Source organism: Ahaetulla prasina, chromosome 7 (assembly GCF_028640845.1).
Source record: "Ahaetulla prasina isolate Xishuangbanna chromosome 7, ASM2864084v1, whole genome shotgun sequence".
Taxonomy (NCBI): domain Eukaryota; kingdom Metazoa; phylum Chordata; class Lepidosauria; order Squamata; family Colubridae; genus Ahaetulla; species Ahaetulla prasina.
The window spans coordinates 3,211,136-3,338,635 of NC_080545.1; the positions used below are offsets into that span (position 1 = coordinate 3,211,136).

The window sequence follows — 127,500 nt, forward strand, 5'->3', positions numbered from 1 at the left end:
TCTCTGCCTCTGTCTCAGTCTGTCTCTCTTTCTCTCTCTGTCTCTTTCCATGTCTCTCTGTCTCTGTCTCTGTCTCCCTCCCTCCCTCCTTTTCCATCTTGCCAGTCTTCAGCAAATCCTCTTCAGGATCATTCCATCATTCCAGAAAATGAATCAAAAAGCAGATGCATCCATCACCAGTCAAACCTACCAACCAAGCCTACAAAGACTGGGATTTTACAAGAATCTCCTATGAGCAGGTACTCTGCACATAGCTACCCTAATTGGGTGCTTCAGTTTAATGTCCATGTCACTGTCAATTTCATACTTTCTATTGGATTTCTAATTTTCCCAGCTAAATAGTCAATTTGCTGTAATTTTTGCTACTCCCCAAGGAAGTAACTAGCTTAATTTGATTCGCCTGCTCTTTCTCTGGCATTAAAAGAGTTTTTAATTGGATGAGATTGTTCTTTCTATGGTGACTGGGCTTAATTGACCAGGACACATGTTAGCACATCGTTTTAAGGTCCTCTTGTGTATATTTCAATTCTGAGTCACGGCCCTAAGTATGCGTATTAGTTCAATGTAGACTTCCCCAGTAGAAATTTGCTAATTATATTACAGTACAGGAGGTAACAACCTTTTGGCTGTGGGCATCAGCTACTAGTCCTAATGATGAAAAAGATGAAAATGATTGGGCAGAAATATATAATATTTCTGTCGTTTGAAGATCATTTGGCGGCCGTCTCCAGGAGAGCTTTTTACCAGGTCCGCCTGGTCCGCCAGTTGCGCCTCTTTCTTGACCGGGATGCCTTATGCACGGTCACTCATGCTCTCGTCACTTCTCGTCTGGATTATTGTAATGCTCTCTACATGGGGCTACCCCTGAAGTGCACTCGGAGACTCCAGTTAGTCCAGAATGCAGCTGCGCGGGTGATTGAGGGAGCATCACGTTGCTCCCGGGTAACACCACTCCTGCGCAGTCTGCACTGGCTACCTGTGGTCTTTCGGGTGCGCTTCAAGGTGCTGGTTACCACCTACCATGGCTTAGGGCCCGGGTACTTACGGGACCGCCCGCTGTTACCTCATGCCTCCCATCGACCCGTGCGCTCTCACAGAGAGGGCCTTCTCAGGGTGCCGTCCGCCAAGCAATGTCGGCTGGCGGCCCTCAGGGGAAGGGCCTTCTCTGTGGGAGCACCTACTCTCTGGAACGAACTTCCCCCCCGGTTTACGCCAATTACCTGACCTTCGGACCTTTCGCCGGGAATTGAAAACTTATCTATTTATCCAAGCGGGACTGGCCTGAATTTTAATTTTTTAAATTTCTAAATTTTTTCAAATTTTAATAATTTTATTGGGTATTTTAATATGGTCAATTTGACGGTTTTAATTTCGGCCTTTATTGAATAAGTTTTTTAATTGTTATTTTAAGTTTGTATATTTAATTGTTTTAATGTAGGCTGTACACCGCCCTGAGTCCTTCGGGAAAAGGGTGGTATAAAAGTTTAAATAATAAATAAATAAATAAATAAATAAATAAATAAATAAATAAATATATAATATGTGAGATATGTGCTGTAATGGCTCAATACACATTTGGTCCCTTGTCTCTCTCACTCTCCCACCCCTTGGTCATTTAACCTTTTTGCCATTGTGTGCCAAAAGCTGGGGGAGCGCGGGGGGTCCCACACATGAGTGCCCACACCTGTAATTCAATGCTCCACTGCGGCCCACCTCCCCATGCATCCGCGTATGACCCCACCCCCCAAACTCCACCCGCTTTTGGCACGTGACGAATTTGTGGGCCCGTTTTCCACCCTCCCCAGGTTCCAGAGGCTTTCTAGGAACCTGGGGAGGGCAAAAACAGCCTTTCCCAACCCCCTCCGGAGGCCGGAAGCAGTCCGTTTCCCGACTTCTGGTGGGCCCGGAAGACCCGAAAATCAGCTAGAGCTGAGCTAGGGCAATGCTTTCGTGCCCACAGATATGGCTTCGCATGCCACCTGTGGCACACGCGCCATAGGTTCGCCATCACGGGTGTAGGGTTTCCTGCCTGGGCAGGGGGTTGGACTAGAAGGCCTCCAAGGTCCCTTCCAACTCTGTTTTGTTTTTTGTTTTTATTTGCATTTATATCCCGCCCTTCTCCGAAGACTCAGGGCGGCTTACACTATGTCAAGCAATAGTCTTCATCCATTCGTATATTATATACAAAGTCAACTTTTATTGCCCCCAACAATCTGGGTCCTCATTTTACCTGCCTTATAAAGGATGGAAGGCTGAGTCAACCTTGGGCCTGGTGGGACTAGAACCTGCAGTAATTGCAAGCAGCTGCTGTTAATAACAGACTGCATTAGCCTGTTGAGCCACAAGAGGCCCCTGTTGTTGTTGCTGCTGCTGCTGTTATTATTATTATTATTATTATTATTATTATTATTATTATTATTATTATTATTATTATTATTATTACCATGGCTACGCCCAGCCAGCAACTGGGCAGAGAACCCCTTGCTAAAAAAATTTGAAACCCACCCCTACATCATTCCCACATCTGAACTGTGCTGGACAACATTTCTTTGAGTCATTTCTAAAACTCTCGTCTTTCCCAAAGGCTGTATCTCTGGAGCAGGGGTCTCCAACCTTGGTCCCTTTAAGACTTGTGGACTTCAACTCCCAGAGTTCCTCAGCCAGCTTTGCTGGCTGAGGGACTCTGGGAGTTGAAGTCCACAAGTCTTAAAGGGACCAAGGTTGGAGACCCCTGCTCTGGAGAATTCTTCTGGATAGGTAGCTGGCTAGCAAGTGAAAACAATATATTATAAGATGAACGAGATACCCATAAGCTTCCAGCCGATTGCTTCCTCTTCCTTTTTCTTCCCATAAGAGGGAACGCTGCCTTAAGAACGTCTTCATTTGACCAGTTCTTTTCTAAAAACCATCTTTCTTCCTAAATTTCTCGGCCCAGAGAAGATCAGCATCTGTGTCAGAGGCCCTCAGGCCAGTTTTCCGCCCAAAGGACCATTAAAATTTCAGACTCGGGGTTGGCTCTTGAAGGCTTGCAAATTATGTAGGGCGGCTGTTGCCCTTTGTGATCTCGGAGACTATTATTCTTTCTGTCTAAAACTTCCTTTCTAAAAAATGCACAACTTTTCACACCGCTGACCGAGGTTACGTTTCCTGGACCGAACAGTTTCCCCCCATCGAGCCCTCATTCCCCCCTGGCAAATATTTAAATAATGCTACGAGTTTAATCATTGGGGTCAGCCTGGAGTAAATGTTGAGTTCTTCTGAAGTCTGACGTAACAGTATATAACCAACACACACAGACTGGTCTATAGAAGTGGTGGGTGCTCCAACATTGGAAGTTTTTAAGAAGAGATTGGATGGCCATTTGTCTGAAATGGCATAGGGTCTCCTGCTTGAGCAGGGGGTTGGACTAGAAGACCTCCAAGGTCCCTTCCAGCTCTGTTATTCTGTTAATTAATTTTAATCAATCAATTAGTGGGAGTTTTAGGTGCTCCAACATTGTAGGCTTTCAAGAATAGAATAGAATAGAATAGAATTTTTTATTGGCCAAGTGTGATTGGACACACAAGGAATTTGTCTTGGTGCATACGCTCTCAGTGTACATAAAAGAAAAGATACGTTCATCAAGGTACAACATTTACAACACAATTGATGGTCAATATATCAATATAAATCATAAGGATTGCCAGCAACAAGTTATAGTCATACAGTCATAAGTGGAAAGAGATGGGTGATGGGAACTATGAAACGATTAATAGTAGTGCAGATTCAGTAAATAGTCTGACAGTGTTGAGGGAATTATTTGTTTAGCAGAGTGATGGCCTTCGGGAAAAAACTGTTGTTGTGTCTAGTTGTTCTGGTGTGCAGTGCTCAGCCATTTGTCTGAAATGAGATAGGGTTGGACTAGAACAGAGGTCTCCAACCTTGGCCACTTTAAGACTTGTGGAGTTCAACTCCTAGAGTTCTGAATTCTGAATGAGTTGAATGAATTCTGAATGAGTTGAATTCTGGGAGTTGAAGTCCACAAGTCTTAAAGTGACCAAGGTTGGAGACCCCTGGACTAGAAGACCTCCAAGGTTCCTTTTGTTACTCTGTAATTCTGACTTTTTCCCGTGATATTTGCCTAACCTTGCAAGTGGTAATACCTTGAAGGTCATAGATGGTTATGTCCACTATCTGTTTACTATGTCATTGCCAGCTTTACAAGATGGGCTACTAAGCCTTATACCAACCACGATGGCAACTTCTCACAATAAACTCAGACACAGGCAGGTTTTATGATGGGATTTGTTTAATTTTGGCCTAATATAGTCTACAAACTCAGCAGTCCAGTTGGTAGATGGTTGTTCATGACAGTCTTGCCCAGGGGTCTCCAGTCTTGGCAAGTTTAAGACTTGTGGACTTCAACTCCCAGAATTCCTCAGCCAGCAAAGCTTTTCTGGGAATTCTGGGAGTTGAAATCCACAAGTCTTAAAACAAAGCTGGCTGAGGAATTCTGGGAGTTGAAGTCCACAAGTCTTAAACTTGCCAAGATTGGAGGCCCTTCCAAGCCCATAATTTTTGTTCCCCTTCCCTGGAATAAGGTAAGCAGTAAATTTTTTAAAAAAGACTTTTTCCCTTTTGATGTTTGATTGTCATTATTCTCTCATTGTAACATTTTTAACCCCCATTTAATTTTTAACGTTAATTTTTCTACATTGCTTTATTCATCGATTAGGTTAGATTGCACCCCTCTCTCTGAGGGTGTCGGGAGATTTAGAAATATGAAATAAAAATAAAGTAAAATAAAAATAGGCGTGTTAAGATTCCATTAGGCTCATCTTTCTTTTTAATGAAAAAAAATTAATTTTTTTAATTTTAAAAAAATATTTTTTCTTCTTCTGTGATCCTCCTTCACAGTGCAGGGCAGCTGAAAAAAAAGTTATTTTTAAAAAGTGCCATCCACAGAGTCCCTACCTCTGGTCTACAATGCATAGGTTGTGTGAAGCCACGTTATTCAATCAGTTGTAACTAAATGGACCACGGCTTAGTGTGATATGGGAAGACTTTCATTTCTGTGAAAGACAACCACGAACAAGCATTTTGCTGGTAGGAAGAGTCTTCTTTGGAAGACTACTTGGTCAACATATATTTTATCTCCTACTTCTTTCTTCTTGTTACTGACTTAAATATTAAATAATTGACTGGGATAATAGGACATGAAGAGACAAGCAAGTGTCTTGTTGTTTAGTACATAAGAGGAGTTCTTCTTCTTCTTCTTCTTCTTCTTCTTCTTCTTCTTCTTCTTCTTCTTCTTCTTCTTCTTCTTCTTCTTCTTCTTCTTCTTCTCCTTCTCCTTCTCCTCCTCCTCCTCTTCCTCCTCCTCCTCCTTCCCTCTCCTTTTCCTTTCCACTTCTCCTTCTCCTCCTCTTCCTCCTTCCCTCCTCCTCCTTCTTCTTTTTTCTTCTCCTTTTCCCTTTTCTTTCCTCTCCTCCTCCTCCTCCTCTCCTTCTCCTTCTCCTTCTTCTTCCTCCTCCTTCTCCTTCTCCTCTTCCTCCTCCTCCTCTTCCTCCTTCCTCCTCCTCCTCCTTCTTTTTCTTCTCCTTTTCCTTTTCTTTCCTCTCCTCCTCCTCCTCCCTCCTCCTCCCTCCTTCCCTCTCCTTCTCCTTCTTCTTCTTCCTCCTCCTCTTTTTCCTCCTTCCTTCTCCTTCCCACTCCCTTCTTCTCCTTTTCCTTTTCTTTCCTCTCCTCCTCCTCCTCCCTCCTCCTCCCTCCTTCCCTCTCCTTCTCCTTCTTCTTCTTCCTCCTCCTCTTTTTCCTCCTTCCTTCTCCTTCCCACTCCCTTCTTCTCCTCCTCTTCTTTGTATTTTTCTTCCTGCCTTCCTTCCATCCTGTCTTTCTCTCTCTCTCTCTCTCTCTTTCTTTCTCTCTCTCTCTCACTTTCTTTCTCTTTCTTTCTTTCTTTCTTTCTTTCTTTCTTTCTTTCTTTCTTTCTTTCTTTCTTTCTTTCTTTCTTTCTTTCTTTCTTTCTTTCTTTCTTTCTTTCTTTCTTAATAAATGCAATGATTAAAGCTCTTTAAGTCCAGAGGAAATGATTTGAGAGAATGCAATTCAGAAGCTTGGGAAAGAGCACATAGGAATGCTAAATGGGTCTCTAAGGTGTATTTTCCTCCATTTTACTGTAATGGAGCCACAATAAAATAGGTTTGCCATATTTTACTGGACCAATACCGCGACAAAGCGAGGCAGTTTAAATCTTTGTCAATTGCATCCCTAATTCCTTATTCCTGCAGTTTATATTCAATTTCAAATCTTAAGCTTTACAATTATACTCAGCTTTGCCCGAGAGCTTTTGGCTGTAAGATTAAATGATTCAGGAGAGCTGAGCTCCCAGTGTCTCTTACCACCAAGTCTCTTCGGTTGCCTATATTTCAATCCAACACAACAATATTTGTTCTCGTGGGGAAAGCGGCAACCATGGAAGGAGAGGAGGTCAAAAAAGGCAAGATGCCCACCACACCAGAGAATCCCCCCTGCCCCTTTCGTAAGTGTGTAGTTGAAGGTGGGGCTTCCATTGTGGTCATTTTTTCCCCCACTTTGGGCTCCACCTCCCGTAGATTTTGCAATAGATAGGAAAGATGAGGAAGCCCTAATAATCAGCACTTCATCAGTTTTGCTGGGTCCACATCGGAGGTGGGTTTCCGCAGGTTCTGACCAGTTCTGGAGAACCGGTAGCGGAAATTTTGAGTATTTCGGAGAACCTGTAAATATCACCTCTGACTGGCCCCACTCCCATCTATTCTCTGCCTCCCGAGTCCCAGCTGATGGGGTGGGAATGGGGATTTTGCAGTAACCTACCCTGGAGTGGGCTGGGAATGGAGATTTTATAGTATCCTTCCCCTGGAGTGGGGAGGGAATGGGGATTTTACAGTATCCTTCCCCTGGAGTGGGGAGGGAATGGAGATTTTATACTATCCTTCCCCTGGAGTGGGGAGGGAATGGAGATTTTATAGTATCCTTCCCCTGGAGTGGGGAGGGAATGGGGATTTTACAGTATCCTTCCCCTGGAGTGGGGAAGGAATGGGGATTTTACAGTATCCTTCCCTTGGAGTGGGGAGGGAATGGAGATTTTATAGTATCCTTCCCCTGGAGTGGGGAGGGAATGGGGATTTTATAGTTTCCTTCCCCTGGAGTGGGCTGGGAATGGAGATTTTATAGTATCCTTCCCCTGGAGTGGGGAGGGAATGGAGATTTTATAGTATCCTTCCCCTGGAGTGGGGAGGGAATGGGGATTTTACAGTATCCTTCCCCTGGAGTGGGCTGGGAATGGAGATTTTATAGTATCCTTCCCCTGGAGTGGGGAAGGAATGGGGATTTTACAGTATCCTTCCCTTGGAGTGGGTAGGGAATGGAGATTTTATACTATCCTTCCCCTGGAGTGGGGAAGGAATGGGGATTTTACAGTATCCTTCCCCTGGAGTGGGGAGGGAATGGAGATTTTACAGTATCCTTCCCCTGAAGTGGGGAGGGAATGGGGATTTTACAGTATCCTTCCCCTGAAGTGGGGAGGGAATGGGGATTTTACAGTATCCTTCCCCTGCCACACCCACCAAGCCACACCCACAGAACCAGTAGTAAAAAAAAATTGAATCCCACCACTGGTCCACGTATTTAACAATTTTGTGGATAAGGAAAAATAAACTTCAAAAGTGTTACACTCGCCTTTAAAGAAAAGTCAACATTGCGAAACCTTCTGGACTTCTCTGGAGAAATCTCAATAGCCATGATCCCGGACCAAACATTAGATATCAGCAAGGTCTTGACTGACAGCTGTCAGGTTTCTGACACCTTGAATATCCAGAGTATTTTGGGTGGGGGTGGGGATGGGGCACAAAAGTAGGAAAATGGTTCACCGTCTGATATTTTTCAGGATAATTTTGGATTTTTCCAATCTAGCCATTATTTTGGGTCTCGCTGCTTGATCTCACATTCCATCTGTTAAGTAGACCTGATTCTGTTTAGACGCCAAGCCCAGATAAGATTTGCCAGCTGCCATCATAGAAGGAGGAACCTCTTAAATAGATGCCTGGAATGTAATCATTGGATTTTAATTAGGCCTAAATGAAGTTAAATATCAATGTTTGTCTGAGCCCCTGGATGTTTAGCAGGGGGCCCCTGGGCACGCATGCAAAAAAGACCAAATGCAGCCCTTGAATTGGGAAATCATATTCCTTGGAATATGAAATCATACTCTTCGGAGGGAAAACTAGTTCTACCAGCCTGAAGGTCCTGATTCAAACAGTGCCTGAACCCAAACCAGAATGTTTGGAAAAATGATGGAAGATTGGAAGACTTTTCCAGGTGCTTTGGAGAATAGGTTGACACACCTTGGCGCAAAGACGAAGGGGGTCAACCTATTCTCCAAAGCACCTGAGGGCAGGACAAGAAGCAACAGGTGGAAACTAATCAAGCAGAGAAGCAAAACTAAAACTAAGGAGAAATTTCCTGACAATGAGAACAATTAATCAGTAGAATAACTTGCCTCCAGAAGCTGTGAATGTTCCAACACTGGAAGTTTTTAAGAAGATGTTGGATAACCATTTGTCTGAAGTGGTGTAGGGTTTCCTGCCTGGGCAGGGGGTTGGACTAGAAGACCTCCAAGTTCCCTTATAGCCCTATTCTGGTATTATTATCATCTTTATTAATTAAACATGAAACTCAGTCAACTGAACATTCAAAAAGGTATCACAAATACCATTGACTGGCCCTACTGATTGATATAGATTGCTGCCAGCGTCCTAGGTATCAACCAAGTACCTTCTTAAGATGTACAATGTTCCAAGTAGCACAGTTTTTTGCAGTTCTGATGGTGTTATTGCAGGAAGCTGCAATTTGTTGATGTATCTTACATAATTCTTGGACATGGTACCAAGTGCCCCGATGACAACAGATATCACTGTCACATGTTTCATCCATAACTGTGTAGTTTCAATGGCCAGGTTGCGATATTTCGTGATTTTTTCTAATTGTTTTTCTTTGACTCTGGCATCTCCTGGTACCACGATGTCAATAAATTGTATGTTTCAGTTTTCGACAACTGTGATATCTGGTGTGTTATATTCCAAGTGATGATCCGTCTGTATTATTATTATTATTACTATTATTATTATTATCGAGAAACTTCCTAACAATGAGGACAATTAACTAGTTGGACAGACTGCCTTTGAAAGTTGTGGATGCTCTATTAGTGGAGGTTTTTAAGACTGGACAACCATTTGTCAGAAATGGTGTACTCTGGGAGTTGAAGTCCATGCGTCTTAAACTTGCTGAGGTTGAAAAACACAGATCTAGAATGAGGCAACCGTAAAGATCTCAAAGAGAAAGAAAAAAAACCCAGATCCTAAAGTTTTTCACTAAGATTTAGTAGCGTCCCCAGAGGGCGGCCCTTTCCTTACAAGGGCAATATTTATTGTGTTAGTGATTTTAAATTTCTGGTTGTGTATAAACAATTTGCCTTTGTTTGTACCAAACAACTCAAAACTAATTACAGGCATTGATCAGAAATCCAATTCTACACAGGAAAGCTATGAAAAATTAATAAAACATTCGATAATTTTCACCAGTAGAGCTGGCCTTGCAGATGGTCATTCTGAGGTACGATTCCACTTACAACAAAATCCTGTTGCTTAAATAGCATTTTTTGTCCTGGGGAGTAGGTGACTTACAATTTTCTGCCAGCTCTAAAGTAGCTCTTACATTGCCTATATGTGTCTGCAGAATCTTTCCCTTTTATTTACTTTTTGGTGGATTTGCATTGCAGGTAGTCCTCAACTATTATAACTAAATATAGTTCATAATTATTCATTTAGTGACCAAGTTACAACCCAATGGGGAGGTTTCATGATAACAGTGATATTAGAATTAGGTTCATTGCTAGTTCAAACCCAATAGAGTAGAGTAGAGTAGAGTAGAGTAGAGTAGAATACAACAGAATATAGAGTGGAGTGGAGTGGAATGGAATGGAATGGGGTACCAGAGTTCCCCAACCTCAGATTCTCAAAAATGTTGGGAGCACAAATTCCGAATTTCTAGGTATGATCCTTGAAGTGAAAAATCAATGGGAGAGATAAATGGAGAACAATAATGCAAGTCACAGACAGTAACAGAGGGATAGAATCAAGATAATATGAAGTGTTAGTACCCACTTTATAATGCCTTGGTAAGACCACACTTGTTATATAGAATAGAATAGAATAGAATAGAATAGAATAGAATAGAATAGAATAGAATAGAATAGAATAGAATTTTTTATTGTCCAAGAGTGATTGGACACACAGGGAATTTGTCTTGGTGCATACGCTCTCAGCGTACATAAAAGAAAAGATACGTTCATCAAGAATCATAAGGTACAATATTTAATGATACTCAAAAGATATAAATAAGCAACCAGGAAACAATATCAATATAAATCGTAAGGATACAAGCAACAGTTATAGTCATACAGTCATAAATGGAAGGAGATGGGTGATGGGAACGAGGAGAAGATTAATAGTACTGCAGATTTAATAATTAGTTTGACAGAGTTGAGGGTATTATTTGTTTAGCAGAGTGATGGCAAGTAATGGGAAGAAACTGTTCTTGTGTCTAGTTGTTCTAGTGTGCAGTGCTCTGTAGCGTTGTTTTCAGGATAAGAGTTGAAATAGTTTATGTCCAGGATGTGAGGGGTCTGTAAATATTTTCACAGCCCTCTTTTTGACTCATGCAGTATACAGGTCCTCAATGGAAGGTGGGTTGGTAGCCATTGTTTTTTCTGCAGTTCTAATGATCTTCTGAAGTCTGTGTCTGTCTTGTTGGGTTGCAGAGCCAAACCAGACAGTTATAGAGGTGCAAATGAGAGACTCAATAATTCCTCTGTAGAATCCAGTTGCCTCTTGAAAAAAGCACCTTTGGGCCAATAGGTAAATCTGTTTAACTCTCTTTTGCATGCAAGGACCTATTTCATAAGGTGACCAATGGTCCTCCTTTAGAAAGAACAGTCCTTCTTTTGTAAGTTCTGTCCTCTCTCAAAAGGTGTCCTCCTACATAATAATAATAATAATATTTTAATTTGTATACCGCCCTTCTCCCGAAGGACTCAGGGCGGTGAACAGGCAAATAAAATACAAACAGAAACATACACCATAATTAAAACAACCCTTAAAAAACTGATTCAAATTAGCCAAAAAATTTAAAATAACCTTACACCCCATAAAAATTACAGAATTTAAAACCCACAATTAAAATTTAAAATTTAAAATTTAAAATCAAGCCAGTCCAATAAACGGAATAAATAAGTTTTAAGTTGAAAGGTCCCGAGGTCAGGTACTTGTCAGCCGGGGAAGCTCGTTCCACAGGGTGAGCCCCACAGAAGGCCCTCCCCTGGGCCCAGACATTGTGTTTATTGGCACCTGAGGAGTCCCTCTCTGTGGGAACGCACCGGACGCTGGGAGATAGAGGCCGGCAGTAGACGGTCCCGTAAGTAGCCCGGTCCTAAGCCATGCTCTCCTTTTCGATATTTGAAGACTTATTTGTAATCTCCGTATTCAATTGATGCCGATCTGATCCATTGCGTGTGATGTGACGTATTTGTATTTGACATGACGATTCGTCAAGGCTCGGTACAGGGCGGCGAGACGCGATTATGAGATGCATGCGCTCCGCACAGGAGAATTGTTTTGAGAAAGTGCGCCACGTGCAAGTGGCTTTGTTTCCTTCTTACTGAAACACAACATGGCACACACGCACGCATGAAACTCACTTCTTTCTCAGTGAATATTCAATCATACACAGGTGAGCACAATAATTCACGTTTTGTTAATTCATTATCTGTTTAATAATTTCCAAATACGTATAATTTTATTTACAAGTTTATTCGCTTACGTTGTTGTTTCATTTTTAATAATTAGTTTTATTTATTTGTAATGAATGTGCTTGCATCGTTCGTGTCGCTCTATGTTTTATTTTTAATTTTAAATTTCATTTAGGGATGGAAAAATCAAAAAAGAGGAAATGCCATTTCAACGATAAATTGGATAAGGAATTTCCATTCCTCATATCAAAGAAAGATAACGTTGTTTTCTGCAATATTTGGAACAGAGAATTTTGTATTGGAGTTGGGGGCAGAGCAGCTATTACGATGATACATTGACAAAAAATATTCATTCAATGGAAAAGTACTCACTTAAATAATAATTAATCGGCATGTAAGCATAATTACAATATAAAATGTTATTGTTACAAATGTTTTTATTATGCATTTATCATATTATAGTGTATTCTGTATTGGGTTTTTTTGTTTTTTGTTTTTGAATTTATATCCCGCCCTTCTCCGAAGACTCAGGGCGGCTTACAATGTGTTAAGCCATAGTCTTCATCCATTTGTATATTATATAAAAAGTCAACTTTTATTGCCCCCAACAATCTGGGTCCTCATTTTACCTACCTTATAAAGGATGGAAGGCTGAGTCAACCTTGGGCCTGGTGGGGCTTGAACCTGCAGTAATTGCAAGCAGCTGCCGTTAATAACAGACTGCATTAGTCCGTTGAGCCACCAGAGGCCCCTGTTGTTGTTGCAATTGTTGTTGCAATGTATAAAATGTTTCTTTTATTTACGATATTTTTTTTCTTCAATTTATTTGTGTTTTCCTTCTCATTGTAAAAAAAGTTGGTCACCTTATATATCGGGGATATCCAACCTTGGTAACGTAAAAGACGTTGAGGTCCCTTGGCGACTGACTCATATTTATGACGGTTGCAGTGTCCTGGGGTCACGTGATCCCCTTTTGCAACTTTCTGACAAGCAAAAACAATGGGGAAGGGCGATTCACTTAACAACCTGGTTCCTAACTTAGGTTAACAACTGCAGTGATTCAAGAAAGGCGGTAAAATGGGCCAAGATTCATTTAACAACAGCAAAACAGATATTTTAGGTCTAGTTGTAGTCGTAAGTCAAGGAGTAGCTGTACCTGTTTGGGAAATGGGATAAACTGTAAGGAAACAGGGACAATTTTTCGCCCCCTTCTCTCTTCTTTTCAGCAATATAACGCATGATGACATCTGTAGTTAAAGTTTGATTTGGGGGAAGAAAAAAAAAACAATTCCTTTCTGAGGAAGAATTATTTCGTTTTGCATGCGTCTGCTTTGAGAATAATTTTTCATCCCCCCACCCACCCGACTTGAAAAAGGACCGCAGGGAGGAGCAGATATGAGGCAGCAGTTTTAAATCGGTTGCAGATGTGCAAGTTGGTTTGGGGAGCAGAATCCGAGAGGGGTTGGTCTCGCCTTCGTTTCCTGTCGAAAGCCTTTCCAACAATGACGTTACTCGCAGGAGAGGAGGGAAGTTACCCAGGGTGTAAGCTCTCCAGTGCATTTTGCAGGAATGAGTATCGTGATTACTTTTTCGTTTCTTTTTTTCACTTACGAGTTGCGTATTTGCGGCCAAAGAGCTCAGAAAATGAGCCGCCCTCGTTTCAGTATTGATGGAGAACAGCTTTCCTCTCACTTAATTCTCTCCAGATGAGCTGGATGCAACTCCCAGCATGATCCAAGTAGGCCTCAAAGGAAGATATAACCTCCACTTTCCCCCACGACCACTCTCCCGCAGCCCAATGCGGTATTTGTAATTCCATCTTGCAAGACAGCGATGTGAAATTTTTCTCCTCCAAGACTCAAATCCGGCTACTACACGTGTAGTGGCAAAGTTTTGTGTCGTTGCAATGTCCATAAGAAAAAAAATTGGTTACCGAATTATAAATTTATTTTTTATTTATTTTTATTTATTTGTCAAACACAACAGTATATATAAGTATAAGCATGAAATAACCATATGAATTGTATACAATCAAAGGGAACATTAAGACAGGAACGGTAGGCACGCTGGTGCTCTTATGCACACCCCTTACAGACCTCTTAGGAATGGGGTGAGGTCAATAATAGATAGTCTTTGGTTAAAGCTTTGGGGATTTTGGGAAGATGTGAACTGATGCCAACTTTTTGGAGGTATATATAAGAGTTATGGGAAAAATACATTTACTCACATACTTGACGGTTCTCCACGCATGTAAATTGGGAAGTGGCCCTATTGGCTGAGATCATGTATTTTAATTATAGGAATGGTATTTTACATGATTGATGTCAGTAGTATTTTAATTTTAAGTTACATAACAGATAACTAGTTTTTATCATAAATTTTATCTGATATGTATTATTTAAATCTTGAATTTTTAATTGTATATTTACTGAGTGTTTTTTTATTTGTTCTGACCTATGGCTGTAATAAACTGAAACTAAACTAAACAATGTGAAATTTTCTTTCTTTCTTTCTTTCTTTCTTTCTTTCTTTCTTTCTTTCTTTCTTTCTTTCTTTCTTTCTTTCTTTCTTTCTTTTTCCTCTGATTTTTCTCCTGATTCTTCTCCTCCACTTCCTATTCCTCTTCCTCCTCTTCCTTTTCCTCCTCCTCCTCCTCCTCCTCCTCCTCCTCTTCCTCCTCCTTCTACTTCTACTCCTCCTCCTGATTCTTCTTCTTTTTTTTTTTTTTGTTTACATTTATATCCCGCCCTTCTCCGAAGACTCAGGGCGGCTTACAGTATATAAGGCAATAGTCTCATTCTATTTGTATATTTTTTTACAAAGTCAACTTATTGCCCCTCCAACAATCTGGGTCCTCATTTTACCTACCTTATAAAGGGTGGAAGGCTGAGTCAACCTTGGGCCGGGCTCGAACCTGCAGTAATTGCAGGCTTTGTGTTCTAATAACAGGCTTCTCTATTGCCTGAGCTATCCCGGCCCCTTCTTCTTCTCCAACTCCTTCTTTTTCCCCTTCTCCTTCTCTACTTCTCCTTCTCTTCCTCCTAATTCTTCCTCTTCCTCTTCCTCTTCTTCTTCTTCTTCTTCTTCTTCTTCTTCTTCTTCTTCTTCTTCTTCCCCTCCTCCTCCTCCTCCTCCTCTTTGTACCTCTCTTCCCTTTTCCTTCCTTCTTTTTCTTTTGCATAATAAATACAATCATTAAAGCTCTAGAAAAGCAACTAGAAAAAATAAAAAATTGAAGTTGAGCAATTGGGAAAGAAGAACTCAATGGTTGTACCAATAGTCATAGGAGCCCTTGGAGCGATACTCAAAGGGTTGCCTAGATAAATCAAAATACTGAGCTTATCAGACCTGAATATTCTGACTTTGCAAAAAAGCACCTTACTCGGAACTGCCTATATACTCAGATGCTACCTTAACAACTCTTAAATCCTTGGTTAGGACTTTACCAGTCCCAACTAATAATAATAATAATAATAATAATAATAATAATAATAATAATAATAATAATAATAATAATAATAATAATAATAATAATAATAATAATAATTTAATTTCTATACCGCCCTTCTCCCGAAGGACTCAGGGCAGTTTACAGCCAGGTAAAAACAACAATCAATAAATACAATATAAAACCAATGTTAAAAAGCTTATTCAATTTGGCCCATCATTTAAAAATACATTACAGCATAAAAACCCCATTAAAACCCCTTTAAAATTACTAATAAAACTAATTTTATGCCAGTCCTGCGCGGAAGAATAAATATGTCTTCAACTCACGGCGGAAGGTCCTGAGGTCGGGAAGTTGTCGAAGTCCTGGGGAAAGCTCATTCCAGAGAGTAGGAGCCCCCACAGAGAAGGCTCTCCCCCTGGGGGTCACCAGCCGACATTGTTTGGCTGACGGCACCCTGAGGAGGCCCTCTCTATGGGAGCGCACTGGTCGGTGGTTGAACTTTGAATCAAATTGAATATGAAATCTTAAATCTTAAATGGTATTTGTGATGCCTTTTTGAATGTTCAGTTGACTGAGTTTCATGTTTAATGGATAGAATAGAATAGAATAGAATAGAATTTTATTGGCCAAGTGTGATTGGACACACAAGGAATTTGTCTTGGTGCATAAAAGAGATAATAATAATCATGATAATAAAAAAGTACACAAACATGAAAATAGCCAACAGGCTGGGAAATTCTTAAAGTTACAAAGGTTGAAACCCATTGGGATAAATGTTTGACCCCCCCCTCAAGAGAACCATCTTGTTCATTTCAGTGACAAGTAAAAGCAGATTTAAATAATAATAATAATAATGAATTCAGCAGGGCAGAGTCCCACAAATTACACTGAGAACCACGGAGCTTAATAGATTTCTGCTTTCAAAATATACGTTAATTTCTAAATCTCTGCTGGCACGCTTTCCGTTTGTAGGACACAAATCCTACGACATGCCGTGAGAAATTGCATCTTGAATGAAACAAATAAGGTCAATTGGGCATGCAGGGTAGATTAGGCTGGAAAATGCATCGCACAGTCGTGATTTTTTTGAAGTGTTCTAATTTTTCTAGCCATCAAATGGCCCAATTATATCCTGAAAGAGTTATCAGGTTAGTTCCACTGCAGGAAAGCATCTGCAAATCAGAACATGGTTTATTGTCGGTTGATTGTTGGCTATGCAAATCTTGCCTGCTTGTATTTCTGGACTGGCAAGCTATAAATGTCAGGAGGGAAAAGTGCATAAATATATGCTTAAAACCAGGGGTGAAATGCTCCCGGTTCGGACCAGATCGCCCGATCCGGTAGCGATGGCGGCGGGTGGTTCGGAGAACCGGTAGCAAAAATCTCTGCCCCCCCCCACATGCCCAGATGAGCTGCGCAATCATCAGAGGGTTTTTTTTAACTTTTAAAAGCATTTTTTCTTCAGCCAATAGTAAAAGTAAAAGCATTTTTACTTTTAAAAGTAAAAAAAAAAAGCCTCTGATGATCGCGCGGCTCAGCTGGGATCGTCAGAGGCTTTTAAAACCTCTTCGGTGGAAGAGGTTGTAGAAAAAAAACGCTTTTAACGCTTTTAGCTGACAATCCCAGCTGAGTTGCCTGATCGCCATTTTTTTCTTTTAAAGGCAAAAAAAAAATGCTTTTAAAAGAAAAGAAAAGCCTCTGACGATCAGGCAACTCAGCTGGGATTGTCAGAGGATCCTTTTAAAAGTATTTTTTCTACAACCTCTTCGGTCGAAGAGGTTGTAGAAAAAATGCTTTTAAAAGTAAAAAAAAATAAAAATTGGCCACGCCCACCCAGTCACATTAAACCCCCCCACCAAGCCACACCCACAGAACCAGTAGTAACAAATTTCACATTTCACCCCTGTAACTAAATCAAACCCCCCAATTGCATCGTATTTAAGAGCAAGCCGTAGAAAAGCGACTCATTGAGCTTTCTGGAGCAGGGGTCTCCAACCTTGGCAACTTTAAGCCCGGCGGACTTCAACTCCCAAAAAAAGAGAGAGAGGAACTGTTGGTTGTGTAAATTTGGTAGTAAACCTGCTAATCTCTTTGAGATAGAAAAGAAAAAAATAACTGGAAATATTTGGGTTTTTTCTCTGCGTACCTAGATAGTACAGCTGTTGGGAGTTGAAATAGACCAGGGCTCTCCAACCTTGGCAACTTTAAGCCTGACGGACTTCAACTCCCAGAATTCCCCAGCTATCTGCTATCAGATAGCTGAGGAATTCTGGGAGTTGAAGTCCACCAGGCTTAAAGTTGCCAAGGCTGGAGATCCCTGTTCTGGAGAATGAGGGTTTGATTCACACAAGAAGACAACAACGGGCCACCATTTCGGTTTAAATTAATAACAAAAGTTGCGCTCATTTTTTGCTGAGATGAAAATAATGAGGATGCTAATGGAGACTGACTTGCTAATTTATCAAGTTTGCACAGACAGCTGGTCCTAAATTTCCCAGCAAATGCATTAGCTGACATATACTTGATCTTTGAGTTATGACCGTAATGAAGACTTGCCCATTATGACTTGTTAAGTCATAAAAGTTATAACATGGATTGGTCACAGGGATGACAAGATTTTATTACCTTTCTGTGCTGTGGTCACTAAGCAAATGCGGTGGTTCTTAAGTGTAGGAGATGACCCGGCTGAGTCCGAGGGAAGGGGTCAAATGTGTCATTAGCCTTGAATTCCTTCGCGCCCACAAGATATCTCAGTTCAGCCCACCGTGAATTCCTTATCTCCCGCTAATTTCCCTTGACTGTTAGTAGTTCAGATTCTTGTAGAGAGTTTAAGCTTGCAATAAAATCTTTATACTCATTGGGATTGTCTGAATCTCCTGATTTCCCCGGTGCTTGACATTAAGTGAACCCATTGTTTGCTAGGATGTGGTTTTGTCGAAAGCTGGAAAGTGGGGGGGGGGGAAACCATCATAAAACATGGTCACATGACTGCAGACAGCCATAACTGCAGTCATGTTGCTAAGTGCCGGAAATGTAATCACATGACCGCAGGAGGTAAGGCCTGACCATCGGCAATTTGGACCTGGATTGTAATCCTACCCTCTTCAAACAGGTTGCAACTTTGGTCACTAAGTGAAGGATTACCCATATAGGCTGGTGTATTGAATGATTATTTTTTCCATGAAACTTATTATTTCATTTTTGCCTCTGTACAATCGGTACCTGGAGTCTCTGAAGGAACAGAAATAAAACAGAAAACTTTTCATCAGCGGCTGATGGATAATAAATCCGTGCAGAAACATGTTCTCTATAATCAGATTTAACACTCTTGATATATATACCTTGGAGCAGGTTCATAATAGAGTTTGTGCTGGCACGTACATCTCTTATTTATAGCCGAACGTGTTAATGTCTTGAAAAGACAATTCTGTGGCTCTACTTTACATATTATCCCAAACTATGGATTGTACAACCGTGGCTTGCTGTTTAAGCTACTTGGCTGGGTTCACATACATGAGCCCTCAATTATCATTTAAAACCCCCCAATAGTTGGGTCCACGTGACAAAAGCAAGGCCAAAGCAAAGAAGCCATATTATAACCAGAGGTGGGTTTCACATATCGCTACCATGCTTCATGCGCACAAGCACCTTCTGTGCATATGCCTGGGCTTCCGCCCAAGTACTTTGCTCGTGCGCGCACCTTCGCGCATGCGCCCAGCCTCGACAACGTGGCTAAATACGACAGCATTCCGCTGGGCAGTGGTACAATCCTCCACAGGTTGCCACTGGTTTGCTGTCCTCGCATTTGCGGTGCGTGCCGAACGCATGCTTCACATGGAAAAAAGGGGCCGTTTGAAGGTAAGTAGAACAGCGAGGGGGGGAGGAAACAGCTGTGCCGCACAATTTAGATTCACTGGAAAGCAGGATTTCCTGCTTTCTAGTGAATATAAATCGCATGGCACAGCTGACCGTCGGAAATACCGATATGGATGAACCAGTAGCTTTTTCTTCCTACCGGTTCGCCTGGACCGGTAGCTTTTATTATTTTATTTTACTTTACTTTATTTTACTTTACTTTACTTTTTAAAAAAATTATATTTATTTATTTATTTATTTATTTATTTGCCGGTAGCATTTCACCCCTGAAGCCAGCCCACCCGCGAGCTCCACTACCGGTTCTCCCGAACCGGTCCGAACCAGCTAAATACTACCACTGATTATAATCTAGCACAGGGGTCTCCAGCCATGGCAACTTTAAGACTTGTGGACTTCAACTCCCAGAATTCCTCAGCCAGCTTTGCTCTAAGACTTGTGGACTTTAATTCCCAGAATTCCTCAGCCAGCTTTGCTGGCTGAGGAACTCTGGGAGTTGAAGTCCACCAGTCTTAAAGTTGCCAAGGTTGGAGACCCCGACCTAGCATTTGCACCAAGCCATGGTCTGGGAATTATTTTGAACTGACTCATCCATGCGAACCTGTCAACTTAATGTCACACACAACCTACTGGATTCCCAAGACCGAATAAAAGAGAATTTGGCTGTTTATATCTGAAACGAAGCATTAACACACACTTGTCATTCCAAAGAAATCGCCCCTCTTTTTTCAAATCCTGGGCTTTACGCCATGGTTTTCTGAATAAATAACAAACATACCTGGCAAACAAGCAGAAAGCACGTCATAGCTTCAGATGTTCTGTCAATCAAGTCAGGGAGTTCCAATCTAAATGGAGGAAGAGATTTAGAAAACTTTCGGCAGCCAGAGAATAAAACCTGGGCTAATGGGAAGTCGAGTGGAAAAACAAAAAAGACTAGGGGTGACATGATAGCAGTATCCCAATATTTGAGGAGCTGTCCTAAGAGGAGGGGGTCAATTTATTTTCCAGAGCACCAGAAGGCAGAACAAGAAACAATGGACGGAAACTGATCAAGGAGAGAAACAACCTGGAATTAAGGAGAAACTTCCTGACGGTGAGGACAATTAACCAGTGGAACAACTTGCCACCAGAAGTTGTGGGTGATCCACCACGGGAGGTTTTTAAGAAGAGACTGGGCAGCCACTTGCCTGGAATGGTATCTGGTCTCCTGCTTGAGCAGGGGGTTGGACTAGAAGACCTCCAAGGTCCTTTCCAATTCTGCTATTCTGAATGGGAAATGAAACCTGTTAAACCAGCGGTCCCCAACCTTTCCAGTTTGGCGGCCAGGCACGGCACCGCATGGGTGTGTGTCTGTGTGAGTGGCAGGCACACGTACATAACCCTCCACCAAGCTCCACTTGGGTGAGTGGCACACACTCGCTCTCACACGCGAAGCTCCACTCGCGCGACCCCAAGGACCCTCTGCTCACCTGAGCGGAGCTTCGTACATGTGCTTGCCCGTTTCTCCTGCAGCCCGGTTTCAAACAGGCCACAGCCCAGGATTGGATTGCAGCCCATGTGCGGGGGACCCTTGTGTTAAACTCTACCACAGGGGTGTCAAACTGGATTTCATTGAGAGCCGCATCAGGATTGTGTTATTGACCTTGGGGGGCCGAGGTGGGCGTGGCCAGGGTGAGCGTAACCAGCTCAGTGTTACTTCTGTCGGGGACGCCTGTGGCGGCCTGAGGGCTCTGCCAGTGAAAACGGGCTCCCGGGTTCCATTCCGGCTGCGACGGCCTCCTGAACACAACCCTCCCGAAATCCGTTTTCACTGGCAGAGGCACTGCGGGCCAGTCCTTTGCGGCTTCCAGGGCAGTCCTACGGGCCAGATCTAAGCACCCTGCGGGCCAGATCCAGCCCCCGGGCCTAGAGTTTGACACCCCTGTTCAGTGGTGAAATTAAAAGTTTTTTACTACCGGTTCTGTAGGCGTGGCTTGGTGGGCCTGGTGTGCTGTGGTGTGGCTTAGTGAGCATGGCAGGAGAACAGGGGTGAAATGTTCCCGGTTCGGACTGGATCGTGCGATCCGGTAGCGATCGTGGCCGCTGGTTCGGCGATCCGGTAGTGATGGCAGAGCAAAGCTCCGCCCACCTGGCCAGGTGTCATTACTTCCTGGTTTTAACCAGGAAGTAATCTGTTTTTTACATTCTGCGCATGCGCGGCGCATGCACTTCTGAACTGGTAAGGAAGGTAAGTAGATTTCACCCCTGCAGGGGAAGGATACTGCAAAATCTCCATTCCCACCCTGCTCCTGGGGAAGGATACTGCAAAATCTCCATTCCCATCCCCTCTGGGGCCAGCCAGAGGTGGTATTTGCCGGTTCACTGAACTACTCAAAATTTCTGCTACCGGTTCTCCAGAACCTGTCAGAACCTGCTGGATTTCACTCCTGCCCCTGCGCTACAAAATGTGTCACCTAGCAGGGTTTATTTCAGGCTTTGTCCTCCGACGCAGAAGCGCACAACTTTTAATTTTTAACGCTACGGGGGAGTCAAATCAGAATCGGCTCAGCACAACACCTGAACCTGTTCGATGTCCTTCGGTTAAGCCGCAGGGGTTTCAGGAGGAACTGTTATACCCGAAGAAGCCCTCTCGGTCTCAACAGCTTCTGGTTTCCGTCCTACACACTTACATTCAGCTGCTCCTCTTGTCACACACAGGAATCCCAGGGCTGAGCCCGCATTGATGCTTCCAGGCAGAGTCCGCGCTATCGACTTAAGATAAGTTTCTGAACATCGGATGGTCGGCTTTGTTGTCATGCCTGGAAATGCCTCCTTCGTCTAGAAAAATGTTGGTTGTGCAGCTGATCTCTCTTGCTTGACAACTGCACGTAGTTCGTGCTGGAAACACCGTACACCAGAAGCAAAAAAAAAACAAAAAACTGCAAGGGAGAGTTCTCTGTCATATAAGAAACAGATTCTAGGTAAGAAGCTTCTCCTTGCCGTGCTAGTTGTCTACGGCTGCCTTTCTCTTCTACTAAACCATTATTGGTTTAACCATGGTTTGTTGCAAGGACAAGAATTTGCTCAACCGGGAATTGAACCTTATTATAAAAAAATCAGCCGCAACAGAGACCACACAAGACACGAGGCTGATGTGTGGATAGTGGTGGAGAAGGAAAGGATTTTGGGGTCAGGTGGCTGGAGGGAGACAGAAAAACGTAAATCAAAGTATCTTATGAGGGGCCCTTGGTGACCCCTGAGCTTGGTTGTTTTCTTGTAGACGTTTCATGACCCAACTAGGGAACATCATCAGTGCTAGAAGGGAGTGGGGTTTGCAAAGGAGAAAGGGAAGAGGAGGAGAAGGAAAAGAAGTGGGGGGGAGGAGGTGGAGAAAAGGACTGTAGGGTCCTTAGTGCTGTGTGAGCTTGGTTGTTTTCTTGCAGACGTTTCATGACCCAACTAGGTTATATCATCAGTGCTAGAAGGGAGTGGGGTTTGCAAAGATGAGAAGGAGAAGGAGAAGGAGAAGGAGAAGGAGAAGGAGAAGGACAACGACTGTGGGGTCCTTAGTTCTCTCTGAGCTTGGTGGTTTTCTTGCAGACGTTTCATGACCCAACTAGGTTACATCCTCAGTGCTAAAAGGGAAAGGAGTTTGTTGCAGATGCCCCTTTTAGCACTGATGGTGTTACCTAGTTGGGTCATGAAATGTCTGCAAGAAAACCACCAAGCTCAGGGAGCACCAAGGGCTCCCATATTTCAACCCTGAGCTACAAATATTCTCCTTTTTTTGATATTCACGGATAAATTGTCCCAGTACCTTATCTAAGATACAATGTAGGTATATGAGCATTCCTATATAAAAACTATCATAATAATTATATGTAATAACTCTGTATAATAATTACAGAGTCGTAACGGTGGTAAATGGTCGTAAGTCACTTTATTCCGTGCCGTTGTAGCTTTGAATGGTCACTAAATGAACTGTTGTTAAATCGAGGACTACTTGTATCTGCCGGAAGGGGTAAACTAGGTTTAAGCAGTCATGCGAAGAGCGATCCAAATCTTCGTTTACAAGTGTTTTCTCAGGTAGTTTCTATCAGGTTAAGATGACATGGTTTATTTATTTATTTTTTTAAAAAAAAGGTTAAATAAGAGAAACATGAGTTAGATCTTCTAAAATTACAAGAGAAAGAATAATTGTATTAGGGTTGATTACTGAAACATTAATTTTGATTAATTTTGATTAGTATTAACAATTAATATGTATTTATGAGAGAAAAACACTGTTAATATGAGATTACTATTAGAGAATACTATTCTTATTCCTACGATGAATATTACACAAAAGAATTGTAACTAGACCACACACCATCTATATGGATTTTAAACACATTGCTCTTTTTATTTATATTAATAAAAACAAATATAAAAAATAAGATGACACGGTTTAAACCAGCATTTCTCAACCTATAAGATGCAAGGACTTCAACTCCCAGAATTCCTCAGATGGCGTGAAATCACATTTCTAAAGTCGTCCAAGTTGGGGGTAAAAATTTATTCAGGATGCTAAACTTGAGCAGTTTTACAAAGTTTGTGTTTTCAAAAGTAAGGCTACTTTCAAAAAGTCATTTTTAGTGACTTCACCCATGCGGTTCGCAGGGCAATAATAAAAAGCAGACTTTTTTTTTTTGGGAAAGGGAAAAAAAACACACCTCCCTTCCAGTTTAATTTAGAGAGAGTCCAATTTCCCAGCAAATTTCACTTTCCTTACTTTCACTTTCGGTTTCATCCCAGCCCATCAGCTTCTGGTTGAGTCGGACTCGCAAATCTAAAACACGCGTTCTTTCCCCGCGTTTGGAGAAAAAAAAAAAGACAGGCTTAGTTTAAGAAGCTGGCGCAAAGCCCTGCGCGGATCCAGATTCTATCCAAGCAAGAAAGTTGGGTGCGATCCAAAGCGCACAGCTCCATCTACCCGCCCCAGGCTGGGAACGATCGGTTGCACACGTGTGCGCGCACGTGTGAATGTGAAATCAAGGGGAAATCTCCGCCTTAACCGTCTTGGAGGAAAGGCAGGATAGGAATCACACGCCAGCCAAGAAAGAAAAGAAAAACACGCATCCCGGGAGAAACATACCCGCGTCTGTCCCGGGGGGCTCCGAGTAACGGGGCTGGGACCCCCCACTCCGGCCCTTTAAAGCAGGAGGGAGCGGTTCACAAGTTTGTAGCCAAGGGGATCTTGCGCGCGGGTTTTGCGCGTGGCTGCAAAATCGCCTTGGCTAGGAACGTGTGAAGACGTTCCTTGCTAAGGGGATCTTGCGTGTAGATGTTGCGCGGGGATGCAATATCTCTGGCTGGGAACGTGTGAAGCGGTGCCCTACTCCGGGATCGGTTCACATGTTCCTAGCCAAGGGGATCTTGCGCGGGGCTCCTAAGATCTTGGCTGGGAACGTGTAAAGAGGTTCTCCCCACACCGCCGGGATCGGTTCATACGTTCCAACCCCAGGGGATCTCGCGTGCAAATCTTGCGCGTGGATGCAAGATCACCTTAACTGGGAACGTGTGAACCGGTCCCGGTGGAGGGGGATCTCTTCACAGGTTCCTAGCCGAGGGGATCTCACGTGCAGATCTTGCGCGTGGATCCTTGGAACGTGTGAAGAGGTCCCCCTCCTCCTCCAGGATCGATTCACACGTTCCTAGCCCAGGGGATCTCGCGTGCAGATCTTAAGCGCGGATGCAAGATCGCCTTGACTGGGAACGTGTGAACCGGTCCCGGTGGAGGGGGATCTCTTCATACGTTTCTAGCCAAGGGGATCTCGCGTGTAGATCTTGCGCGCGGATGCTTGGAAGGTATGAAAAGGACCCCCTCCTCCTCCTCCCCCGGGATCGATTCACACGTTCCTAGCCGAGGGGATCTCGCGTGCAGATCTTGCGCGTGGATGGAAGATCGCCTTAGCTGGGAACGTGTGAATCCGTCGTACTCCGCCGGGACCGGTTCACGCGTTCCTAGCCGAAGGGATCCCGCGCGGGGCTGCAAACTCCCATCGGCTGGGAACGTGTGAAGCGGTCCCCGCTGCGGCTTTAAGGGCTGGAGGGGGGGGGGTCCCATCCCATCCATCCCATCCCCGTTCCGCGGAGCCCCCGGGGTGGGGTTGGGGGGGGGGAGAGGAGGAAGGCGGGGGCGAGCCGAGGCTCGTCCCCGCGGCAGAGCCGGGAGCGCGCGTGGCGGCGGCGGCGGCTGTAACCCGAGCGCGGCCGGAGCCCGGGCTGGGGAGGCGCCGGAGCCGAGGGAGGAGCTGGCCGGAGGGTCGCCGCCCGCCTCCCCGCCCCGAACTCCGCCGCCCTCGCTCGGCACAAGCCGCCCCGGAGCTCCGCCGCCGCTGCTCCACCGGCCAAGCCGGCTCCCCTTCGCCGCCGCCGCCGCCTCGCCGCGGCTCTCCGGGGAAGGCAGGGGCTCTGGAGCCGCCCCTGGCCGGCGGGGGGCGGGGAGCCCGGCTTGCGGGGCCGCTTCCGCGCTCGCCTCGGCCGGTTTGGTCCTGGCCAAGCGGTAAGGAGAAACTTCGGCGCTCCCTCCCTTTTTCCTCTCTCTCTCTCCTTCCTTCCTTCCTTCCCTCCCTCTTTCTTCTTCCTTTCCCTCCTTCCTTTCCTCCGTTCCCCCACTTCTCTTTTCCTCCCTCCCTTCCTTTCCTGCCCCTCCTCTCCCTCCGTTTTTCTCCTCCCTCCCTGCTCCTCTTCTTCCTTCCTTCCTTCCTCCGTCCCTCCATCCCTCCTTCCTTTCCTGCCCCACTCCTCTCCCTCCCTTCTTCCTTCTTTTCCTCCCTTTTCCACCTTCCTCGTTCCCTCCCACTCTTTTCCTTCCTCCCTCCCTCCCTCCCTCCCTCCTTCCTTTCCTTTCCTTTCCTTTCCTTTCCTTTCCTTTCCTTTCCTTTCCTTTCCTTTCCTTTCTTCCTCCCTCCCTCCCTCCCTTCCTCCTTTTCCTTGCATCCATTCCTCTTCCCCCCTTCAGCCAATCCCTTTCCCCCCTTTCCTGCCTCACTTCCCTCTTCCCCTTCTGGACCTCCCCCCCCCACAAAATTTCCCTCTCCTCTCCTCCCCTTTTCCCTCCGGATCCCTCTTGGCCACCCAGCCTTTCCCCCTCCTCAGCGAGAGAGAAGGCAGGCAGGCAGGAGAAATCTGGGCTGTGCATTCGGATCGAAGGTTACTCCGAAACCAGGGCTGGCAATTCCGTGGGACTCGGGACTCGGTCTGTACGGAAGGAGACCCGGTAGCCTTTTTCTGGATGGGACAAGCCTGCGTATAAATGCCTTTATTTCGCTTTATTCCGTATGACCCAAAGAGGCTAGAAAGCTCCCAATTTCACCTCCGCAGAGTAGATAGTTTATTAATCCTCTTCCTTCTATCTATCTACCTCTCCCCTTCCCTCTCTCCTTCCCCCTCCCTCTCCCTCCCTCCTCCTCCCTCTCTCCCTCCCTCTCCTCTTTCCCCCCTCCCTCCCTCCCTCTCTCCTTCTCCTCCCCCTCCCCTCCCCTCTCTTAATCCATCCCTCTTTCATCCCTCCCTCTCCTCTCTTCCTCCCTCTCTCCTTTCCCCCTCTCTCCTTCTCTCTTCCTCCCTCCTTCCCTCTCATCTCCGTTTAATGTTTAACTTCTGAAAACGATATTAAGAAAATTTCAGACATTGTCCAGGAGTTAAGACTTGACTTGAAAAGAAAGGGGGGGGGGAGAAATCAAAAACTCTTTCATGAAATGAGATTTACTTTCAAGTAAGGCTAGAGTCAGTAGCAATTGTAGAGCAATCATCCCCTCTTCCTTCTCTTTCTTCCTCCCTCTCTCCCCCTCTCCCTCCCCCTCCCTCCCCCTCCCTCTCCCCCTCCCCCTCCCTCTCTCCCTCTCTCCCCATTTCCATTTAATTAAAAACCTTGGACTTCCACCCTCTGCATACTTTTCTGCTAACTCTGTTGAGTTTCCCAGCACACTCTGAGTAAGCCTGCATAGGATATGATGGGAGGGGGAGGGGGAGGGGGGGAGGCCGGTGTTGATAGTAGAGACTGGATTTCTGATTTTTTAAAAATTTTATTTTGTTTTGTTTGGGGGGGGAGGCAGAAAAAAATTCTTTCTCTGACTCACGGATCTGCAGTTCAAAGTTTGTGTGTGGGTTTTCTGTGTCTTTAATCCTCTGCTCTGGTGTGCATTTCGCCCCCCCCTCCCCACAGTCGGATGTCAGGTTGACGTGACCAGAAGCAGCATTGCCTGCCTGTCTGCCTGTTGGAGAATTTGTGAGCTGGAGGAATGTTTATAAATCAAAATGCAATCTGGCCCAGTTTACAATTTTGGGGAAATGCCCCGTAGAATTACGCCTGGGTGGCGTGGAAGCTGTCCTTAACAGTGGGAAGAAGAGCAAGGAAAATTTGTGTGTCTGAGTTGTGAAATCTGCCTTGTGTGGGGGTTTTTTGGTGGGTGTGTGTGGAATTTCTGAATCGTGCCAAAGTGGCATCAGGACCAGTTTAAAATTAAAAGCAGGCCGAACGGGTGAAAAGAAGAAAGAAGAAGGAAACCCATTGCTCCTTAATTTCCCAAAAAAAGAGAGAGAAAAAATACGAATAATGGTGATAACGATCCTCCAGGATTATAGAAGTATATTTTGCAGATGGGAGTAAAAGAAAGATACGTGATGAAATTTCTCCTGTAATCTTGCCCTTGCTTTGGGAAGATGGATGGAGGTTGCTGTTGGTTACGAGGAAAATAATGAGCATTTTAAAAAAGAAAAGTTTTTGTGGCATGGGATAAGTTTTTTTAATCGGTGGTTATCGCATTTCTCTTCTTTGCTTGTTGAAAAAGAAGCAGCTCTTAAGAGCCAAACTTGCTAGTTGTTTTCTTTACATTGTGTAACCGTTCCTTGTGATGTTTTGAATGGCTGACCCAGAATTATTTTTTGGGGGGGTGGGGAAGAGAAAAATACACAGTGGGGGGGGGGAAGGGGTTGAAAAATATCATTGCTGAATCTGATCCCATATCTATGCATATCTTGACTGCATATCTATGTATCTCGATTGGCTCAAAGGGCGAGCCGCCTTATTATTATTATTGAAATTGAGAATTATTCCCATCTGAAAGAAGAATTAGCCCAACAATAGGAGAACGCGTAGCCTGTGGTTATGGGGAAATTTAAATTTTCCAGGGCTTTGTAAGTAGGAATAAGTAATTTACTTATTTATTTTGATACTATAGGATTGCAGATGAGTTTTTACAACTGTTAAACATCTGAATGAGATTTATGATGTAGATGAGGGGTTTTGATACCCAAAGTTGCTTATATGCATTGTGGTCATTTAAGTATGGAAAAAGGGATCTGAACTTAGGTTTTATTAGTTTAAGATATTTCTCACAAGTTATCTCTCAAGTTTGGATGTGTCTAAAGGTGAATATAAGTGTTCCTTGTTATTGTGCTTATTTATTTATTATTTATTAGGCTTAATTATTGGGCTGGAGTTTTTCCCCCTTACATGCCTTGTTGAAATGCAGTACAGTTTATAGTCCTCAGTTTATGACCACAATGAGTCCAAACTCTGTTGTTAAGCGAGACATTTGTTAAAGGAGCTGCTCCATTTTACGACTTCTCTTGCCATCTTTTTTTTATATATATATATATATATATATACACGTGTTCAGCTTACGGTCCCCGTAGTTTTCTTGTTTATTTTCCCCATCGCCTTATAAATTATCTTCTAAATAATGGCAGACCTAGGAATGTTATTCTCATATATTTGCAAACCAGTATTTTTGTAATTGTTTTATCCACAAATTTGTCTTCCAAAAATCTTTTTGTCTGGCTAATTGCTTCCAATTCCTCAGTAGTTCTTAGGTGCTGGATTTCTTAGGCATACAGATGTAGTCCTCACCTTACGACCACCATTGAGCCCCAAATTTATGTTGCTAAGTGAGACAGTTCTTTTTTTTTTTAATAAGTTTTTTTATTTTTTAACACACGACAACAACATACAATGCATTTTTTTCTGAACGGAATATTGGCCAGGTTTCATATTCAAGCAACTTTTAGTTCTTGTCCAATACAACTTACATGCTTTCATTGATATATTTTCTCTCATGGAATAGAATAGAATAGAATAGAATAGAATAGAATAGAATTTTTTATTGGCCAAGTTTGATTGGACACACAAGGAATTTGTCTTGGTGCATACGCTCTCAGTGTACATAAAAGAAAAGATACGTTCATCAAGGTACAACATTTACAACACAAATGATGGTCAATATATCAATATAAATCATAAGGATTGCCAGCAACAAAGTTACAGTCATACAGTCATAAGTGGAAAGAGATTGGTGATGGGAACGATGAGAAGATTAATAGTAGTGCAGATTCAGTAAATAGTCTGACAGTGTTGAGGGAATTATTTGTTTAGCAGAGTGATGGCCTTCGGGAAAAAAACTGTCCTTGTGTCTAGTTGTTCTGGTGTGCAGTGCTCTATAGCGTCGTTTTGAGGGTAGGAGTTGAAACAGTTTATGTCCAGGATGCGAGGGATCTCACATCCAGGACATAAACTTTTCTCTCTGTTATTTTATGTTATATAAATAATATAAAATTTTATATAAATAATATAAAATTATAAAATAATAAAAAAATTTCTCTGTTATTTTATATTATATATCTAATCTTACACTTCACCCTGAAATTTTTAATTTTTACCAAATTTTACTCCTCCCCCCCACATCCTTCTTGCTAAGTGAGACAGTTCTTAAGTGAGTTTGCCCCCATCTTACGACTTTTCTTGCCATAGTTGTTAAGTGAATCGGGCTTTCCCGTCCACTTTGCTTGTCAGAAGGTCGCAAGAGGGGTCACATGACACCAGGACTCTGCAAACCGTCATAAATATGAATCAGCTCCCCAGCGTCTGAATTTTGATCACCTGACCCTGGGGATATTGCAACGGTCGTAAAGTGTGAAAAACGGTCCTAAGTCGCTTTTTTCAGTGCCGTCGTAGCTTCGAACGGTCCCTAAGCGAACTGTTGCAAGTCAAGGGCCTCTGTGGCTCAGACTGGTAAGACAGTCTTTTATTAACAGCAGCTGCTTGCAATTACTGCATGTTCAAGCCCCACCAGGCCCAAGGTTGACTCAGCCTTCCATTCTTTATAAGGTAGGTAAAATGAGGACCCAGATTGTTGGGGGGGCAATAAGTTGACTTTGTCTATAAATATACAAATGGATGAAGACTATTGCTTGACAGAGTGTAAGCCGCCCTGAGTCTTCGGAGAAGGGCGGGATATAAATGCAAATAATAAAAAAAAAAGGGCTGCCTGTAGTCAGAATTATTATGGAAGCAGAGAGATTTTTCTCCCCCCTGTTAGCCGAGAGAAGAGAGTTCTAGACAAGAGCTTATATTCCCTGGACTACAAAAAAAAAATATTCTATTAATCTTTAACCTCTTTGAAGTATTTCTCTCGATTGGATATCGCAGCTCCTGTAAGAGCTACTCGGTGGATGGATTTCAGGAGTCACGCTTTAACACATAAAAAACATTGAATTGTAGTTATATAGAGATGGATAGGCTACTATCCTTTTAGGGCATTTCTCCCTGCCCGCATCTTAACTAAGAACATCTTAGAATTTTGTGTGAGAACTTTGTTTGTACACTGAACATCTTCTAAACTTGAAGGTCGTTGACAAAGCTTTTTGACATGTAGAGGCATGCACTCACGTAAAGACTCACTTGCAGCTGCCATCTCTTTAAAAATAACGTAGAAGATAGAATAATAGAGTTGGAAGGGACCTTGGAGGTCCTCTAGTCCAACCCGCTGCTCGAGGAGCACACCCAGCCTCGACCATTCCAGGCAAATGGCTGTCTACTCTCTTGACCCAAAAGTGTTTTTGTTTTTTTTTTCCAAGAGGCAACTGGACTTTCTGGTTTTTTTTCTTTGAAGACGTTTCGCTTCTCATCCAAGAAGCTTCTTCAGCTATGACTGGATGGTGTCGGAGCTGAAGAAGCTTCTTGGATGAGAAGCGAAACGTCTTCAAAGAAAAAAACCAGAAAGTCCAGTTGCGTCTTAAAACAAGCACCTTTGGGACAATCGTGATCTGGATGACTGAGCATCTCCATAGATGTCCAGTCTCTTCCTGAAAGCCTCCAGTGATGGAGCACTCACAACTTCTGGTGGCAAGCTGTTCCACTGGTTAATTGTCCTCACTGTTAGATTTCTCCTTAGTTCTAGGTTGCTTCTCTCCTTGGTTAGTTTCCATCCATTGCTTCTTGTCCTGCCCTCAGGTGCTTTGGAGAATAGCTTGACTCCCTCTTCTTTGGGGCAGCCCTTCAAATATTGGAAGATGCTATCATGTCTCCCCTAGTCCTTCTTTTCATTAAACTAGACATATTGTTAGTCTTGAGCCTTGATTGGTGTGGCTAACAAATATTCCTTGATTTATTATGACCCCCAATTGAGCTCAGAATTGATGTTACTAAGTGAGACATTTGTTAAGTGAGTTTTCCTCCTTTTTACGACCTTTCCTGATACCGTTGTTAAGTGAATCCTTGGAGGCATTAAAATTAGTAACATGGTTGTTAAGTGAATCAGGCTTTCCCGTTGTTGCCACTTGCCAGAATGTTGCAAAAGTGGATCACACGACCTGGAGCACTGCGACCGTCATAAATGCAAGTCAGTTGCCCAGGGTCTGAGTTTCGATCACGTGACCAGGGGATGCTGCAACGGTCATTAAGTGTGAAAAATGGTCATAAGTCACTTTCCCCCCCCACTGCCGTTGTAACTTCAAACAACCACTAAATGAATGGTTGTCCCAATTAAAAACTTTTTTTTATTAGTTTTATCAAAGTATAAAATAGAAAGAAAAAAAAACCATGGAAAAGTAAGAAGAGAGGAAGGGAAAAAGAAGGGGAATAATATAATGCAAGAAAAAAAGGGAAAAAAAATCAACTTCCATCTCTCCTTGTCACAGTCAAAGGTCACAACGTTACAATGAAAACTTTTTGCTTTTACACAGCAATATTTACAAGCCATTTCTGTAACAAGAAGCCTGTCTAATTTACAAAAACGGAATCGAAGTTTCAATTTTTTTTCTCTCATCGCAGACACAAAATCCGGAAGCAATTTCGAACTAGGGACAAAATTAAATATAATCTCTTATTCGGATTAAAAGAAACCTTTGAACCATCTCAGCATCTCCTTGCTGCAGGGGAATAATAATATATATCCATCATTCTCATCTTTTCAAATCTGGTCCATAATATTTTACCAACTTTAAAATATTGTTCAGCATTACTTTAAAAAAACCCGGCATACCTGCGTATACATACATACTCATGTTATACAGACAAAAACTAACTTAAAGCTTTCTAACAATACATAAAAGGTAAAGGTTCCCCTCGCACATACGTCCTAGTCGTTCCCGACTCTAGGGGGCGGTGCTCATCTCCGTTTCAAAGCCGAAGAGCCAGCGCTGTCCGAAGACGTCTCTGTGGTCACGTGGCCGGCATGACTCAACGCCAAAGGCGCACGGAACGCTGTTACCTTCCCACCAAAGGTGGTCCCTATTTTTCTAGTTGCATTTTTACCTGCTTTCGAAACTGTTAGGTTGGCTGAAGCTGGGACAAGTAACAGGAGCTCACCCCATTACACGGCAACACTAGGGATTCGAACCACCGAACTGCCAACCTTTCGATTGACAATCTCAACATCCTAGCCCCTGAGCCACCACATCCCTAACAATAAGTACCTTGATGAAGGTATCTTTTCTTTTATGTACACTGAGAGCATATGCACCAAGACAAATTCCTTGTGTGTCCGATCACACTTGGCCAATAAAATTCTATTCTATTCTATACATATATCAGGGTTTGTTTTTTTAAAAAAAAATCCATCCTAATTCATTAAACCCTATTTAAGTCACTCCCTAAATCAGGGGTCTCCAATCTTGGCAACTTTAAGACTTGTGGACTTCAACTCCCAGAATCCCTCAGCCAGCTTTGCTTTAAGATTTGTGGACTTCAACTCCCAGAATCCCTCAGCCAGCTTTGCTTTAAGATTTGTGGACTTCAACTCCCAGAATCCCTCAGCCAGCTTTGCTTGAAGACTTGTGGACTTCAACTCCCAGAATCCCTCAGCCAGCTTTGCTTTAAGACTTGTGGACTTTAACTCCCAGAATTCCACAGCCAGCTTTGCTTTAAGATTTGTGGACTTCAACTCCCAGAATCCCTCAGCCAGCTTTGCTTTAAGATTTGTGGACTTCAACTCCCAGAATCCCTCAGCCAGCTTTGCTTTAAGATTTGTGGACTTCAACTCCCAGAATCCCTCAGCCAGCTTTGCTTGAAGACTTGTGGACTTCAACTCCCAGAATCCCTCAGCCAGCTTTGCTTTAAGACTTGTGGACTTTAACTCCCAGAATTCCACAGCCAGCTTTGCTTTAAGATTTGTGGACTTCAACTCCCAGAATCCCTCAGCCAGCTTTGCTTTAAGATTTGTGGACTTCAACTCCCAGAATCCCTCAGCCAGCTTTGCTTTAAGATTTGTGGACTTCAACTCCCAGAATCCCTCAGCCAGCTTTGCTTGAAGACTTGTGGACTTCAACTCCCAGAATCCCTCAGCCAGCTTTGCTTTAAGACTTGTGGACTTTAACTCCCAGAATTCCACAGCCAGCTTTGCTTTAAGATTTGTGGACTTCAACTCCCAGAATCCCTCAGCCAGCTTTGCTTTAAGATTTGTGGACTTCAACTCCCAGAATCCCTCAGCCAGCTTTGCTTTAAGATTTGTGGACTTCAACTCCCAGAATCCCTCAGCCAGCTTTGCTTGAAGACTTGTGGACTTCAACTCCCAGAATCCCTCAGCCAGCTTTGCTTTAAGATTTGTGGACTTTAACTCCCAGAATTCCACAGCCAGCTTTGCTTTGCTGGCTGAGGAATTCTGGGAGTTGAAGTCCACCAGTCTTAAAGTTGCCAAGGTTGGAGACCCCTGCCCCAAATAAACTGTTGTAATTCGAGGGCTACCTGTATAATTCTTGCGTCAACAATATTTCATTCATCGCTGTTGCTGAGGCCTTCAGCCATCCACGTCTATTCACAGGAGGAGAAAAATCTCCTGCCATCCAGATTTTTATCAGGGTTGAGGAGTACAGGTAGTCCTCCTTCTTACAACGGTTCATTTAGTGACCGTTCAAAGTTAAGAGACTGAAAAAAGAGACTTGGCATCCATTTTTCACAGTTCTGACCTTTGCAGCCTCAAACATTTGGACGTTTGGCAAACTGATTCAAATTTATGACCGTTGCAATGTCCAGGGGTTACGTGAACTCCTTTTGCAACCTTTCCTGCCCCCCCCAAATTTATTTATATATTTTCTCTTTACGTACAATGCGTACTTGGCAAAGAGCGTACTGTCTGAGCCAGTTTGCTTACAATGCAGTAATACTGTTTAGCGTCCTAATTTCTACCTCTGCTATCTAGCCACTGATAATACAAGTTCCCAAGTTGGAAAATACTCCGTGTCTTCTTCTTTTCTTTGATCTTCAGTGTTAAATCTGTCCGTTTCTGCACAGTCTAATATTTTTTTTTTATTATTTATATCTTCTTCTGTAGCTGTTTCCTCATTTTTCCAGTCTTGTACAAATACAGTCCTTGCGGCTGTCAAAATATGCAATGTCAAATATACATTTCCTTTTGTCCTTATTTTTCTGGTATTATGCCTAGCAATCTGCGGTGATTGGTTCACTTAACAACTGTGTCAAAAAAGGTCCAAGAGTGGAGCACAATTCACTTCACGGCAGTGGTGGGTTTCAAATTTTTTTACTACCGGTTCTGTGGGTGTGGCTTGGTAGGCGTGGCATGGCTTGGTGGGCGTGACTTGGTGGGTAAAATCTCCATTCCCTCCCCATTCGAGGGGAAGGATACTGTAAAATCTCCATTCCCTCCCCAATCCAGGGAAAGGTTACTGCAAAATTCCCATTTCTTCCCGATCAGCTAGGATTCGGGAGACAGATGGGGGTGGGGGTCAATCAGAATTTTTACTACCAGTTCTCCAAACTACTCAAAATTTCCGCTACCGGTTCTCCAGAACTGGTCAGAACCTGCTGAAACCCACTTCTGCTTCACGAGTGTCTCGCTTAACAACAGAAATTCTGGGCTGAATTGCGGTCGTAAAGCGAGGACTTACCTGCATGGAGTCGAACTATAAATCCATTCATTTTCTTCAGCAGAAATAGACCTCCAAACAGCCAACCTTAGAACCCAGCAAAACGTTTTTCTTTGCCGGGCCTTCCTTACATTCAAAAGAATGCTGAGTAGGCAGCTGGATCCTGGAAAAGATATTTTTAAAAAGCTCCTTTAAATGTCCTTGTGGACTTTTTTTATTTTATTTTCCAAATTAGATTAGAGTCTAAAAGGTGCTAAAAGGAAAGTTGCTTGGAAGACACAATCATAAATTGCTCTTGGCCCCCAAGCAGACAAAGCAGAAATGTAACACAAAAACCAGCTGAAAGTTTATGGAGATTGAGAAGATCTATTTGAGGGAGTATTTCACCCACTTTTAAACCAAAATGCTTCAATAATAATAATAATAATAATAATAAAAAACTTGTTTCAATAGTTTTGGAAGAGGAAGTTGTCAAGTGGGCTTTTTGAAGGTGGGGGGAGGATTGTAACTGCAATTCTCAGTTTGATGCTGTCTCCAAATTGTCCAGCTATTTGTTGATTAACTTATCTCTAGCTGCTTGGCTTGGCTTATCATGCACAATCTGTCTCTCCCATTCTTCGACCTTAAGGAGTTTTTCAAGTTTAATGAGATTCTCTCAATTTGTACAAGCCCCTTTTCATGCTTAGCCATTGTTCGTGGCTTAAGCAAGGCCCAGGGTGCAGAAAATCCTAGAATTGATAAAAAGAAAATATTTGTAGCTCAGGGTTGGAACGAGGGAGCTCTCTGAGCTTGGTGGTTTTCTTGCAGATGTTTCATGGGCCAAACTAGGTAACATCTTTAGTACTATAAGGGAGAGGGGTTTGTGGGGAGGAGGAGGAGGAGGAGGACAAGGACGAGGACGATGAGCAGGAAGAGGAAGAAGGAGAAGAAGAAGGAGAAGGAGGAGGAGGAGGAGGAGGAGGAGGAGGAGGAGGAGAAAAAGAAGAAGAAGAGGAGGAGGAGGAGGAAGAGGAGGAGGAGGAGGAAGAAGAAGAAATTGTAGGGTCCTTGGTGCTCTCTGAAATTGGTTGTTTTCTTGAAGACGTTTCATGGCCGAAACTAGGTAATATCATCAATGCTCTAGATATTTAACACTGATGATATTACATAGTTGGGTAAGGAAACATCTGCAAGAAAACCACCAAGCTTAGAGAACACCAAGGACTGCACAGTCCTCCTCCTGCTCCTCCTCCTCCTCCTCCTCCCTTGTAGCACTGATGTTACCTAGTTGGGTCATGAAATGTCTACAAGAAAACCACCAAGCTCAGAGAGCACCAAGGACCCCACAGTTCTCCTCCTCCTCCTCCTCCTCCTCCTCCCTTCTAGCAGTGATGATGTTACCTAGCTGGGTAACAAAACATCTGCAAGAAAAACACCAAGCTCAGAGAGCGCCAAGGACCTTTCAGCCTTTGAATTGGACTGTTGAAATTAGCAGAAAAGCTCTCAATTTGAAGCAATATTAGGGGAGGCTTTTGTTTCATGATCTCTTATCTTCACAGGTTCCAAGTATATATGTGTACAGCTGAATTCCTCTATTGTGAAACTTTAAACCCCTCCAACCCACCCACCCACCCACCCACCCAAAGGGTCCCAAAATGCATTTCTGGCAAGGTTACCATAGCACCAGATGTGAGCCTCGTGGCCCTCAGAGGCCGAAATAATTTTTAAACCTGCAGCGTAGCTATATTAAAACAAAAAACCAACCACTGGTTTTCAGCCTTTGTTTAAATTTTCTGGCTTTGTCTGGATGGTAGAGTATATTTTAATCTGTGATTGTGCTTCTCTGCACTTGTAGGATCCGTGTATCATTGAAATCCAACATTTCAACATTTCTTTGCGTAGAGCTGGATTTTACAGGGGGTTGTAATAATTGTAAACATGTAGTAGAGACTTCCTTAAAACCTTGATATCTACACCTAGAGACATGGGTGCGTAATTCTAATCATGTTAACTTTGAATTAAGTCCAAAAGATTTACTTATAGGTAAGCAGATGTGTAGGCCAGCCCTAAAATATACTGAAATTTTCTTCTGCGCATGCCCAAGATGGCGCAGTGAAAACTCTTCGTAGGAACGGGGGAGCGGCCTTTTTCGGGGGCCTGGGACCGGGAGATGGCTATTTTTACCTTCCGGTCCCAGCCCCGGCCGGGGGAACATCAGGAGCGGCGAACGGGGTGAGGCTGGACGAGCTAGTGGCCTGGGGACGATCGGGCCGGCTGGCGTTCTCCAGGCTCCTGCTGGGGCGGCTGCTGCGGTGGCTGCAGCTGGGCCTCCGAACTTCCGGGTTTTCGGCGGCGGCGGCGGCGGCAGCGGCTTCCTCAGGGGACTGGGAGCTTCTTTGTCATCGCTCTCTGTTATTGGAGAGCCTTTGAGCTTCGGCGCTGGAGCCTTTTGACCACCAGCGCTTCTTGCCATCTTTGCTGGTGAGGCCTGAGATGAGATGAGTGGCAGGTATCAGCGTTTTCTTTGGGCCCTTGTGCTGGGGCGCTGGCCGCGGCGGTCGCGGTGTAGCTTTCGGGTTGCGGCGGCGGCGGCGGCGGCAGCGACCTCCTCATGGGACAGAATTTTTCCATCAACGCTGGAGAGGCAGAGGGTCGGACTTATGAGAGGCAGAGGGCCCGAAGAGTCATCTGGAGGGCCCAATCCCTTGAAAGGGAGTTGGAGCTGGAGGTGAGGTTGGCCCTCATTTGGACCCTCAGCAGTTTGGACTAGGATGGCCCATGGTGGCGGCGTCGGCGTCGCGATGGCCTTATCATCTGATGGGCTTGTCCTGGATTGTGTCCCTCACTAAGACTAAGACTAAGACCAAGATTAAGACTGTGATTAAGACCATATATCGTCTTCTAAACATCATTGGTTGGCTAGACTGGCTCAGAGGAGAGTGACTGATTCGATTGGGTGTCATCTGGACCTAGGACGAGTGGTGGCCGCTGGGTTTGGAGATGGAGTAGCGGCCCCATGGAGCCCTAGATGTCCGCGGTCCGTCCTGCCAGCCTGAGAGCCCGTTTTGCTGTGGTTGACATCTTGACCGGCTTCGATGGGCTGCTTACCGTACTTTTTGATATGCGAAGATTTTCAACTGCGGACCTTCTTGCCCTGCAAGATTCCCCTCTCTCGCAGGTTTGGCCCTCCACACTACCGAGGGCCCACCTTGAGGACGGGTTTTGGAACCCCGAGAGCTGGCATGCTAAATCCAGGAGACTTAGGGGATTTTTAACTAATTGTTTTAATAGATTTTTTAAGGGGAGTTTTAATGGGGATTTTAAGGGTGAGGATTCTTAAGGGTGGGAGGGGTAGGGCGGGTGTTGGGGAAACCCGGGTGGGAGTTTTAATGGAAATTTTAAGGGGAGGAAACCGACGGGTTTGGGTTGGGGTGGGTGGGAGGGTTAGGGTGGGTGATGGGGGTAGCCCGTCGGGAGGGAAACCAGTTCCAGCGCATGCTCGTGGCGACTATCAAATCGGTTCGGAGGTTATGGGGGGGGAGTGTGTTCCTTTGTGTGAGGGTGAGTCCATCTGCACGGTAAGTGGGAGGGGCAGATATGGCGGAAGGGGGGGATCGCATCGGTTTAGGGGGTCACGCCGTCGATGCATACAGGCGATTGCGTGCCCGATCCCCCTGACTTCTCCGTTCCCCGGATGGTCAAGACCCTCAGAGCCTGGGCCTTCGTCTGATGTTATGCAACGCACGGTCCGTGGCCAATAAGGCCCCCCTAATACATGATCTGATTCAGGGGGGTGCCGCGGATATTATAGGCGTTACGGAGACCTGGCTGGGCACTGAAGGGGGCGTGCCCCTGGTTGAGATGTGCCCACCGGGTTTCCGTGCATTCCATCAGCCGAGGGCCCAGGGTAGGGGTGGGGGGGTGGCGGTTGTTATTAAAGAGAGTCTAGAGCCGAGGGAGACCACTGTACCTCAGATTGCCGGGTGTGAATCCCTCTTTGTGAGGTGGGGTCATAGATGTCAGATGGGCTTGCTGGTCGCGTACCTGGCTCCTTGCTGCGTGACAGCGGCCCTGCCCGAGCTCCTGGAGGTGCTTGCCGGGGTGGCAGTGGAGACCCCCAGACTTTTAGTCATGGGGGACTTTAACTTGCCATCTGCTGGCTCGTCATCGACAGTAGCTCGGGAGTTCATGGCCTCCATGACGGCCCTGGACCTGACTCAAGTAGTGGATGGCCCTACTCACATCGGGGGAGGCACACTGGACCTGATTTTTATCTCTGGTCAGTGGTTGAAGGATCTGGACTTGGGAGATATAGTCACAGAGCCTTTGTCATGGTCAGATCACTCTCTCCTTCGCCTGGACTTTCTGACCGCTACCCAACACCGCAGGGAGGCGGAACCATTACGTTGGTACCGTCCCAGGCGCCTGATGGACCCAGAGAGGTTCGGACGGAGCTTGGGCCATTCCCTGAGGGTCTGGCTCACGGCACGGCAGAGGAACAAGCCGCAGCCTGGAGGGGGCTGCGGCTGGGGCTTTAGACCGTGTCGTGCCTCTGCGGCCTCTGACCCGGCGCAGATCCCAACCGGCTCCTTGGTTCTCCGAGGAGCTGAGGGGGATGAAACGCCGGAGAAGACGCCTAGAGAGTTCTTGGGGGTCCAGCCGTTCAGAGGCTGATCGGACACTAGTTAGATCCTATACTAGGACCTACCTAGTGGCACTGAGGAAGCGAGGCGTTGCTCGCCTCCTCCCTCATTGCGTCGGCAGATAACCGCCCAGCTGCCCTGTTTGGTGGCCCGCTCCTCCTTCACCAGGGGAGTGGGATGACCCGTGCAGGGGCGTGCTGAGGAGTTTACCGGTTACCTATCGGATAAATTCGTTCAGCTCCGGGACGGTCTGGACCAAAATTGTGGCGATTCGGACGGGGCGTCTGAGGGCGGTCTTGGTGATATTGTTTGGGATGAGTTTGACCCTGTGGCTCCCGAGGACATGGACAGGTTGCTGGGTAGATTGAATGCCACCACGTGTTTACTGGACCCGTGCCCCTCCTGGCTGGTGCTGGCCACTCAGGAGGTGACACGAGGCTGGCTCAGGGGATTACGGCGCTTCTTTGGTGGAGGAGTCTTTCCGGCCGCCTTGAAAGAGGCGGTGGTGAGGCCCTCCTCAAGAAGCCTTCCTGGACCCGGCTGTTTTAGGTAATTATCGTCCGGTCTCCAACCTTGCGGCGAAGGTTGTAGAAATATGGTGGCATATCAGTTTCCCCTGCACCTGGAGGAAACTGTCTATCTAGACCCGTTCCAGTCCGGCTTCCGGCCCGGTTACAGCACTGAGACGGCTTTGGTCGCGTTGGTGGATGATCTCTGGAGGGCCAGGGATAGGGGTTGTTCCTCTGCCCTGGTCCTATTAGACCTCTCAGCGGCTTTCGATACCATCGACCATGGTATCCTGCTGCGCCGGCTGGAGGATTGGGAGTGAGAGGCACCGTTTATCGGTGGTTCTCCTCCTATCTCTCCGACCGGTCGCAGACGGTGTTGGCGGGGGCAGAGGTCGGCCCGCGCGCCTCACTTGTGGGTGCCGCGGGGTCGATTCTCTCGCCTTCTGTTCAACATCTACATGAAGCCGCTGGGTGAGATCATCAGTGGCTTCGTGTGAGGTACCAGCTGTACGCTGATGACACCCAGCTGTACTTTTCCACACGGGCCACCCCAATGAAGCTATCAAGTGCTGTCCCGGTGTCTGGAAGCCGACGGGTCTGGATGGGGAGAAACAGGCTCAAGCTCAATCCTCCAAGACGGAGTGGCTGTGGATGCCGGCATCCCGCACAGTCAGCTGAGTCCACGGCTGACTGTTGGGAGCGAGTCATTGGCCCCGATGGAGAGGGTGCGCAACTTGGGCGTTCTCCTGGATGAACGGCTGTCTTTTGAAGACCACCTGACGGCCGCCTCCAGGAGAGCTTTCCACCAGGTTCGCCTGGTGCGCCAGCTGCGCCTTTCTAGACCGGGATGCCTTATGCACAGTCACCACGCCTTGTGACGCCTCGCCTGGATTACTGCAATGCTCTCACATGGGGCTCCCTTGAGGGGCATCCGGAGGCTTCAGTTAGTCCAGAATGCAGCTGCGGGTGATAGAGGGAGCCCTCGTGGCTCCCACGTGACACCTATCCTGCGCAGGCTGCACTGGCTACCTGTGGCCTTCCGGGTGCACTTCAAGGTGTTGGTGAACGTCTTCAAAGCGCTCCATGGCATAGGGCCGGGCTATCTACGGGACCGCCTGCTGCTACCGAATACCTCTCACCGACCCGTGCGCTCTCACAGAGAGGGACTCCTCAGGGTGCCGTCGGCGCGACAGTGTCGTCTGGCGACGCCCAGGGGAAGGGCCTTCTCTGTGGGGGGTCCCCCCCTCTGGAACGAACTCCCCCCAGGACTCCGTCAACTTCCGGACCTCCGAACCTTTTGTCGCGAGCTTAAAACTCACCTATTCATCTGCGCTGGACTGGGTTAGTTTTTAAACTTATGGGTTTTTAATGGGTTTTATTCTAAATTTTAATCATGGCCAATTTAATAAGTTTTTTAATTATATTTTAATCGTATTCATATTGTATTATTTTGTATTTTTTATCAGGCTGTGAACCGCCCTGAGTCCTTCGGGAGAAGGGCGGTATAAAAATTTAAATAAATAAATAAATAAATAAATAAATAAAAATTTCTGCTTGCTAATCTTCCTTCTGTTGAGTAACAAAATCACAACTTTTAAAAGTTTAAAAAAACGGGCGCTACATCGAGACTTAAGAGTTCCCCAATTTGCAGAATTCTTATCTCTTAGTCATCCCAAGCTAATCTGGAGTTCCTTTATGTCAGCAAACTCTTTTCTGTCTAGTTGGTTATCTTGTTTGCCGGATCTTGAAAAAAGAACAGATCCTGATGCATTTATGGTGTTGGGAAAGATAAGCGGGGTTGATTTCATCCGTTTAATGCCTTGGTTGAACTTTGCCTTCAGATGGAATACCCGTGTCCTCTTTTCGCCTGTTGTTCTTATTCCCAATAATTTTTGTCTGCTCTTTCATCTAAACGCAATCCAGGTAGTTGATGTATATTTGACATTTTTTTAAAACCTTGCATTAAATTGTGCTTGGGAATGCTATGTCAGGTAGAGTTAAGGAAAATGGATATAAAGTGATACGGAAGTGGTACTTAACACCACGTAAATTAAATCAAATAGATGTTAAATATACAAATATTTGTTGGAGGTGCGAGAAAGAGGTTGGTACATATAAACATAGTTCCCATCACCAATCTCTTTCCATTTATGACTGTATGACTAACTTGTTGCTGGCAATCCTTATGATTTATATTGATATATTGACCATCAATTGTGTTGTAAATGTTGTACCTTGATGAACGTATCTTTTCTTTTATGTACACTGAGAGCATCTGCACCAAGACAAATTCCTTGTGTGTCCAATCACACTTGGCCAATAAAAATTCTATTCTATTCTATTCTATTCTATTCTATTCTATTCTATTCTATTCTATTCTATTCTATTCTATTCTATTCTATGTGGTGTTACACAACAATTGCTCCGGACTGAAGATGGATATTGTAGTTCAGCGCAGCGCCTAAAAAGTTGTACCGTACACTCATCATTTGGGAGTTTAAACTGCTGGTGGACACATAATTTGTTAATAGTCAACCCTCAGCCAAAATTAAAACTGTCTCCTCTTCTATGAATACAGCCTCCTTTGTTTCTCCTACTCAGTTTTTCATGCACTTCCTATTTTAAGATTTATTTAGTTATCCTTAAAAAAAAGAAAAGTGGCTGTGCCAATGGATTTTAACATTGTGCTGCTTTTCAGTCTTTAAATTTATAATCTTGGGCCAAAAAGATCCTCTTTTTTTTTGATGATTGGAAGAACATCTGTCAAGTTTTGCTAGGACTTGAAAAAAAGGGATGTGCATTAATCATATTTAATGCACCATTCATATTCTAATATATAATGTTATATTTTGCAATTTTGCCCGTGTAATTTTTCCAAGTCACTGACTGCATGTACATCTTCAACTTACCATCAACTCTTCAAAATTTATATTGCTAAATGAAACATTGGCTAAGAGAGTTTTGTCCCGTTTTACGACCTTTCTTGCCACCGTTGTTAAGTGAATCACTGCCGTTGGTAAGTTAGTAACCCAGTTGTTAAGTGAATCTGGCTTCCCCGTTGATTTTGCTTTTCAGAAGGTTGCAAAAGGGGATCATGTGACTCCGGGACACTGCAACCGTCATAAATACAGTTGCCAAGTGTCTGAATTTTGATCAATGGTCATAAGTGTGAAAAACGGTCATAAGTCGTTTTTTTCAGGGCCATTGTAATTCGGACGGTCACCAAATGATTGGATGTCAAGGACCAGTTTGTTGTGGTCTACCAGCAGCCTGCAGAGCTGGCAACGGAGTCGGACAGCGATGAGGCTGAGGAAGAGCGTGGGCCAGTCCTGGAGGCTGGGGAAGGCCCGGATGAAGGCTCTGTGTCGGAGGCAGAGATGGGTCCAGGGCCATCTGGGAGTGAGGTGCGGACTTCAGAGTCTCCAGACTGATAGTAGTGAGGCAGAGGAACAGCAGGAGCCTGTTCCTAATGCACGCATGAGAAAAGCTGTCAGAAGGCAAGAGCAGCTCAAGCAAAGAGGACGACTCGGGAGTAAGGCCAAGAGATGATTGGCCCCTCCCAGAAGGCTTAAAAGAACAGCAACGGCATTTGGGCTCTTTGTCGGAAAACAATGTTGATAGCTTCATCTTGTTGCATTTGTTTCTTATCGGTGTCTTCTGAACTTTTGCCAAGAAAAGTGTTTGCCTAATTAGACCAAGGTTGGTGATAAGTCTGAGGAATTGTGTTGGGAGGAATTTGCTTTAATTTAGTTCGGACTACGCTGAGAATGAGTTAATTCTCAGTTGTTCTAATAAAGTTTGTTTGTTTTTACACGGACTGAGTTTCCTACTAGCTACTTGGGCCTGGGTCACAACACAGCTGTATATATGAATGTGATTGATTAGTTAATGCAATTGCATATTGATCTGAGAAGCTAGTCAGGACCAACTTATTAGTAATTGGATAGAAAAGTGACTGAACATTTGTGGGTCATCCCGGTTAGATTGACAACTCGGTGAACATTCTAAAAGAAGATAAAAGTCATTGAAGAAAATCACACCGAAGCATTCACACAAAGCTTAAACTTAGTTAGGATGCAACTGATCATAATATTGGAACTGTTCCATAGACGTGCTTGGAATAACAGTATTTTTGATTGAATTCCACTCTGATCCGCATTGCAAATGTTCTTAGAACATTCGAAATTGCAGGTGTACTTCAAAGCAGTTTAAGGTTTAACACGTGGGGGTCGTTCCCAAGTTAGGGTGTTGTGAAAAAGTCATTGTGTCAGAAGGCTGGTTGGCATAGAGCAGGGGTCTCCAACCTTGGCCACTTTAAGACTTGTGGACTTCAACTCCCAGAGTTCCTCAGCCGGCTTTGCTTTGAAGTCCACAAGTTTTAAAGTGGCCAAGGTTGGAGACCTCTGGCATAGAGTTTCAGTTAATGCAATATTTTCCAGTGTGGGGAGCACAGTTATTAAAGGTCAACTTGTCTTCATTCATCACAATTTGGCCGGGGTTGTTGTAAGTTGTGATCCAAGAAGGGCTTGGAATGTACAAAGAAAAATGAATGAATTCAAGCTAGCTGGGCCATATATGAAGGAAGCCAACTGTTTTTGGCGTGCTTTTTTTTAAAAAAGGCAGGTAGATACTTCTTTGAAAAATGGACAGCTTCCAAAGTAGAGCAGGAGAAACTATGCAAAAGAAAAAAAAACACCTGATTTAAAACGCTTCTTGTTTTAAAAGAAAAGATTGGACAGAGATTTGTCCAGAATGGTGTAGGGTCTTCTGCTTGTGCGGGGTGGGTTTGATTAGAAGACCTTCAAGGTCCTTTCCAACTCTGTGATTCTGTTAAATTTTAACTGTTGGAAAAGATTTGAGGAGAAGGCAGCCCTGCATATTTTTGGCAACCAACCTTCATTTAACGATCATATTGCCTGCTCTCGTTGCTTCCGAACTTGGATTGCCTCAGATATGCTCACGCTATTTCCTAATGTCTTCTTCTAGAATGTTCTTTGGCTCGCTGGTCAATCTACCCTTGAAGTTCTCAGGCAGTCTTCCACCCAACCACGTGCTAACCATGTTGGTTCTGCTTCATATCTGGGACCAGCCAAGGTCAAACTAGGTGCTTCCCCTTGACAAATGATCCCTTTAATTAATAAAACCAGCGGTTCATAACTAGCAAATGAGATGAACACCCCTGTTCTTTCAAAATCAATGTGTAATACAGAGAGTTCTGCCTTAGCCATTGTATATATGTGAAGGTCATTCCATGAATCATATTCCTGTAAAATGGAGAGATGAGGCCTCCTGAGGTAAGAGTTTCTATGGAAATGTCTTCTGAATGTCAGGAACAGCAGCTTCATAAGCCAGGAAAAAATACATACCCGCTCTCAGGTCTTCATGCAGTTGGAAGTCTGTACCATCCTATTAAAAAATTCTCTAAAAAGAGTGCAGAGAAGAGCAACAAAGAGGATTAGGGGACTGGAGGCTAAAACATGAAGAACGGTTGCTGGGATTGGGTATGTCTAGTTTAAGGAAAAGAAGGACCAGGGGAGACATGATAGCAGTCTTCCAATATTTGAGGGGCTGCCACAAATAAGTGGGGGTCAATCTATTCTCCAAAGCCCCTGAAGGCAGGACAAGAAGCAATGGATGGAGACTAATCAAGGAGAGAAGCAATCTAGAACTAAGGAGAATTGAATTAATGATATGACTATCGTTAAGTGTTGTACCTTCTGATTCTTGATGAACGTATCTTTTCTTTTATGTACATTGAGAGCATATGCACCAAGACAAATTCCTTGTGTATCCAATCACTCGTGGCCAATAAAAAAAATCTATTCTATTCTATTCTATTCTATTCTCTTTTCCTCCCTCCCTCCCACCTTTCCTTCCTATCTCTCTCTTTTTCTCTTTTCTCCTTCCTTCCTTCCTTCTTCCTTCCTTCCTTTCTTCCTTCCTTCTCTTTCTTTCTTTCCCTTTCCTTCCTTTTTCATCTCTCTCCTTTTCTCTCTTTTCTTTCCTTTTCTCTCTGTTTCCCTCCCTCCCTCCCTATCTGTCTCTTTTCTCTTTCCTTCCCTCTTTTATTTACTACATTTATCCTAACGATTTATATTGCTATTGATTGTTTCCTGATTGCTTATTTGTACCCTATGACTATCATTAAGTGTTGTACCTAATGATTCTTGATGAATGTATCTTTTCTTTTATGAGAACCTAAGCACCAAGACAAATTCCCTGTGCATCCAATCACACTTGGCCAATAAAAAAATCTATTCTATTCTATTCTATTTCCTGACAGTGAGAACAATTAACCAGTGGAACGTCTTGCCTTCAGAAGTTATGGGTGCTCCATCACTAGAGGTCCTCAAGAAGAGATTGGACAACTTTTTGTCTGAAAACTTTATTGCTTGAGCAGAAGTTTGGACTAAAACAGAAGTCTCCAACCTTGGCAACTTTAAAACTTGTGGACCTCAAAGCAAAGTTGGCTGAGGAACTCTGGGAGTTGAAGTCCACAAGTCTTAAAGTTGCCAAAGTTGGAGACCCCTGAACTAGAAGACCTCCAAGGTCCCTTCCAACTCTCTTTTTTTGGTTAGGAATCAGGCTTCAGCCTGTCTGAGAAGGTTGTCTTCTCCTGAATCAAACTACCATGGAGTCATCACACACTAATGATGATAAATTGTGCCAGCCATATTTGGTGCTGACCCTCTAGAGCAGGGGTCTCCAACCTTGGTCCCTTTAAGACTTGTGGACTTCAACTCCCAGAGTTCCTCAGCCAGCAAAGCTGGCTGAGGGACTCTGGGAGTTGAAGTCCACAAGTCTTAAAGGGACCAAGGTTGGAGACCCCTGGTCTAGACTCCAAAAAAACATTTTGGGTTAAGTTGATTGGGCAATGAGAGAGATCTTGGTAGCCTAACTGGTGAGTGGTGAAAGAGAAAATTGAGATGTATCTAGATGGGTTATTGTCCCTAGGAGATTTTACTATCCTATCATAGTAAGATGCTTTCTCTTTCTCCATCCTCTTCTCACTTCCATTCTCCGCATCCTCTTTTAAATAACCTTTTTCTCACGTAGCTTTCCCTGGCCTACTTTTCGAAGCTGTCATTCAGCTGGTTTGTCTTGGTGTGTTATTATCTTTAGATTTTTCAGCCCGGATATGTAGAGCTTTGCAAATGCTCTATGCTGATTGAGTAGCAACTTGGAGTTACGTTAGAAAGGTTGAAAGGAGACGGTTACCTTCCTTGGAATAAGCATATTTAGTAGCAGTAGAAAATGCTTTTTAGCTGCCGCTTTTCCGGTGTCACATCTAGACAGCGTAGATGCAGTGTTAAGTATTAAAACATATATATATTATTTTGCAATAAGGGTGATGGATACATTATTACAGTGTTGTAAGTGTTGTACCTTGATGAAGGTATCTTTTCCTTTATCTATTCTACACTGAGAGCGTATGCACCAAGACAAATTCCTTGTGTGTCCAATCACACTTGGCCAATAAAATTCCTATTCTATTCTATTCTATTCTATTCTATTCTATTCTATTCTATTCTATTCTATTCTATTCTATTCTATTCTTATTTCTATTTCTATTCCATTCCATTCCATTCCATTCCAATATTATTCTATTCTATTCTATTCTATTCTATTCTATTCTATTCTATTCCATTCCATTCCATTCCATTCCAATATTATTCTATTCTATTCTATTCTGTTCTGTTCTGTTCTGTTCTGTTCTATTCTATTCTATTCTATTCTATTCTATTCTATTCTATTCTATTCTATTCTATTCTATTCTATTCTATTCTATTCTATTCTTATTTCTATTTCTATTTCTATTTCCATTTCCATTCCATTCCATTCCATTCCAGTCTAGTCTAGTCTAGTCTAGTCTATTCTGAAAGCTTCCTTAATGAAATTCCATTGTAGATATCACTATGTTGAGCAGCAATGAACCTACAAAGATGCAGTATATCTTTATACATATGCATAAATAGGAATATTGTATCTTCTGTTTCTGCATCTCCGTTCATCTTCCCCTTGCCATCCGACAGTCTTTGTTGACTCACAAACGTAGGACAACCTGACACATTTGTGTAATCTCTGCTGGGTTTGTCTTTTTAATCGTACTTGGAGCGTGGCCCCATAGCAAAATGCAGAAGGTAGTTTTTAACAACACATGCTAATTAAGCTTCTTCCAACTTCGGGTACCCATATGCCTTCTCCGAGTAGAGATATTGGCAATCTGCCTCTTTACCTTACCAGCAGATGTTGCTTTCTGTGTTTAAAGAGTGTAAGGATATTGTGTGTGCGTGCACACATGCTCAAATACCGCACAGAAGTGCTTTGTGTGGTCTTAGCAGAATAAAAGACTTGGAAGGGACCTTGGAGGTCTTCCAGTCCAACCTCCTGCTCAAGCAGGAGACCTTATGCCCGTGATGGCAAACCTATGGCACGGGTTCCACAGGTGGTGGCACACAGAGCCAAATCTGTGAGCATGCGAGTGTTCCCCTAGCTCAGTTCCGGCGCTCATGCGCATGCCGGCCAGCTGATTTTCAAGTCTTATGGGCCCACCAGTAGTCGGGAAATGGGCTGTGTTTCCAGCCTCCAGAGAGCCTCTGGGGGAGTGGGGAAGGCCATTTTTGCCCTCCCCAGGCTCCAAGAAAGCCTTGTCGTGTCCCACTCCTCCGCTGATGGCCAGGTCAGGGAAATCCGAATCAGGCGTGCCTCTGCAGCTCTGCCAAAGTCCTAGCAAAGTCCTCAGGGCAGGCAGGAGACCAGAAAGTGACTTCAGCAAGATATGTTTAGACTTTGCCTGACTCAGAGAATGCCAGAAAGCAGATCCTTTATATAGGCCATGGGGTGTGGCTCCATGACTCAGCACTTATCCAGGCCTGCCACTCCCTTCCTTCTGTTGACGCCGCCTATCAAGTCTTCTGACGCGAGGGTCACTCCAGTCGGCAGCTGTTGGCAATTGACCTCCCTCAGGCTCACATGCTGTGGGGGAGGGGGAGGGGTCTAGGTGCTCCGTTTGCCTGGGCATGGAGCCAGAGCTGGGGGCTGGAGGTACTTCCTCCTCCTCAGCCTGTCTGGGCATGGAGCCAGGGCTGGGGCCGGGAGGCATGCTAGGACATTCCTCCGTGTTCGGAAGCAGATAAGAAGGCCCTGGCTGTGGTGAGATCGGACGAGACACAATAAGCCTCTGGAGTCTGGAGAGGGTGAAAAATGGGCCTACAAGGCAGTGATGGCTAACCTTTTTGCCGTTGCGTGCCAAAAGTGGGGGGAGCATGGGGGGGGGTCACCCGCGCATGCGTGGGGGCATTGAATTATGGGTGCAGGCACACATGCACGCAACCCGCTGATCTCCGCCCGCTTTTGGCACGTGACGGCAAAGAGGTTAGCCATCACCACCTTATACCATTCCAGACAAATGGCTGTCCAGTTCTAATTTTGAAAGCCTCCAACTTCTGGAGGCAAGCTGTTCCACTGGTTAATTGTTCTCACTGTCAGGAAATTTCTCCTTAGTTCTAGGTTCCTTCTCTCCTTGGTTAGTTTCCTTCCGTTGCTTCTTCTGCCTTCTGGTGCTTTGGAAAATAGGTTGACCCTCCTCTTCTTTGTGGCAGCCCTTCAAATATTGGAGCAGTGCTATCATGTCATCCCTAGACCTTCTTTTACTTCCAGACATACCCAGTTCCTCCAACCGTTATTTATATTTTTATTTATTTATTTATTTATTTATTTATTTGATTTTTATACCGCCCTTCTCCCGAAGGACTCAGGGCGGTGTACAGGCAGAATAAAACAAGCAATACAAAATACAATTAAAATGCAATTTAAAAAACTTATTAAATTAGCCTGAGAATTAAAAAAATTACCTTACTCTAAAAACCCCATTTAAAATTAATAAAATTTACCATTTAAAATTCAATTCAAGCCAGCCCCGCGCGAATAAAAAGGTGTGTCTTCAGTTCGCGGCGGAAAGTCCGAAGGTCAGGTATTTGGCGTAAGCCTGGGGGAAGCTCGTTCCAGAGTGTGGGAGCCCCCACAGAGAAGGCCCGTCCCCTGGGGGCCGCCAGCCGACATTGTTTGGCGGACGGCACCCTGAGAAGGCCCTCTCTGTGAGAGCGTACGGGTCGGTGGGAGGCATGTGGTAACAGCAGGCGGTCCCGTAAGTACCCGGGCATGTTTTAGCCTCGCAATTTAGTCTTCTGCCTTGTTTTTCTAGCCAGCCATCTTGTAATTGTCAGCCAGCTCTTCTTCCAAATACAAACTCAGGGCTGACCCTGCTTAGCTTCTGAGATGACCCGTGGAAATCCTTGCGGATAGACCATCTAAGCCTCAATGAGAGTTTTTCAAGCGATGGACATCATCGTCGCTCATGGATTAGCAATTTTAAAGATCTGGGCTCACCAGGCAGGAAGGGAAATGAATCTCTCCATCTCTTGTTTTGTGGGTACTTCCTTGAATGGTGTCCCTTCTTGAATGCTCCATTTCCCTGTTGGAAGGTGTCTCCCAAGCCTGAGTTGACTATTGTCCAGATGAGAAAAATTCATCAGATGTCCAACCTGTTGCTCCCAAATCTGCTCTTGGATCAGTTCTGGTGTCAAGGGAGATCCAGAGTTGGGGATCTTCTTAGTGGCTAAGCAAGAAGGATTGGAACCCAATTTATTTTTCTAAATCAGAACTCGGAGGGAGATTCCCATTTTCCCTGGTCTGAAGGGGTGGAAGGGTTGCTCTCTGAACCAATTTAAATCGAGGTTCGGAAATGATTTTTGAAGGAAATCCACTTAAAATGGACTTGCGAGCATCTTTTAATTAAGATCTGCTTTCTTGCTGGCCAAACCAATATCTTGGCTGCGCCTTCACCTCTCAGATTGGAGGCTGAAATTACTAAGATAAACAAAAGGGAAAGGTAGTAGCTACAAACTCCCTTCCTTGGGTATTTTTGTTACTTTACATGAGGAGTAACCATTTGGGAAGGCTTCAGTTCACCAGCCCAAAAGAGACTCGGATGTCTCCCTGTAGAAGAATGCCTAAAGTTGCTTTTTCAGGAGGCAACTGGATTTTCCCAAAACTGGACTTGTAGCTATCCACTTTGGGATGAACACCCTTGGAATGGGGTGGGAGTAGGAATGGATCCCTCCCCCCCAAAAAAATTGCAGGCTACAGGAACCATTTGCACCGCTCAGGTGATCCTGAGGACACAGGTGAACCTCCAAGTGGCCTCAACAACCCTCTAAAAGGATGCAAATGACCAGCTGTCCGCAAGGAATCTCAATCCTTCCCTTCCCTACCATCTAGTCAGAGCTGAAGAAGCTCTGGGATGAGAAGTGAAATGTCTTCAAAAAGAAAAAACCAGACAGTCCAGTTGCCTCCTGAAAAAGCTCCTTTGGGACAGATGAATGTGTGCTTCATATACTGTAAGAGAAGGACAGGCAGAGAGTGGAGGTGGAGTCAAGAGAGCAGTTAGCCTAGAGTCCTCCCGTTCCCACAAATGATCTTAAATTCAATCCCTCTTGAATTCTTACCCAGCCACAATTCAGTGCTGACCATTAGCTGACTAGATTCTTGTGTATAAGCCTGAGCAATAAACCATCTTAACTCGGTCTTAAGTCGGAATATAAATCTTTCCATTCCCCACCATCCAGTTAGAGCCGAAGAAGCTTCTTTGGTGAGAAGCAAAACGTCTTCAAAGAAAAAAAAACCAAGGAAAGTCCTGGGAAAAAAGCACTTTTGGGACAACCCTGACCTGGATGGCTGAGAATCTTCATAAACTGGAGCTCTGTTTTGATGGGATAAGAGTCAAGAAACCTCACAGAGATATCTTGGTGTCCTGCTTCCATTATTATTTTCTTATGGTGAGCCATGGTTGGTGCAGTGGTTAGAGTGCACTTCTGCAAGGCTACTTCTGCTGACTGCCGGCTGACTGCAATTTGGCAGTTCGAATCTCACCAGGCTCAAGGTTGACTCAGCCTTCCATCCTTCCGAGGTGGGTAAAACGAGGACCCAGATTGTTGGGGGGCAATAGGCTGACTCTGTAAACCGCTTAGAGAGGGCTGTAAGGCACTGTAACGTGGTATATAGGTCTAAGTGCTATTGCTATTCCTTCCTTCCTTCCTTCCTTCCTTCCTTCCTTCCCTCCCTCCCTCCCTCCCTCCCTCTCTTATTCCCTTTCTCATTCTTCTTCCTGGTGGTGCAGTGGTCAGAATGCGGTATTGCAGGCTAATTTGTGCTCACTGCCAACAATTCGATTCTCACCAGGCTTAAGGTTGATTCAGCCTTTTGTCCTTCCAAGGTCGGTAAAATGAGGACCCAGATTGTTGGAGGGGGGGCGTGATATGCTGACTCTGTAAACCGCTTAGAGAGGGCTGCAAAGCACTGGGAAGCGGTATATGAATCTAAATAAATTGGTATTGCTATTTATTGTGCAAAGTCCTGAGGGTTAAGATTTGGCCATTCCAATTCATTTCCGTCTTGGTGTTTTGAACCTTGCAAAGGTAGCGCTGAGCACCCAACGGTCCGTGAGCCGCCCCCTTGTGTTAAATGAGAGCTGTGTTCAAATACCTACAAATGCAAGCCAAGTTTTTCTGCTCGTGTGTGCAGAGATTTGTACTTTACGGGAGGTGGGGAATTTGAAGCAGGCTTGCTACGTGAAAAACACTCGGATTTGGAAAGGTAAAACATTCCAGAATTAAGTTGTATCTCGGCACATTTTTCCCCCCCCTTAGTGCAATCTGCTATTTCAAACTGTCGGTGTTTTGGCAGGAATCAGTGGTGACCTCCTCAACTTTCATGCAGGCATAAAATATTTACTTCAGGAATATGTGGGAGGGCTGTTTTTTGTTTTTTTTTAATGCCCACGCTATGAATATTTAATCGAGTAGAAATTTCATTCGGAGATTCCCCTCTTTTAAAAACGCGCTCCAGTTCTGCCTACGGAGAACAGATTAGGTTCCCTAAAAGCGACTTGATTTCAATGCAGATCACCTCTGCAATTAATTATATGGAATTACGGGAATAAGGTGAAGGAAACAAAGCCTTGCTTTGTTTTGAGAAAGGTATCTAAAGAAAAGCAATGTTTCCTACCCCGTGTTTAGTTTTATTCTGCGCTGGCCGATTGTTCTCTTCACTTTCATATAGAAAATGGCTTGGATCAGTGGGGAAATTCAGTTTTTTTTTTACTACGGTTCTGTCGGTGTGGCTTGGTGGGCGTGGCAGGGAAATGACACTGCAAAATCTCCCTTCCCTCCCCACTCTGGGGCCAGCCAGAGGTGGTATTTGCTGGTTCTCCAAACTACTCAAAATTTCCACTACCGGTTCTCCAGAACCTGTCAGAACCTGCTGGATTTCACCCCTGGCTTAGATCAAACCTCCCTAAGAACTTCTGAGCCTTATCTGGCTGTTCCCAAGGAAATGCAGCCAGCCTGGCAAGATTCTTGTAAATTAGACACACAGCAATAATAAAGTAATAATAATAACAACAGAGTTGGAAGGGACCTTGGAGGTCTTCTAGTCCAACCCCCTGCCCAGGCAGGAAACCCTAACCATCTCAGACAGATGGTTATCCAACATCTTCTTAAAAATTTCCAGTGTTGGGGCATTTACAACTTCTGCAGACAAGTTGTTACACTTATTAATTGTTCTAACTGTCAGGAAATTTCTCCTTAGTTCTAAGTTGTTTCTTTCCTGGATTAGTTTCCACCCATTGCTTCTTGTCCTTCGCTCAGGGGCTTTGGAGAATAGCCTGACTCCCTCTTCTTTGTGGCAGCCCCTGAGATATTGGAAGACCGCTATCATGTCTCCCCTAGTCTTTTTTTTTATTAAACTAGACATGCCCAGTTCCTGTAACCATTCTCCAGTCCCCTAATCATCTTTTTTGCTCTTCTCTGCACTCTTTTTAGAGTCTCAGCATCTTTTTTACATCGTGGCGACCAAAATTGAATGCAAGAAACTTGGAACAGCTCACCATATCGTTCGGGTTTCCTTGAGCCCAACGACGTTGCCTTTCCTCAAAAGGGATTAAAAGCAGGAGCAATTTTATTGTGCAATTCCACAACGTCCCTGTGTGCCCCTGATGAAAGAGGGAGCTGCTTTTACAAGCTGCGGGGCAGACGTGGGAAATGCCCTCCTATGTTTTATGAGCCCTCTGCTCCTTCTCCAATCCAGTGCACTGAGGTGGGAATGTGGCCTGGATTAGAATAGAATAGAATAGAAAAGAATAGAACAGAATAGAATAGATTTTTTTATTGGCCAAGTGTGATTGGACACACAAGGAATTTGTCTTGGTGCATATGCTCTCAGTGTACATAAAAGAAAAGATACCTTCATCAAGGTACAACATTTACAACACAATTGATGGTCAATATATCAATATAAATCATAAGGATTGCCAGCAACAAAGTTACAGTCATGCAGTCATAAGTGGAAAGAGATTGGTGATGGGAACGATGAGAAGATTAATAGTAGTGCAGATTTAGTAAATAGTCTGACAGTGTTGAGGGAATTATTTGTTTAGCAGAGTGATGGCCTTCGGGAAAAAACTGTTCTTGTGTCTAGTTGTTCTGGTGTGCAGTGCTCTATAGCGTCGTTTTGAGGGTAGGAGTTGAAACAGTTTATGTCCAGGATGCGAGGGGTCTGTAAATATTTTCACGGCCCTCTTCTTGATTCGTGCAGTATACAGGTCCTCCATGGAAGGCAGGTTGGTAGCAATTATTTTTTCTGCAGTTCTAATTATCCTCTGAAGTCCGTGTCTTTCTTGTTGGGTTGCAGAACCGAACCAGACAGTTCTAGAGGTGCAAATGACAGACTCAGTAATTCCTCTGTAGAACTGGATCAGTAGCTTTTTGGGCAGTTTGAGCTTTTTTTTTTTGAGGATTACCAGGAAGGAGGGCGCAGAGACCGGGAAGTTTAGATTGATGGGTTGGGAGGAAGAGAGTGAAGACCCTCCCTGGACCTTCTCAGAGTATATCTCTTTAATGATGCAACTATGGTGATACACTGGTACTCATTCATAATTGGTTCCGGGAGTCACTATGAGTAGCAAAAATGATGAGTACTGAACAAAATTTTCCCATAAGGAATAATATAGTGAGTCACAAGGTAGCCGACAACAAGAAGTTCTAGCTTTTGTATGTTGAGTACCGAGCAAACAATGAGTACTGGGACAAAATTGTTGCATCAAAATGAGTTGAGTACCAAATTCAATTGAGTTTCAAAGCAGTTGAGTACCAAAACTGTTGCTTTAGCTTGACAAAATTTTTCTCTGTGGGCAAGGAACAGTAAAGGAAACTACAAGAAGAAACCCGGACTTCCAGGGGTGTTCCTTGGAACCTTGACACTTGCATGGTTTGGGGGACCTGTCATTATGTCAGAAAGGGATGTAGTGGCTCAGTGGCTAAGACGCTGAGCTTGTCGATCGAAAGGTCGGCAGTTCAGTGGTTCGAATCCCTAGTGCTGCGTAAGGGGGGTGAGCTCCCATTACTTGTCCCAGCTTCTGGCAACCTAGCAGTTCGAAAGCAGGTAAAAAATGCAAGTAGAAAAATAGGGACCACCTTTGTTGGGAAGGTAACAGCGTTCCGTGCACCTTTGGCATTGAGTCATGTTGGCCACATGACCACAGAGATGTCTTCGGACAGCGCTGGCTCTTCGGCTTTGAAACGGAGATGAGCACCGCCCTCTAGAGTCAGGAATGACTAGCACATATGTGCAAGGGGAACCTTTGCCTTTACATTATGTCAGAGATACCGTAATCCCACACGTATGACCATTGCAGCATCCCCATGGTCACATGGTTAACCTTCAGATGCTTGGCCACTGATTCACATTTACAGTGGTTGTAGCGTCCCGGGGGTTATGTGACCTTCTGATAAGCCAAGTCAATGGGAAAGCCAGATTCACTTCTTAACCGGGTTACTAACTTCACACCTGCCGCGATTCACTTAATAACAGCAACGAGACAGGTCATAAAACGGAGCAAAACTCAACGTTAACCGTCTCATTTAGTAATCGTCATATGTTGAGGACTACCTAGGTGTGGTGCGGTGGCCTAGAGGCGGAGCCCTCGCCTTACAATCGGGAGGCTGTGAGTTCGATCCTAGGTAGAAGCGGATATTTCTCTCTCTCTCTGAGCACAATGGGAATATATCTGCTGAACAAAACTCCATACTGGCGACAGGGAAGGGCATCCAGCCAGTAAACGCTCTGCTAGCTCCATTCAGTTGCCCAAATTCTACCCTGGAAGGGATTATGGGGTTGTTAAAAAGAAGAAGATGATGATACATTGAGGACTGCATGTGTTTGACATTGACCAGTGTAATTAGTTACAAGTGGCCATTCTGCTATCTTTCAAAAGTCCCTTTTTTGGGGGGGGGCAGTGTTTAGTGCTTTTGAATGGGACTAAGCTCTATGGATGTACAGGGATGGCTTCAGGGGTGGGATTCAAGTAATTTAACAACCGGTTCTCTGCCCTACTGATTTCTTCTAACAACCAGTTTGCCAAACTGCTCAGAAAGTTAACAACTGGTTCTCCCGAAGTGGTGTGAACTGGCCAAATCCCACCACTGGATGGCTTAGTTTATTTTCTTGCTGACCCAACCCTCTTGACTGTCATCCAGCGCCAAAACTTGGCCCACAATACTACAAGCAACTACACAGCTATGGAAAGGTTGCTCACTTCCTGATAGAGAGGATTATAATATTAGCCATGGTTTTTGGCAGTATTTGCAAGGATTATGCACGCCGAAAAGCAAAGCGATTTTTGGTTCATATGCAGCTGGCTTCTTGTCGCATGTTTTTACCAGGTTAAGAATGTTCAGGCTTCTTTTCATGAATTTCAGATATTAATTTAGCAGGGAAGAAAGAGAAATGTACGGTTTTTGAAAGCTTGCTTGCTGAAAAAAAATATCCACGTACGGTTGGAAGGAATTCGGAGGCGGGGAGGCAGGAAAGCTACGAAACTATGTGTTGCTCTTTATACTTCAAATCGCAACCTTCGAGTTGAGTTTACTTTTACCCACTTAGCATTTTACTGCTCGAGATTATAGAGTGTTTTTCTAAAGCGGATCAGAAGAGTATACTTTCTCATTGGTTGAATTGCTTTAAGTCTGACTGGAAATATTTACCGGGGCATTAATGCTCAAGAGTTCAGCAGGTCTCATGTCGGAGGAGAATGTATAAAAGGTTGTGTTGCACAGTTGTTATGGTAGGGATATTTATCAGTGAACAGGGTGAGGGGTAGCTGACTTACAACCAAACGTATTTAGGTTCAATTCAGATGGGTCTCTGTCAGTCTTCCTTTAAAGAGTTGTTGTTGTTAGTCTCGAAGTTGTGTCTGACCCATGGACAACGTTCCTCCAGGCCTTCCTATCCTCTACCATCCTCTGGAGTCCATTGAAGCTCACACCGACTGCTTCAGTGACTCCATCCAGCCACCTCGTTCTCTGTCGTCCCCTTCTTCTTTTGCCCTCCATCTTTCCCAGCATTATTTGCATTTATATCCCACCCTTCTCCGAAGACTCAGGGCGGCTTACACTATGAATAGAATAGAATAGAATAGAATTTTATTGGCCAAGTGTGATTGGACACACAAGGAATTTGTCTTGGTGCATATGCTCTCAGTGTACATAAAAGAAAAGATACATGTTTTCATACATGAAAAGATAGAAGACTATGTTAGCAATAGTCTTCATTCTATTTGTATATTTAGATACAAAGTCAACTTATTGCCCCCAACAATCTGGGTCCTCATTTTACCTACCTTATAAAGGATGGAAGGCTGAGTCAACCTTGGGCCTGGTGGGACTAGAACCTGCAGTAATTGCAGGCAGCTGCTGTTAATAACAGACTGCATTAGCAGCCTGAGCCACAGAGGCCCTTCTCCGGTGAGTCCTTCCTTCTCATTGAGTGGCCAAAGTATTTGAATTTCCTCTTCAGGATCTGGCTTCCTAAAGAGCAGTCAGGGTTGATCTCTTCTAGGACTGGTTGGATCACCTTGCAGTCCAAGGGACTCCCAGGAGTCTTCTCCAGCACCAGAGTTCAAAGGCCTCCATTCTTTGGCACTCTGCCTTCCTTATGGTCCAACTTTCACAGCCATCCATTGCAACTGGGAAAACTATCGCCTTGACTAGACGCACTTTTGTTGGCAGGGTGATGCCTCTGCTTTTTAGTAAGCTCCTTTGAAGAGTAAACTTAGATAAACAGAAGTCCTTCTGAAGTTTAGGCCAGATGTTTGATTCTCTGGTCCATAGGAAATGATCTTCTGCTCTGGGACTTCTAGGCAGTGGAAATGCACATCCTAAAGAGGTCTACTTTGCCCCCATGGCAAGAAAGGCATATTAAAAACTCCAGAGATAAAGAAATCCTTCCTTTCCATTATTGTCACAGGACATCAAGTATGATGCCGAGCTAAAATCTAGAAAAGGGACCAGTCCACTTTTTGTAGCATCTTATGTCTACGTATATTCACCCATGTTGTATGGCTGTAGTATTATTATTATCCTTCTCTACTACCTCCTATTATTGGTATCATTTTAGGAGTATTGTTGCTCTGTTGCTTTGCATATATACTGAGAGCTTAGATACTCAAAGAACACCAAATCCTTGTGTATCTAATCACACTTGGTCCAAAAAGGCTATTCTATTCTATTTTCTATTATTTCTGTTCTGTTTCTAAGTTCTATTATTTTCTATTCTGCATTCGATTCTATGTTCTGTTCTGTTCTGTTCTATTCTAGAGAGAGCGGGGGGGGGGGGGAGAAAGGAAGGAAGGAAAATATTTCAATAGCAATAGAACTTACCGTATTTTTCAGACTATAAGACGCACCTAAATTTAGAAGAGGAAAACAACAACAGAAAGTTTTTGGGCTCTAAGCGTCCCATTTTTGGGCCTTTTTTGGGGCCTTTTTTTTGGGGGGCCATTTTTTAGGCTTTTTTTTTTTTTGGCCCGTTTTCAGGGCTTTTTCTGGCCTGTATTTGAGGCTTTTTCCAGCCTGTTTTTGACGTTTTTTTTCAGCCCGTTTTCGAGGGTTTTTTTGGCCTGTTTTCAAGGCTTTTTTTGGGGCCTGTTTTCAAGGCTTTTTCTGGCCTGTTTTTGACGTTTTTTCCAGCCTGTTTTTGAGGTTTTTGTTGGCCTGTTTTCAAGGCTTTTTTCGGCCTGTTTTCAAGGCTTTTTCTGGCCTGTTTTTGAAGCTTTTTCCAGCCTGTTTTTGAGGCTTTTTTCATCCTGTTTTCAAGGCTTCTTTCAGCCAGTTTTTGAGGCTTTTTTCGGCCCGTTTTGGCCATCAGGTGGGCAGGGCTTTGGCAATATTCAGACTATAAGATGCACAGACATTTTCACCCCCTTTTGGGAGACAAAAAAAGTGCATCTCATAGTCCAAAAAAAAATACGGTATATACCGCTTCACAGTGCTTCACAGCCTTCTCTAAGCGGTTCACAGAGTCAACAATCTGGGTCCTCGTTTGACCGGCCTCAGAAGGATGGAAGACTGAGTCAACCTTGAGCCGGTCAGGATCGAACTCCTGGCTGTGGGCAGTGAGTTAGCCTGCAATACTGCATTCCGACCACTGCGCCACCATGGCTCACGTAGCTGGGTTGATTCTGTCTGAGGACAAAACCAGCAAAGCTTTCTTTCTGCCAGGTCTTCAGGCGGCCAACTCTGCAAAACATTTTAGCGAGAATTCTGCTCCGTTCATCAGAGCGTTAAAGCTACTGCATCCTTTGAGAGGCTCTTGCAGCGACTTAGAAGTCCCCTCCGGGCTGTGGCTCTGTGCACAGGACACACCTGTGTGGCATTTCCAGCACAAACGCTGTTTCGCCCTGTGTGCACAGAGATAAGCTGGGCGGTCATCCATGGGGTCGCGATGGATGGATTTGCAACTAACAACAACAACTATGTTCATTGAGAAAAACATCATGGCCAGAACTTTTAGAAGAATTTTTGTTTGGTTTTTGAAGTTTTGGCCTAACAATTTTACCCTTTCCCTGAGGAAGGTATGATAAATAGCGGTAAATTTTTGAAAACCAATTCGGGAGGTCATCTTAGGTAACCTCTACTCGTTATGTGCCCATTGAAATTATTTGGCCTATTTTAAGTGGGGAAAAAAATTCCTGGATTCTAGTCACAAAACTCTTGGATTGCTAATAGATCATTGTTCTCCACAAAAGAAAGCGAACTGTTCCCATGAGGATTTTCTGGAATAGAAGATTTCCATTTTTGGAACCGAACAATAGTAAAGGGCAAGAAACAAAGAAAGAAAGGGAAAGGATGTGGGTTAACTTAGAAGCTTTCTCACTACAAGCCAACATGTTTGATGAAAGCGGCCCATAAGATGTTTCCTGTCTCCAACAGGGAAAAAGAGAGGAAGGTAGCAGAAAGAGGTTTTCACGGTGCTGAGATTCAGCCGGTTCAGGCGAACCGGTTGTTAAATTCTTGGCTGGCCCCGTCCTGCCCTGCCCCTACCAGGAGTCCTCCCACGCCCGTTTTGGCTCCCAGGAGGGTGCGGGGAGGCCTACTAGGCCCAAAATGAGGCACAGGGGGCTCCCCCCATGGCCCATTTTTGCTCTGGGGGGGGGGGGTTCAGGAGGCCGAGTGCTGCCTGTCACACACCATGGCCATGCCCCCCCCACATCCAGTCATTAGGGCAGAGAACCGGTTGTTAAATTATTTGAATCCCACCACTGGTCTTTCTTCTATATTTTGTATGAATGCATTACTGTACAGGTAGTCCTCAACGTACAACCACAACTGAGCCCCAAATTTATGTTGCTAAGTGAGAAATTTCTTAGGTGAGTTTTGCCCCCATTTTACGACTTTTGCTGCCCTAGTTGTTTAGCGAACCGTTGTGGGTTGTTAAGTTAGTCACCCGGCGATTAAGTGAACCTGGTTTCCCCATTGACTTTGCTGCTCAGGAGGTCGCAAATTGGGGAGGTGGGGGATCACGTGACCCAGAGAGAGAGTATGACCGTCATAAATACGAGTCAGTTGTGAAGTATCCAAATGTAAATCACGTGACCATAATAAATGTCTCACTTAGCAGCAGAAATGGGCTCAATTGAGGGATACCTGTATATAGATTCATTTAAACGATTCTTTGTAGGGTTTTTTCCACATTAATCTGTTTGACCGTAAATTCTTAAACGATTGTGTCTATCACGGTTCCTAGGAGCTTCAAATAGTGACCGTCGGTTGTGTTTCTCTCAAGCAGATCAAAATTACCGATTGAAACAGACAGCGTAATTGCTGTTGCTTTAAATACGGGGTAATCTTTAATTATATCTTCCAAATGCACCAAAATCAATACTTTCCCAGTTCTTTGAATTTCGGAGCTCTGTTTTATTCCTAGTACTTCGTGTTAACTTTTCCTTGGCATGTAATTTTTGTAATCAAAAACTTGTAGCCTCGTGTTCACGCTAACATTAAAACAGTTGTAAAGATCTTTCATTCTTGGCCATCTTCTCAAAACCGATGTTTTCCACGAATCCTAAACCTTTCCCACAATTAAAACGACGGAAGGAAAAGCGTTGTTGGTAGAAATACACAACTTCTAGGTCAGGGATGGCTAAGCTTTTCCGACCGAGTGCCCAAAGTGTGGGCGAATGTGTGCGCACCTGAACCCTTGAAATGCAATGTGCACACCTCATAAATGCACACACCCCAGTCCCTGCGCATGTGGGCCCCCTGCATGCGCCCCCCCCATGCATAGCAGAGACCCAACAAGCAGCTGGCCGGAGGGAACTGCGAACGCATGCTGGGTGGAACTGAACTGGGGTGACGGCTTGCGTGCTATAGGTTCGCCATCAAAAGTTCTAGATTGTTGATTTCCATAGTAGGTTCCCTACCCCGTAAAAATGTGGCGGAACAGAAACAATAATTGGGAAGATCAAAATTCTTCTCTTGATCTTCTTAGCAACCGGATACAAAAAAAATGGACAAACGCTTGGTATTAGAACAACCACGTTAAGAATTAATTACCGGGAATGTTTTATATGAAGTCAGGGAGGTTATTTAGAGGTCTGATTTGAGATTGTTCTGGCTTTCTCATATTGTCAGACAGATGGTTAATTAATAAAGGATGGTATTAAAAGCGCTCTGACAAAATCTGATCATCTAAAGACGAAGCGGTAAGTACAATCTGTTGGAAAGTCCCATTGAGCCTTTTCTTACATTCCCCTGGCGCTTTCTGTCACATCCTTTATATTTTTTTCCAACATGATACCCGATGCCTTATCTAACATAGTAAATAATATATAAAGGATGTTTTCGACGTTAGATTTAACCCGGTCATGACTCTGTAGTCTCTTGTGTTTCCCCCCATCCTCAGTGGGGTTTTCTTTGATCAGGATATTTATTCACAAATAATTGATCGATTCTGTTTTAACAGACATGTACCTGCCGTAGAGCAGGAAAAATGATGAGGGGGCTAGAGATCAAAACGTATGAAGAACGGTTGCAGGAATTGGGTAGGTCTAGTCTAGTGTATGCGGTGGCTCAGGGGCTAGGATGTTGAGCTTGTCGGTCGAAAGGTTGGCAGCTCAGCGGTTCGAATCCCTAGTGCTGCCGTGTAACGGGGTGAGCTCCCGTTACTTGTCCCAGCTTCTGCCAACCTAGCAGATTCGAAAGCACGTAAAAATGCAAGTAGAAAAAATAGGGGCCACCTTTGGTGGGAAGGTAACAAGCGTTGGGTGTGCCTTTGGCATTGAGTCATGCTGGCCACATGACCACGGAGACGTCTTCGGACAGCGCTGGCTCTTCGGCTTTGAAACAGAGATGAGCACCGCCCCCTAGAGTCGGCAACGACTAGCGTGCTATGTGCGAGGGGAACCTTTACCTTTACCTTTTAGTCTAGTGTAAAGAAGGACTAGGAGAGACATGATAGCAGTCTTCCAATATTTGAGGGGCTCCTACAAAGAGGAGAGAGTCAACCTATTCTCCAAAGCAGCAACAGGCAAGGCAAGAAACAACTTGGTTGGAAATTTACCAAGCAGAGAAGCAACCTAGAACTCGGGAAGAAACTTCCTAACAGTGAGAACAATTAACCAGTGGAATGGCTTGCCACTAGAAATTGTGAGTGCTCCCATCACTGGAGGTTTTTAAGAAGAGATTGGACAGCCATTTGTCTGAAATGGGATAGGACCGTGATGGCAAATCTTGCGACACGCGTGCCACAAATCGTAAGCGAAGCCCTCTCTGCAGCCATGTGAGCCGTCACCCAGCTCAGTTCCACCACGTGTGAAAACGCGCCTCCCGCCGGCCAGCTGATTTTCAGGTCTCTGGCACGGGGGTGGAATGCATGTGGGAGACGCATGCACGGTGTGTGTGTGTGTGTGCATGCGCGGGGGGGAAGATTTGCGCCCCTGTGCCAAAATGGGCTGCGGGTGTGTGTATAGCAGTGTCCCCACCCCCCAGTGGTCCACTGTCGTGTCCCACTCCCACTCCGACGAACGAGTCAAGGGAGTCCGTAACAAACTTGGCAACGAAGCCTCTGCAGCTTGCCAAGTTCCTTTGAGGTTTATCAGGACAGGCAGGGGTCCAAGTTGTGACTTCAGCGATAGGGTCCGATATCAGCAAACTAGATAAGACTTTGCTTGACTCAAGGTTGGAATGCCAAAAGCAGGTCCTTTATATAGGCTGTGGGGTGTGGCTCCATGACTCAGCATTTATCCAGGCCTGCCCCTCCCTTGGCATCACCTCTCAGATCTCCGGAAGCGAGGGTTCTCCGACTCTGAATTGTCTTCAGCTGGATCTGCTGTCAGCGTCTGGGAAAGGGAGGGTCAGAGGGAGTAGGGCTGAGTGAATCCAGCACCTGGCTGGTTTCCTGCTCTGAAGGCTGAGCCAAAGGAACACATGCTGTATGAGTGAGGTTTATTGGGCTTGTCCTTTCACTCCTGGAATCCTCTCTCCTGGCATGGGGCTAGGGCCGGGGGCTGGAGTCATGACAGGCCATTCATCTTCATTATCAGACTCGGAGTCTGATAAAAGGCCCGGCTGGAGACAGGAGGGGCCCGGCTGAGGAGAGGAGGGAGGACGAGTCACAACATCCGCTTTTGATCCCAGGAAGCTTCAGGAAAGCCTGCCAGGCCCAAAATGGGCTGCAGGGGTTTTTATGCACATGCACAGAGGGTGGGGGAGTGCAGGGGTGTCACGCACACATGTGTGGGGGATGGGGGAGCGCGGGAGGTTTGTGTGTGCATTATGGGTGTGGGCACGTGTGTGTGCGTGTGACCTCCCCCCGCACTCCCCCCACTTTTAGCACATGACAGCAAGAAGGTTAGCCATCACTAACCTAGGATCTCCTGCTTGAGCAGGGGGCTGGACTAGAAGACCTCCAAGGTCCCTCCCAATTCTGTTATGCCGATATGGAGCCCTTGCAATTGTACCTTGTAATTGAAGTTTACGTTATGCGGACCTGCCATTCGCCTTTTTGGGCTTTTCAGTAATCAGAAAATAATCCCCGTGCCATAATCTACTTACACGTTATCACTCTGTCAATGAATACTCTCAGCTTACTGTGGGAAGCAGGTGAGGCCATTAAAATCTGGGCCACGATCCAGTTTTTTGCAGTGGGTGAATCACTCTCTAGGCTTCCTCGCCTGGTCTGTGTATAAAGTTGGATGAGTTCCAAGGAAGTAAATTGCAGCCTGGCAAAGAGGAAGCTCAGAAGAGGGGAAAAAAAGGACCCCAAAAGGTCTTCTAGTCTAGTCTAACCTCCTGCCCAAGCAGAAAACCTTAGTGGGAATAAGTTTCTCATTCATCTACTGCAGGGGTCGGCAACCTTAAACATTCAAAGAGCCACAAAAGTGCTAACCGGAAGCCCCCATTCAATTCTGGAGCCGACCAGAAGTCCGGTTCCCTTACCATAGAGTGTTGTGCCTCGTCCTCCCTCCTTTCCTCAGGCGGGCCCCTCCCTCCTCCTCCCGGGCCTGCTATGAGATTCAGAGTCTGATAATGAAGAGGAACGGCCTGGCATGCCTCCAATCCCCCAGCCCTGGCCCCATGCCTGGAGGGGATGTCAGGAATGAACAAACAAACCTCACTCACACATAGCCATCAGAGGAAGTCAGCCAGGGATTGGAATTACCCGGGCCTACTCCTTCTGACCCCCCCCTTTCTCAAACAGCAGAAGACAATCTAAAGTGGGAGGATCCTCGCTTCCGGAGATCTGAGAGGCGACGTCAGCAAAAGGAAGGGAGGGGCAGGCCTAGATAAGTGCTGAGTCATGGAGCCACACCCCACGGCCTATATAAAGGATCTGCTTTTTGGCATTCCTTGAGTCAAGCAAAGTCTCATCTGGTTTGCTGAAGTCACACCTTGGATTCCTGCCTGCCCTGAGAACTCTGAAAGGAATTTGGCAAAGCTGCAGAGGCTTCGTGGCCACGCTTGATACAGACTTCCCAGACCCAGTCGTCGGAGGGGGAGGGGGACACGACATAGAGTCTCCTCCTAGCGCAGTGTTCTTTTTACTTTACCTGCCCTAACGGAAAGCCGTATCAATTGTGGAGCCGACCAGCAACAGGGAGCCGCAGCAGAGGGATGAAAGAGCCACATGCGGCTCCAGAGCCGCAGGTTGCTGACCTCTGGTCTACTAGCTTGCACCTAAAGGTTAGGAAGTAGAAAGAAGACATAGTTTGGTGGTCTCAGTTCCTCTGCAGGGAAGCGATGCCATGGTGATATCCTGCCTTTGATGTTACTACCCGGGAGAGAAACAATGTTTGCCAGTCTTAATATTTGGTAGTACAATCAATTGTGTAATTCTGATTTCCCACACCCCAAAAAATCCACAGTGGTAGATAAAGGGGATTATGTTCCTCTCTACATGGTTTAAACTATGAGAAGGTTGTCCTTGTGCAGAGTGAGTAACTCTTCTATGGCTGCTTAATGCTTAATCGTGTGGGAGTGATGTTGCTGAGTTAGAAGTGTCAGCGATGAACCTGCTTGTTGGTAGATGTTTAAAGATTGGTAACTTTGAGGATTATCTTTGTGTTGGCACGGCAAAATATTGTTGCTGAGTTCTGTGTGAGGTCTTGCCTCCATAAAGAACTGGAATGAGGGGGAAATAGAAACTAGTAACTGGGGGAACTTGGTGCCATGTACAGTGAGGAGCGTATGCACCAAAGACAAATTCCTTGTGTGTCCAATCACAATTGGCCAATAAAGAATCCTATCCTGTTCTGTCCTGTCCTGTCCTATCCTATTCCATTCCATTCTATATTTATTCTTCTCTTCTCTTCTCTTCTCTTCTCTTCTCTTCTCTTCTCTTCTCTTCTCTTCTCTTCTCTTCTCTTCTCTTCCCTTCCCTTCCCTTCCCTTCCCTTCCCTTCCATTCCATTCCATTCCATTCTATATTTATTCTTCTCTTCTCTTCCCTTCCCTTCCCTTCCATTCCATTCCCTTCCATTCTATATTTATTCTTCTCTTCTCTTCTCTTCTCTTCTCTTCTCTTCTCTTCCCTTCTCTTCTCTTCTCTTCTCTTCCCTTCCCTTCCCTTCCATTCCATTCCATTCCATTCCATTCAATACTCTTCTCTTCTCTTCTCTTCTCTTCTCTTCTCTTCCCTTCCCTTCCCTTCCCTTCCCTTCCCTTCCCTTCCCTTCCCTTCCATTCCCTTCCATTCCATTCAATATTCTTCTCTTCCCTTCCCTTCCCTTCCCTTCCCTTCCCTTCCATTCCATTCCATTCCATTCAATATTCTTCTCTTCCCTTCCCTTCCCTTCCCTTCCCTTCCCTTCCCTTCCATTCCATTCCATTCCATTCCATTCCATTCAATATTCTTCTCTTCTCTTCTCTTCTCTTTTCTTCCCTTCCCTTCCCTTCCCTTCCCTTCCCTTCCCTTCCCTTCCCTTCCCTTCCATTCAATATTCTTCTCTTCTCTTCTCTTCTCTTCTCTTCTCTTCTCTTCTCTTCTCTTCTCTTCTCTTCTCTTCTCTTCTCTTCCCTTCCCTTCCCTTCCATTCAATATTCTTCTCTTCTCTTCCCTTCCCTTCCCTTCCATTCCATTCCCTTCCATTCTATATTTATTCTTCTCTTCTCTCCCCTTCTCTTCCCTTCTCTTCTCTTCCCTTCCCTTCCCTTCCCTTCCCCTCCCTTCCCTTCCATTCTATATTTATTCTTCTCTTCTCTTCTCTTCTCTTCTCTTCTCTTCTCTTCTCTTCCCTTCCCTTCCCTTCCCTTCCCTTCCCTTCCCTTCCCTTCTATATTTATTCTTCTCTTCCCTTCCCTTCCCTTCCCTTCCCTTCCCTTCCCTTCCATTCTATATTTATTCTTCTCTTCTCTTCTCTTCTCTTCTCTTCTCTTCTCTTCTCTTCCCTTCCCTTCCCTTCCCTTCCCTTCCCTTCCCTTCCATTCCATTCCATTCCATTCCATTCCATTTTTATTATTCTATTCTATTCTATTCTATTCTATTCTATTCTATTCTATTCTATTCTATTCTATTCTGACTATCATTAAGTGTTGTACCTTATGATTCTTGATGAAGGTATCTTTTCTTTTATGTACACTGAGAGAATATGCACCGAAGACAAATTCCTTATGTGTCCAATCACACTTGGCCAATAAAAGAATTCTATTCTATTCTATTCTATTCTATTCTATTCTATTCTATTCTATTCTATTCTATTCTATTCTATTCTATTCTATTCTATTCTCTCTGAGCTTCCTTGCTTTCTTGCAGATGTTTCATTACCCAACTAGGTAACATCATCAGTACACCTAGCTAGTACTTCATTGGGTCATAATGTCTGCAAGAAAAACAGCGAAGCTCGTAAGGTAAACAGGAGTGCTCGTTTCAACCCTGAGCTACAAATACTTTCATCTATTAGAAACCAATAAACAAGGAATACTAGTTATCCTTAAAGAGATATTGGTGATGCTTTCGTTGGGTTTTTTGTTTTTGTTTTTGTTTTGTTTTTTTTATTGAAAAAGTTTTACAAAACATTTTCCCCCCTTTCCCCCCTCCCCCCACCCTTCACAACCCCCCTCCCCCCGTTTTTTGTTTCTTTTGGGGGGGAGAATGAGATGAGAATTTGGAGAGGGCTTTAATTTTTTTAAAAAAACAAAAGAGTTTGCAACTGGAATATCAACCGTTGGCTGCGATTTCCACTCTTCGTATCTTAAACCCATGTCTTAAATTCTGATCTCCAATGTGTCTTCTTAAAATTGTGGCCTTAATAATTAAAGGAGGAGAAAATAGAATAAATTTCTGCTTTCCTCAAACCTTTCTTTCTCCTCCACTCATGAGTTGTGGTCTTCCTTTGTGACCCTGGGATTGGCACACAGGGTGTTCTTGGGTGCAGTGACAAATCCATGATAACGAATTATACGTGATTATCCATCCTTCTGATTTAAGGCATAATAGTTTCATCCGATAGAGGCATTTAATACTCTGTGGCTCAAATTATGGCCTACAAGAGGAGACACACGCACTGAGTACCTTGAATTGTACGATACAGAGGTAGCCCTCGATGTACAACAGTTCGCTTAGTGACCATTTAAAGTTATGATGGCGCCGGAACATGCGACTTACGACCGTTTTTCATAATTTCAACTATCCCTGTGTCCCTATAGAAAAATGTTTTATCTCCGACCTACTGACGTCAGTTCGAGATTTCAGGAACAAATACCGTAGGCTTAAAGCAATCTTGAGCTGCACTTTTAAGTTCACATAAAACTCTGCAAATAAGTTTCTCGTGGTTAGATTAACTTCTTGCAAAGTTTTGAAAGAGCCAGACGGCTTAAATTGTTCCGTTCTTTTTTTGTGTACCTTTATAATACATGGCTTTTTCCTGGGAAGCTAAACCCCAAAGCCAGATTTTCAGGCCTCAGTCTTCCAGCTATTCTTTTTATGAGTTGAGGAACCTTCAACTTCCTTTCATATATTTCCTGTGAAATTGGTTTTGAATGAATGGCCTCCTATATTTTTCTACGATCAGGTGAGGTTTTCTTTTCTTCCCTTCAACTATTTTTTTTTTTTTACTTTTAAAACAAACCACCCAAATGGGTAACATTCTGGAATAAAAATAACCACAAGAGGGGTTGAAGTTATCTCAATTAAATTACCCTTTTTAAAAATATATATATCGCTAGGTAGGGAATGGCAATTTTGGTTGAGACGGCAGTGAAAAATTATCTTATAGTTCGGGTAACCTTTTCCCGGATGATTTCTGAATCTGCAGTAAATGTACTGGTAAGATTAGAGTACTTTTTTTTATTATTTCTTGGAAGACAGACTTTATGATGTAATATTCTCCAGATATTATTCGTTTGCGTGAAGGACAGAAGAGTTGCAATGTTGAAATGTCCTATAAGTTTGATATAGAATAGAATAGAATAGAATAGAATAGAATAGAATAGAATAGAATAGAATAATATTGGAACAGAATAGAATAGAATAATATTGGAATGTGAATAGAATAGAATAGAATAGAATAGAATAGAATAGAATAGAATAAGGTTAGAATGGAATAGAATAGAATAATATTGTAATAGAATAGAATGGAATGGAATAAAGTTAGAATGGAATAAAGTTAGAATGGAATAAAGTTAGAATGGAATAGAAGAGGAGAGGAGAGGAGAGGAGAAGAAGAGAAGAGAAGAGAAGAGGATTCGTGGAAAACACACATTTTAAGAAGATGGCCAAAAATGAAAGACAGAATAGAATAACAGAGTTGGAAGGGACCTCGGAGGTCTTCTAGTCCAACCCCCTGCTCAGACAGGAAACCCTACACCACTTCAGACAAAGGGAAGGGAATGAAGATCTGCCTTACAGAATTTGCAGATGGGTTAATGGCTAAACAGAAAGAGTTGGTGGCTTTCCCATCCCAGAGAGAGAAGGCGGGGGGTGAGGGGTTGGTTGTTTTGATCCATTCCGACACCAGATTGCCCTTCAGTGCAGATCCTGTCCGTTCTCATTTGGAGTTTGGACAGCGTGATCCTTCCGTTTGTTCAGGCGTCCTGCTTTTACACGTTAGGAAATATTTCTCTCTCTCTCTCTTATGTAAACACGACCAGGCGGAGCAGCTAAAATCCCCTGGTGAAGTTTTAAGTTTGATTGAAATGGGAAACTGGCCAGAATTTGATCCAAAAGGAGCCAAGCCAACACTGTATTTTCTCTCTCTCCTTTTCTCCTTCCTAAACATGTTCTTCAGCTACTTGTCTGTTTTGTAGAACTCCTTGCTGGGTCCACAAAAGAGGGAATAACGGCGACCTCTCACTTACGGCTCTTGCCGATGGACTCGTGTACTGGTCAAAGTTCTGAATTTTCTCTCTAACCAGAGGTGGGATCCAACCGGTTTGCACCGGTTCAGACAAACCTGTAGCGGCGATCGTGGGTGGGTGCTCACCCACCCCAGCTCCATATCGTGCTATTTAGGCAGGTTTTTGAGGCCGGGCGCATGCGCGGAAGCCGAATGAACGAGCAAAGCACATGCGCGGAAGGCTGAGCTCATGCACGAACAGTGCATGTATACACGGACATTGTGTGCACGCACAGCGAACCAGTGGTAAAGGTAAGTGACACCCAACCCAGTCTCTAACCCTAAGTATCCTATGTCTGTGGAGACTGTCAATCATCCAGGTCATGGTTGTCCCAAAGTAGCTGAACTTCCTCAAGAAAATCCAGCTATCTTTTGGGGGTGGGAGAAAACATATTTGGGACTAAGCCAGGGGAGAAATCCAGCAGGTTCTGACAGGTTCTGGAGAACCGGTAGTGGAAATTTTGAGTAGTTCGGAGAACCGGCAAATACCACCCTCTGGCTGGCTCCAGAGGGAAGGGAATGGGGATTTTGAAGTACCCTTCCCCCAGGAGTGGGGATGGAATGGGATTTTGCAATATCCTTTCCCTGGAGTGGGGATGGAATGGGGATTTTGCAGTATCCTTTCCCTGGAGTGGGGTGGGAATGGGGATTTTGCAGTATCCTTCCCCTGGAGTGGGGTGGGAATGGGGATTTTGCAGTTTCCTTCCCCTGGAGTGGGGTGGAAATGGAGATTTTGCAGTTTCCTTCCCCTGGAGTGGGGTGGAAATGGAGATTTTGCAGTATCCTTTCCCTGCCACGCCCACCAAGCCACGCCCAGAGAACCCGTAGTAACAATAAATCTGAATTTCACCACTGGGCTAAGCATCATTTATATCCTTTTCAAATCTCTTCTTTGCATCTTCCTCGCAGGCTAATCTTTATATTGTGGGGAGAAAAAAACATTTAAATGGCAACGTGCCCTTTCGGAGGTAATCCCGAACATAATCAAGCCCTCCAGATCCATTCCAATTTCAAACCGTGTGCCCAGAGCACTGTCCTTTCCCTTCCCTTCCTTTCCCTTCCCTTCCTTTCCCTTCCCTTCCCTCCCTCAATCTGTGTGCGCTCTGATTCATTTCCTTCCACAGCGGCTTTTGTGTGTGTGTGTGTGTGTTTTGTGAAACACACTGTTGTGCGGCTTTACATAACAGGGTCTTTATGAGGCCGGGTAAATAGCCGGGGCCGAACTTGGCAAGCGTTTGGTTCTTTGAGCCCGATTGTGTTTGAAAAACTCTCTGAGTCATGACATCCTCTCTTCTCTCTCTCTCTCTCTCTCTCTCTCGTATATCATTCTCCAACCTGGTGCTCATCTTGGAACTGAACTTCCAAAACACAGACAGGGGTGGGAAAAAAGGCAAATTGAAATGACATTCAGCTGTAATCCTTGCAACGTTTTGGCACGCTATAATAATAATAATAACAACAACAACAACAACAATAATAATAATAATAATAGAATTCTCGGCTGGCTTTGGGGACGACCAAATGGTAGAGTGTGCCGTTTTCCATCGCCCGCCCTTGTTTGTTGTTGAAACTGTGGTTTAATCGAATGGAATCTATTATCTTTTCCACCGAGGTAGCCCATAATGAAATATTATCACCTGTTAGAGCTGACGGAGCCACCCGGATAGTGAAAATTTTAATTTCAGCCATTCTTAATCTCCAAAATACAGAGAGGGTTAGGGTTAGGGTTGAACGGTGCTCTCCGAACTTGGTACTTTTCTTGCAGATGTTTCATGACCCCTCTAGCTAACATCATCAGTGCTAGAAGGGAGAGGAGGAAGGCTCTTGATAGAGGAGAATGTTTATAGTTCAGGGTTGAAATGTGGGCTCCTTGGTGCTCTCTGAACTTGGTTGCTTTCTTGGAGACGTTTCATGACCCAACCAGGTAACATCATCAGAAGAAGTCAGGTTTGCAAAGAGGAAGAGGAGGAGGACTTTAATTCTTAATTCTATTTATTATCTATTTATCTATTTATTAATTTTTAATTCTATTTATAATTAAATTCTATTTATTCTATTTAGAATTTGTTTTATGTTGGCTGTAAACCGCCCTGAGTCCTTCGGGAGAAGGGCGGTATAAAAATCAAATAAATAAATAAATAAGTAAAATAAACTGTTGGGTTCCTTGGTGCTTTCTGAGTTTGGTGGTTTTCTTGCAGACATTTCATGATCCAACTGGGTAATATCATCAGTGCTAGAAGGGAGTTGAGTTTGCAGAGAGGAGGAGGAGGAGGAGGAGGACTGTGGAGTCTTTGATGTTCCCTGAGTTTGCTCTTATTTTTATAAAGTAGCGGCCACTACTGTATAAAAATAAATAAATTAGAGCAAACCCCATCCCCTTACCGACACTGATGATGTTCCCTAGTTTGATCATGTAACGTCCCACCGAAGCTGCCAAGACTGGAGAGCACCAATAACCTCCAAGTCTTATTTCTGGTACCAAATGTCTCTGCTCAAATTTGAGAGCAGCATTAGCGATGTTTAGAAGCAGAGAGGCTGACTTGAGAAATGTACTTTATAAGACGTCTGGAGGGGGGGGGTGTCTTAAAAGAGAAACCCAGATTTGTGCCACGTATAAAATTTGCACCACGCTTTTCGTTCGGAGCGGGTCTTCCACGGAGATGCAGCCGAGCGAAGGGACTTGGCTTTCTTCTCCGTGGTCATTTTAATTCCCTTTTGCAAACTGAAATATCTTTGGGGCCTCTCGAGAGGATTTACACTCTAGTAGAATTTTGCAATGTGGCTTTCTAGCCGCTTTTTCTTTTTTTCTTTTAAGCAGATAAAATATACTAAGACTGGAGTCTCGTTTTTTTCAGCCCGACAGCGAAATTGGCAATATTCTTCGTTCGTCAGTTCTTCGTTCTTAAGTTTTTTGTTTTTTTTTATTTACATTTATATCCCGCCCTTCTCCGAAGACTCAGGGCGGCTTACACACTATGTCAAGCAATAGTCTTCATCCTATTTGTATATTATATACAAAGTCAACTTATTGCCCCCCCAACAATCTGGATCCTCATTTTACCTACCTTATAAAGGATGGAAGGCTGAGTCAACCTTGGGCCTGGTGGGACTTGAACCTGCAATAATTGCAGGCAGCTGTTGTTAATAACAGGCTGTTTAGCAGCCTGCGCCACTCAAGGACCCTTGAGAAGTTCAAATGATAACTCATTAAGAAGAGTTAGCTCCAAAAGTTACTCTTTGACTTAAGACTGCAATGGAGCCCAACATTTCTGTGGTTAAAATGAGACATTCGTTAAGTGAAGCTTTGCTCCATTTTACGACCTTTCTTGCCCCCCATTGTTCAGTGATTCAGTGCAGTCGTTAAGTGAGCAACACGGTCGTTGAGTGAATCTGGCTTCCCCGTTGACTTTGCTTGTCAGGTGACATTGCATCATAAATATGAGTCAGAGCCAAATATCTGAATTTGCTTTATATAAAGTTTTTTTATTTTTTTATTTTATTTTTTAACAAATACATCAATGCACCTGGGTGTCATACATTCTAATGCGAATAAAACTAGTAGAATTAATCATAACTATTACATTAAATCAACTTATGTATTTATAATAATGATACACATTTATATTAAATTGCAGTCTGTCATTTATTCAATTATTCCATGCTTCCTCTTGTTATTGCTTTTATTATATAGAATAGAATAGAATAGAATTTTTTATTGGCCAAGTGTGATTGGACACACAAGGAATTTGTCTTGGTGCATATGCTCTCAGTGTACATAAAAGAAAAGATACCTTCATCAAGGTACAACATTTACAACACAATTGATGGTCAATATATCAATATAAATCATAAGGATTGCCAGCCACAAGTTATAGTCATACAGTCATAAGTGGAAAGAGATTGGTGATGGGAACTATGAAACGATTAATAGTAGTGCAGATTCAGTAAATAGTCTGGCAGTGTTGAGGGAATTATTTGTTTAGCAGAGTGATGGCCTTCGGGAAAAAACTGTTCTTGTGTCTAGTTGTTCTGGTGTGCAGTGCTCTATAGCGTCGTTTTGAGGGTAGGGGTTGAAACAGTTTATGTCCAGGATGCGAGTGATCTGCAAATATTTTCACGGCCCTCTTCTTGATTCGTGCAGTATAAAAGTGTATACACTAATATTCCCCCTCTTCTTATTTCTATCTCTTATTCTAACTTTTAATCATGTCACCCTTTATTAAAAGATGCCCAGCATCTGACCACTTGTTCATGGGGATGTTGTAACGGTCGTAAGTGTGGAACAACGGTCGTAAGTCACTTTTTTCATTGCTGTTGTAACTTCGAACAGTCACTAAATGAACCATTGCAGGTTCAGAGCTATTTTTGTATTGGCTTCCTCTGTCTTAACACGGGACCAAAATAAATAATTTAAAATACACTTAGAGGTAAATAAATAACATTTTGCTTTAGCGAAAGTTGACCTTGGCTTTCGTCTCTCTGATATTTGGCCCAAGCAGATGTTTGTAAGATGCGTGACTTTGTTGCCATGAACAAAGGAACTTGAAGCAGTTTGTGATAGACAGCAGTGGCCAAAATTGTGGAAACCTTTTGGGAGAAGTGTGTTTTCTAAAACTAGCTAATAACACCACTTTTTTGGGGCGGACAGTAGTACCATAAAATCATAAATCAATGGAAGGATAATTTAATCAAGAATGTAAGGCAACAACTCTTAGGAAGGATTTGCTATTAGAATAGCAGTTACAGGATAAAGAAGAAAAGTGAAACACGTAGAAAAAACGAGATATACAAAAATTATCGCCATGTCAGTTAATCCTTAGTTGGGTCACCTTTAGCGTGAATTTCGGCCTTACAACGTCTTCCCATGGAGTGAACCAGGTCTTTCAGTTCTGCAGCTGTTCTAATATGAAACCAAGATTGAATGGTGGCTTCTATTAACTGGGTTTGATTGCTGGGTCGCTTCTGACTAACCAGTTTCCTTAGCCGGCTCCATAGATTTTCAATTGGATTAAGGTGTGGGCTATTCCCAGGTCATTCCAGCAGTGGAATAGGATTATTTTGAAACTCCAAAAAAAGTGGTGTTATTAGCCATCAAACCTCAAAAATACACTTTCCCCAAAAAAGTTTCCACAATTTTGGCTGCTACTGTAAACCCACGTCCCAAAAAGTTTGTCCTTTCAGCAAGCCCTGCGTTTCTCCTGTGCTAAATTACCCCTTAATTTTGACTAAACGAGTTTTTAATAATGTCGGTAGAACGATGAGCAACCGGGCGAACCGAAGGACTCTTGTTTTGCAACGGAGAACAGATGGGAACTAAGCAAGGTAATAGTTTGTTGTGATTTAAAAACATCGCTGTCAGCATATTAGAATGAGAAACAGATAATCTTTTTTTTTTTTTTTAAATCCATGCTAGTTGAATTTTACAGTTGTTTCTTTAAAAAAGTGCTTTATTATTATTATTATTTTTTGCTTGGTCTTCATTTTTGCTGGTTCAGAAGATGTAAAATTGTCTGGTAATAGTACATTTGAAACCAGCTTACTCAGGGGACTAACTACGCCTATGAAAAACGTCTTCAGCGCTGGGAGACTTGTTTTTCCCGAGCAGTGCAGTGTTTTCCCAAGATACGTGGAGAAACTTAAGGCAGGTTTTCCTGATTTTACTGTTGTTATCCTTTGGAGCACAAGCAGTTGTAGGAACTAATCGATGTGTTGCTGAGTTTGAAAATGGATTTTGAGGGCTCCTGGGTGGCCTCTGAGCTTGGTTGTTTTCTCGCAGACATTTCATGACCCAACTAGGTAACATCATCAGCATCAGGTAACAGTAACAGAGTTGGAAGGGACCTAGAAGGGTGTGGGGTTTGCAGAGAGGAGGAGGAGGAGGAGGAGGAGGAGGAGGAGGAGGAGGAGGAGGAGGAGGAGGAGGAGGAGGAGGAGAACTGTGGGCTCCTTGGTGCTCTCTGAGCTTGGTTGTTTTCTTGCAGATGTTTCATGACCCAAATGAGGTAATATCAGTGTTAGTTAGTAGCACTGATGATGTTACCTAGTTCGGTAATGAAACGTCTGCAAGAAAACAACCAAGCTCAGAGAGCACCAAGGACCCCTCTGTTCTGTCCTCCTTCGCCTCCGTCCGAGTGATGGCTTAATTAGCCGGCACTATCAGCTCTGGCAGCAAACTAGCGAGCGTCTGCCAAGTGTCTCTGTTATCTCCCTCGAGCTCTGCCAAAGTCCTATCAGAGTTCTCAAGGCAGGCAGGAGACCAGGAAGTGACTTCAGCAATCCAAGTTAGACTTTGCCTGACTCAGAGAATGCCAGAAAGCAGATCCTTTATATAGGCCATGGGGTGTGGCTCCATGACTCAGCACTTATCCAGGCCTGCCCCTCCCTTCCTTTTGCTGACGTCGCCTCTCAACTCTCCGGAAGCGAGGATCTCTCCAGCCTCCAGCTGTTGGCAATCCTAGCTCATAACTGGCCTCACATTCTTCAGGCTCACATGCTGTGGGGGAGGGGTTTAGTTGCTCCGTTTGCCTGGGCATGGGGCCAGGACTGGGGGCTGAAGGCACGTCAGCCCTTCATCTTGCTCGGCCTGTCCGGGCATGGTGCCAGGGCTGGAGCCTGGAGGCATGCCAGGACATTCTTCCGAACTATCAGCGTCCGGCAGGAGATAAGAGGGGCCCGGCTGCGGCAGGGGGAGCGGGCGAGACACAACCCTGATTGCCATCAGCTGGGTGTGGAGGCGTGGCCTGGGGGGGGAAGAGTCAGGGGACTGAGGCCTCGTTATCTCTTCCACCTGACCTGCTTCTGGCTCCTGGAGCTGAGCCAGGGAAGCCGGTGCTCCCGAGGTAAGTCCTGATGGCCCTTCCCCCTCACTTTCCAAGTCACCTTCTGGCAGGGGGCCCGGCTCGGGGGGGGGCGCAGACACAACACTCTCATTTCAACCGTTCAAAGTCAGAACGGCACTGAAAAAAGTGACTTAGCGACCATTTTTCACACTTATGATGCTTTCAGCTTCCCCGCGGTCTCGTGATCAAAATTCGGCCTCTTGGCAACTGACTCGTATTTATGACAGTCGCATTATGATCCCTGTTTTGTTTTTTTTAAGCTTTCCCAGCTGGCTTCCAACAGGTCAAGGAGGGTTGGAAGCCGGATTTACGTAATAATGGCAATGATTCACTTAACGATCGCGGCCAAAAGGTCGTAAAATGGAGCCCAACGCGCTTAACAGCTGCCTCGCTTAGCAATGGGGATGCCGGGCTCAACTGGGAGGGGGGGTCGTAAGTCAAGGAAATGGCTCTCTGAAATGGCTTTGTCCCAACTGATCTTTGCAGGGTTTGTTTGTTTTTCCAGCGATCGGCCAATCTTTTCGAAAACTTCAAAAAGAAAACACTCGAGGGAATTACAACAACAACATTGTGTAAAGTCTGGAACGTCGGCTAACAGAATGCCACCGGATATTCCTGTCTCTTTCCTGTAAGAGTGGCAGTTGTGTTTCTTATCCTTCTTATTTTTTTTTATTTTGTTAAAAAAAGGGGAGGAGGTGTATAAATTGTGGCTTCACAATCCCGATCTCAATTCTTGGGGGGGGTGTGTGTGTGTGGGAGAGAACGGAAGTCCTGAAATTTGGAAAGGCTGAAATGAGCCCCCTCAAAGTCAACCTCCTCCCCCCCCCCGAATCTCTGAATACCGCCCTCTTCCCCCCCCACCCGCCCCCATCGATGACTTACTACATTGTGTTGCAAGAACAGAAAGTCCAAGTAACATCTATCAATTTCCACTCAGCTCCAGTGTCTGAGTCTAATTCTTTATATATAGAGAGGGAGAGAGAGGAAGGCTGGTCAAAGGATGTTTTGAAGATTATGGAAAGAAAGTGGGGGGCGGGCGGGCGGACGGAAAGAATGAAATATATTATTCTGTTGCTGCCGAGGAGAGAGGAGAAGGAGGCCTGATTGATGGAGGAGAATATTTGTAGCTCGGGGTTGAAACGGAGGGTCCTGGGTGCTCTCTGAGCTTGGTGGTTTCCTTGCAGACGTTTCATGACCCAGCTAGGTAACATCATCAGTGTTAGAAGGGAGAAGGAGGAGGATTGTGGGGATCCTTGGTGCTCTCTGAGCTTGGTTGTTTCCTTGCAGACGTTTCATGACCCAGCTAGGTAACATCATCAGAGTCTTGGATTGAAAGATGTGTCCTGGCTGGGCTGAACTGAGCGAGTGAATCAGATAACGGTGCTTCTTCCCTTCTGCTACTCTTGACCTTATTATTGGAGCCATTTGTCCATCTCATTCTTAGCTCCACCCCTGGAAGCAAGCCACACCCTCCTTCTCCGCTCCCCTCCCGTCAAAGTTTAGACCAGAGGTCTTCAAACTTGGCCGCTTTAGTGGACTTCCAACTCCCAGCTCTGCTGGCTGGAGAATGCTGGGCGTTGGAAGTCCACGAGTCTTAAAGCTGCCAAGTTCGAAGGCCTCTGGTTTAGACCATCATTATTCCTGAAGCTTGGCTGTCTGGGTTTGTTGGGAGTATCTGCGCTGCAGATGTTGAGACTTGGAAAGGAGAACTACTAGTGAGACTGCATAGTGGAGTCTAATAGTATTAGTTGCCAGATCCCAATCTGATTAAGAACCGCCGTGCGTTGCTGAAATTTGCAAAATACGATAAGCGGCGGTCTTTCCTTGCCTAATTGTAAACCTAATAGAATAACGGAGAAGGAAACATTGGCTTCTCTTTTGTTCGGAGCTGGTCTTCAAGAGAAAACAAGTCAGGGCGTTCACGTATAGGTGCGTAAAGCTTTTGACCCGTAGGACTTGGGTCCTTGAGGAACTCGGTCTCTGTAGGTTTCCCCCTGCCTGGCGGGGTGAGCTAGAAGGGCCTTTGTTGTCCCATCCCATCAGTAAGGGACCTTGGAGGCATTTCGTCTCCGGGGCTGTTCTTCTCCTACCATGTGCAGAGCAACACTCCGCCGGAGTTTGTGTTGCTCTCACTTTTCTTGGTTTTCTACAAATTGCCATTTCCGGCAAACTGGCAAAGACCTGGTTGTTCTCTTAGGCCTGGGACCAGGGCTGGGATAGTGGTTGAGACCTTGTGGTTTTCCTTCCTTCCTTCCTTCCTTCCTTCCTTCCTTCCTTCCTTCCTTCCTTCCTTCCTTCCTTCCTGTTCCGCCCTACTTCCTTCTTTCCTTCCTTCCTTCCTCTCTCCCTTCCTGTCTCTCCTCCTTTCCTTCTTTTTTTCCTTCCTTCCTTCCATCCTGTTCCTCCCTCCTTCCTTCTTTCCTTCCTTCCTCTCTCTCTCCCTCCCTTCCTGTTCCTCTTTCCTTCTTTCCTTCCTTCCGTCCTGTTCTTCCCTCCCTCCTTCCTTCTTTCCTTCCTCCCTCCCTCCCTCCTTTCTCTCCTCCCTTCCTTCTTTTTTCCTTCTTTCCTGTTCCTCCCTCCTTCTTTCTTTCTTTCCTTCCTTCCTTCCTTCCTTCCTCTCTCCCTCCCTTCCTGTCCCTCCTTCCTTCTTTCTTTCCTTCCTTCCTTCCATCCTGTTCCTCCCTCCTCCCTTCTTTCCTTCCTTCCTCTCTCTCTCCCTCCCTTCCTGTTCCTCTTTCCTTCTTTCCTTCCTTCCGTCCTGTTCCTCCCTCCCTCCTTCCTTCTTTCCTTCCTCCCTCCCTCCCTTCCTTCTTTCTTTTTCCTTCTTTCCTGTTCCTCCCTCCTTCTTTCTTTCTTTCCTTCCTTCCTTCCTCTCTCCTCCTTCCTGTTCCGCCCTACTTCCTTCTTTCCTTCCTTCCTTCCTCTCTCCCTTCCTGTCCCTCCTTCCTTCTTTCTTTCCTTCCTTCCTTCCGTCCTGTTTCTCCCTCCTTCCCTCTTTCCTTCCTTCCTCTCTCTCTCCCTCCCTTCCTGTCCCTCTTTCCTTCTTTCCTTCCTTCCGTTCTGTTCCTCCCTCCCTCCTTCCTTCTTTCCTCCCTCCCTCCCTTCCTGTCTCTCCTCCTTTCCTTCTTTTTTTCCTTCTTTCCTGTTCCTCCTCCTTCTTCCTTCCTCTCTCCCTCCCTCCCTTCCTGTCCCTTCTTCCTCTCTCCCTCCCTCCCTCCCTGTCCCTCCCTCCTTCCCTTCCTTCCTGTCCCTCCCTCCCTCCCTCCCATACCATTGTAACTTTGAACGATCATTAAACAAATGGTTGTTAAGGACCAGCTGTATTTTATATCTCGGTGCGCTTTTAGCCAATATTTATATATATTGTAGGGACACGGAGTGCTCCAGGTCCAATTCCAACGGGATAGAGGCTGAGGAGGCAGACATGGCCTATGACTCATTAAAGCCGCCGCATCGAGATATATATCGGATTGCACAGCTGCTATAAATTTTGTCTGTGCCATCCCAGAAAGAAGATGGGGTGTGTAAGAGAAGACTCGGAAGGAGAAATGGGAGAGAGGAAAGATTGATGACAGATGGTTCCGAGATATTTCTTCCTTCTTTCCTTCCTTCCTTCCTCTCTCCTTCCTGTCTCCTCCTTCCTTCTTTTTCCTTCCATCCTGTTCCTCCTCCTTCCTTCTTTCCTTCCTTCTCTCTCTCTCCTCCTTCCTGTTCCTCTTTCCTTCTTTCCTTCCTTCCGTCCTGTTCTTCCTCCTCCTCCTTCCTTCTTTCCTCCCTCCCTCCCTTCCTGTCTCTCCTCCTTTCCTTCTTTTTTTCCTTCTTTCCTGTTCCTCCCTCCTTCTTTCTTTCCTTCCTTCCTTCCTTCCTTCCTTCCTCTCTCCCTCCCTTCCTGTCCCTCCTTCCTTCTTTCTTCCTTCCTTCCATCCTGTTCCTCCTCCTCCTTCTTTCCTTCCTTCCTCTCTCCTCCTTCCTGTTCCTCTTTCCTTCCTTCCTTCCGTCCTGTTCCTCCTCCCTCCTTCCTTCTTTCCTTCCTCCTCCCTCCTTCCTTCCTTCTTTTTCCTTCTTCCTGTTCCTCCCTCCTTCTTTCTTTCTTTCCTTCCTTCCTTCCTCTCTCCCTCCTTCCTGTCCCTCCTTCCTTCTTTCCTTCCTTCCTTCCTCTCTCCCTCCCTTCCTGTCCCTCCTTCCTTCTTTCTTTCCTTCCTTCCTTCCGTCCTGTTTCTCCCTCCTTCCCTCTTTCCTTCCTTCCTCTCTCTCTCCCTCCCTTCCTGTCCCTCTTTCCTTCTTTCCTTCCTTCCGTTCTGTTCCTCCCTCCCTCCTTCCTTCTTTCCTCCCTCCCTCCCTTCCTGTCTCTCCTCCTTTCCTTCTTTTTTTCCTTCTTTCCTGTTCCTCCCTCCTTCTTTCTTTCCTTCCTTCCTCTCTCCCTCCCTCCCTTCCTGTCCCTTCTTCCCTCCCTCCCTCCCTCCCTCCCTGTCCCTCCATCCTTCCCTTCCTTCCTGTCCCTCCCTCCCTCCCTCCCTCCCTCCCATACCATTGTAACTTTGAACGATCATTAAACAAATGGTTGTTAAGGACCAGCTGTATTTTATATCTCGGTGTGCTTTTAGCCAATATTTATATATATTGTAGGGACACGGAGTGCTCCAGGTCCAATTCCAACGGGATAGAGGCTGAGGAGGCAGACATGGCCTATGACTCATTAAAGCCGCCGCATCGATATATATATCGGATTGCACAGCTGCTATAAATTTTGTCTGTGCCACCCCAGAAAGAAGATGGGGTGTGTAAGAGAAGACTCGGAAGGAGAAATGGGAGAGAGGGAAAGATTGATGACAGAGGGTTCCGAGATATTTCTTCCCTTCTTTCTAAAGAAAGAAAAAAAAAGTCTTGTTGAGGAACATTTTATTAATTATCTGAGCCGCTGACCTCGCTTAGTCTTCTTTCTCCTTACATCCCATCCAAGGTCAGTGGTTTTTCTTTTTATGGACAGCTGTGTTAATCTGTTCTGAACCGTTAGCTTTCCGAGATATATATATAAAAAAATCCAGATGAATTCTATTATTTGGCGCACTTCGCCTTCCTAACTACGTTCTCCCTATAATGCTTTACCGTCTTGGAAAAAAAGGTGGTTTTTTTCTTTTTTTAAATGGAAATCAACTCATCGGTGACCTAAGAGCATATGTTCTTCCTCCCCAGCCTGTCATTTGTCACATTTGAGTGGAAAGTGGCTTCGGTGCAAATCTTTGGTGAGAAAGGGGAAAAAAAAAAGATAAACCTAAGGGTCCGGTTTGTAGCTAATTACACTTTCTCCAGTTCGGAGAACCGGCAGCGGAAATTTTGAGCAGTTCAGAAAACCGACAAATACCACCTCTGGCTGGCCCCAGAGTGGGGTAGGAATGGAGATTTTGCAATATCCTTCCCTGCCACGCCCACCAAGCCACGCCCACCAAGCCACACCACGCCCACCAAGCCACACCCACAGAACCGGTAGTAAAAAAAAATGATTTCCCTATACTAGCTATTCTCAATATAGTCAAGCTATTCTCCAAAGCACCTGAAGGCAGGACAAGAAGCAACAGATGGAAACTAACCAAGGAGAGAAGCAACTTAGAACTAAGGAGAAATTTCCTGACAATTAGGAACAATTAACCCGCGAAACAACTTGCTTCCAGAAGTTGTGAATGCACCAACACTGGAAGTTTTTGGGAAGAAATTGGACAACCATTTGTCTTAAATGTTACAGGATCTTATTTGAGCAGGAGGTGTGACTAGGAGACCTACAAGGTCCCTTCCAAGACTGTTATTCTGTTATTTTAAGCATATATTTTTTGGAGGGTAGAAACATTGCTCAAAACATTTATCCAGTGTTCATCATAGCTGGGCAGCTATAACAGATTTGAAATAATAATATTTTTTGGCTCACTTAATATTGTTGCACACAATAATATTGTTTGTTGCACATTTTTCAAGCTCCAGAATATTTTAAGGCACAATAATTACATCGAGATCTAATGTTTGATTGTAGTGCCAATATAACCTTCCAACAGCTTGGGATATTGGCAGTGCTTATCTGGATTCTTTTCTTAAGAGATTTCCAATCAAAATGCAATTTTCTGCCTCTTTTTCTTCTCTTCTTTGCAGCAATCTCAGCACACACAGTTGCCACTTTCATTAAGCTGTCTGCTCCAATCCCTAAATCCTTCTACTAACTTATCCAATGACTACGAATTTTTACACACCTTCTTCCTTCTTGCCTTGAGCTTATCTTTTTAAAAACAAATGATACTTTGAATATTTTACGCTTACTTCAATTATTAAATCAGCTGCTCTCCTTGTACAATTCTCCTGAGCCTACTCAATTATTCTCCCATTTATCATTCTACTGGAACTTGAAAAAGAAATCAGCTGATAAAAGTGTATTTTGGAGCTTTGGTGTGTTGGAAAATATCTCTAGGCTTGCCCATTTAAAAAAAAAATGAAGGAAAACCTTTGGAATCTCTAGGGTTTTATCAAGTCTTGGGAATGAGCTTTTCTGTTTAAACTCAATTCACTAGAAAATCATTTTATCATCTTGGATGGATGGATGGCCAGCCTTCCTTTACACACTTCATAATCACCGTACGTTGGTACAACCTATTAAATTTTGTGTGTGCGTGCACAGATGTAGATAGATAGATAGATAGATGGATGGATGGACAGACGTCATAGACATGAACAGACAGCTAATAGAGATAGATGATAGATGATGTAGATAGAAGACAGACAACAGAGATAGATGACAGAAAGAGAGACAGACAGACAGACATGCTGTAGATAGCTTGTAGGTAGGTAGGTAGATATAGGTAGGTAGGTAGGTAGGTAGGTAGACAGACAGACAGATAATAGGTAGGTAGGTAGGTAGACAGACAGACAGACAGATAATGGATAGATGGATGGATGGACAGACAGACAGACAGATGCTATAGATAATAGGTAGGTAGGTAGGTAGGTAGGTAGGTAGGTAGGTAGGTAGGTAGGTAGGTAGATAGATAGATAGATAGATAGATAGATAATTGGTGCAATGTGATTATGATGAGAACCCCCTATGCTCTGTTTTTCTATGTTGCTACTTTTAGTAGCCTTTATAAGGCAGCTATTACATAATTTATCACAGCCAAGCTCCTTTTCAACTTCCTCTCATTAAAAAAACTTTTGAATTACGGTTTCTTAAATTGAGATCCTCCCTAAGAACTAGAATAGGGTTAAAAAAGTAGAGGATGTTTGAAAAAAAAGTTGTTTTACTTACCTTTTATAGTTATTTTCTTTTTCTTTCTCTCTTATGTTCTTTTTGGTTTGTACTTCGCTTTTCTTTTTAAATCTTTTTTTTTCCCTTTGAAGGTTGTTTTGTTACAGTAAAAAAAACAAACAGGCAGTTGTTTTCACTTTAAAAGATTGAGGGTTTTTTTGTGTGTGTGTGGAATGTAATTAAGCTGCTCTCAAGAGATTTGTCATCAAGAATGCTTGGAGGGCCATTTATTAAAATTCTGCTCCACAAAAACTTGATATAAGAAGGGGAGAAAGGAAATAGATGGGACCACCCAGAGGGGTTTGCCATAAATATCGGCAGCGGCCACATTTCTCTGCATTTCAAACCCCTCAAGAATGCAGAGATTTTTTTTCATCCAATATCCTACAACCGATTATTTTGAGAAACTTCTGCACGCAAGCCGGGGTTTTTAAGGCAAGGAGGAAAAGAGAGAGAGAGAGAGAGAGAGAGAGAGGAACTTTTGGCTGTGTAAATCTGGTTAGTAAACCTGCTAATCTCTTTGAGATAGAAAAGAAAAAATAACTGGAAATATTTGGGTTTTTTCTCTGCATACCTAGATAGTACAGCTGTTGGGAGTTGAAAGAGACCAGAGCTCTCCAACCTTGGCAACTTTTAAGTCTGACGGACTTCAACTCCCAGAATTCCCCAGCTATCTGCTATCAGATAGCTGGGGAATTCTGGGAGTTGAAGTCCACCAGGCTTAAAAGTTGCCAAGGTTGGAGATGCACTGAAATAGATTGCTTTTCTTCCCCATATTTTTAGGGGGATGCTTGGATACAAATATCCCATTTTTAGCACAGGGCAATTGCTCCAAAGAGTTGCTTTCGGGAAAGCTGTTAAGCAACAGTTTATGGTTACAGGAATTGGGTACGTCTAGTTTAATGAAAAGAAGGACCAGGGGGGTGACATGATAGTAGTGTTGCAATATTTGAGGGGCTGCCATAAAGAAAAGGGGGTCAAGCTATTCTCCAAAGCATCTGAAGGCAGGACAAGAAACAACGGATAGAAATGAATCGAAGAGAGAAGCAAACTGAAAATAAGGAGAAATTTACTAACAGGGAGAACAATTAATCAGTGGAACAACTTGCCTCCAGAAGTTGTGGATGCTCCCTCACTGGAGGTTTTTAAGAAGAGGTTGGATAACCATTTATCTGATGTGGTGTATGGTTTCCTGCCTAAGTAGGGGGTTGGACTAGAAGACCTCCAAGGTCCCTTTGAACTCTGTTATTCTGTTACGCTGTTTTCCTTCCTTCCTTCCTTCCTTCCTTCCTTCCTTCCTTCCTTCCTTCCTTCCTTCCTTCCTTCCTTCCTTCCTTCCTTCCTTCCTTCCTTCCTTCCTTCCTTCCTTCTTCACCACTGGAGGTTTTTAAGAAGAGGTTGGATAACCATTTGTCTGAAGTTGTGTAGGTTTTCCTGCCTAAGCAGGGGGTTGGACTAGAAGACCTCCAAGGTCCCTTCCAGCTCTATTCTGATTATTATTGTTATATTATTATTATTAAGCAGAAACATTCTAACAGTTGTAATTGTCATCAGACAATTAACGAGTGAATTGTCATCAGACAATTAACGAGTGAAACAACTTGCCTTCAGATGTTATGGGTGCTCCAGAACTGGAGGTTTTTTTAACAAGAGACTGGACAACCATTTGAATGAAATGGTAGAGGGTTTCCTGCCTGAGCAGGGGGGGTTGGGCTAGAAGACCTCCAAGGTCCCTTCCAACTCTTGTTATTCTGCTATTTCCCCCCCCCCTTCCCTCTGTATAGTTTTCATTCTCTTTTCACTCTCTTTCATTCGATGTGCAAAACGGGGAGAGGGGGGGGAGGGCGGAAACACGGGGCCTTCTCCTCCTCGCCCGCTTAGGCGATTTGGCTCTGTTCGATTAATTTTCTTTCATTAGGCAAAGAAACGGTTATGTTTGCCTGACAGCTTTCACAGCGTGGAAAAATAACAAGCTGGCAAGCGCATTATTCAAAACTGACAAGGCTTGTTTTGTTTTCCTCGTCATTATTTCATTATCAGGCCTTTTTAATTTGGTAGCTCGCATGACTGCTGTTTCAAAACGTGGCTTCTGCAGCTTGGCCGGAGTTACCGATGCTGGGTTGTCTGGTAAACACGGTGACCCATTGAGTTCAATCCCAGCAGGGTGAAGATATGTAGAAATGCCATTTTTGTTCGTTTCCGTTCCTTCCTTTTTCTTTTTTTTCCTGCCTTAAAACTTCCTGATTATGAGCTGGAGCGCTGAGTGGCAAACCTTTTACTCACTGAGTGCCAAACAGGTTCGGCTCCCCGCATGCGCTACGCGCAGAACCACACCACCTGCGCATGCATGCGGCTTTCGCGCGGCTCTCCCCCCACGCGCTGTGTATGCAATTGCACTATCTGCGCATGCGCATGGCTTTGGTGCATGCAATGCATGTGCGCAAACGCCACCTGTGCATGTGAGTGCTGCGTGAAGGTACTCATGCACGCATGCCCAAATGTGCCTGCATGCACAGGAGAGCTCCAAAGTTTAGCTGGGTGTTCTGTCCCCCTTGCCTCAGTCCAAGCGATGACTTAATTAGCCGGCACTATCAGCTCTGGCAGCAAACTAGCAAGTGTCTGCCAAGTGTCTCTGTTATCTTCCTTGATGCCGATGAGTCAACAAACAGTACTTCAGCTCTAGTCAAGCAGGTGATTTGCTTGCTACAAAGAGGCATAGCAGCCCTCGCTGCTTTTATATCCTGTGGGGTGTGGCTCCATGACTCAGCACTTTCTAGGCCTGCCCCACCCCTGCTTCTGTTGTTCCCACCTCTCCTGCCTACGAAACCTAGGGTCCAGCCAGGCCTGATTGCCATCAGCCGGGTCTGGAGGCGTGGCCTGGGGGGGTGAAGAGTCAGGGGACGGAGGCCTCGTTATTTCTTCCACCTGGCCTGCCTCTGGCTCCTGGAGCTGAGCCAGGGAAGCCGGTGCTCCCGAGGTAAGTCCTGATGGCCCTTCCCCCTCACTTTCCAAGTCACTTTCTGGCAGGGGGCCCAGCTCGGGGGGTGCAGACACAACACTGGGTCTCCGGAATTGCACACATGCGCACCGGAGACTCAAACACCAGCAGGAGCGCATGTGCAGCTGCAAATGAGTTGGGTGACAGCTCGCATGCTTGGAAAGGTGGCTCTGCGTTCGCCGTCATGGAGCTAGCAGAAAAACTTACGTAGGACTTCTTGAGAACTGGCCTGCCTTTTTAACTAGAGTCAAGCAGAATTTATAGAGGAAGGACGTATGCCAAGGATGTCCTCGACTTACGTTCACAATTCAGCCAAAGCTTCACATCGCTAAGTGAGTTTCAACCCTTTTTACAACTTTTCTCACCACGTCGGTTAAGTGAATCACTTCCATTCTTAAATAAGGAACCCGGCTTTTAAGCCAATCTGCCTTCCCTGTTGTCTTGGCTTGTCAGAAGGTCGCAAAACAGAATCGAGTGACCCCGGGACATTGCAACCGTCATAAATGTGAGTCGGTTGCAGTCGGTGGCCTAGAGGTGGAACTTTCGCCTCACAATCAGGAGGCGGTGAGTTCAATCCTAGGTAGAGGCAGATATTTCTCTCTCTCTGGGCTCAATGAGAATATATTTGCCGAACAAAACTCTGCACTGGCAACAGGGAAGGGCATCCGGCCAGTAAACACACTGCTAGCTCCATTCAGTTGCCCAAACTCCACTCCGCAAGGGATTATGGGGGTCACTAAAAGAACGTGATGATAAAGATGAATCAGTTGCCAAGCGTCTGAATGTAAATCACATGACCATGGGGATTCTGCAACGGTCATAAGTGTGGAAAATGGTCATAAGTCATTGTTTTCAGTGCCCTTGTAACTTCGAACTAAGCAAACTGTTTAGTTCCATTTCCCCCCTTCCCAGTCCTTCGTCCATGAAGCCTAAATGGCTTAGGGCCCGGGTACTTACGGGACCGCCTGCTGTTACCCTATGCCTCCCACTGACCCGTACGCTCTCACAGAGAGGGTCTTCTCAGGGTACCGTCCGCCAAGCAATGCCGGCTGGCGGCCCCCAGGGGAAGGGCCTTCTCTGTTGGAGCTCCTACCTTTTGGAACGAACTTCCCCCCGGTTTGCGCCAAATATCTGACCTTCGGACCTTTCGCCGGGAATTAAAATCTTACTTATTTATCCAAGCGGGACTGGCCTGATTTTTAAATTTTTTTAATTTTAAAATTTAATTCTTTGTAATTTTATATGGGCTATTTTAGGTTGGGTCAATTGACGGTTTTAATTCGGCCATTATTGAATATGTATTTTAAATTGATATTTTAACTTTGTATACTTTATTGTTTTTATCTTTTGGCTGTACACCGCCCTGAGTCCTTCGGGAGAAGGGCGGTATAAAAATTTAAATAAATAAATAAATAAATAAAAGAAAAAAATATCTGATTTTATCTTTAAATTCACTTTAAGAATCTTCGATACTAAGATGTGACCCTTTCTTCAATATTTCTTTGCTTTATCGCAAGTCTGCCATAAACGGTAAATATATATATATATATATATATTTCTCTTTTACATTTTCTTTGAAGTACCTTTGATACATTCGTGACCATTTTTCCAGTGTGAAATGCCAACAGCACATTTTATAAAAATTGGAAAGATTCTTTAATTTTCACAAGGGATGATTGCCTGGGAAAAAAAAAAAACACCTGACGGATTTAATCCAGAACTTCAAATATTCTCTGCTGATTTAACTATTCTCAATGCTGCCTTTACTGCCCCAAATTTCCAAACTCTCTGCGCTAAATAATCCATTTTTTCCCTGTGGTTTTCTTACCGGTTAGAAGACTTGCATTGATGAAAGAAAGAAAGAAAAAACGCAATAGATTTATTTACAAATATTTCCAAAGTGCCTTTTGGAACCGTTGGAAATTTTACTGAAAAGTTGCTTCTAAGTCTGTCTGCTAAAAGTTGGAGCGTTTTTTGTAGAAGAAACAATCAAGCTTTGGGGCTTTCTGTCTAATAATTGTAGGCAGCGAAGGAAGATTTACTGAGCAGGAAGTCAATAGCCAAACCAACCTTCTCTGCTTTTTAGAGAAGTAATTTTTTGCTGCGCAGAGACTAATGGGATATGGCACATGTAGGTGAGCAGATGAATAGAGTTGCCCATGAATCTGTTTTCTAAAATTGATCGTTTCCCTGGACAACAACTATTGATTAACACTCTCTTCTCTGGGATGGGAATTACACAGATCAGCTGGAAATGGCTTGTTTTAGTCATTTCCTTTCTTTGGATATGGCAGGTGTGCAAATAGTGTTTTTTTCCCACCCCCAAAGAAAGTAAGTAAAAAAGCAGTCCAGGAAACCAATATAACCCTTCCAATAAAGATAGAAATACGTTTTCATCGATCTGTTTGATGATTACTATGATATAAGATTCATTCTCTTGCTCTCTCTGTCTTTTCTGTCTGTCCGTCTTTCTCTCTTTCTCTCTCTCTCGGTGTCTTTTCTCTCTGTCTGTCTGTACTCCTTTCTCACTCATTCTCACTCTCTGTCTCTCTCTGTCTGTCTCCCCCCCCTTTCTCTCTCTGTGTCTTTTTCTCTCTCTCTCTCTCTCTCTCTTTTCTCTTTCTCTGTCTGACCATCTCCCCCCTCTTTCTCTCTGTCTTTTTCTCTCTGTGTCCTTTTCTCTCTATCTGTCCATCTCTCTCAGTTTTTTTCTCTGTCTGTCCATTTCTCTCTCTTTCTCTCTCTTTCTCCCCCCTCTTTCTCTCTCTCTCTCTCTCTTTGTATCTTCTCTCTCTATCTGTCCATCTCTCTCTCCCTCTCACTCACTCTCTCTGTCTTTTTCTCTCTGTCTGTCTGTCTCCCCCCTCTCTTTCTCTTTCTCTCTCTCTTTGTCTTTTTCTTTTCTATCTGTCTGTCTCTCTCTGTCTGTCTGCCTCCCTCCCCCTCTGTGTTATGATCCTTATGAGATATGATGTCTGCACACCCAAACATCTGGCACAGAGGAGGTTTATTGATTCCGGATAATTTCTCTGAGCTTAAAAAAAGAGCAAGCTACACAGTCTTCTTCTCATTTCTGTATCTATTGATCTGATCCTCTCTGAAGTGAGTGAAAATTGCTCTCGGAGATCTGCAAATTAACTTGAGGAAAAACCGGTTTCCCCAAAATTAAGAGAATTGATATTTGACATGTCTTGGAGGACAAGAGCTTAAGGTGAAAAGGATAATTTCCCAGAGTCACCCTGCGGTAAGAGGGCAGCTAATATATAGTAAAGAAAATAAAATAAATCATTGTAATATATAGAACCTCCATTATTTCCAGCACCAGTTGCTTAGCTTAGATGCTACTTTCAGTATTGTGTCCATACTTTAAGAAGAGGTTAGAGCCAGGTTTGTCAAAATTGGCATTTTTTTAAAGATACGTGGACTTCAACTCCCAGAATTCCCCATCCTAGCCACTTGCTTTCTGGGAGTTGAAGTCCACACATCTTAAACGTTGACGCGGTTGAGAAATACTGATTTAGAGCTATTCAAATAGGCTCAGAGGAGGCTAGAAGAGATGGTCAGGGAATAGAAACTCATTCCTATGAATCGCAATGGAAGGAAGTGGAAACGAAGGCTGGCGTGTCCCGTAATCCTTTTTACATTTCTTGCAGATTGGAAATTGCCGCAGTGTTGATTAAATAATTGTTCCCATGTCTCATCCTTGGGATACGAACGGTGTGTGGGGCATTGAGTGAATTCTCTCCTAGCTTAACAGCAGGACCCACATAACAGAATGAAATTGCAACCTTGAGCAGTGAAATCTGTCTGTAATTGTTGGTCTGCCATCCTTAATCAGTCTTGCAGGTCAGAAAATGCAGGAAGGATCAGATCTGGGAAAACACAACGACAGAGATTTCTTTAATGGCCACTCAAAAGACAACCTTTGTCTAAAAGGTGCAGGTAAAGGTTCCCCTCGCGCATATGTGGTAGTCGTTCCCGACTCTAGGGGGCGGTGCTCATCTTCGTTTCAAAGCCGAAGAAGAGCCAGCGCTGTCCGAAGACGTCTCCGTGGTCATGTGGCCAACTTGACTGAATGCCAAAGGTGCATGGAACGCTGTTTCCTTCCCACCAAGGGTGGTCCCTATTTTTCTACCTGCATTTTTTACCTGCTTTCGAACTGCTAGGTTGGCAGAAGCTGGGACAAGTCACGGGAGCTCCCCCCTTACATGGCGCTAGGGATTCGAACCGCTGAACTGCTGACCTTTTGGTCGACAAGCTCAGCGTCTTAGCCACTGAGCCACCGCATCCTTTTGTTTACAAAATTGCAAATAACAAATTTAAACATGCATCTTAAGAATTGAGTTAGAGTTATCCCTCGTTTGAAAGCTAAGGTTTTCTATTCCTTTAGCTGTCTCCGTTATTCCTTTGAACCTGTCGGCTTTTCTTTTAAGAACACCGTGAAGTGATTTTAAAAGTTTTAAACTTTTAAAACTGCCCTTTGAAGTCATCTAACAATAATGAAAGCGGGCATAACATCAGTGGCCAGCTGAGCAATGAATTCAGCCAGGAAATGCGATGAAGTCTTTGAACAACAAAACAGTCTGGATATTTTGCTAAGAGAATCCAAAGCGTTTTAATAGTGAAAAAGAATAAGTTGCGCTAAAATTATGCATCACATCTTAAGAAAATGGGAAAAATTAGGAGTGAATCTTACAAGAATTCCACCATGCTTCAAAATAAAATAAGATCTGATGTTCAGTTTGGTATCAGAAAGTATACAAAACTCTTAAAGAACAGTCTGTATCTTGGTTTAGGACTGAAACTGTTGTGTTTTTTCATGAGCAAAACACAGTGTATGTAGTAAAATCCACATCTTACTACTCAAACTGTGTCCTAAACAAACAGTATCGCAATTTATTGTCAACTACACGGTAACAGCATTTTTCTCAGAAAACATACTTAAGATTAATGTTGGAAAAGAAACTTGGCCCCATGTTTTTTATCTCAATAACTTTTTATTTCCTCCTGAACTTTTAGGTAGAAGGATTTTGGCCCAACTACATAGCAACGTTTCATCTGCACGGGTTCGAAAAGATAAGACTTGATTTAAAAACAATTTTGTATACAAAGAAATGGGATTTATCATTATTTCCTGTTCCTAGTGAACTGAATAGTGAATGAAATGTTTGCAAAAGATTATCTTTGTCAAACCTCAGAGATTCAGTCAGAATCAGTTCAGAGTCACAAATTTTCTTCTTGCTTTGAAAAAAAAAATACTTGCTCAATAAAGCAATTTTTCTTGGTTGATACCAGCTCTCCATCTTCCAAAACTCCATCTTTCCAAACTCCTAAAACTCCCATCTTCCAAAGCTCCCATCTTTCAAAACTGCATCTTCTAAAACTCCCATCGTCCAAAACTCCCACTTTTCAAAACTCCATCTTCCAAAACTCCCCTCTTCCAAAATCAAATCAGATGGAAGTTTTTGGAAGATGGATATTTTCCATCTTCCAAAATTGGTGATCCTTCAAGGGATCGAAAAACTCTTGACCATCAACGAAAGGCTATCAAACTTGATTTTCTTACTGTTATTTTGGCGTAAGGATAGTTGGGGGGGTCTCTGGAAGTTTCGAACGGGGAAAGGGCTTTATGCTTCCTTGGCCCCTGAGTCTGCATCAGCCTTTTTCCTCTGCCAGAACTTTTATGATCAATGTTGTATTCTTTTCTTTGAAAAGTTTTTTTTGTGTGTGTGTAATTCATTAGGAAAGAGTTTATACAACAAACTCTCTGTTCAAATGTTGGGGAAAGAGTTTTTCAGTCTGTTTCCCCCCCTCCCCTGAATTATGGGCCTTTTGTTCTGTCAGGGAAGGCCGTTATGTCTGTAATAAAAATATATAAAATATAATCGAGAATGCCTTGTTTGGGCTTTTTGGTTGACTTTTCTTCCTCCAAAAGAACATTGCCCAGGAGGGACCCTCTTTTCAGCCCAATCTCTGGGATTTCTGTTCTCCAGGGCCCTCATTCAGCATCTCCTAAGGCCACTTCTCCTGTTTCTGTTGAAGTTCACCATGGTACGAACAAATGAAATGTGAAATACTTGGACAACTTAATGATACTTATATTTGGCTCTGTTTTTTTGAGAGCCAGGTTCAGTTCTTTCCAATATCTTTGCTAATTGATTTTAGAGCATATAATGTGATAGTTATCTTTTCTCTCTGACCCAGGACATGTAAAATCCCTTCTTTCTTTCTTTCCTTCTTTCCTTCCTTTCTCCTTTCCTCCTTTCCTCCTTTTCTCTTTTCTCTTTTTCCTCCTTCTCTCCCTCCCTCCTCTTTTTCCCTTTCTCTTTAGCCTGCCTTCCTTCTTTCCTTCCTTCCTTCTTCCCTACTTTTTGCCTTTCTTGTCTTCCTCTCTCCCCCCTTCCCTCCCTCTTTTTCCTTTCTTCCTCCTTCCTTTCCCGCTCCTCTCCCTCCCTCCTTCCTTCCCTCCCTCCCTCCCTTTTTCTCCTTCCTTCTTCCCTCTTCCCTTTTTTCTTCACCCCCTCCTTTCTTTTGCTCCTTCCTTCCCTGCCCCTCTCCTTCCTTTCTTCTTCCTTCCCTACATTTTTGCCTTTCTTGTCGTCTTCCTTCCCTCCCTCTTTTTTCCCACTTCCTCCTTCCTTTTGCTGCTTCCTTCCTGCCCCTCTCCTTCCTTCCTTCCTTCCTTCCTCCCTCCCTCCTCCCTCCCTCTAGTATTTTTCTATTATTCTAATTTTAACAAAACTGTGATTACGAATGAATATATGTGATCACTTTGATTCTTCTGGTTGCCAGAATCTTTCGTTCGCTTCCACTTATTTATAAAATGCTGCCCCAAAGTTCATTTTTGTTTCATTTTCTCTGTGCATTTTGTGTTTAGTCTTACCTTTTGCAATCATTGTTTGGTTTTTATTCTTCTTCACAATTTGTTCAATGGAAAACGAGCAAGTTTTTGACCAGGGGGCGGGGGGAATGAAATATACACCATAATGAATATAGTCATTGTATTTGTTTTATTTTCATGGCCATTAGAACCTAGAGGAGCCCTGTACATAACAGAAAATTGAATTTAAGCCCTAGATGGTCAACTTTTATCATAAAAGATTAGATTTTTAAATGCTGGGAGCACCAAAAAAAAAAGAGTTACAGAGGTGGTCCTTGACTTACGACCACAGTAGAGTTCAACATTTCTGTTATAAGCGAGACATTGGTTAAGTGCGTTTTGCTCCATTTTATGACCTTTTATGCCACTGTTGTTAAGTGAATCACTGCCATTGTTAAGTTACTAACAATGTAAAAGGGGACTCACATGATGACCCCAGGACACGGTGACCGTCATAAGTGCGAGCCCGTTACCAAGTGTCTGAATTTTGATCACGTGACCATGGGGAATGCTGTAACGGTTGTAAGTCTGAAAAACAGGGATAAGGGCGGTATAAAAGTTTAATAAATAAAATAAAATAAAATAAAGGGGCCTGCATAAGAGCACCAGCGTGCCTACCGTTCCTGTCCTATTGTTTCCTTTCATTATATCCAATTAATATAGTTATTACATACTTACGCTCATATATATGCTTATACATCGTATAGTTATTTCATGCTTGTGCCTATATATACTGTTGTGACAAAAATAAATAAAAAAATAATAAAAAAATAAAAATAAAAGTCACCGTAACTCCAAACAGTCACTAAAGGAACGGTTTTAAGTTGAGGACATCTTATTATTGCCCTTCTTAGAGATTCTGTAGCTTTTGTCAAAAGCTTTCTGTACCAAGAAAGTTTTCTCAAACTTTATGCGAATACAATCAGGACTCCCTTTTACTCTTAAGTGTATTTGATGTCAGGATTGGTTCTCGATTTGTTTAAAAGATAATAATCAGGAGATATTTATGTAAAATGTGGTGCGGTGGCCTAAAGGGGGAGCTCTCACCTCACAATCAGGAGGCTATGAGTTCGATCCTAGGTAGAGGCAGATATTTCTCTCTCTGGGCACCATGAGAATATTATCTGCTGCACAAAACTCCCCCATTGGCGACAGGAAGGGCATCCGGCCAGTAAACACTCTGCTAGCTCCATTCAGTTGCCCAGATTCTGGCCCGCAAGGGATTATGGGGTTGTTAAACGACAACGTATTTATGTAAATACCTACTGTTGACCTCACCCCATTCCTAAGAGGTCTGTAAGGGGTGTGTATAAGAGCACAAGCATGCCTACCGTCCCGGTCCTAAAGTTCCCTTTGGTTGTATTCAATTTGTATGGTTATTTCATGCTTATACTTATATATAGTTGTGTTTGACAAAATAAATAAATAAAAAGTAAATAAATAAAATAAATGGACATCTTCTTTCTGGAAAAAAAAAACCTTATTTAAAAATCTCCCCTTTTGCATCCGAAGAGATAAATCCACTGTAGTGGAAACAGCTGAGCTCTTGACATCCTCCTATCTCTATATCACTTTCAGCTCAATAAATCTTGTTAAGAAGACTCCGTGTGAGAGCTGTCTAGTTTGAACCCAGGCCCTCAAAGGCTGATGCTTAATATTTTTTTCCTATCCAAGCGAGATTGAATAATTTACGGACTCAATTGTATGCCAACATGATGCCGGTTCAAGGCCTACCATGATTTAGAAGTACCCAGATTGCAATTGTTTCTTTCCAGAAACGCATCAAAAGTCGACCAAATGCTCTAAAAAAATAGGTTAACATAAATAGTCCTCGACTTACAACAGTTCGTTTAGCGTCCGTTCAAAGTTGTAACGGCGCTGAGAAAAGCGACTTACGACCATTTTTCGCACTTACGACCTCTGCAGCATCCCCACGGTCACCAAATTCAGCCGCTAGGCAGACCGGTTCATACTTAACGACGGTTGCTGTGTCCCAAGGTCGCGTGATCTCCCTTTTGCGACCTTTCCGACGAGCAACATCGATGGGGAAGCCGGATTCGCTTAATAGCCGCATTACTGAGTTATCGAGTGCATTGATTCGCTTAACAACCCTGGCAAGAAAGGTCGTTGAATGGAGCACAATTCACTTCACAGATGTCTCGTTTAACAATAGAAATTTGGGGCTTCATTGTCGGAAAACCCCCAGTGCACTCCCCAATTCCAGTGAAACAGGACCAAAAAAAAATATATCTTTTTTTTTAATTGAAAAAGTTTTAGAAAACAAACAAACATTTTTCCCCCTTTCCCCCCCCTCCCCCCTCAACCCCCCCCTTCGCCCCTCCCTTCACCCCATCCATCCCCCCCCCCCCCCCCCCGGCTTCCTGGGTCAATCACAAGGTATTATTGCACATAAGCCAAACATAGAATAAAATTTTCCTTTCCAACCCAATTAACCTCATCCGAGCCTTTTCATTTCCTAACCTCCCCCATAACATTCTAAGATAATACATCCTTATTATTCAAAGGCAATCTGATATCTCTTAATCTGATATCTATTTTGTATATAATCAATCCATTTTTTCCATTCAATTAAATATCTTTCCTGCGTATTGTCTTTCAAAAAGGCTGAGATTTTAGCCATCTCAGCCAAGTTAGTAACTTTCAATATCCATTCTTCTATTGTAGGTAATTCTTTTTTTCTTCCAATATTGTCCAATCAACAGCATTGCTGCTGTTATTAAATTCAGAATCAATTTAGTCTCAGTCACTGTACAATCCGTTATAATTCCCAAAATGAAAAATTGTGGCAGGAACTTTTATCTTCTTCTTCAAGACATTTTGAATAATCCACCAAATTCTTATCCAAAAGGCCTTGATTTTCTTGCAAGTCCACCAAATATGAAAATATGTAGCATCATCACACTCACAAGATTTAGAAACTCCTAGCTCAGTGGTAGCCAACCTTTTACTCACTGAGTGCCAAATAGTACATGCTTGGTGTGCGTGTGTGTTATCTATGCCAACCCGTGGCTCCTCCCCCTTGCGCTGTGCATGCAACTGCACCATCTGTGCATGTGCGCAGGTTTTGCAAGGCTCCCCTCGTGTGCTGAGCAGGCAAGGGCACCATCTGCACAAGCACATGCTTTTTCGCATGCAATGCACACGTGCAAATGCCATCTATGCATGCACGTGCTGTGTGCAAGTACTCAAGTGCATGTGCAAATGTGCACGCATGTGCAAATGTGCGCGCATGCCCGAGAGCTCCGAAGGTCAGCTGGGTCCCCTGAATTGCATTCATGCGCACCAGAGGCCCGGATACGAGCTGGAGCATGCGCACATGCGCAGCTACAGGTGAGTTGGGCGACAGTTTGCGTGCCCAGAAAGATGGCTCCGCATGCCACCTCAAGCACCTTTGCCATAGGTTCGCCTTCATGGTGGTGGCTCATTTTTTGTGCTCTTTGATAGACTTAAGTGTGTTGAAATTTTGGGCTCCGTTGTTGTTGAACGCTGCTGCCCGTGTTAAAAAAATTCACCCTTTTCCAGCTTACTTCAATGAAGCATCCCTCGCTGGATTTTATTTTTATTTTTTTAAATACCTTTCTTCTCTGCTTCGCTTGACGTTTTAGTCAGTGATCCAAATGTAGTTTGTGGTCGGTTTCGAACCTCTGTTAGACTTTTGGCTTTAGCGTGTTAAAAAACGTCTTTGGGGAGGTGACCGATGGTTGTGCATTTAGTTTAGGCATTGCTGATGTAGTTTTGCACTAGAACAAATACTGGGTGAAGAATTTGACATATACTTGCACGTCTGGATAGAAAAAATGTGCTGTTTGCTAGTCAGCTTGAAAGACAGAGGCACCGTACCTTCATTGTTGATGGAGATTTTAGCCATCTTCACTAACAAGGTTACTAGTTCACATTCCAGCCAGCATTCTGGAGTGGGGTGGGAGTAGGGATTTTGCAGTATCCTTCCCCCAGGAGTGGGGTGGGAATGGGGATTTTGCAGTATCCTTCCTCTGGAGACGGGTGGGAATGGGGATTTTACAGGATCCTTCCCCTGGAGTGGGGTGGGAATGGAGATTTTGCAATATCCTTCCTCTGGAGAGGGGTGGGAATGGAGATTTTGCAGTATTCTTCCCCCAGGAGTAGGGTGGAAATGGGGATTTTACAGGATCCTTCCCTCAGGAGTGGGGTGGGAATGGAGATCTTGCAGTATCCTTTCCCCAGGAGTGGGGTGGGAATGGAGATTTTGCATATCCTTTCCCCAGGAGTGGGGTGGGAATGGAGATTTTGCATATCCTTTCCCCAGGAGTGGGGTGGGAATGGAGATTTTGCAGTATCATTCCCCCAGGAGTGGGGTGGGAATGGGGATTTTGCAATATCCTTCATCCAGAAGTGGAGTGGGAATGGGGATTTTGCAATATCCTTCGTCCAGGAGTGGGGTGCGAATGGGGATTTTGCAGTATCCTTTCCCTACCAGACCCAGCAAGTCACGCCCACCCATAGAACCGTTAGTAAAAAAAAAAAAAATTGGATATCACCACTGGAATTCGGCTCCCTGGGTGGCTGAGTGGCTAAACCGCTCAGTTTGTTGATCAGAAAGGTCGGCGGTTCGAATCCCTAGTCCAGGTCTCCTGCGTGAGCAGGGGGTTGGACTAGATGACCTCCAAGGTCCCTTCTAACGCTGTTAAACTGTAAAGTTCCCATAATCTCTAGCTAAGGATAATGAGAGATGTAGGGGGAATGCCTGACTGTTTAAAAAAAAATGTGAGGCATGCAACATTGGTAGAAGATATCCTTTTAAAACACAAAATTTACCTCTTCTACAAATCAGAAAACACCGCACTAGTGAAAATTTTTGCTGTTGTAGTTGGAAAAAAAAAGGTCAGAGAAGGAAAGGGGGCCATAATTAATCACTTATTTCTTCCATTCCCCTACCAAAAAACCTGGGTATATTTATTGCGCTCTCTGTTAAAAGTGCCCTTATTTGTATTAAACCTAAATTTAAACAGTAATTACCCAGCTGTTGTCATACAAAGAACCACAATGTGTTGAAGTCTGCACTCGGTCTTTTTTTTTCCAGGCTAACCTTGTCCTCTCAGCATTTGCATTTTGGATCAACTTTGGCCAAAATAAAAAAAAAATGCAGAGAAATATGTTTGGCATCAGTGAAAGAAGAGTTAAATTACTTATTTTTTGAAGGAAAACAGATGTGTTCATTAGCGGGGTTTTTTTTGTTGTTTTTTTTGGAACAGAACATCCCAAATGCAGAACAAATGTTTTCCATCCAGTTCCTGCTTCTAAAATTTCAAAAACTTTTTTTTTTTTGGCATTTTTATATGTATATACATAAGAGTTACGATACACTGTGGATAAATAATCTTGTTTAACAATCCGCCCTCGTTTGTAAACCTGGCTCGCAAAATATAACTTTTGTTATTTTTTTCCCCCTTCTAATGCAGATGGGGTGTTTGTATTTCAGTATTTTCTTTTGGTTTCGAAACTTCCATCCTTCCACAAAACGTTTTACGTATTTCGGGATGTCTAAAAAGTTTCATGCGCCGTTAGTAGTTTTCCATTTCCTTGGGCGGTTTACATTTCTGAAGATGCTAACAACTGAAAGAGGTCTAGTAAGAAAAAAAAAAAAACCAGCTGGGAAGATATGAGGATCTTCTACCTTGGGCAGGGGGTTGACTAGAAGACCTCTGAGGTCCTTTCCAGCCGCATGGTTGTATGATTCTCACTTTGGAAGGAGTATAAGGCAGGAGACCTTATACCATTTCAGATAAATGATTGTCCAGTTTCTTCTTGAAAGCCTCCAGTGATGGAGTACCTACAACTTCTGGTGGCAAGTTATTCCACTGGTTAATTGTTCCAACTGTCAGGAAATTTCTCCTTAGGTTCTAGGTTGCTTCTCTCCTTGATGAGTTTCCATCCTGCCTTCAGAGAATAGGTTGATCCTCTCCTCTTTGCAGTAGCCCCTCAAATATTGGAACACTACTCTCATGTCTCCCCTAGTCCTTCTTTTCACTAGACAGACATACCCAATTCCTGCAACCGTTCTTCATACGTTTTAGCCTCCGAGCCACGGGTGAAATCCAACAGGTTCTGACAGGTTCTGGAGAACCGGTAGCAGAAATTTTGAGTAGTTCGGAGAACCAGCAAATACCACCTCTGGCTGGCCCCAGAGTGGGGTGGGAATGGGGATTTTGCAATATCCTTCCCCTGGAGTGAGGTGGGAATGTAGATTTTGCAGTATCCTTCCCCTGCCACGCCCACCAAGCCATACCACGTCTACCCAGCCACGGCCACAGAACCGGTAGTAAAAAAAAATTGAATTTCACCACTGCTCCAGACCCCTAATCATCTTCGTTGCTCTTCTCTGCATTCTTTCCAGAGTCTCGACATTTTTTTTAATATTGTGGTTACCAAAACTGGATGTAGGATTCCAAGTGTGTGGTCTTACCAAGGTTTTATAAAGCTGTAGTAGAACTTCATGCAATCTTGAGACTCTTAAGGCAAACCTAGGATTGTGTTGACTTTTTTGACTGCTGGGGCGTCAAACTCCAAATGTGATACGGTGGATGCTTCATGGTGGCTTGTTTTAATGTCCAGATTTTTTGTTTGCACCTCTGTTGATGTTGACAATCGCGATATTTCCAAAAGCCAGAAATTGTTGGCGAGGCAAAGGAAGCAAAGAGGGAGGGAGATTTCAACTCAACTCAATGTCATCAAGCCAGGATCTCTCTCTCTTATCTCTCTCTCTCTTATCTCTCTCTCTTCAGCCTGGGTAACAATGCCCCGGGCATCCTATTTGCTGCACTCCAGCCTATCAGCATCCTTCTTGCTGGTCCTTAATGATGTCATAAAAAGGGATCTGAGAAATTATGCGTGGATTTTTTTTTCTCCTGCTAGCCCTCCAAATGATAGCTTAACCTGGAAGGCCAGGAAAATCCAAAGGCTGGAAGATCAAAAGGAGACAAGACGGCAGAAGGGTAAAATCAGACTCAAAAGAAAAAGAGACCACCTGGAGAAGGGCCGCAGAGCAGCAAAACAACCCAAAACAGTCACAGTGGAGGGAAAGACCTCAAGGTGGGGTACCAAGCAGGAGTAGACTATGTCTGACGATCAATGTGATACGGATAGCTTTGAAGATCTAGAACCAGAACCATCCTATAGAAGAGGACGGAGGAAGCCAAAAACGTCCCGGTCTTGTCGGGCAGGGTTGATATTCCCAGTCAGCCGGATCGACCGATTCCTTCGGAAAGGCGATTACGCCGAGCGCATCGGCTCAGGAGCCTCCGTCTACATGGCCGCCGTGCTTCAGTACCTGACGTACGACCTGGTGGACATTGCCGGAAACATCGCGATGGGGGCCTGCCGGCGTCGAATCGCTCCCGGCCATTTGCACCAAGCGGTCAGAGACGATTCCGAACTCCAGTCTCTGTTTGGAGGGGTTCTGACTCAGGAGACGGCCTGTCCGAAGAAATCGCCCGCTACCTCTTCCAGAAAGAGGAAGAAGTCCAGCAAGGGTCTACGAGCTCCGAACGCCATTGTTGCGTAAACAAAGGTGGTGCCATTTATCCAGACATGGGGTGAAATCTTTTTAATATCCAACAGAGTGCAGAAATAAACGCGGCTCTGAAGATGGGCTCGTGGTGGTGTGAAGGTCTTTTTATTTCCTCACGGGTGAATTGGGATGGAGCGGATTCAGAAGGTGGCTTTGTTGTGTGTTTTACTTCGTGGCGGAGACCTTGGTGCTCTCTCTCTTGAGCTTGGTGGGTTTCTTGTAGACGTTTCATGACCCAGCTAGGTCACCTCATCAGTGCTAGAAGGGAGTGGTATTGGAGGAGGAGGAGGAGGAGGAGATGAGTGGGATGAAGAGGATTGTAGGGTCCTTGGTGCTCTCTGAGCTTGGTGGTTTTCTCGCAGGCGTTTCATGACCCAACTAGGTAATATCACCAGTGTGAGAAGGCAGTTGGATTATATAAACAGAGAGCAATTCCCCTCCCTCCTAGCTCTGATGATGTGACTCAGTTGGGTCATGAAACGTTTACAAGAAAAGCACCAAGCCCAAAGAGTACCAAGGACTCCATGCTTCTTCTCCTTCCCCTTCCCCTTCTTCTCTTTCTTCTTCCTCTTCTTCCCCATCTTCCCTTCTCCTCCTCCTCCTCCTTCTTCCTCTTCTTCCTCTTCCTCTTCCCCTCCTTCTCCTTCTCCTCCTTCTCCTTCTCCTTCTCCTTCTCCTTCCTTCCCTTCCCTTCTTCTCTTCTTCTTCCTCTTCTTCCCCATCTTCCCTTCTCCTCCTCCTCCTCCTTCTTCCTCTTCTTCCTCTTCCTCTTCCCCTCCTTCTCCTTCTCCTCCTCCTCCTCTTCTTCCCTTCCCCTTCTTCCCCTTCTTCCTCTTTCCCTCCTCCTCCTCCTCAACTCCTCAAACCCCATTTCCTTGTAGCACTGATAACGTTCCCTAGTTGGGTAATGTAATGTCTGCAAGAAAACCACCAAGCTCAGAGAGCACTAAGGACCCTACAGTCCTCCTCCTCCTCCTCCTTCTCCTCCTCTCTGCAAAGCCAATTCCCTTCTAGCACTGATGATGTTACCTAGTTTGGGTCATGAAACGTCTGCAAGAAAACCACCAAGCTCAGAAGATACCAATGACCCCACAGTCATAGTCTTCCTCCCACCCCCTCCTCCTCCTCCTCCCTTCTAGCACTGATGATGTTACCTAGTATGGGTCATGAAACGTCTGCAAGAAAACCACCAAGCTCAGATAAAATCCCCACAGTCCTCCATCTCCTCCTCCTCCTCCTCCTCCTCCTTTTCCTCCTCCTCCTCCTCCTCCTCACCTCTGCAAACCCCACTCCCGTCTATCACTGATGATGTTACTTGTTGGATCATGATACATCTACAAGAAAACCACCAAGCTCAGAGAGCACCAAGGACCCTACAGTCCTCCTCCTCCTCCTCCTCCTCCTCCTCCTCCTCCTCCTCCTCCTCCTCCTCCCATCTCCCCTGTCCTCCTCTCCACAAGCCCCACTCCCTTCCAGCACTGATGACATTACCTAGTTGGGACCAGAAACGTCTGCAAGAAAACCACCAAGCTCAGAGAATACCAAGGACCCCTCAGTCCTCCTCCTCCTCCTCCTCCTCCTCCTCCTCCTCTACCTCTTCCTCCTTCTCTTCCTTCTCATCTCTGCAAACCCCCCTCCCGTCTATCACGGATGATGTTACCTTGTTGGGTCATGAAACGTCTGCAAGAAAACCACCAAGCTCAGAGAGCACCAAGGACCCCACAGTCGTCGTCCTCCTCCTCCTCCTCCTCCTCCTCCCTTCTAGCACTGATGATGTTACCTAGTTTGGGTCATGAAACGTCTGCAAGAAAACCACCAAGCTCAGAGAGTACCAAGGACCCCACAGTACAACCCTGAGCTGCCAATAATGGCAATGCTTGAAGGAGACCAACTACCGGTTGATTTCCCCAGTCCTTATACACACCATAAATTCCAGCAATGGGAGAAATCCACCTTTCAAGGGTTGAATGATGACCAAAGTCCTTTCGTCATGTGTTGTTCTCTCCCACTTCCATGGTGAATTGCGCCTAGCAGTAGTAAGCACCAAGAAGACTTAAGGCAAAGTTGCTTCTTAGCAATGAATTTTGAGTTAGAAGTTAGAACTGAAGAAGCTTCTTCGACGGGAAGCGAAATGTCTTCAAGGAAACAACAAAGGCCAGTTGCCTTTTGGAAAAGCACCTTTGGGACAACCATGGCCTGGATGACTAAGAATCTCCACAGACATTTAGAAACTCAAAACTTTCTCTTAGTAGTCCAACCTGCATCTGTGTTGTGGTCCTCCAGCAGCCTGTGGAGCTGGCAGCGGAGTTGGACAGTGAGGAGGCTGGGGAGGAACATGGTCCAGTCCTGGAGTCTGGGGAAGACCCGGACGAGGGCTCTGAGTCGGAGGCAGAGGTGGGGCCAGAGCCATCTGGGAGCGATGCATGAACTCCGGAGCCTCCAGAGGCGGACAGCAGAGAGGCAGAGGAACAGGAGGAGCCTGTTGCTGGTGCACGCATGTGCAGAGCTGCCAGAAGGCAAGAACAGTTAAAACAAAAGGGACGACTCTGGAGTAAGGCCTGGAGATGATTGGCCCCTTCCATAGGGCTTAAAAGAGAAGCAAAGGCACATGGGCCCTTTGCAGGAAAGCAACGTTGTTAATTCTGTTCCCAGTCGGCATCTCTGTTTGATTCTGGACTCCGCGGGGCTTTGCCAAGTAGTAATAATACAAGTAGTAGTAGTAATAATTCACAGCTGTTGCAAGGAAAGAGTTTTTTGGGACTACTTCTGTGTTTTAATGACTCAGGAAGCCTAGGTCACAACAAACTGCTTCATTCTTGATTCATTTACGCTCAGAATATTCTTTTGTTCTGAAGAATTTCTGAGTTCTTCAGAATTCAGCACATCACTTAATACTTCTTCAGTTGTCCTGGAAAAGTGCAACCTTATTCTAACCCTCCATCCATCTCTTGTTCATCCTGGATTAAGCTGGTAGGCTTCGAACCCTTGGTGCTGCTAAGACTTTAAGCCGAAGAGTGGCATGTGAAGGAATAGAATTAAATGGGCCACCTGTCCCGTTAATTTTTCCTTTTCCCCTGGAAATAACTTGATGGTAAAAGCCACGGTTATCATCAGGGCGACGAGCTCCGTGAAACTTTTGAATCCATCGAAAAACAAACGACATGGAACAGCTGATAATAGGACAGGGAGTCCTCAACTTATGACCGCAAGCGAGTCCAATTGTGGGGCTCTGCGACCATCATAGATATGAACCTGTTGCCAAGCGTCTGAATTTCAACCATGTGACTGCAATGGTCGTAAGCGTGAAAAATGTTGATACGTCACTTTTTTCACGGATGTTACTTTGAACGGTCACTAAATGAACTTTTGTAACGCAAGGAATGGTGGGAAAACTAAGTCTTTTTGTACACATTGGTCAGAAGGAAAAGAGAGAGAAAGACAGACAGAGACAGGAGAGAGAGAGAGAGATGGAGAGAGAGAAACGGAATGAGAGAATGAGAGAGAAACAGAGGGAACGAGAAAAAGAATGAGAAAGAAAGAACGAGAAAGAGAGAGAAAGACAAAGACAGAGAATGAAGGAACAAGCAAGAGACAGACAGAGAGAATGGGAAATAAACAGCGTAGATCGAACAGTGCAAGGAAAAACACTGAGATTTGAGGAAACGACAGTGTTCCTTTGGTTAAAACATCTGTTTCCTCCCAGTGAGGAGATTATTTTATTTAGTTAACGGCTTTAACGTGGAAGGTTTGTTCCTTGATACTCTCGAGATTCAGCCGCCATTTTGCTGGTACAATTCAGAATAAAAGAAATATATTTCCCTTTTTTTTTCTCAATCCCCATAAATATTTTCTATTTACGAGGGATTGAGGCGGTGCAGTAGCTGCCTATAACGTGACACTGTTATACTGTTCCTGAATATAAGCCTCTGTGGCTCAGACTGGTAAGACAGTCTGTTATTAACAGCAGCTGCCTGCAATTACTGCAGGTTCTAGTCCCACCAGGCCCAAGGTTGACTCAGCCTTCCATCCTTTATAAGGTAGGTAAAATGAGGAGCCAGATTGTTGGGGGGGCAATAAGTTGACTTTGTATATAATATACAAATGGATGAAGACTATTGCTTGACATAGTGTAAGCCACCCTGAGTCTTCGGAGAAGGGCGGGATATAAATGCAAATAAATATAAAAAAAATATAAAATAAATATAAATATAATATAAAATACCATTTTGAAACTTGTAACTTCCACAGAAATATGCCGCAGGTGTGAATGAGGGCTGTGGATAACGGTTTCCAATCTGGTAACGGTCATACGTGCTGAAACTGCTTTAGGTCATCAACACGCTAGTTTTCCTACAGTTTAAAACGATATTTATTTAATACTGGTAGTCCTCGACTTAACAACTGTTTTATTTAGTGACCGTTCAAAGTTACAACAACAGTGAAAAAGGCGACGTGAAGTTTTTCACACTAACGACCATTGCGGCGCATCCCTGTGGTCATATGATCCAAATTCAGACATTCGACAACTGACTCATATTTATGACGGGTCACCATGTCCCGGGGTTACATACCCTCTTTTGTGACCTTCCGATGAGCAAAGTCAATGGGGGAAGCTGGATTCGCTTAGAAACCCTGTCGCTAACTTGACACCCGCGGTGAGTCACTTAACAATCGTGGCAAGAAAGGTCGTAAAACAGGGGAAAACTCCCTAAAGAACTGTTTCGCTTAGCAACGGACATTTGGAGCTGAGCTGTGGTCGTAGGTCGAGGACCACCTGTATGTGAACTGAGTAATAGAAATGTGCATGTTTATCTACTCACTTGGAAGCAAACTTGGCCACTAAAGCAGGAACACACATATAAAAGAATGTTTTCCGTGCAAAACTAGTTGTAGGAGACAAGATTGTAAAACAAGAGTAAATCCGTGGTGAAATTTCGGTGCTATTCGATTTTTCCAAATTTCTTCGCCGTTGCAGTTTTGTGAGTGTGGGCACGCAACAAGGACTAGAGATGATACGAATGTGATGTAGATGCTTTTTGATGCGTTCTTACGATTTTATTGTCGGGAAACTCAGTTTTGTAAAATTTTAGGGAGTAGGTGGCATACTCCTAATGGGTTAATACATGAATTACATAATAGATTGTGATTCTCCCCCCCCCACTTGGGTTAAGAAATGTGTTCCCACAATAAGATATAAAAATAAAATAAATTAAGATTTGCTTGTCCCCTTTTCAAGAGCCCTGTGCGAAAGGAATTAGTAGAGAGTACTCAAACCGGACGAAAAAATGCAACCTGCCATTTTCATCAGCAGCCGAAACATCTGATGGAGTCACTCCATTGTCAGACATTATTATCTTTTAAATCTAGCACATCTTACGACATGCGCAGACAGACAATTATTAGGCAGTGAGTCATCGCCATCCAGAAATTGAATTCCTGTGGCTAAAATGTATTTCTAAAAAAAAGTATCCCAAAATTGGTTGCTTTTTCGGAAGGCAACTGGACTTTCTGTTTTGTTTTTTTTCTTTGAAGACGTTTCGCTTCTCATCCAAGAAGCTTCTTCAGCTCTGACAAGATAGTGGGGAATGGAAGGATTTCTACTCCTTGGGAGACAGCTGGTCATTTGCATCCTTTTTAGAGGGCCTTCAAGGCCAATTGGAGGTTTATCTCGGATTGCAGAACTTAAATCCCTGAAATACTATTGTGAACGTAATTTTAAATTACAGCCTTTTCCTCCTTTGTCTTTTCCAGATAATAATGGCCACAATATGTTGGCACTACCGCACGTAGCTGTGAACATGACATCCTGAAAATTGTATGCATGGCCATCAGGTGATCCAGAGAACCATGGAGCTGAAAGTTTGGGTCGACGGAGTCCAAAGGATTGTTTGCGGAGTCACGGAAGTTACAACGTGCCAGGAAGTGGTTATAGCGCTTGCCCAGGCTATAGGTGAGTTTACGCGCCCGATGTTTATAGTTGGAGGTGAGTGGGAAGGGGTTATCATTCATTCTGTTAGAACAAGGGTGTCAAACTCAAGGCCTAGGGGCTGGAGCCGGGCCGCGGGGTTCTTAGATCTGGCCCACAGGGCCACCCTGGAAATAGCGAAGGACCGGCCCGTGGTGCTCCATTTGCACTGGGGTTACTGTTGTGACCGAGGCCCAAGCAGTGATTACTAAACACAGTTCAGTCCTCAACAAACTTATTTTATTAAAACAAAACAAAACAAAACAAAAATCCAAAACAAAATTCTTCATAAACAATTCCTCGGCTTTATCACCAACCTTTGATGTGTTTGGCAACCTGCCAAAGGCTTTTCTCAGCAAAACCCCCACAAAGTTCAAGAGACGCTGACAAGAAGCAATGGAATCAATGTTGCTTTTCTATCAAGAACCCAACAGCTCGTTGCTACTCTTTTAAGCCTTATGGGAGGGGCCAATCATCTCCTGGCCTTACTCCCGAGTCGTCCTTTTTGCTTCAGCTGCTCTTGCCTTCTGGCAGCTCTTCGTTCCTCCTGTTCATCTGCCTCTCTGCTTCTGCCTCTGGAGGCTCCGGAGTCGGCGCATCGCTCCCAGATGGCCCTGGCCCCATCTTTGCCTTCGATGCAGAGCCCTCATCCGGGCCTTCCCCTGACTCCAGGACTGGCCCATTGTCCTCCCCAGTCTCCTCACTGTCTGACCCCATCGCCAGGACTGTGGGCTGCTGGCGCACCACAATAGTTGCCGGAGACCATCACAGCCAAAATCAGACTTTGGGAGCCCATTTTCACTGGCAGAGCGCTTGGGCCGCCATAGGCGCCCCTCGACACGAGTGACATCGAGCTGGCCATGCCCACCCTGGGCCCCCAAGGTCAAACACAACCCTGATGTGGCCCTCAATGAAATTGAGTTTGATACCCCTGGGTTAGACCATTAATTGTGCCCTGACCGAACTAGGTAACATCATCGGTGTAGAATGAACTGTACACCACCCAAACGGATAATGTTACCTAGTTGGGTAATGAGACATCTGTAAGACGTCAGCCGAAAAAAATGCTTTTAAAAGTAAAAAAAAAAAAAAGCTTCTGATGATCGCCCGGCTCAGCTGGGATCATCAGGACCTTTTAAAAGCATTTTTTCAACAACCTCTTCAGCCGAAGAGGTTGTAAAAAAATGCTTTTAAAAGGCTCCTCTGACAATCCCAGCTGAGTTGCCTGATCACCAGAGGCTTTTAAAAGCATTTTTTAACAACCTCTTCGGTCAAGAAGTTGTAGAAAAAATGCTTTTAAAAGTAAAAAAAAAAAAAAGTTGGCCACCCCCACCCAGTCACATTACCCCACCCCCACCAAGTCACGCCCACAGAACCGGTAGTAACAAATTTTTGCATTTCACCCCTGCGTAGGGGTATCCGGATTGTTTTAATGCTGCTGCCATCATTGTAGGTAGCTCAGAATTACTAACCCTTTGTGCGCCACGCTGCGTAGACCGGATCAAGGAATAAGCTCCAACAAAGATTAAAAATACCTTTATTAATAGAGACTATTAAAGAATCCTGCAAGCCTGATTCTCCTTTGTTTCCTTCCCCTTCCTAGGTGGGTTTTTTTTTTTTAAATTTAAACGTTTCATTCAATTTAAACTAATTTTTTAAAAAAATCCAGTTTAATTGTCAAAAACTTACTTTACCACTGCAGTAGTTTTAGAGTCACGGAGTGAATTTTAGACATGCCCCATCTAGACTTTGTGTAAAGACGGCTTGTTAGTTTGCAGAAGGTCGGCGCGGATGTAGATTCGGGTTAAATGATCACAAACTGCTTTCCCAGCGCATTAAATAATTTGTCGATGTTAAGAAAGTGATTATTTTTATATATATTTTCGTGCCTCATCCATACTCGGGTCGACGTGGCTTGTTAGTTTGCAAAGTGGTGGTGCTAATGTGGTTTCCATTAAGTTATCAATGCACTAATTTTCCAGTGTAGTAAATAGTTTGATTATGTAGCAACTTTTAAAATTTGAGTCTGGTGCTCTTGTGGTGAGATTCTGCCCTCTGCTGGTTCTTTCCTGTCATTGCAGGGACAATTAGTCCTCGACTTAGAAGCCCAAAATTTCTGTTGCTGTGTGAGACATTTGTTAAGTGAAGTTTGCTCCGTTTTATGGCCTTTCTTGCCACAGTTGTTAAGTGAATCACTGTAGTTGTTAACTTAGTAACTCCGTTGTTAAGTGAATCTGGTTTCCCCATTGACTTTGCCAAGCAGAAGGTCGTGAAAGTGGATCGCATGACGGTCATAAGAATGAGTCAGTTGCCAAGCACCTGAATTTTGATCAAGTGACCGCCGGGATGCTGCAACGGTCACTAAGTGTGAAAAACAGTCATGGGTCACTTTTTCTTCGAATGGTCACTAAATGAACTGTCATAAGTGGAGAACCACCTGTATGTCCATGCTCTTACAGGAAGTCCTCAACGTACGACCACAATTGAGCCCAAAATTTCCATTGCTAAGTGAGGAATTTGTTAAGTGAGTTTTTCCTCCTTTTATGACTTTTCTTGCCATATTTGTTAAGTGAATCACTGCAGTTTTTCCATTAGTGACACGGTTGTTAAACGAATCCAGCTTCCTCATCGACATTGCTTCTCAAAAGGTCACAAGAGGGGATCATGTGACCCCGGCACATTGTGTCCGTCGTAAATGTGAATCAGATGTCAGGCGAATCTAAATCATGTGAGCATGGGAGATGCTGCGATGGTCGTTAAGTGTGAAAAACCGTCGTAAATGAACACTTTTTTCAGTGCCGTTGTAACTTTGAACTGACACTAAATGAACCGCCGTAAATCGAGGAACTTCCTGTTTGTCCATCTCCTTACTTCTTATTTCTCTTTTGATAGGTCGTACGGGGAGGTACACCCTGATCGAAAAATGGCGGGATACGGAGAGGCATTTAGCGCCTCACGAAAACCCGATCATTTCTTTGAACAAATGGGGGCAACACGCCAGCGACGTGCAGCTCGTCTTACGACGTACCGGGCCGTCGCTTAGCGAGCGGCCGACCTCGGACAGCGTAGCTCGGATCCCGGAAAGGACTTTGTACCGGCAAAGCCTGCCTCCCTTGGCCAAACTCCGCCCTCAGAACGACAAGTCGATCAAACGGAGGGAGCCGAAACGCAAATCGTTGACGTTCACCGGCGGGGCCAAAGGATTGATGGACATTTTCGGGAAGAGCAAAGAGTCCGAGTTCAAGCAAAAAGTCCTCCATTGCAAGGCCACGACGGACGAGTTGAAAAAGCTTATCCGTCTCCAGACGGAGAAGCTGCAGTCGGTGGACAAACAGCTGGACTCGAACGAGGCCGAGATCCGATACTGGGAGCAGAAGTCCAGCTTCAGCCTGGAGGACGAAATCCTCAAGTTGGAACAGAAGCTCAAGAGGAACGAGGTGGAGATCGAAGAAGAGGAGTTCTGGGAGAACGAGCTCCAGATCGAGCAGGAGAACGAGAAGCAGCTGAAGGAGCAGTTCCAGGAGACCCGTCAGAGGATCGCGGACTGCGAAAGCCGGCTGAGGGACTACGTGGCCCAGATCCGCCACATGGAAAGCGGCCTGGAGGCGGAGAAGTTGCAGCGGGAGGTCCAGGAGGCTCAAGTCAACGAAGAAGAAGTCCGAGAGAAGATCGACAAAGTCCGAGGAGAACTCGATCTCCACGGCCAACAAAGCCTCCGGCTGGAAAACGGACTCAAAGCCGTGGAGAGGTCTCTCGGACAGGCGGCCAAGCGGTTACAGGTGGGATCCGTTATTTTTTGTCTTTGAGTATTTTATTAGTTTATTGTCAAGTTTCCAAGTAATACATCCCCAACGGTGAGAGAAATAGAAATAGAAATGGAGATCAGGGGAAAATAAGGGAGGAAAGGGGAAAGTGAGAGAAAAAATGTAAAGGGGGAAAGAAGAGGAAGGAAGAGGAAGAACAGCTGGGTCCAGTGCCTGATGCATGGTTGTGCAGAAAGCAGAGGAGAGGAGAGCAGTGGAAATCTGTGGGCCAGTCCTTGAGACGGAAGAGCCACCGCTGCTAGCGAAGCCCCACCCTTGCTCTGGGGATAAAAGGCAGAGGACGGAGATGAATAGGTGTGGCAGACAACTCTTCATCTCCCTGCCAGACAGACTTGTTAGCCTACAGTGAGAGCAAAACTTTTTTCTGGGGCTGCCAGCGCTCCTAATAAAGGAATATTTTGTGTTCACTTCAGAGGGTTTGTCGTGTTTGGGAGCCAGGTCAGAACAGAACGGTCTACTCTACAGTTTGCTAAAGAGAACCGGGTGGCTTGAACGAGATCGCGTTTAGTTGATGGAAGCCGCCAAAGTCATGGAATAACTTTCCTTTGGTGTTTTGGGTGGAGCTAGAATGGAAAATTACCCCTGATTTATCTTGGAAAGCCAGCTATTTTCATTTCTCTTAAAATCATTCAGCAACCTTCAGAACTCTCCGGTTGAATCGTTCCTAACAGCGAGAATAATAAATCAGTGGAACAAAATTGCCTTCAGAAAATTGTGGAGGCCTTTAAGAAAAGACTGGACAGCCCTCTTATCAGAAATAGTCTCCTGCGAGAGCAAGGGGCAGGACTGGTGTTGTGCCAAGTAGGTAGCAGGAAACTCAGTCAGTGTAAAAACAAAGTTTATTCGAACAGCTGAGAATTACTTCATTCTCAGCGTAGTTCAACTAAATTAAAGCAAATTCCTCCCAACACAAATTCCTCAGTCCTATCGCAAACCTTGGTCCAATTAGGCAAACTGCCAAAGGCCTTTCTTGCAAAAGTTCAGAAGACACCGATACAAAACAAATGCAACAAGACCAAGCTATCAATGTTGTTTTCTGGAAAAGAGCCCAAACGCTGTTGCTGGTCTTTTAAGCCTTATGGGAGGGGCCAATCATCTCTTGGCCCTACTCCTGAGTCATCCTCTTTGCTTTAGCTGCTCTTGCCTTCTGGCAGCTCTTCTCATGCGTGCATTAGGAACAGGCTCCTCCTGTTCCTCTGACTCACTACTATCAGTCTCTGGAGGCTCTGGAGTTCACACCTCATTCCCCGATAGCCATGGCCCCACCTCAGCCTCCAAAGCAGAGCCCTCATCCAGGCCTTCCCCAGCCTCCAGGACTGGCCCACGCTCTTCCTCAGACTCATCGCTATCCGGCTCCGTTGCCAGCTCCGCAGGCTGCTGGCAGACCACAACAACTGGATGACCTCCAGGGTCCCTTCCAACTCTGTTGCAGTTCCTGAATCCGTTTCTCTTTCTTCCCCTTCTCAGGAAAGAGAACAAGAACTGGAGCAGCTGACGAAAGAACTGCGTCAAGTCAACCTCCAACAGTTCATCCAGCAGACGGGGACGAAAGTCACAGTCCTTCCGGCTGAACCCGTGGAATTGGAGACCTCCCACCCAGAGCTCGAGAAAGGTACCGTTGAGATGACCACACGTCCTCCTGCCCACCCCTCTCTAGAAACAGATCCTAAGGGGGATGCGTTGAAAGTTCACTTTTGGTCTTTTGAGGGTTGGGCAGGAAAACTTGGGTAGATGTTGGCAGGTGCACAACTGATTTGCACGCAAGCAAGGAAGACTTGCCAAGGTTGGATTGCATTACGGGTAGGGAGACAAGATAGGGAGACAAGACAAGGTTGACTCAGACTTCCATCCTTCCAAAGGTCGGTCAAATGAGGACCCAGATTGTTGGGGGCAATAGGCTGACTCTGCAAACCGCTTAGAGTGGGCTGTAAAAGCACGGTGAAGTGATATATAAGTCTAAGGGCTATAGGAAGGATGGAAGGAAGGAAGGAAGGAAGGAAGGAAGGAAGGAAGGAAGGAAGGAAGGAAGGAAGGAAGGAAGGAAGGAAGGAAGGAAGGATGAGGGAGGGAAGGAAGGAAGGAAGGAAGGAAGGATGAGATAAGGAAGGATGAGGGAAGGAAGGAAGGATGGATGAGGGAGGGAAGGAAAGAAGGAAAGGAAGGAAGGAAGGATGAGAGAAGGAAGGATGAGGGAAGGAAGGAAAGATGAGGGAAGGAAGGAAGGAAGGAAGGACAATGGTGGCACATTGGTTAGCATGCAGTTCCACTGTGTATGCCTGCGCACCTCCTGTCAGCCACCTGATTTTTGGGTCTCTGCCTGGAGATCCGCTCGCATGCCTGGGGAGTGGGGGTGGGGTGCGGTGCCCCCCGCGCCCCAGTTTTGGTTCCAGGAGGCTTCAGGGAGGCCTGCTAACACAAAAACAGAGTGTGTGAGGGGGGGTTCAAAACACACCCCACACACCCATTTTTGGTTTTAGGCAGCTCCCGGGAGCCCTGCTAGCACCAAAATGGGGGTCACGGGGGGGGGGAGCATGTGGGGGTCGTGTGCGCGGGGGCAGGGGGAGCGTGCATGCATGTGCAGGGGCGGGGCCTGCAGGGGACATTGCATTATGGCTGTTGGCATGTGCGCGCGTGCCATCGCACGCGCACACGTGCTTTCGGCACCCGAGGGGAAAAAAGGTTCACCATGACTATGTGTTAAGGTAGCCGTGTTCGAAGACTTCCCGCTAACCTGGTTCTTCTCCCGCAGAACCCGTCTTTCAAACCAGCTCCCTCAAACGCCCGAGTTCCTCACGGCAGCTTCCCAGCAACCTTCGGATCTTGCAGAACCCGCTCTCCTCCGGTTTTAACCCCGAGGGCATTTACGTATAACGGCCCACCCGTTCTTCTCGAGAGGACCTTCGAAGGTAACCAAGGACCACGGCCCGTTCCCTCCTGCCGGGTTTTCTTCTTCTCCTCCCCGTGACCGGTGACGGAAGAAGACCCCACCACCACACACACACCAAATCCGGCAGTCGAAAACTTAGAGGGGGGCATTTCATTGCCTGTTTTTTAATCCGATCGGCGACAAACGTGGAGTCTCACGCTGGGACGCTGATTATACGAAGAAGGACAAAACACAGCGGTGGTGGCCATTGCTGCCCGAACAGCCATGTCAAAATAGCTTTCTTTGTTTTGCTTTTTTTTAAAAAAAACAACAACAACAACAATATTATTATTGCTATTTCTGAAGCATAAATATTTCTTAGCAGGCATCCGTGGCGGATCAGAGCCCTCCCCAAAAAATGCTCACTCTCTATGCCAGGGGTATGTGGAGAAATGATGGCCCTTTGATGACATGTGGACTTCAACTCCCAGAATTCTTGAGCCAGCATCACTCTATCTCTCTCTCTTAGGAATTCTGGGAGTTGAAGTCCCTCGTGGCTGTCTCGGGAATCCTGGGAGTTGAAGTCCTTCGTGGCTGTCTTGGGAATCCTGGGAGTTGAAGTCCAGAGGCCATCAAAGGGCCATCGTTTTCCCAGCTCTGCTCTATGCCGTTGGATTACTAGGGACTCGTTTATGACGTGTGAATGCGGGCATCTCGTTTCTAGTCGCAGGTCTTGCTTTAGAGCAGGCCTGTCTTACTCTCCCACCCATGGCTGTTCCTAAAGACACCATTTTGAATTACGTTTGTCCTTCTTCACTCCTATGTAGCATCGTTTACACCGTGTGTTGATAAAGAGCTTGGTAGATCTTCCCCAACCTGTTACTCGTTGGGGATGTGGTGATGAAGATGCAACTCGGAGTGAGGGACCCTAAATATTAAAGAAAAGAAAGCAAACATGTAACATCCTCCAGCTACTACTAGGTTGCAAGCTTTAGTATGTTTCATAATTGTTCCTGCTCCTGTAAGGTGTCCGTCAACCATCCACCTTTTGAAAGGGAGTTGAAGGACAAAAAGTTGGATAAAGTCCCATTTTAAGTCAGGTAGAACTTGGGTTTTGCCCCATAATGATGCAGCGTGAGAAGTGTTTGTGTATGTGTGTAGTTGCATAAGAGAGAGAGAGAGAGAGAGAGAATCTGCACAGGTCTGAATGAATGTGCGGGACGATCAAAGCCATGTGGTGTTTTGTCACCGCAAAGAGTGTCACAATGTCCAAACGTGCTGAAGCTTAAAAGAAAGAAAGAAAGTTTTGTGTTGTGGTGGGTTTTCTTGTGTTACAGCCATTGTGGTATTTTTTTTCTTCTCCCCCTTCCTTTTTTTAATAGCCAATGGACTTTCCCACTTAAAGGTCCCCAGGCCCGAAACTCCACAGTGTAAGGATTAGCATTTGAAGATCTCCTAGTTAAATAGCGTTTTATGATACAGAAGTTTATATTTGAGATATTTTGCCATAATGAATACGCCTGTCAAGGAACAAAATGCTCCGTCTTCAGTCCAGTGTCTTGCCAAAGGAATTTCTCACCGTTTATTTTTATGATGATGATTTTTACCACTACAGTGTTCTTGTATCATAGCCAGGAAAGACACAATCATCCATTATAATGTAGATTTGTGCCACTTTACAATTTGTTGAGCCAGAAACACCCGTGTATGGTAGTTAGCCAACTGCATAACACCCTATTTTAGTTTATTATGGTGATGATTATTTTGCAAAACCAGGTCTGTCAGTCCAGGATGGTTTCAGATGTACATAGAATGGATGAAAAATGCTCAGGCCATGAGCTATGAAGTAGCTGGTCAGCTCCACCCTTATGCCTTGCCTATAGAAAGAAGTATATAATATATATCTAAATATATATGCATATATATTTCTATAACTGTTTGCAAAATTATTTCAGTCCCGAATGTGATGATAATACAAAAAAAATGGTTCTTGAAGAAATGGTCATTTGTTTAAATAAAAGCACATTTATTTCTTAACGTAGCTCGTCACCCAATTACTCCCCAAAATAATAGAATAGGTTTTACAGCGGAAGATTGCATGTCCCCAGAACGATAGGAATAAGAAGCACATAAATCACACATTTCAAGTTATATTAGCAGTTAGATTTCTGACCGTTTGAAGTATTATGTCACTAACAGAACGCAGGAATATATTTTGAGCATTTCAGGAACGTTGCTGCGTTGCTGAATATTTTGGAAATGTCTCACAATTATTCGGAACCTGATATTCATTTTGATAACACCATAAAATCAGAATTCAGGCCTTATTAATTGTGTTCCTTTTTTCTGACAATAGAGTGATGAAGGAAATGATCTTGTTTTCTTTGGGGTGACAACACATTTACCTGAAAAACAAGGTGACTCCAATTGTAAGATAATCCCCATTCTCCTAAGAAGGTGAAAACAGACAAAGAATTCAAAATATCTTGACTCATATCTCTTGCAGTGCCCAACTCCAGCCGAAAACAGCAGCGTGTGTGTACGTACACACACTGCACAACTTTGTCAAAAGTTTTGTTTTAGTAAAGGAGAATGATTTATTGATTCCCCCAATAAAATAAAATTTTAAAAAAACTCTTCATAAATACTTCCCCTTTCCTTTCCTTGATATTCTGGATTTTGCTGGTCAAAATCTCCATGAGAGAAATGTAATCTATCCTTGCCTGGAATTGTAACAAAAACAGGATTTGACATCGTGAAAATAATAATAATAATAATAGTTGGTTGATGTTGATGGACAAGCTGAAAGGACAACTGGCTTGCCAAATGAATTTTCTTCGGCAACGTCCAATCCGCAAAGGCATTGTAGTACATTTATGAGATATTTAACTGCCTGCACATTTTCCACTCAGCCCTAGAACCTCTGTAATAGCCGTCTCCAGATGTGCAGACTTCAGTGTTTACAGTCCCCAGATGTGTAAGGTTTCAATTTCCAGAACTTAGCGGTCAGCTAACCGTTGGTCCATGTTTCTGGAAAGTGCTAAGATGGAGACGGCGTGAATTTTTACCTTCAGCCAAGATTTGCTCCACCCAAAAAAAAGGATCCTTTGGGACCAGGGATGTTGAAATGCCACCGTTATTGGCTTCACGTTCATTCAAGTAGTTATTTCATCCAGTGCAAAGTACAAAGCATGAGCTAAAGAACTCATCGCAAAAGTTGAATTGCACTGATCTTTAACTTGGCCTCCTACAACACTTCTCCAAGCCTGCTCCGTAAAGATTTTGTCCTTCGCTGTGAAATTAACCATCTGCCAACATTTGAATATTTCCTTCCAAGGTCTTCAGCGAGTTAAGTTTAGTTCAGCTGGTAACAGAATTGTCTTAAGCTACAATATGAAGTTCTAAAAAGTGCGGATTAAATCGCTTACTCCGTCTTTAGTCCTGGGAAATTAAAAAGTCCTCAAAGAGATATAAAGGTGGTTCCAATAATGGAAAACCCTGCTCTATGGAGCGATTAACTTCCTTTTTAGGGTACAGCCTAACTCATCCTACCTCATTCCTTGCCCTTTCCTGATAATTTTCCTACGAACCCCAATTCTTCCCATCCAAATATTATGACGTCTGCAGTCTGGCATTGCATTCGATAAGCTAGCCACTTCAAAAGATATGCAAGAAAATGAATTGTGCAGGTATGATGAGCCCAGTGGGGAATAGAATAGAATAACGGAGTTGGAAAGGGACCTTGGAGGTCTTCTAATCCAACCCACTGCTCAGGCAGGAAAAGAGGGGACTTCACATTTTTTATTGCTTCTCCATTGTGTATGTCATCTTTAATGAGAATAGAACCAAAAGGACGGAAGGGAAAAATATCAACAAAAACCTTTCGTTCTATTTTGTTTTTAAAGGAGAAGAATTGTTAAGTCTTGGGGTGATATTTATAGATCCTTAGTCTAAGTTAGGGTAGGTAGACCAACCTTGGTCACTTTTAAGACCTGCGGACCTCTACTCACAGAATTCCCCAGCCAGCCACGCCCTGCTTCCTGCTGGGGAATTCTGGGAGTCGACCTCCACAAGTCTTAAAGTTGACCACGTTGTCCCTGCCTTTAAAGGAGATAAGACCATCCATGATGAAGGCCAGTCTTCTAGTGTTTTGTAGCCTTCAAAAGATGGTGACACACATGTAGCTCAGCCGAAGGCTACAAATGCAGCCATTAAGTACAAAATAATTCGTGTGAGTTGATAGATCTCAACAGCATGTCTGTCGGATGGATTAGTCTTTGAGCAACATTTATATTTGCTCCCATCTATGAGAAGATTGGTTAGGTTCACTCGCTGGCAGTTCAACTTTGCGCCTTGACGGAGTCACCCAGACAATTTCCTTCTCTTATTTCCTCTTGCAGACTCTCCGTGTCGAACAAAATTCCCAGTGTGCTTTATATAATGTGAATTAGGCCTTAATTGTTTTTGTACATAACAACCCTGTATTCTGATTTATTTTCCATTATCGAATAGCTCTGTGCCGTATTTTATTAAATACATTATCGAATAGCTCTGTGATATCTATCTATCTATATATATGTATATCTAGATATCTAGATATAGATACATAGAGAGAGCTATAGATAGATAGTGAGAGAGAGAGAGAGAGATGATAGATGGATGGATGGATGGATGGATGGATAGATAGATAGATAGATAGATAGATAGATAGATAGATAGATAGATAGATAGATAGATATAGACATAGATATAGATATATCACAAAAGTATTACTTTTGTATTCCAGCTGGTTTGTTTTTTTAAGGCATTAATTCATGCACATTTATTCTATTTGTTACAGTATTTTCATGTTTTGGATGAAGGCCATCGCTTGTATGGAAATGACAAAACAGTTCTGTTTATTTATTTATTTGCTCGGTATTTTTGCTGCTGTACTATTTTTTGAATAAAATTTCCATTGCCAATAAAAGAGCCAACGGATCGAACGGCCTTGTTATTTAGTGAGGTTTTCAAGCACGATGCTTCCCAGCCCGGGTCTCCGACAACGAGTAAAGTCAGGTGCGGGAAACCAGTTCCACTTAACAACCGTTAAGTAATTCATTTAACAACGGGGGGGGGGGGAGGAAAAGATCAAATTTGGGGCTTAAACATCAGCTTGCTTAGCAACGGAAATTCTAGCGGTTGTAAAGTCAAGGACTTTACGCCAGTGCAGTAGACATTACGTAGAGTTGGTTTTGAAGAACATCTAAACCTATAGTTGTTACACAATGCAGTACACCAGTTTTCAAAATTCTCTGTGCACCCAGTGAGATATTTTGAGACCAGGTGGTATTTTTTTTAAAAAGTGTTAAAATGTACAAAGGCCCAAGTTTTATACCTTGCACTTCTTCGATGATCTCATGGCAAGTCAGTGATAACTTTAGGAAAGCAAATGCATAATTAGTTAAAGAACTTTAATAACTGGACCAGCCACGCTGTATATTAAAGGATATTTTATTACTATTATTCAGTACGATCTCTTAATCTTGTTTAAGTCACAAAATATTCTGGAAATATCTGGACGGCAGAAGTCATGATCAGCTGAAAATATCCAATAAAAAGATTAATAACCTATCCTCCACATTCTGATTTTTAAGACAGCAGCTTTTTTTTTCCTCCTGTCTGGCAAGCAGCATATTTTTTTTTAAAAAAAATAATAATTTAAGACAGCATAAGCTTGTATCGAGCAGCGCGACTCTTCCTCTTCTGCTATTCCTCCTCCGAGGAAATATTTTTAACTCAAAATAGCACGTCTCTTCTACAAAAATAGCATGTGGGAGAATCATTAATCGGATGTATTGAACAATTATTTACAATAAGCCACACGGCGGGGCCAGGAAAGAGGAGGAAAAGGGGGACAACTTGGTTCGACATGGCAGCAGCAGGAAAAATGACTAACTCCTCTAAGTTTACTCACTCATCCACCACACTGCCGTGGCTCACCCCTTACATAACACTCAAGCGAGATTTCTCTCCCCGTGCTACCTTGGTAACAGCCTAAAAATATCGAGATGAGGTTTTTGGCTTAAGCCTTATTAAGAAAGCTTTCGTTGCACGATCTGGCGTCTGTCAATGGCTCTCAACCGAAGGAGAAACACGGGATTTTTGGAGACCGAGACTTCGCCGCGGAACCTCAAACCACCTTTTGCAAACCGCCGTTTTGTTAATTGCAGTAAAACCTTCATTGTTGGCCACCTCCCGACATTGACCAAATTTTCGCAAAACTGGACATAACACACTCCAGGTAAACAGAAAGCCAAATTCTCTATATAATAATCGACCATACCTGGCATCTGGCGTCCAGCTTTTGGTCCCCACATTACAAAAAAAAAAAAAAAAATGTTGAGACTTTGGAAAAAGTGCAGAGAAGAGCAACTAAGGTGATTAAAGGATCTGGAGATAAAAATATACGAAGAACGGTTGCAGGATTTGGGTGTGGCCATTCTAATGAAAAGAAGGACTCGGGGTGGACATGATAGCCGTCTTCCAGTATTTGAGGGGCTGCCCCAAAGAAGAGGGGCTCCACCTATTCTCCAAAGCACCTGAAGGCAGGTCAAGAAACCATGGATGGAAAGTAATCCAGGAGAGAAGCAACCTGGAATTGAGAAGAAACTTCCTAACAGGACGATTAACCAGTGGAACAGCTTGCAACCAGAAGTTGTGGGTGCGCCATCATTGGAGGTTTTTCAAGAACAGGCTGGAGAAGACACTTGTCTGAAGACAATAGAGGGTCTCCTGCCTGAGCAGGGGGCTGGACTAGATGACCTCTAAGGTCCCTTCCAGTTCTAGTCTGATGATTATTATATTACCGTATTATTATTATTATTATTTTTGTTGATAAACTTTCTAACAGTGGGGACAGTTGATCAGTGGAACAACTTGCCTTCAGAAGTTGTGAGTGCTTCATCACTGGGAGGTTTTTAAGAAAAGTGGAAGAGAATATTTGTAGCTCACGGTTGAAATGAGGGGTTCCTTGGTGCTCTCTGAGTTTGGTGGTTTCCTTCCAGACCTTTCATTACCCAACTAGATAACCTTATCAGTGAAAGGGAAGAGTTGAGAAATCACTACTGTTTGCAAGCATACAAAAAGTTAGATTTGGCCTCCCATCATCCCTACGCTTCTCTGGAGGTTAAACTTCTCACTGAAGATGCTAAGATTTATTTCTGAGTAAACATTCATAAAATTGAACTTTGAATAGGAGGTCCCTGGGTGGTTGCTGTTTGTTTTTTGTTTTTTAATTATAAACCTGTCTCGTAAATCAAGGGAATTTGAAATCAAGAATGTCTCTAAGTGACGGGACCAAAAAAATTGTGTCACATGTGTCGGTATGGGAGTGCAAACACTCGCCCACACACACACACACACAATACTTAACATTGCTTTGAATTTGTAACGAGAAGGCAGGGAAGAGCTGGGTGGAAGGGGGGCTTCCATGATTGCAGGTGCCATTGTGACTTTTTTGACCTCAGACCAGTGGTGGGTTTCAAATTTTTTTAATACTGGTTCTGTGGGCGTGGCAGGGGAAGGATACGGTAAAATCCCCATTCCCACCCCACTCCAGGGGAAGGATACTGTAAAATCCCCATTCCCCCCTCACTCCAAGGGAAGGATACTGTAAAATCCCCATTCCCTTCTCACTCCAGGGGAAGGTTACTGCAAAATCTCCATTCCCACCCCACTCCAGGGGAAGGATACTGCAAAATCTCCATTCCCTCCTCACTCCAAGGGAAGGATACCATAAAATCCCCATTTCCCCCCACTCCAGGGGAAGGATACTGTAAAATCCCCATTCCCACCCCACTCCAGGAGAAGGATACTGCAAAATCCCCATTCCTACCCCACTCCAGGGGAAGGATACTGCAAAATCTCCATTCCCTCCTCACTCCAAGGGAAGGATACCATAAAATCCCCATTTCCCCCACTCCAGGGGAAGGATACTGCAAAATCCCCATTCCCACCCCACTCCAGGGGAAGGATACTGCAAAATCCCCATTCCCCCCCCCCACTCCAGGGGAAGGATACTACAAAATCCCCATTTCCTCCCAATCAGCTGGGATTTGGGAGGCAGAGAATAGATGGGGGCGGGGCCAGTCAGAGGTGGTATTTACCGGGTCTCTAAACTACTCAAAATTTCCGCTACCGGTTCTCCAGAACTGGTCAGAACCTGCTGGAAACCACCTCTGCCTCACATGTTATGCCTGCCAAACCCAGGAAAAAGTCTGGAGAACGCATGGCCTACACCGCAATAAAGTGCTAGTGTACAAGTTAATGGCGTTGCCCAATTATTAGTTCCTCTCTTCTCTTCCTGTTCTCCATGGACGTGCAAATCTGCTCACGCTTGCGGTCCTTCAAAGTGCTTTATAAATCCCATGCAAGAAATTTTTTGCTGAAGCTTCGAATCGATAATTGGCATCAGGAGAGGAGGTCGGTTCCTGTCAGCCTTTCCAGAAAGGCCACCCAGGAAAAAACAACCAGAGGAGCTAATTCTACCTTCTTGTATGGCTACTTTAACAAAATTTGAGCTAGTTGGGAAGTACAAAGTTCTTCCATGATCTCCTTTGCAGGCTGAGAAATTAGGAAGGTTCCTGCTGACTTTCTTTCTTTCCTTGACCGTTGTGTGGCTGTGGGCTCAGTGGGCTCTTATCTGATCATCCTTAAGCAGATTTTGCTTCCTATCCCAATTCCTTCCTTCCTTCCTTCTTCTCTTTCTTTCTTTCTTTCTTTCTTTCTTTCTTTCTTTCTTTCTTTCTTTCTTTCTTTCTTTCTTTCTCTTTCTTTCTTTCCTTCCTTCCTTCTTTCTTTCCTTTCTTTCTCTCTCTCCTTCCTTCCTTCCTCTTTCTTTCTTTCTTTTCTTTCTTTCTCTCTTCCTTCCTTCTTTCCTCCTTTTATTCTTTCTCATTTCCTTCCTTCCTTCCTTCCTTCCTTCCTTCCTTCCTTCCTTCCTTCTTTCCTTCCTCTTTCTTTCCTTCTTTCTTTCTTTCTTTCTTTTTCTTTCTTTCTTTCCTTCCTTCCTTTCTCTCTCTCTCCCTTCCTTCCTTCCTCTTTCTTTCTTTCTTTCTTTCTTTCTCTCTTTCTTCCTTCCTTCTTTCCTCCTTTTATTCTTTCTCATTTCCTTCCTTCCTTCCTTCCTTCTTTCCTTCCTTCCTTCTTTCCTTCTTTCTTTTTCTTTCTTTCTTTCCTTTCTTTCTTTCTCTCTCTCTCCCTTCCTTCCTTCCTTTCTTTCTCTTTCTTTCTCTCTTTCTTCCTTCCTTCTTTCCTCCTTTCATTCTTTCTCATTTCCTTCCTTCCTTTTTCTTTTTCTTTTTTCCTCCCTCCCTTTCTTTCTCTCTCCCTTTCTTTCTTTCTTTCTTTCTTTCTTTCTCTCTCTCTTTTTCTTTCTTTCTCTCTCTCTCTCTCTTCCTTCCTTCCTCCCTCCTTCTTTCATTTTTTCTTTTTCTTTCTTTTTTCTTTCCTTCTTCCTTCCTTCCTTCCTTCCTCAAAAGGCAACCGGACTTTGTTTTCCCTTGAAGATGTTTCGCTTCTTCAGTTCTGACTGAATGGTGGCGGATGGAAGGATTTATATTCCTTGCAGGCATCTGTTTGTTAGCACTTCTTTCTGAGTGAAACATGTACGGATCTGCACGTTGGAGAAACAAAACAGCCACTTCACAAACCCATGGCACAACGTAGGAGGACAAACCCATCAGGACAAGATTCAGCGGTCCGTCTGCATTTAAAAGACAAAGGCCGGTCTTTTGAAGATGGTAAAGTCCACATTTTGGACAGAGAGGACTGCTGGCTTGAAAGTGGGGTCACAGAGGCCATCAATGTCCAAATTGAACAGCCTTCTCTCACGTTTTTTTTGAACTTTCTTGTTTTTAACATAACATAACATAACATAACATAACATAACATAACATAACATAACATAACATAACATAACATAACATAACATAACATAACATAACATAACATAACATAACATAACATAACATCAGAGTTGGAAGGGACCTTGGAGGCCTTCTAGTCCAACCCCCTGCCCAGGCAGGAAACCCTACACCATCTCAGTCAGATGGTTATCCAACATTTTCTTAAAAATTTCCAGTGTTGGAGCATTCACAACTTCTGAAGGCAAGTCGTTCCACTTATTAATTGTTCTAACTGTCAGGAAATTTCTCCTTAGTTCTAAGTTGCTTCTTTCTTTGATCAGTTTCCACCCATTGCTTCTTGTTCTACCCTCAGGTGCTTTGGAGAACAGCCCGACTCCCTCTTCTTTGTGGCAGCCCCTTTTCTTAGAAGACATTTCGCTTCTCATCCAAGAAGCTTCTTCGGCTTTCTGGAACTTCTTCAGCTCAAAGCTGAAGAAGCTTCTTGGATGAGAAGCGAAATGTCTTCAAAGAAAAAACAGAAAGTCCGGTTGTCTCTTGGGGGAAAAAAACAACAACACACCTCTGGGACTCCCAAGTGGCCTCAACGACTCTCAGAAAAAGCGCTAACAACCAGAGGACTGCAAAGGAACATAAATCCTTCCATCCTCCACCATTCTGTCAGAACTGAAGAAGCTTCTTGGATGAGAAGGGAAAAGTCTTCAAAGAAAAACAAGGAAGCCCGGGTACCTTTTGAGAAAAAGAAGAAAAGTACCCTTGGGAAATACGATTACAGTTCCTCGGGTTTCAACGCTTGTTCGGATGCAGGGTTAGGTCCGGTGGGCTGGCCCCCAACAATCTGGGTACCGTCTAGAGCTGTGATGGCGAACCTGTGCATATGAAGCCATATCTGCGGGCACATGAGCCGTTGCCCTAGCTCAGCTCCAGCGCACATTTATTTATTTATTTAATTAAACTTTTAATTAAATAAATAATTTAATTATTAGCCAGCTGGTTTTCGGCTGACCCCACCCATGCCACCCCTCCCCTCCCAGGAGTCTCCACGCAGCCCGTTTTGGATACCAGGTAGGTACAGGGCTCGTGTGGAGGCTCTGGGAGGGCGTTTTCGGCCTCCGGAGGGCCTCTGGGGGATGGGGGAGGCCGTTTTTGCCCTTCCAGCCTCCAGGAAAGTTTCTGGAATGAGGGGAGGGCGAAAAAACGGTCCTACCAGTCCCACTGGAAGTCAGGAAACGGGCTGTTTCCAGCCTCCGGAGGACCTCTGGGGAGGGGGGAGGCGATTTTCTCCCTCCGGAGGCTCTATGTAGGCTTCCTAGCCCAAAAATGGGGTGCGGGAAGGGGGGGGCGTGCACACATGCGCCAGTGGCATTGAATTATGGGTGTGGGCATGCACACGCATAACCCCCCCCTGCTTTTGGCACGTGACGGCAAAGAAGGTTAGCCGTCCCTGGTCTAGAGTTAATCCACCTGGTTCTAGATCTGTCGTTCTTCCACCACGTACAAATAAAACACAGGGCCGAATCCAGAACAAGGGAATGGGACAAGGCGAGAGTATTCCCTACAAAGGTGTCCTAAGTCCCCAGGAAGTCAGGCCAGCTCCTCGAAACTAAAAAAAAATAAAAAATTAATCTGAATCCGCTAAGATTCTTTCTTTCACACCAGGTTTACTCTGAAGTCAGTTTCACCGAAATGAACCAGGAGGTCCTCGACTTACGTCCGCATTTCTGTTGCTGAGCGGAATGGGGCTTCCCGTTCTCAAAATTAGCAACCGTCGTTAAGTGGAATTTGGGTGTTCGGCGAGTTTTGCCCCACCTTACGACCCATTCGTTAAGGGAATCCCTGCGGTGAAGTTAAGCCGCATGGTTGTTAAGTGAACCTGGCTCCCCCCCCAAAAGGAGATCACATGACATCTCCTCCCCCGGGACACTGCGACCGTCATAACTATGAGTCGGTTGCCAAAGCATCTGAATTTTGATCCCCTGACCAACAGGAGCAGGTGGAGGATGCTGCAAGTGTGAAAAACGGTCGTATAGGTCCCTTGTTTCATGGATGTCGTCACCTCAAACGGTCACTAAATGAATCATCGTAAGTCGAGGACAACCTATATAGGGAAAGGGAGAGGAAAGGATAAACTTTCCAAAGCAGGGGTCTCCAACCTTGGCCACTTTAAGCCCGGAGGACTTAAACTCCCAGAATTCTTTGCTGGCTGGGGGATTCTGGGAATTCTGGGAGTTGAAGTCCTCCAGGCTTAAAGTGGCCAAAGTTGGAGACCCCTGTTCCAAAAGATGCTTCCCAAAGGACCTCAGCAAAGCAAGAGGCAGAAATGGGATTTTCTCTATATATATATATATAAAAAAGAGAGACAATCAATAGTCAATTGAGATTCCCGCTTATGGGAATCCCCCCATCCTAATTTCCGGGGGTGGTGGTTAAATGCTGGACCTTTGCAAAGGTTTCTCCCGGCTAGGCTGCAGCTCGAGCTTTGGGGAAGGGCGAGGAGGATCTGTGTCTGGGTTTAGCCTGGCTGGCTTGTGAGGGAAAAGCTGGGGAGGGGGGTGAGCAGCGGGGGTTCCCTCCCCAGGAAAGAGGGGGGCTGTCCCTGAAAGTGAGCTCCCTTTCTCGGCAGCTGCCGCAGGGGCGGCCACGGTGAGGGAAGGAAAAGCAGCAGAACCTGTGGCCCCTTGGATGGGCATCCCTGGGTAGATGAAGGGGAGGGGTCCGCCAGGCCCCCCAGCGGGGTAGAGTGATTTTTC

The 127,500-nt window shown here is 44.4% G+C and overlaps 3 protein-coding genes across 6 annotated transcripts in view; 2 read left to right on the plus strand and 1 right to left on the minus strand.

The window, feature by feature from the left end:
- Window positions 1–25,373: 25,373 nt before the first annotated feature.
- Window positions 25,374–119,816, plus strand: RASSF8 (Ras association domain family member 8). Of its 4 annotated transcripts, XM_058189629.1 has the most exons (6): window positions 25,374–25,671; window positions 77,969–78,091; window positions 107,942–108,140; window positions 111,048–111,934; window positions 113,447–113,591; window positions 114,729–119,816. In XM_058189629.1, exons 3-6 carry the CDS (start codon window positions 108,008–108,010, stop codon window positions 114,848–114,850), a joined length of 1,287 nt encoding a protein of 428 aa, XP_058045612.1. In that variant the 5' UTR covers window positions 25,374–25,671; window positions 77,969–78,091; window positions 107,942–108,007; the 3' UTR covers window positions 114,851–119,816. The 4 variants fall into 4 exon arrangements, with proteins under 4 accessions (XP_058045612.1, XP_058045611.1, XP_058045614.1 ...); XM_058189628.1 differs by lacking the exon at window positions 77,969–78,091; XM_058189631.1 differs by lacking the exons at window positions 25,374–25,671; window positions 77,969–78,091 and adding an exon at window positions 26,295–26,388.
- On the plus strand, window positions 101,034–102,281 carry LOC131201626 (histone H2A-beta, sperm-like). Its single transcript, XM_058189634.1, has one exon. The coding sequence runs from the start codon at window positions 101,738–101,740 to the stop codon at window positions 102,182–102,184; it is 447 nt and encodes a 148-aa protein (XP_058045617.1). The 5' UTR covers window positions 101,034–101,737; the 3' UTR covers window positions 102,185–102,281.
- Window positions 119,817–123,748: 3,932 nt separating the features above from the next.
- BHLHE41 (basic helix-loop-helix family member e41) overlaps window positions 123,749–127,500 on the minus strand; it is a 13,183-nt gene continuing 9,431 nt past the window's right edge. Inside the window, exon 5 of the mRNA XM_058189627.1 lies at window positions 123,749–127,500. This exon is cut by the window's right edge and continues 770 nt beyond it. Coding sequence (XP_058045610.1) covers window positions 127,177–127,500 — 324 coding nt within the window. The 3' untranslated portion in view covers window positions 123,749–127,176.

Excerpts from the sequence above, each read along its gene's own strand:
- LOC131201626 (XM_058189634.1), top strand. The coding sequence starts at position 101,738 with ATGTCTGACGATCAATGTGATACGGATAGCTTTGAAGATCTAGAACCA.
- RASSF8 (XM_058189629.1), top strand. The coding sequence starts at position 108,008 with ATGCATGGCCATCAGGTGATCCAGAGAACCATGGAGCTGAAAGTTTGG. Across the intron at positions 108,141-111,047 it reads AGCGCTTGCCCAGGCTATAG|GTCGTACGGGGAGGTACACC; the intron begins GTGAGTTTACGC and ends CTCTTTTGATAG. Across the intron at positions 113,592-114,728 it reads CCACCCAGAGCTCGAGAAAG|AACCCGTCTTTCAAACCAGC; the intron begins GTACCGTTGAGA and ends CTTCTCCCGCAG.